The sequence below is a fragment of the Phoca vitulina genome, unplaced genomic scaffold (genome assembly GCF_004348235.1).
Source record: "Phoca vitulina isolate PV1807 unplaced genomic scaffold, GSC_HSeal_1.0 scaffold47, whole genome shotgun sequence".
NCBI classification, from domain to species: Eukaryota; Metazoa; Chordata; class Mammalia; order Carnivora; family Phocidae; genus Phoca; species Phoca vitulina.
Genome location: NW_022589750.1, coordinates 3,340,467 through 3,479,048, shown reverse-complemented (window position 1 = coordinate 3,479,048; position 138,582 = coordinate 3,340,467). Strand labels below are relative to the sequence as shown.

Genomic DNA, 138,582 nt, shown 5'->3' with positions numbered 1-138,582 from the left:
CCCACTGCTGTGCCTGAGTCCCACCTCTGCCCATCTTCCAACTGCTGCACCTGAATCCCACCTCCATCCATCTTCCCACTGCTGTGCCTGAATCCCACCTCCGCCCATCTTCCCACTGCTCTGCTTGAATCCCACCTCTGTTCATCTTCCCACTGCCGTGCCTGAGTCCCACCTCTGTCCATCTTCCCACCACCATGTCTGAATACCACCTTTATCCTCTTCCCACTGCTGTGCCTGAATCCCACCTCTGTCCATCTTCCCACCACTGAGCCTGCATCCCACCTCTGTCCATCTTCCCACCACTGAGCCTGCATCCCACCTCTGTCCATCTTCCCACTGCTGTGCCTGAATCCCAGGGCAGTTGTTCCTTCCTGAAGAATTATCTTGGGAATTACCCTCTCAGAGAAGCATTGCTAATTGACCTTCTCCCTCTTCCAAGTTCCTGTTGCACTGCATATTAACCTTCACTGGATGCCTCACCCCTTAGGTACAATCCAGTTCGAATAGTGCTGCTCTGAAGTTTGTGGTGTGTGTCCTTTGAGTAAAAGTCTGGGAGTGGAATTGCTGTGTCATGGGCCATGCACAGGTTGCACTTGAGTGGGTACTGCTAACTGGTTGTCCTGGTTTGCACCCCCCCACACCTGCAGCCATGAGGGTTCAAGGTGCTTCACATCCTCATAAACAGGGTTTTCTATGTTTTTCATTTTGGCCATTCTGGTGGGTGTGTGGTGGTATTATATCGTGGTTTGAATTTGCATTTCCCTTATGACTAATGAAATTGAGCACCTTTTCATGTTTATTGGCCATTTGGAGAGCCTCTTTCATGAAAGATGTATTCAAGTCTTTTGCCTGTTTTTCTAGTGATTTCTGTCTGGTTCGTATTTGTCATTGGTGGTAGTGGTGGTCCTGTCACTATGCGTGGTGACCTTTGAGGATCCCATCTTCCCATCTGATCGTGAGCTCCTTGAGATTTCTGGACCCCCAGTGCCTACTAAGACCCTCCAATAGTAGACTCTGAATACGTGCTCGCTGTTGGTTAAATAAACCCTCTCTAATCCATACTTTCCAGTAGGATGACCATTCTCTTTGAGAAAGAGTGATGGAGGAAGTAGGCGGTAGAGTGGTTCTGCTTTCTCTAGAGCATCTGTAACTATTGCCCCACCTGCCCGGAGTGGCTAGCCTTATCCCCAGGCTTGAGTTCTGAAAATAACTCTACAGGCCCTTTTTGGGTCCTTGGTGCTTTTCTCAAGCCTTCCTTTCCTGACACGCTCACTCCTCCTTTGTGTCCATTCTCTTTTGGGGACCTCCCTTCTGTCTTTGCCATACGTCCCAGGAATCACGCTTCCAAGACATCAGATGTTTAGAGGAACAACAGTTTATCAGATGGCTTGATTTTAACCTAAGGAAACCTTCCAGCTGCTGTCCAGGTGAAGCATGCCACCATCCCGAGGCCTTGCTGCGGATCAACCTGAAGATTCATCTGAGAAAAGCAGCATCCTTACCTCAGTCAGGCGAGGTGTGCGTGGTCCCATATCTGTCTCTCTTCTTTTCTTCTTTTGTCATCCTTGAAATCTCTTTATTGTTCCCTCATTCATTCGTTATGCACTCATTCATCCAGCAAATATGTGCGAGGCACTCTTCTAAGCCCTTGTGGAGCTTACATTCTAATGGGGCTGGAGGAAAAGGATGGGCAGCACATATGATAAATAATAAGTAACATGTATAGTGTGTCCGTTGGTAGTAAAGGGAGGAAAAATAAAACAGGATGTGCCAGAGGTAGGGTTTGCCAGAAGCCCTCCTTGAGAACATAACTTAAAGACTGGAAAGAGGCGAGGGAGTGAACCTAGAAGACATCTGGGAGAAGAGCACTCCAGGCAAAGGGAACAGCAAGTGCAAAGGTCCTGAGGCAGGAGCACGCCTGGTGTTTCGGCTGTGGTCATTCTAGTCCCCAGGAGGTGGCACCTTCCAGGGTGGCGTCAGCAGATCTCAGTATCTGAAATGAAGGGTGGTGTATTAGTCATGTTTGTATCTACCACAGCATTGAGCAAAATATCTTGTGGACATATTCACTCGATAAGGGAAGTTTTTCTGTGAGTAAATGAATTTAGGTTGGACACCCTCTTAAAGGCTCCCTCCTGTCATGGCAACCTCTAGCTGGCTAGTCAGATCTATTACTCGACCGCTCCGAGCGCCAAGTGTAAGGCTTCCAGCAAATGCGGCAGGAGCTGCTCTGCCTGATGACCCAGCTTGGGAAGCCACACACTGTTGAGTCTGCTGTCACCAGTTGGTCAAAACAGTCACAAGCCCGCTCAGGCTCCACGTCTTGATGGGCAAGGGGCACGGCTGCACCGTGGAAGAGGCTACGGGATGAGAGATGGGGTGACCCCATCTTGGGAAAATACAGCCTCGTCACCTACCTTCTGTTTTCCCTGGGGAAGAATTCTCATTTTGTGTTGTCATGGGGTTGTGGAGGGTTTTCGGATATTTGCCGGGCAGCCCGGCCAGTGTAAACTCCCAGTGGAAGGTGGTTGCTGAGCCCAGCGTCCTCCCTCCTCCCACGCCTGCCCACCCTCCTGCCCCAGGGATGAGCCCCCCCGACCCCCCAGGTGTGGGGATGGTGGGGAGTCAGGCACAGAGCTTGTGCTCTGCAAAGTATGTACACGCCTGGGGCGCGGCAGACAAACCTTGTCGTTATTTTTTTGCTCGGTGTGAGAATGGTATCTTCAGGTTGGAGAACGCCCTTGTTCTTAAGGGGTGCGTGCTCAGGTGTTAGATTGAACCATATGCACTTGCTCATACTCACTCCTGTTTGATAGAGTTCAATCTAACATTTAATAGTGATTTGTCATGATATCGCAACCAACAGCTTGCTTTCAAATGGTTCAGCAAAAGATGCGCGTGTGTGTGTGTTGTCAACCTAAGGATTACTCTGCCCACTGACTTAGCAGCTAAGTAGGGGTGAGGCTGAAAGCAGATAGAGGTAGGACACCTCTGCCTTCCTTCCATCCATGACTCCCACCCACAGCCTCCCACTGACCCAAGCCCCGGCTGCTGGGGGCGCTCACTGCGCCTGCAGGCCCATAGGACTTGCCCCCAGCCTGAATGGGTGATGCAAGGTTGCTCAGTGTCTGTGCGTAGAGACCCCCTCCCTGCCCTGGCATCGCTGGCAGGGAAGGAGGCATCTATCTGCTCAGGGCCTGGGGCATCAGCTGTGGGTGAAGCACGGGAGTGCGCAGAGGAACCGCTGAAGGAGGCTCTGGTTAAGGATGAGGAGGGAAGAGGACTGGGGCAGGGGAAGGGGTGCAGAGAGGGGCTCTCCAGGGGCAGCTGGATTTTCCTGGAAGGGTGGGCAGGTAGGAGCAGGGTACGCTTCCCGGGGAGGTGAGAAGGGAGCTGATCCTCTGCCCAGCTCCAGGGTCTGCTCTTCCCTCCAGGGGAGGTTTTGAAAGAGCCCAAGACCCTTTGTGTGTGTGTGGGGGGGGCACTTGGGAAAAGCCCCTGGGTGCCTCACCCTCCTCTAGGGGAAACCTGGCCCCACGGGGTCTCCCCGAAACCCCCGCACCACCAGCCTGGAAATTCTCAGAGAAATCAGACCTGGGGAAGCCCCCCTACGTGACCCCCCCGCCCCGGAAGGGTCTGCAAGGGGTCTTCCTGCAGAGAGGGCTCCCCAGCGCTCATGGCCCTGTGCCCCTGTGTACCCCGGAGCTGCAGACCTCTCCCTCGGCCACATCCTGTGCCCCGGGGTGCGCGGGGCACGGGGCGCTCTCGAAGCACAGGCCAGATGTGCAAATTCTGCGGCTGTGCCCGGGGCCGAGCGCAGCACGGCTTGCTTTTCTTGGAAATCATTGGTGATTTGTTAGAAAAACAGGAAACACTGGGGCTGCTGGTGTGCATTTTGACTTTTCTGTTTTTGTTTTTGAACTTCTTTCATCTGTCCCCAGGCCCAGGACGTTTTAAGGGTATTTCTGGTCAGCCCTGGCCTTTAAGCCCCCTCTTCACCATGCCTCCCCCTGCTGCCTATCCTCTCTCTCTCTCTGTCTGTCCCTCTTGCCTTGTGCCCCCTTCTCCCCCACCCCCAATCACTGCTGCGGGGGGCAGGCAGGTCTCCAGAGCCATGGAAACAGGTGTCGCATCTTGGTGATGCCGTCACTTGGTGATGCAGGGGCATGTGCTTTTGTGGAGTCGGGCTTCCCTGCACCTGTCCCCCCGCCCCGTCTGCGGTCCCCCCCAACCTTTATCACCGTGGTTAGACAGGAAGCAAAGTAGTCTCTGTGCACCGGGACTACTGCATCTGGGGCCACTGTCCCCTTGCTGGGGGACGGAGGTGGGTGGCGTAGGTGGGAAGGGAAATGCTTCATCCCTCCTGGGTCAGACTGGAGCTGGAAGGGCCCTCAGAAGGCACTTTTTCTATGGAGACGCTGAGGCCAAGACAGAGGGGACTCTGCACGGGCCCCAGATGGGGTGCCTTGACTTTAGAGGAAGAACGGGAAGGGGCTGAAGAGGTCTGGGTCCACGCTCTGGCTCTGCCCCAAACCATCCCCTCCGTGGCTATGTCTCAGAACAGCAGGAGGTGTGCAGTTGGGGGAGGGGGAGCTGTGGTCATTTTGTGCACTGAGCCTGTAGTAGGAGGCCAGAAAGCCCCCCTTTGGTGCTCACCACTTGGTGAGTTTCCCCTGGGTCTCATCTTGCTAGGGGGTGAACTCTGAACATGCCTGATGGTTTGTTTGGGGCTGTATTCAAGGATTTTTGTTGTCCAGCCCCCACCCCATAATGGGCCACTATGGAGAGGCCCATCTCCCATTTTATGGATGAAGAAACTGAGGTCCACAGACGTTATGTGGCTTAACTCACTGTTCTCTGTTAACCCAAGCAGCCCCCCAGGAGGCGGGAGGGCAGTGGCTCTCTGCCCAGGGAATTGCTGTGCCCCCAGGGCCCCCCTTGCTGGGCTCTGCCCTGGGTTTTCATTCAGTGTCTCCGTACCACACATTTAGCTGGGGCCTCCCCCTCTCCCGGGGGACCTGTGCTTAGGGACTGCCCTTCTGAAGTCATATAAGAAGTCTGATATGAGAGATTAGAAACTCCCCAAACCTCTCCAGGGTGTTATTTTAAGAAGGCATTAAACTGTCTTGAGAGAGCTAGGACAGGTAAGACTAAGAATAAGATGGGAACCAGCAGGGGAAATGGAAACACTCTTTAGGGCCCTTCCCAGAGGAGAAGGGGATTTGAGGAGTTCTGGACTAGGGAAGGAGGGTGAGCAGGAAGGTGACCCCTCCTCACAGCAGGACTCCTGAATACGGTGATCTGTATCAGGCCCTACTCTCCCTGCCCACATGCCTGTTCCTCTGGGTCACACAGCTTCTGGGGAGCAACGGCTCTTACCCAGGGGGTCCAAGAACTTGCGTGGGAAGCCTGCACCATCTTTGTTGTCACCCACCTCTAACTGAATGAAGCTCAGTGTTTCTTCCATTATGAACGCAAACAACAAGCCACAGTCATATTAGTAGCACCTATGACTTGGTCCCCAGTAGAAATCCAGGTGTGGTCCTATCACTTTGCATGTCATGTTGGGAACATCTCAAATGTCATTTATGCTTTTGACTACTTTCAAGTGATAATAGTGCTTAGACGGCTGCTGGATTTTGTTATTTCATGTGTTGATGAGGAGAACATAAATGACCATTTCACAAGGTTGATTATTACAACAAACTAGTAGACTGCCAATTTGTTGTAATAATCAGTATTTCAGTGTAATTCATTTCCTTTGCTGTCCCATGTATTTTGTTCTGTGCATTTGAAACATTATTCTGAAGAAGGGTCTGTAGACTTCAGATCTAGGGCATGAAAAGGTTAGGAATTCCCGCTGCTAGAGCAACTAGGGAAAAAATTCTGGATGTTACCTGAGAGCTGAGGGGGGCTTCGACGTTAGGCAGACCTAACTGGCATCCTTCCTGCAGACCCTGAGAAAGTGGCTTTATTTCTCGGAGCCGTAGTCTCTTCACGTGTCAATGGAGGTAAAAGAAGGTCTACCTTGAAAGCTTTCTCTGTGCATATGCCTGCCTGGTTGGTGATAGTGACAGTGGTTTATTTAAGCCCATGAGACTCAAGCAGGCTCCTTTTTTTTTTTTTTTTTTTTATCACAGAGGAGATTCCAGGCTAGGTCCATTTCTTACTGTCCCTTATGCAGAAGGGAAACATGCATACCATCTTTTTCTTTTGCTCTGGACAGGAGCAGGTGGTCTACAGGTATCCAATATGAATGTTGATCCATAAACTGAAGTATTTAAGAACTAGGTGTGATATGGCCATACAGTGGAATACTATTCAGTCATGAAAAGGAATAAGTATTATAACACACTACAACATGGATGAATCTAGAAAACACACTAAGTAAAAAAAGCTAGATGCCAAAAATAGTATGTTGTGATTCCACTTATATGAAATGTCCAGAATAAGGAAATTCATAGAAACAGTAGATTAGTGGCTGTCAGATGATAGGGGGAGGGAGAAGTCACTGCTAATAGGTATGGGGTTTCTTTCTGGAGTGATGGAAATGTTGTGGATTTAGATCGTGGTTATGGATACACAACATAGTGAATATGCCGAAAGCACTAAAGTGTGCACCTTAAAATGGTGTATATTCTATTATGTGAATTATATCTGAATTTTATAAAGTTAATCACTGCCGATCCCATGGACATTAAAAAGATAATAAAGGAATATTATGAAAAACTCTATATCCACAACTTTGATAACTTAGACAAAATAGACCAATTCCTGAAAGACACAATCAAAGCTCACACAAGGATGGATCATTGGAATAGATCTGTATCTATTAAAGAAATTTAACCAATAATTTATAACCTTCCAAAATAGAAAGCACCAGGCCCAGATGGTTTCACTGGTGAATTTTGCCAAACATTTAAAGAACAATTATATCAATTCTTTACAATATGTTCCAGATTATCTATGTAGAAAATCTTAAAGAATTGACCAAAAACTAACAAACAAACAAACCCGGAAACTAGTAAGTGATTATGGGAAGTTGCAAGATACAAGATTAATACAGAGAAATCTGTCGTTTTCCTATATACCAGCAATAAACTGTTGGAATTTGAAATAAAAAATGTAACACCATTGACATTAGCACTAAAAAAAAAAAAAAAGAAAGAAATACTTAGGAATAAATCTAACAAAATATGTACAGAATCTACATTAGGAAAACTACAAAACCCTGGTGGAGTGAAGTCAAAGAAGATCTAAATAAATGGAAAGATATTCCATGTTCATGGACTCAATATGCCAGTTCTTCCAAACTCAAGCTGCAGATTCCATGCCATTCCAATCAAAATCCCCACAAATTACTTTGTGTCAACAAACTGATTCTAAAGTTCATATGGAAAGGCAAAAGATGCAGAATAGCCAACACAATATTGAAGAAAAAGAACAGAGTTGGAGAACTGACACTTCTAACGTCAAGACTTACTATAAAGCTTTAATAATCAAAACAATGTGATATAGGTGAAAGAATGGACAAATAGATGAATGGAATGAAATAGAGAGCCCAGAAATAGGCCAACACAAATATGATCAACTGATCTTTGTGTTTGTTTGTTTTTTTTAAGATTTTATTTATTTATTTGACAGAGAGAGAGAAAACGAGAGAGGGAACACAAGCAGGGGGAATGGGAGAGGGAGAAGCAGGCTTCTCACAGAACAGGGAGCCCGATGCGGGGCTGGATCCCAGGACCCTGGGATCATGACCTGAGCCGAAGGCAGACGCTTAACGACTGAGCCGACCCAGGTGCCCTGATCAACTGATCTTTGACAGCAAAAAGTGAATTGAGACATTAAGCTTAAACCTTTCACAAAATTAATTGAAAATGGATCATACACCTAAAGATAAAATGCAAAACCATAAAACTCCTAGAAGATAATTGGAGAAAACCTAGATGACCTTGGGTTTGGCAATGAGTTTTTAGGTACAATACCAAAAGTATGATCCATGAAAGAAAAATTTGATGAGTTGGACTCTATTAACATGAAAACTTCTGCTCTGTTAAAGACACTGTAAAGAGAATGAAAAGACAAGCCGTAGACTGGAATAAAGTATTTGCGAAACACTTCTCTGATAAATAACTTGTGTCCAGAATATACAAAGAATTCTTAAAATTCAACAATAAGATAATAAACAACCCAATTTAAAAATGGGCAATAGTTGGGGCATCCGGGTGGCTCAGTTGTTAAACATCTGCCTTCAGCTGGGGTCATGGTCCCAGGGTCCTGGGACTGAGCCCCACATCGGGCTCCCTGCTCTACGGGAAGCCTGCTTCTCCCTCTCCCACTCCCCCTGCTTGTGTTCCCTCTCTTGCTGTCTCTCTCTGTGTCAAATAAATAAATAAAATCTTTTTAAAAAATAAAAATAAAAATAGGCAATAGTGTAGTAATCAGGAGAGGCAGTTGGGGGGGTGGTGTTCTTAAGGATATCGATTGTGTTCTGCGTCTTGATCTGGGTGCTGGTTCCATGGGTGTGATCACTTTGTGAAAGCTCATCAAACTACTCTTATGATCTGTGTACGTTTTATACATAACGTCATACTTGAATAAAAATTTCCCTTTAAAAAATAAAAAGTATAAATGGGCAAAAGATCTGAACTGCTTACCAAAGAAGAGATAGAGATGGCAAATAAACATATAAAAAGATGCTCAACATCGTATGTCCCTAGGGAAGTTGGAAGTTAAAATGATACCAGTACCCACCTATTAGAATGGCGAAAATCCAAACCGCTGACAACACCAAATGCTGGCGAGGATGTGGAGAAACGGGAACTCTGGTTCATTGCTGGTAGGAATGCAAAATGGTACAGCCCCTTTGGAAGAGAGTCTGGCAGGCTTCTTAGAAAGTTAAGAAGTCTTGCCATATGATCTAGCAGTTGGGCTTCTAGGTATTTACCAAAAGGAGTTGAAAACTTATTCCCACACAAAAACCTGCACCTTCATTCATAATTGCCCAAAATTGGAAGCCACCGAGATATCCTTCAGTAGGTGAGTGGATAAACAAATTATGGTATATCTATAGAATGAAATGTTATTTAGTAATAGGAAGAAGCTATGAAGACACACAAAGCCACGGAGGGACGTTAGATGCATATTACTAAGTGAAAGAGGCCAGTCTGAAAAGTCTACATAATGTATAACACCAACTGGGTGACATTTTGGTAAAGGCAAAACATAGAGACGGTACAAAGATCAGTGGTTGCTAGGGGTTGAAGAGAGGGGAGGGGATGAATAGATGACAGCACAGGGGATTTTTAGAGCGGGTAAAACGATTCCTTATGATACTGTCATGGTAGATACATGGCATTTTGTATTTGGTAACTGTATATAACACTATATAACACAAAGACGGAACCGTAATGTAAACTGTGGACTTCGGTTAATATTGGTGTATCAACATAGGTTCATCAGTTGTAACATACATACCACAGTAATGGAAGGTATTAATAAAAGGGGAAACTGTGGGCGGGAGGGAGTTGGGGGGTCAGAAGGAGTATGTGGGAACTTTGTACTTTCTGTTCGTTTTTTTTCTGTAAACCTACAACTGCTCTACAAATTGCAGTTTATGAAAAGAAAAAAAGAACCCATTTCTTGACCCTTCTTACATCAACTGAAATCCAGGTCTGAGTTTCACCCGTCCTTCCGGGAGCTGTCCAGGAGCTCAGAGATTTTCATTTTCCTGCCACAAACCTTCCCCGAGGTGGTTGCCTTATTAGCATGGAGGCAGTGAGGGGAGGGAACAGTATACAGAAGGAAACACATTAATAGCACTGTAAATTGTCCTCTACTCTGTGGCCTTAGGAACGGCTCCTGGAAAGCTTGCGTTCTGACCTGAATCTCTTCCTTCGGTCCCAGGAAGGGAAATGCAGGAGGAAGGAGATCTCTGGGGCAACCTGCCCACACCGCGGGTAGTCAAAATTGACCTGTTCCACACCTCCAAGGACGGACTTACTGGGAGGTTACAGTAGATGTGATTTCCCCCAAAGCCTGAGGAAGATCCCCTATTGCTCGTGTGGTCACAACATCATGGCCACATGTTTGGATGGGGCTTTTGGTTTGCAGAGCACATCAGCATGCTCACATGTCCGGGGAGAATCCATCGGGGCCTTGCTCCAGAGGCTGGAGTTAGAACCATTTGTATGGTGAGTGGGCCACTACTGCTAAGTTGAAAGCCCAGTAGAGGAAACAGTTACAACATAGGCATGGGGGAACAGGGGCGGGAGTGGGCACCCAGCCCAGGTTGCAAGTCAGGAAGGCTTCCCGGAAGAAGTGACTTTATAAACGACGACAGAAGAATGCATATTAGACAAGCAGAAGCAGGGGAAGGTGGTGGAAATGTTTCAGGCAGAGGGGGTCCAGGCAGGGAGATGTACATTATGGAGAGGGAAGGTGAGGATATGAGACTGGCCAGGGAGGAAGGGCTCGGACTTCTCAGGGTTCTTATAATCCAGGTTGGGGGTTGAACCTTGTCCTAAGGCAACAAAAAGACCATTAGCTTTAAGGGACAGGGAGGGAGTGATAATCAGATGCACATTTTGGGGGACAACTCTGCATAGAATACCATGTCTATGCTGTGATCCCATCTACGTTGGAAGAAAATGCATGCGTGTTGTAGGTATGCATATGGGCATATTCATGCATTAAAAAGGACTAGAAGGATAACAAGGTCAGACAGGCAGCAAATGTCCGTGTGTTTGAAAAAGGAAAATGGGGTGCAGATCAATGGTCAGGCTAAGAAGAACTTTGAAGATTTATTCTGTCCACTTAGGTATTGCATGAGTCTTTAAAAACATTTTTATTGAGGTCTGGTTTATATGCAGTGAAGTACACACATTTTATTGTACGGTTTGGTGAGTTACGGAAAATATATATACCTGTTCAGGCTGTTCTTAGCAAGAGATAGAATATTTCCATCATCCCAGAAAGTTTCCTCACGCCCATTTCTGGTCAGCTCTCCCTGTACCAGCCAGAGGCAACTGCCATTTTTATTTATTTCACCGTAGATTAGTTTTGCCTATTCTAGAACTTCCTGTAAATGCAGCCATGGAGTATCTGTCTTTTTGTGTCCGGTTTCATATGCACACCATGTTTTTGGTTTTCATCCATACTGTTACTTGCATTAGCAGTTTGCTTTTTTGTTTTGTTTTGTTTCTTGCATTGCTGAGTAAATGGGTAAACATGTACCAAACACATTTTCGCATTCTCTATTGATGGACCTGGTTGTTTCGGGTTTGATGCCACGATAAATGAAGCTGCTCTGAACATTTTTGTACAAGTGTTTATGTCAACATATGTCCTCATTTGTTTGGGGTGAGCAAGTAGAATTATTGGGTCAAAATGGTAGGTACTTGTTAACTTTACAAAGCTGCCAAACAGGTTTTCAAAGTAGCTGCACTATTTGATGTTTCCACCAACAACGTACGGCTATTCCATATCCTTGCCAATTTGGTATTGTTAATCTTTTTAATGTTAGCCATTCTAGTGTAGTGTGATCGCATTGTGGTTTTAAATCTCCATTTCCCTGAGAACTAACGATGGCGGGCATATTCTCACATGTTTATCAACCATTTGGATATCTTTTGTGAAGTGTCCGTTCCTATTTGTTCAATTCCAAGATGCAAGTCATTTGTCAGATAATGCGTATCGTGAATATTGTCTCCCAGTCTGTAGTCCTTCTATAATTTGGTCAATTCAAAATGTTATATAAATTGAATCATACCGTAGATAGTCTTTTGGGATTGGCTTTTCCAGTCAGCATAATCTTCTGGAGATTCATCCTGTTTGTGGTGTATATCAATAATTATTTCCTTTTTATTGCTGGTATGGATGAACCATAGTTTGTTAAACTCTTCACCCACTAAAGGACATCTGGGTTGTTTTCCATTTGGGGCTATTATGAATAAAGCTGCTATAAACATTCATGTATAGGTTTTTGGGTGAACATAACTTTTCATTTCCCTGAGATAAATGCCCAGGAGTGCAACTGCTGGGCCATATGGCAGTTCTAATGTATGTATTTAGTGCTATAAATTTCCCTCTCAGAGTGCTTTAGCCATGTCCCACAACCTTTGATATGTTAGATATTCCTTTTCATTCTGTTCATTGTATTTTTGGATTTCCTTTGAGACTTCTTCTCTGACCCATGGATTATCCAGATGTGTGTTTAGTTTCTAAGTGTTTGGAGGTTGTCCTGTTATCTTTCTGTTTGCTTTCTAGTTTGATTCTGTTGTAGTCAGAGAACACACTCTGTATGATTTCAGTTCTCTTACATTTGTTGAGGTTGGTTTTTTTTTAAGTTTTTTATTGTTATGTTAGTCACCATACATTACATCATTAGTTTTTGATGTAGTGTTCCATGATTCATTGTTTGCATATAACACCCAGTGCTCCATGCAGAACGTGTCCTCTTTAATACCCGTCACCAGGCTAACCCATCCTCCCACCCCCCTCCCCTCTAGAACCCTCAGTTTGTTTCTCAGAGTCCATCGTCTCTCATGGTTCGTCTCCCCCTCCGATTTCCCCCCCTTCATTCTTCCCCCTCCTGCTATCATCATCATCATCATCTTCTTCTTCTTCTTCTTCTTCTTTTTAACATATATTGTAGTATTTGTTTCAGAGGTACAGATCTGTGATTCAACAGTCTTGCACATTATGGCCCAGGATATGGTCTATCTCGGTATACGTCTCATGGGTACTTGAAAAGAATGTGTGTTTTGCTGTCATTGGGTGGGGTTTTCTGTAAGTGTCAATTAGATCCTGTTGGCTGATGGTGTGACTTAATTCTTATGTGTCCTTGCTAATTTTCTATATAGTTCCTCCCTACATTGTTCAGAGAGGGAAGTTGGTGTCTCCAGCTGTAATTATGGGTTTGTCTTGTTCTCCTTTCCATTTTATCAATTTTTATTTCACGTAGTTTGCAATGTCATTGTTTGGGGAATCACATTTAGGATTGCCGTGTCTTCTTGGTGGTCTCACCTTTTTGTCATTCTGTAATGTCACTCTCTGTCTCTGGTAATTTTTTTTGCTCTGAAGTGTACTTTTTCTGATATTAATATAGCCATTCCTTTTTTTTTTTTTTTTTTTTTTTTTAGTAATGTTTACATGGTATGTCTTTGCCTACTTATTACTTTCAATCTGCCGGTATCATATTTGTGAGTTTATTATGGACAGCAAGCCGTTGGGTCATGTTTTGCAATCCACTACTGATCTCTGTCTTTTAATTCATATATTTAGCCCATTTAAATTTAATGTAATTATTGATATGTTAGGGCTTAAGTCTGCTTTTTTTTTATTATTTGTTTTCTGGGGTCTTTTTTTTGGGGGGGTCTGTTTTTGTTGTTGTTTCTCGGTTTTTTTTCCCCCCCTGCCTTCCTCTGGATACTTGAAAAACTTTTAGAATTCATTTTGATGTATCTGTAATGTTATTATATATATCTCTTTGTATAGCTTTTTTAGTCTCTGCTCTACCTATTATATTTTATATACATATCATAGTTGAATGATGTCATCGTTTTACAGTTCTAATGGAGCGTAGAAGCTTTACTTCCCTTTAGGCCCCTTTACCTTTTCTCATTTATAATATAACAGTCTTAAGTATTTACTCTGTATACACTTAAACCACATCAGATGATGTTACAATTTTTGGTTCAACCATCAAATACAATTTAGAAAACAAAGGAAGAGAAGGAAAACCTATCGTATTTATCTAGATATTTGCTTGCCATGTTCTTTCTTCATTCCTGATGTTTCAAGATACTTTTTCTTTTTTTTAATCATGCTCTTTCTGTTTATAGAATTTCCATCATCCATTCTTTTAGGGTAGCTATGCTGGTGACAAATTCCCTTAGCTTTCCTTCATCTAAGAACGTCTTAATTTCTTTTTCATTCCTGAAAGGTATTTTCTCTGGATGTAGGATTCGGGGTTGGCTATTCATTAAGCACTTGAAAAATGTTGTTCCGTTCCTTTAGGCCTTCATGACTTCTGATGAGAAATCCACTGTCATTTGAATTGTTTTCCCTCTAAGAGAAGGTGGTATTCCTCTCTTGCTACTTTCAAGATATTTTTTCTTTGTCTTTAGTTTTCAGAACTTTGACTATGATGTGTCTTGGTGTGTATTTCTTGGCTTTATCCTGTCTAGGGTTCACATAGCTTCTTGAACCTGTAATTTTATGTATTTTGCCAAATTTGCAAGTTTTCAGCCACTGTTTCTTTGAGTACTTTTCCAGCTTTGCCCTCTGCCACTCGGACTCAGATGATATGCGTGTTAGACCTTTTGTTAGAGCCCCACAGGTCCCTGAGGCTCTGTTCATTTTTCTCTAGTTGGTTTTCTCTCTGTTGTTCGGCTTGGGTAACATTGTTGTTTTGGATTCAAGTTCATTGATTCTTTCTTCAGTCCCCTCCATCTGCTGTGGAGCCCGTCCACTGCGGTTTTTATTTCAAGTTATTGTATCTTTCAGTTCTAGAATTTCCATAGCTATGCATTCCTATCTTCTGTTTCTTTTCTGAGACTTTCTTAGTTTTTATTTGTTTATAACTGCCCATTGAAGCATTTTTAATGAAGCTGCTTTAAAAGCTTTGCCAGATAATTTTAACATCTGTGATTTGGGTGTTGGCACCTCTTGATTGTCTTTTTTTTCACTCAATTTATAGAATCCCCTTCATTTCATTCCTTGTCCTTGGTGTGACAGGTTATTTTCCATTGACACCTGGCGTTTGGGGTATTATAAGAGTTAAGAGGCTCTGGGTCTTATTTAAACCCCTGTTTTAGCTGGCTTCCTCTAACACTTCGCTGAACGGAGAGGGTACTGCCTCATTACTACCAGGGGAGGGTAGAAGTCCACGTGCCATTCACAGCTTCCATTGACAAGGAGGTGCTCTTTATTACTGCTGCGTGGGGTGGGAATTATGGCTTCCAACTAGGCTTCCATTGATGCCTCCCTGCTTGGGAGGCACAAGGGTGTCTCATTACAGCTCCATCGACACCATGGGATGGAGGAAGTGACCTCACCACCACTGGGCAGCAGTGAAAGTCTTGGCTCTCACTAGGCTTCTTTGACACCACCCTAGTCAGGGGGTGATGGTGGTGGGGCTCTTAACTGTCTGGTGGGGCTGGAAGTCCAGGATCCCTGGAGGTCCTCACTGACACCGTGGGGCGGTAGGGGGCTCGTTACTGGCAGAGAAGATGAAAGGCCTGGCTTTCTCAGACACCACCCATGGTTGGGGGAGGAGGGGTCAGGCACCTCATTAGAGCCCAGCCAGAGTGAAGTTCAGGCCCCCATTTGGCCTTTGCTTGTGGAGATGGTGCCATAGTTCTTTCTGTGGTGTTTGGCTGGGGTAGAGCGGTTATTCTCTAAAAGTTTTGTGTCTTGTTAGGCTGCCTCTTTGCTGAGCCTTTGGCTGGAAAGACCAGGCTTTTCTTGGGGCTTTTTCTGTCTCTACCCATTGGTGTTTCCAGGTTGTCGGCACCTCAGGTCCAAGTCTGGGATATATGGGGCAAAAAGGAAATCCTTTTCCACCGTGATCACCACCATGTCCCTTTTTGTTCTCAAGGTCCTTGGCCTTCTCTCTCCTTCATATGTTAGTCTTGTATATAATGTCGGGGCTCATAGCTGTACTTTGCAGGAGGAATAGGGACAAGTACATCTACTCCACTTTGCCAGACCATTGTCTATTTTTTATATACTTTACACCTGTTATTTGTGTGATCAAAAAGTAATGTATAAAATATGTTATTATACAAATGTTTTTAGATAAAGTAAAAATGGTATCTAATCTTGCCTCTCGGATTAACACTTGGCAGGTAACCCTATATAATTTTTTTAGATGTAAAAATTTTTTAAGTAATCTCTACCCCCAACATGGGGCTTGAACTCACAACTCTGAGATGGAGAGTCTCATGCTCTACTGACTGAGCCAGCTAGGTGCCCCTTTTTAGATGTAGATATAGGACTTTAAAAAAACATAATTGGAAGCATCTTGGATCCTTTTGGTCACACTTAGCAGAAATGAACTTGTGCTGGGTAAATTAAAAAAAAAAAAAAAGAACTCAGCAGAAGGATATCGGGGTATCTTATAAAACCCAACCAAGCAAAGCTTCTCAAAGGAGTAGACTCTCCCTCACCTCCTTTTCTCTCCTCAGCCTATTCCATTGGGTCTTCTAGCCCCCTTCATATTCATTCCAAATTCATTCGTCAAAACCTCCATGTCATCAAGTCCAGTGGCCACTTCTCTGTCCCCATGTTTTGGATGCCACAGCAGTATTCCATTCTCCCTCCTCGCATCATTCTTGTTTTGAGTGTCTGTGACACCATTGTCCCCTCTTTCTGCATGAATCTCACCTTCTCAGCATCCTCTTGCTGATTCTTCACATGCCACCTCTTAACACTGGATGCTCGAAATGTGATATAACGTGGACAGAGGAGGACTCTTCTTTTCTCCTCCCAAATTGTCCTCTCCCCAAACTTCCCCATGTCGTTGAATGTGACCCACCAATCTTCATGAATGGAGAAGGCAGAGGCAATCAAGCATCCAGAAAGGGGGCACATCCACTTGGGGGCCAAGTTTTAATCAGCCATGATGCCAGCCCCGCCCACCTTCCATAGAGATTTTGGCCAGAACTGTAGCCAGGGTTTGCCAAATCCATTTCCATCTGATTTAGACATGATGCCCAAACCATACCAAATATTGGTCTTCAGTGTGGACTGTGAGCTCTTCTGTGTCGTTGTGAGTGTATTTGGTGAGACGGGAAAGACTGCATTAGCACTGCTGCCCTAATATCAGTGAATAGCCCCTCAGAGTCCTAGGGGGTTCTAGACTGGGCTAACTGGGACTCTCGAAAGCAGTGTCTGTTTCGTAAAAAGTTGTAAAAACCACACCTGGCCAAGTATCAAGACAAGTTTCTGATTTCAGTTCCATCCACAAACCTTGATGATTTCTTTTCTTGTTAGAGCAGTTTCTCTTGCACCAATAAACCATATTCATGAATGGGATGGAAAGGGAGGAGGTGAGAGATTTTTTTTTCTTAAATAATTGGCAAGAGTTTAAAGAGAGGGAGGAGAAGGCGGCTGACGAAGGTGGATGTGCCGGTCTGAGATCAATGACCTGCTGTTGGAAGGATGGAGAGAAGAGGGGGCTGCTGAGTGGTTTTCACTCTGGGAGGGAAGAGATAACAGATGAGACCAGTCTGTGCCGAATCTGTTCCAGTGGTAAGGCATCTGGACGTCAGAATGCTCCATACAATCTTCTTTGCCTGAAACTACGAAATAGTCACTGCGTCTTACAAACTGGAAATGATCCTGCCGAGAGTGAGCAGCCTGTAACGAACGCGACTCATCACGACAACCGCCATCTTTTGCCACATCCAGAAAATTCAGAAAGCTGCCCGTGTATGTGTAATCGGCCTTTCTTGAGTTTTGACATTTACATTTATTGGTCGCTTTGTTACCGTGCGAGCGTTTGCTGGCAAACAAGACAGGCTCTGCGTTTGAAAGGCGGCAGGATTAAAACAGCCTCCGGTGCTAAGTGCCCAGGGGTTAGCCTGGGAGTTTATACCTTGGTAAGTTCCTGTAGTCTTTCTTTTGTTCCCCATCTTGGCAGAAATTTCAGTTTGCCCGTCTTAAGGTCCCCTTTATTGCACAGGGATGCTAAGTTGCTAGCATATGCGAAGAAAGGCCATTCATCATTTGCCAGCGAGAGAGCCCTCTACGCCTCACTCTTTTCATCTGTACAATGGGGACAAGAACGTGTCTACCTCCTATGAATTAATTCGTAGAAAGAACCTAAACAGTGCCTGGCACATAGTAAGCCTCCAGTTAGCATTAGCTGCTATTATTATAATTATTATAGGCAAAGGCAGCATAGGCATCCTGTTTCCTTCCAGATGATTCCCTGGGTAGAAGGGAGTCAGACAGAACTGGGTTCATATGGCTCAAATATTCCTGCCCATGCTACTTGCTAGTTGTGCGACCTTGGGAAAGTCATATAGCCACCGGGACATTCCTCATCCTTGTGTGGTCAGAGTTTTATAAGGTTGCTCAGAAGGAACGAGATTGTGGGCTTCAAGCCCTAAGCGGTCTCTGGCATAGAGTCGCACGCACATTGTTGAGTGTCTTTCTCCTTCCCTTCCCTCATCTTATTTCCTCTTGGTCTTGACCACAACGTTGGTCTTCCCGAGCAGCCCGGCACCCTTTCCTTGGTAAAGAAGGGCGTGAGCAAAGGTGAGAAGTAAGTGAAGGCTTATATCTCTTGTTTCCTTGGCGGTTCTCCCTTTTCGTGCCCATCTGCTTCACCCTGCTCCCTTCCTGCTCCCCACACCCCCTCCAACCATCACTGCTTACCCTTTCCCATTTCCTCCCTTCCACGGCCCTGGAGTCCTTCTGATGTCCACCGTCCACTGTCGCCACTGTGTTGGACGCATCTGTTAGCTAAATGTACCTCCACAAATCTTGCATCTTGAAGAGTAAGCTAGGCCAGAGGAAATGAGCCATCCTAACCCATGGAGAATGAATCACTGGCAATGAGAATTCGGGTCATTTGTGTGCAGGATGTCCTCGCTGGAAGCCTCAAATTATAACGCAGAGGTGCAACCACATACTTAGACCTCTGAGTGTCTAGAAAACAGCAGGGATGATTTCCTGTGAACACGGCACAGGAAAGAATGTGGGCTTTGAGAGCCCGGCCAACTTTGGATATGCTTCCAGCCTGGATCATAGGAACTGTGACCACAAGAATTTGGGCAAATACATGGCTGACTCTCCCCGAGCTGCAGGGATTGTGATGACTATGACTATGTCATGGGGTGATTATGGTCATTAAACTAGGCAATCCAGTGAAAGTGCCCCCCCATGGTATCTGACACAGAACAGCCACTTGGAATAGCCAGCCTGTCTGTCTGCCTGCCCGCCCTCTTTCCTTCCTTCCTGTTCTCTAGGCTAAAACTTATAGAGAATTGACATTCCTGTGTAATATTGCAAAGGTGTCAATTAATTATTTCTTTATTCCTTTTTTAAAATTGTGGTAGAATACTCATGATGTGAAATTTACCATCTCGGGGATGCCTGGGTGGCTCAGTTGGTGAAGCGTCTGCCTTCGGCTCAGGTCGTGATCTTGGGGTCCTGGGATCGAGTCCCGCGTGGGGCTCCCTGCTCAGTGGGGAGCCTGCTTCTCCCTCTGCCTCTGCTTCTTCCCCGGCTTGTGCTCTTTCTCTCTCTCTCTGTCAAATAAATAAATAAAAATCTTAAAATAAATAAAATAAATTTACCATCTTCATGTTGGTAAGTGTATGGTTCAGTGGTGCGAAGCACATTGACTTCGTTGTATAAAACTAAAACTCTGCACCTGTGTCCCCTCCCCCAGCCGCTGACAACCACCATTCAGCTCTGTCTCTATGAATCTCATTACTCTGGGTGCCTCATATACGGGGAATTGTACAGTATTTTTCTCTTTGTGGTTGGCTTATTTCACTCAGCACAGTGTCCTCAAGGTTCCTCCATGTTGGAGCATGTGACAGGGTTTCCCTTCCTTTTTAAGGCTGAAGAATATCCCATTTTGGTATACGCCATATTTTATGTATCCATTCACCTGTCCGGGGACACTGGGGTTTCTCCTACTGTTTGGCTATTGTGAATAATGATACCATGAACATGGATGTAGAAGATCTATTCCAAGTCCCCACTTTCAGTTCTTTTGGATATACACTCAGAAGTGGAGTTACTGGATCATATGGTAATTCTATTTTTAATTTTTGGGGAAATCACCAGCACCATTTCACATCCCCACCAGCAGTGCACGAGGGTTCCCATTTCTCCTCATCCTCACTAACACTTCTTTTAGTTTTGTTTTGTTTATAATAGCCATTGTAATGGGTGCGAAGTGGTATCTTATTGTGGTTTGGTGTTAAGATTTTTTTACTTGTTGATTTGAGAGAGGGAAGGAGAGTGCGCATGAGCGGGGTGGGGCCGGGCAGAGGGAGAGGGAGAAGCAGACACCCCCATACCCCACAATCCCCCAGCTGAGCAGGGAGCCTGACAGACGTGAGGCTTGATCCCAGGACCCTGAGATCATGACCTGAGCCGAAGGTAGATGCTTAAACGCTTAACCAACTGAACCATGAACCACCCAGGCGCTCCTTATATTGTGGTTTTGATTTGCATTTCCCTATTGTTGAGTGATGTTGAGCATCTTCTCATGTAGCTCTTGGCCATCTGGGTGTCTTCTTTGGAGCAATGTTTATTCAAGTCCCTTGTCCATTTTTTTAAATTTTTTTGTTGTTGTTGTTGCTGTTCTTGAGTTGTAGGAATTCTTTATATATTCTGGATATTGACTCCTCATCAGATATATGACTTGCAAATATTTTCTCCCATTCTGTAGGTTACCTTTGCACTCTCTTGACTGTGATGGGCAGAGTTTTAGATTTTGGTGTAAGTCCACTTTATCTGTTTTTATTTTGTTGCCTGTGCTTTTGGTGTCATTTCCAAGAAATCATTGACAAATCCAGTGTGAGGAAGACTTTCTCTTATGTTTTCTTCTGAGAGTTTTATCACTGAAGCTCTTTACATTGAGGCTCTGATCCATTTTGAATTAATTCTTTGATCCTGAATATTCCTGTCTCCTAATAGCATATGTATTTCCATTTATTTGCCTTCTTTTGTATCCCTCCAAAAGTTGTATTTCATCAAAATTTTGCCTATTTTTAAAGCTTATTTTCTCTTATTATTTTTTTCTTGCTATTATAGGCAGGGTCTTTTTTTTCCAATGCAACTTCTGTTTTTTATTCATATAATGGAACAATAATTAATTTCTGTCTTGTACCAAATTTCTATATTTGTACCAAACCACCTTACCTAATTCTCTTTGTGGTAGCCATGTCTTTGGTTGATTATTTTGGGTTTCTTTTTTTTTTTTTTTTTTTAAAGATTTTATTTATTTATTTGACAGAGAGAGAGATAGCGAGAGCAGGAACGCAAGCAGGGGGAGTGGGAGAGGGAGAAGCAGGCTTCCCGCCGAGCAGGGAGCCCGATGTGGGACTCGATCCCAGGACCCTGGGATCATGACCTGAGCCGAAGGCAGACGCTTAACGACTGAGCCACCCAGGCGCCCTACGCCAGCTCTTTAATCGGCAAAGGTAGAACTCATCGTGAGCCTCAATGAAGGAAATGACATGTGACATATAAACTCTCAGAAACTACCCCACCCACACACTCATCGTGAAGTTACTCGAAATGCTCCAGCTGAGCAAGACATGAGTCAAAATAAAGAACTCATAACTAGGGATGACATAGTTTAAAAACAAAGAAACAAACAAACAAAAATAACCAGCAAGCAATGAAGTAAATCAATCCTAAAGCTGCTGCCTCCCCCCAGACCAAATACTGCCATTTTCAGTTATTACATTTACTGTGAATGTCAACAAGAATTATTGAAAGGATTGTGATGTAGTGTAAAAGTAGGTAATACAAATCTGATCCAGATCTGTATTTTAAAAGAAAATGTAATTTTACAACATTTCGATTAAGAGAAGGGCTAAAATCGCAGGTTCAGAAACAATTTTTAAAAATTATATAGAAATTCTCCGGGGTGCCTGGGTGGCTCAGTTGTTAAGCATCTGCCTTCAGCTCAGGTCATGATCCCAGGGTCCTGGGATCGAGTCCCGCATCGGGCTCCCTGCTCAGCGGGAAGCCTGTTTCTTCCTCTCCCTCTGCTGCCCCCCGCCCCCGCTTGTGCTCTCTCTCTCACTGTGTGTCTCTCTGTCAAATAAATAAAATTAAAAAAAAAATTATATAGAAATTCTAGACCCCGATCTTGGCTAGTAAAATTTTGAATCTGGATTAAAATGAATGATGTTGTCAGAAAGCCTAAATTCACAAAGTTGACACATGAAGAAGTTGAATACTTATACGATAACTTCAAAAGAAATTTAGAAAAGGAGTCTAGAAATAACCTTGAGGAAGAGCCGAGGTCTCACTGATGGACGGCAGAGGTTGACTCCCACCTAAGCAAGAGGGTGCCATGACTCCCCTGGGTCCTAGGCTCAGAGTCTAGTGATAGATTTGCCACTTTTTAATCTGAGCAAGGCCCTTCCCTGCTCAGAGCCTTCATTTTCTTATCTGTAGAATGGGAAGGTTGCACTAGCTGGCCTCCAGGATGCTTTCCTAGTCAAATAGTCTAGTACGTGTGTGTCTTTGAATAATAGAAAACATTACTTTTCAAGCCTGACTGCAGCAGAATCATCCAGGGAGTGTTTTATTTCTTGGCCCAGTCTCAAAGCTATCTGGAATTGGGCCATAGAATTGTTTATGCGAAGAAAGCACACTGATAGCTAATAGATAGCATTTACTGAATGCCACTACTTTTTAAAAACATTTTTCATTAATTTACATTCTGGTTTCTCCTCAGATGATATAAGTGTTTCTCCTCTTACTAAACATTTTCCATCAACTCATTCTGTGCAGCCTTGATCCCTAGTTGACCCCAAGAACACACCTTGCATGCCCTGTCCTTTTAGGCGATGGTCTCAAATGCAAACCAGGCTTCGACTTTTTATGGTAACATTTGGTCATAGGTGTCATCAATGTGCTCCAAAATATACTAACTACTGACTTCTAGATTGCCATCAAAATGAAAACACAGTTTAACTATTCTCACAGAGAGCCCTCAGAGACCCTCCAAGAGCCCCAGAGTTTCTCCACCCTAGTTGAGGAACGTTGGATTAGTGGGGAGGCAGCTAGCCCTGCATTGGCTCACCCACCAGTAACTAGGAACTGTGACCACACGTGAAGTGGGAACTTGAAACAGGGTAATGAAGGACAGCAAGGCATTGAATAACTACCTGGAAGTATGTTCAAAGGATATGTAAGGCTATGGAAAGGGTTTTAGAACTATGGAGGCCATCCACCCAGCTTTCCCTAATGTTAACAACTCACGTGACTTGGTACAGTTACCAAAACCACGAAATGATCATTGGTCAATACTGCTCACAAAATTGTGGACCTTATTAGGATTTTAGCCATCTTCCCCCCATTAACGTCTCCTTTTAGTTCCAGAATTCCATCCAGGATCCCACATTGTGTCTCCTTAATTTCCTCCAATCTGTGGCAGTTCCTCAGTCTTCCCTTTTATGACCTTGACATTCTGGTGAGGACTGGGCAGTTATGTTATAGAATGTTTTCTCATGATTCAATTGTAGTTATGCATTTTTTTGGTAAGAATCCTGCAGAAGTGACATTAGGTCCCTCTCCATGCTTCAGGGGAGATAGGATCTTGAAATGTCTTATTACTGGTAATATTACCTTTGATCATGAGATTAAGGTGGTGGTGGGTTTCTCCACTGTGAAATTATTATTTTTCCCTTGTAATCAATTAATTTCTTAGAGGAAATACTCTGAGACTATGCAAATATCCTGTCCCCTCTCAGAATTTCATCCAGAGATTTTAACATCCATACTGAGGATGGTTATTACTGTGGTGTTTGCCTAATGGTGATTTTTGTATTTTTCTCATTCTGGCCACATTTATTAGTTGGTATTCTGTCATAAAGAAGATCTGTTCCTTCTTTATTTATTCTTTTCTTCAACTGTTTATGACATGAGTGTAGAATCATGGGTATTTATTTCATTCTACAAATTATAGTCCAACACTTTCATTATTTATTTTGTCGTTAAAATTGTCCTGGCTTTGGCCACTGGAAGCTCCTTCAAGCTGGCTCCCGTGTCCTCTGACAGTATCCAGTCACAATACTATTTTCCAAAGTTCCTCCGTTTAATTCTCTCATCCCCTATCCCTTCAATGTGGTTATGTTACTCATTTATAATGCAGTTGGGTTCCTTTGTTTTGTTTGGATTTTTGTCCCCCTGCCCCCCGCAATCCTAGTTGACTTGAGTTATTCTAATTTGGGGTATGTAAAAATCTTGGCTATGGTTCTAAGAGTCAAAGGGATACCTTAAAAATAGCCCCAAAGAAGTGTTGCCTTTCCTCCTCCCCATCTCATTCTCCTCTCCTTTTCACCCCTTTCTTACCCCAGTATCTTTAGTTTCGGGTGTATCCTTCCTGCTTTGATGGCGAGAAATTTTAAAATTAGGTCGCAGAAGAGATTCTGCCTTGAACAGTCACGTGGAGAAGAGCGGGGGCCAGAGAGGGGAGGTCAAACCACAGGGGACCATAGGAAGGGGCAGAGGGAGGAGTGATGCAGGACCAACAGGGGCGGGATCAGTGCAGGACCACATGCCTTGGTGCCTCTGTGATTCCCACCTGTGGAACTAAGGCTTCAAAGCATAGGCCTGGACTATTCCAGAACAGCAGGGAAGCTGTGTGGGTGCCGGCCAGAGCCTGGAGGTATATGCTTCTCCCCCATGAGAGGTAGGCCCTCTACCCCTACCATTCCACAGTGTTTGAGAAATCCTCCAAGAAAGAAGCACCCCTCTCTGCCCCATGTGGGGGCTGCCCAGGACAGTCGGACCCAGGCAGACCTTCGACTAGTCCTGCGCATTTGGGAAGATGATCCTGTCTTGCATCATGGGATCAGGTCAACATGTGAAGAGGAGGTCTCCCTCTGTGCCCTCTGCGGTCACTGCCCCCCCCCCCCCCCCCAGCTCCAGGCCTCCCTGTTCTGCTCAGGGTCCCTAGTAAGGACTCATCCTTACTGGCTCAGAAGAGGAACTTGGAGATGGGGGCAAGCCCGGCTGTTGAATGTTTCCACACGACTCCACCGGTGGGTGAGGGGCATTCCCATTGCAGGCAGCAGCTGGGATTTCACAATAGACGCTCCTCTTAGAAGGTGCTCGGGGAAGCCAGGCCTTGCCTGCCAAGTGTTTGAAAAAAAGACATCATCCCTGGGGAGGGAGGGAGTGCCACCTTCTTCCCTCTTCATCTCCACCCCAAAGCCACTAGGGTTCTGCTGACAAGTCACAAGAAACGGCTGATGACTGACTCATCAAACGGAAATGAGGGTGCCAAAGGACCAGGTGGTGAGCCACGGGGCACTGGGTTAACCCCCAGGGCAGCTCATCTGAGCATCCCCCGGCTGGGCTCCTACCTGCCTTGGCTCCCAGGGCCCAGTGCCTTGGGCAAGTCCAGCCTCTCAGAAAAGCTTGGGGCAAACTCTAGATGGTGTCAGGATGCCCGGGGGGCGGGGGAGCTGGCACACCGGGAACTGTGCCCCGTGCCCTTGGGGCTACCTGGCCCATCTGCGGAGAAGGTCTTGATTGTCTTCAGCGAACCGCGGGGGACACTGAGGCCAGGAGGTGGGAGTCTCGGGGGCCTGGGGAAGGGAAGGAGTGTGGGCCGGCAGGCGTTGGAAGGGTGCTGGGAAGGCTGCTCCCAGAAGCCCCAGGACACTGTGTCCTGACCCCTAAGGACAGCAGTGCAACAGAGGCAGTGTTGGCTGAAAACATTCATTTGCATCTTGTGTTTACAGTGGGACGCAACAGGGCAGGGTGACTCATGCCTGCCTCGTGACACAACCCAATTGTCCCTGGCAGCAGGGACTGGGTGGAGGGGACTTTAAACCCAGTCGGTGTGGTTCAGCCCTTGCTCCAGGCTAGAGATCGCCCAGTTCAGTGAGTAGCGCCCTTCTGTGAGTCCTGATCCCCTCCCTGGAGGGTGGGCAGCTGGTGTAGACAGACGTGGGGGGCTCAAGATCCCTAGCAGCTGGGAAGGTAGGTCTTTTAAAGCAAGATCACGTTACAGCTAATTGAGTCTCCGTTTTGGGGGGTATGAACACGAATTGGTTCTCTTTTTCTTCTGGTAACTGGCATCTTGACTGTACTGAGAGCGCACTGTAGCGGCCAGGACCAGACTCCCTGGGTTCCTATCCTGGCTTTGCCACCTCTTCGCTGTGTGGCCTTGGGCAAGTCGTCCAACTTCTCTGTGCCACAGATGACCCATCTCTCCATCCGCCTCCCCAAAGGTGATCTACCCATCAGCCTCCTACTGCTAACTTCCCCTCCTCCCCGCCCCCCCACCCCAGCCCTCCAGGGCCAAGTATCAGCAGAACAGCTACGGTCCAGCTTTTGTGGCTAGTTCTCACCCCTCCCCCTCCCTACGATGAAGGACTGTGAAATGAAGGACTTGAGGCAGGGGTGGGTGGGCAACATCTGAGCTCCCTCCAAGAACCCACCCTGGGGCTCACGGGGAGAAATCAGCCTGCGGGGCAGAGGGTCCGTTGATGCCATCCATCCGACCAACCATCCATGCCCCAAAGTCATCCTTTTGAAGGTGCCTGAGCTTCCAGCTTCTGCAACGGATACTGGTAGCCCTGAGTCTGGGTAAGACTAAGCTGGAGAGGGTCTTGTATTGGGGCTCCACTGGAGGCAGAAGGCTGAGGCCTCATCACTAGGGTCCGTTCCCAGGACGCACACCCATGGCAGGCGAGGCAGGGGCCGGAAAGCTTGGAATCTGCCCCGTCTGGCTCAGTGGCATTGGACTCATTGCCTGGGCCACCCGTGGAGGAGTCCGCAGACAAAAGGCCCAAAGGTGTACTGGGAAAGTTGCCCTGGAAGGGCCCAGGGACATCTTTGGGCTGCCAGATGCCGCCCACGGAAACACCCAGCATGCACGGCCCTGAATCCCCAGTGAGAGGTTTTTCTGAGTTCAGTCTGCCACCTCAACAGCCGGGAGGTGGGGGACCTGGCCTTCTGTTCCAGTGTCTCAGTCCTTGGCAGGCTCGTCCCTGCACCCAGACTTTTGCATATGCTGTCTCTTCTTTCTGGAATGTTCTTCCCCTCACTTCTCGATTCCTCGTCCGGCTTCAAGGTCCCTTTGGGGAGGCATCCTGATGACCTAGTGTGGGCTCCCCATTTGGCCTGCCCCCAGCACCATCCATCTTCACAGCGTCACCTTCTGTGCCGACTTCTTTCTTGGTCTATTGAACTGTTCAGTGTTAATGTCTGACGCCAAGGAGCACAGCCCAGCGGGGACATCACTGAGGTGGGGAGACGCTGGACAGCTCACAGAGGGCTGATGGTTCCCCGGGTACGTGGTTCCTCCCGGGCTGGGGAAGTAGGAGGATTTGCCTACGTGGGGCCCCCGCGAGCCAGGGGTTCCAGTCACGCAGCTGGGTCCGCGTTTGGATTTCGCAGTTTTGCATGTCGTTTGCATGGCTCAGCTCTGAGCTCCGTGCTTCTGCTTGTGGTTTCCTGGTCTGTCCCCAGTTCCACAGAGCTGGACCACTGCTTCCTCGGCTCCTCTCCAGGACCTGGCCTGACGGGCCAGCGACTGGATCTGCCTGGAAGGGGTGAATGCGGGAAAGTGGGAGTGTGCCAAAGCCCGTGGCAGGATGGCTTTTGTGTCTCGAGAGCACGCTTGGCACATCCCCTGGGGCATTCTTCCCGTGATTCTGATGTTTGTCCAGGAGTCCTCCTGCCCACTGGGGTCTGGCTTCTCTTGGGCACTCATGGGGACATTGCCACTGCCCCCGTCCACCTCGCCGCGTCCCGCCCTGACCCTCACTGCCTGCATTGCTGTGCTGTTGGGCCCCAGTGACTGTGAGCTCCCCACCTCCGTGCTGTGCTCTGGGCACCGGAGCTATGGCAGGGCTGATCGAGCTGGGCTGCGAGCGCCCACGGACTCTGCCGTCCGCTCCGCTAGGCCATTTGCTCCCCCAGCCTGGGGCTCTCCCGGCTGACCGGCGTCTGTCCTCCGTGCAGGCGATGACTCAGGATGCAGCCAGGGGCCACGACATGCACGGAGGACCGTATCCAGCATGCCCTGGAGCGCTGCCTACATGGGCTCAGCCTCAGCCGCTGCTCCACCTCCTGGTCAGGTAGGTCTGGGGGCGCAGGGGTGGGGCCCAAGAAAGCCCCGGGGGCTACAGCGAGCACTGGAGCGCATACAGAGCCCGCAGGTTTGGGTTCCAGGCCCGTGTGTGGGACCTCCCGTGGGCCGGTGCTCAGCACAGCACCTGATAGAGAGTAGCCCGTCAGAATGTGGCAGTCTGTCTGTCCTCCCCTGACATCTTCCTCCTCCTCCTCAGGGCTGTATCTTGCTTTCTCTGCATGTGCCAGAAGCACAGCTCCTTGAAAAGGTATTGGTCCTGCTTAGAGAAACCACAGCTGCTGGGGCACCTGGGTGGCTCAGTCGTTAAGTGTCTGCCTTCGGCTCAGGTCATGATCCCAGGGTCCTGGGATCGAGCTCCGCATCGGGCTCCCTGCTCTGCGGGAAGCCTGCTTCTCCCTCTCCCACTCCCCCTGCTGTGTTCCCTCTCTTGCTATGTCTCTCTCTGTCAAATAAATAAATAAAATCTTAAAAAAAAAAAAAAAAAAAACCACAGCTGCTGATTCCAAAAGAACAGCTAAGAATTTGTAGATGGCTCCCCCCAGAGTTCTGTTTAGTTGGTTTCTGGTTCCTTCCAGAACCCCATCTCCTTTTTCCCTGCAGGACAAGGGGGAATGTCAGCCGAGCTTCAGGGAGCGGGAGGCTTCCATGTTTCCCAGGACTGAGAAACGGGCTTATCTGCAGGCTGGGGCAATTGCATCTCTGAAGACTGGTGCCTACTTGTAATAATTTCTCATGCTTCTGAGATTGTGCACATCCCATGTCTCACTTGCCTCTCTAACTATCCCAAGAGATAGGTAGCCACTGCTCCTTGAACTCACCTGGTTCTTTCCCTGGTTCCTTCCTACCTCAGGACCTTTGCACTTGCTGCCTGGAACTCTTCCCTCAGAACCGCACATAGCTAGCTCCTTCTCATCCAGGTCTCAGCCCAAGTGTCACCTCCTCTGAGAGGCTTTCCTTGGTCTTTGGGATTACACAGATCTAGATTAAAACTGCCTCTCTCTGGCTGCTGTCACCTCACACAAGTCGCTTAACCTCCCAGGAACCCCACCCGCCTCGGCCATGAAGTGAGAGTAGCGACAACAGGGGCCACTTCCTGAAGGGAGGATGGGAGACTCCGTGGGGCAGAGTGTACAAGAGCATAGCACCTTATCGGCACACAGGTGCTCAGTAAATGGTAGTTTGCTTCCTGCCTAGGGTTTGATGGAGCCTAAGCCTATAGAATGGAGTGTGTGGGGGGGGGGCATCATTAAGTAAAAGAAGACAAAAATATCTGACTTTGGCCAATTTTACAAAACCCCGTGTCCACATGAAAACACTGTTAGGGTCTCCCCAACCTTGGAAGGAGCCGGTGCACCTGCAGGTGCGCGGAGCTCAAGTTCCACGAAACTCACGGCTGGTTCCCTTCCCGCCTCGCCCCTACTGCTCTGACCTCCACTACGCGCACGCGTGCACACACACACGGGCCCCCATGACCACCCCTTTAATTTCTAGGGGTTTGCCCTTGCTGACTGCGGGGAAACAGAGACCGACACAGTAAGGAAGTCTGGGGAAGTTACAGAATGACCAAGTGCCCACTCTGGCTTTCAAAAGATGAAGGCATGGAGCTTACCCCTTTCCTGCGCTCCCCTGCCAGGCAGTCCTGGGAAAGCCCCACGGCGGGAGAGACTTGCTCTTGCTTCTGGGGGAGCGGCGCGAGCCACGGCTGTTCTCCTCCTCCTTCTAGCACTCTCTGCCTCTGCGCTCCTTCTCTGCACCTTGCAGGTTCCAGCACCCCTGTGGGAAAGCGGGGACAGGGGAGGCTGTGGAAGAACCATAGCTTCCCGGCCCATCTCTGTGTCTCTTGCAGGACTAAGACACTTGTCTCGATGAGGCATGACAGAGATGACTGTTGATCCAGAGTTTTCTCAGACTCTTACTTTATAGCAAGGAGTGCCCCCGTGCAATCCCCGCGGGGATTCCCGCTGCTCTCCAAACCTGAGCTGAACTCGCCTCTCTGCCTTTCCAGCTGGCCTGTGTCTCAACTGCTGGAGCCTGCAGGAGCTGGTCAGCAGGGACCCGGGCCACTTCCTCATCCTCCTGGAGCAGATCCTGCAGAAAACCCGAGAGGTGAGCGCCGGCCGGGGACCGAAGACGCAAGGGAAAGGTCCCCACGGAGTGTCCGTTCTGGGGTGCTTGGCCCGGCGTGGGGCTTGGCAAAGGCACTGGGAACCCCTGACTTTTCTGTTCCAGCACTGCTTGTGGATTGAAGGTTTCTGACTAGAAAGGAGGGGGGAAGCTCTCCCGAATTCCTTTCCTTGAAAAGATCCATAAAAGTAGACACAGAAGAGAAAAGTGATTAAACTGAGACCCTGTCTAACAGTAGGTCCATAATAAATAGGCTTTTATGACTAAGAAGAGGGGTGTGTTTGAGGCTCAGCTGGGCTGGTCTTCCAGAACAGCTGGGAATCCCTACAGAGGATGCTGGCTCTCATATAAAGAATTCTTAAGTGTTTTTTTTTTTTTTCTTTCTTTCTTTCTTTTTTTTTAAATACATGAATGAGTTGGAAGACATGTGACTGTCTCAGCTGTCCCTGGAAAGTCTTGTTTTATCAAGACGCCCAAGGTCCCAGTTCTGGTCCCACCATTTACCTGGTGCTGTTAGACCCTGATCACAAGCAGACCAACTCAGAAAAGCTAAACCACCTTTGGGGTATTTACTTTATAAACACAAATATCAACTACCTTGTAACAATAGGGGAGGGCTTATAGAAGGGATGGGGCAGCAGGTGTATTGGACACGTGGTCTGTTCAGGGTAAAGAAAAGGAGAATTCTCAATTTGAGCCTGTGGAGCCCAGCACAGATGGTGGGACTTTCTCTGCATCTTCAACGCCCACGAGTTCCAGAAGGGGCTGAGACCTTTAGCATGTTGACCAAAGAATTCTAAATCACGTATGTAGTGTGGTGGGTGGGTCAAAGGGATGATGCACCGAAGAATACATAGACCTTGGAAAAAAATATGGAAAAAATGTTGCCTCAGTTACAATAAAACAGATGCAAATTAAAACTGTAATGAGACAGTCTTTGCCTAGCAAATTAGCAAAAAAATTATAACGAGCAATGCAGGGAAGGGTAGAGTGAAACCCGTGCTTTTGTATACAAGTATGGCATATTAAAATTGGCACCATCCTTCTGGAAAGCAACTTGGCAATGAGCTTCAAAGATCAGAAATATGTTTATAGTCTTTGATCCGTTGATCCCACTTCTTGAACTCGAACCTAGAGAAGTAATCCAAATTATGGAAAAAGGTAATGTGCACAGAGTAATGTGCATTGCAAAAAGATTTAAAACAGCTGGACGATAATCTCAAATGTCCAAAATGAAGCTAATAAATGACGGAGGTCTAGCAGAAGAAATATTACACAGGTAATAAAAAGATGGGCATTGTCCAACGGCATAAACAAATTTTAAGGTACAAAAAAATTGCATCAGTAAGATTTATTAAATGGTTTAGTGAAAATTGACTAAACATTTGGAAAAATTCAGAGTGCGTTTCCTAGCGCATACCATACAGCAGATGGCATTCTAAGTGGATTAAAGATTTACATTTATGAAAACGAAGCTTCAGAGAAAAGAAGAAAAAAGATATATGAATATTTACATGGTGCTTGCATGCCAAAGCAAAAACCTATAAGGGAAAAAACTGAACACTTCTAATATCGGGACTTCAGGGAAAAAATCTATAAAATTAAAAGATACGCAACAGGGGCACCTGGGTGGCTCAGTCAGTTAATCGTCTGCCTTTGGCTCAGGTCATGATCCCAGCATCCTGGGATCGGGCCCCATGTTGGGTTCCCGGCTCAGCAGGGAGCCCGCTTCTCCCTCCCCCCACTGCTCATGCTCTCTGTTGCTATCTCTCTCTCTCTCTCTCTCTAATAAATTTAAAAATCTTAAAAAAAAAGATACCACAAATTAAAAAAAAATCTTTATAACAGAAATAAAAAGGAACTGCATAACTAGGAGCGGGGGAAAAGGCGGTCTTAGAGATGATGTAGCAAAACAGAAATTCATTTGTAATAATAATAATAGGTAAGAAGCATGAGGAGTAAAAATATACACACTATGATTTACACGTTTGCAGAGGAAAATACGTAGAGGAAAAATGGTGTCAGGAGAATCGTTGCGACATCAGCTGTGGTCGCTTTTGGAGGGGGGATATTGTGAGTGCTTTTTTTTTTTTTTTAACTTGTATTTCCCAAATTTTTGCCTAGTGCTTACATTACTTTTCCCCATAAGCAAGAAAGAAAAGAAAGGACAGAACGAGAAAGCGCTGCTCTGTTCTGCACCTGTGATGAGCCTCACGCTCCTCTCCTGTCCTGTCCACAGGTCCAAGAGAAGGGCACCTATGACCTTCTCGCCCCCCTGGCCCTGCTCTTCTACTCCACTGTCCTCTGCGTAAGTTCCAGCGCCGGCCAGCAGGGGGAGGTGGGAGGGGCCCCGGAGGGGCGGCCTCACCCCTCCAGAGACAAGCCGGGACCCTTGAAACGGGTGTCAGCCCTCTGATGGCTTCCGAGCGGCCCCCGTGAGAGGCCTCCAGAACTCCATGCAGGACGCCATGGTGCCTGGCACCTCCGGGTTCCCGTGGGGGCCTGCCGTCCCCGGCCTGTTCACGAGGCGTGACACAGGTCCTGCTGAGAGATTTTCGGTCCACCCCATTCTGTACCCCAGGAGTCAGTTCACCCGGGTGAGCATCCTGTCTTCACCAGACCGGTGGCACCAAATGACCGCACCTACGCGGGAGCCAGTCCACTTCCAAGCATAGACCTTTGCCTCCCGTGGGGATGTGTAAATACAGGTGGTTCAGGCACTGAAGACCACTCCCCCAAGTGAGTGGTAGCAATGGCACCATTAGACTGACCTCCCCGGTGACAGCTTTTCAGAGAGGCGCTCTTACGTATTGGGTATTATGTGTGGTGAAAACATGGCCCTTAAGGTAGAGGGGCCCCCCGGGTGCCATCTTGCCCATCCGTAACTCACTCCCAGTGGTAACTTCCGGTTCTTTCTGACCTTGTCCCGGGACAAACTGCCGCCAGGAACAGAGTGCCTTCTGTGGCACGTTCCAGAAAGGAGCAGGGTCTGTTCTGGAATATCAGTGAGCTCTCTCTCACCCAGACCTCTCTGCTCGCTGCTCCCTTTTCCATCCAGACGCCACACTTCCCACCCGATTCAGATCTCCTTCTGAAAGCAGCCAGAACCTACCACCGGTTCCTAACCTGGCCTGTCCCGTACTGCAGCATCTACCAGGAGCTGCTCACCTTCATCGATGCTGAACTCAAGGCCCCAGGTGAGTGTTGGTGTGGCAGGCGCATGGGGCCTTCATGGTGCACAAAGGATCCAATGGCTGACAGAAGTGAACACAGGCGGTAACTCAAGGAGGAATTCTTAGGGGAAGCTGAGCAGGGGTTCAAGGCAAGGAGACCCCAGTGCATGGTCTGTGCCTGTGCTCTGGCTTGCCAAAGGGTCTCCGAGACTGCCCAGGTCAGACAGAGGGGCCCCCACAATCCTGACAAGAGGCCTTTGCTTGTCCTCTTTGCCTCAGGAGCAAATGGGGAAACGCGTGTGTGGATCGATTCAGTTCTGGTCAGGGGAGTGACCGGGGCTAGGAATGGACGGGTTGATGGGCGCCATGACAGGTATGGACAAGGGCCTGGGGCCAAGTTTTCACACGTGGGGTCTGGAAAGGAGGAATTCTTGAAAAATTGCAAGTGCTCTAATAAATACGAAAATGAGGGCCCAGCAAACTGTTCTAGAGCAAGAGAAAACCTAAGTAGGTAAGATTTACGGCAAGGTGGCCTGAGAGAGTAATTCATCAATGTCAGTAGCTCAAAGAAATAATGTCACATAAACATCCTGATAGATGCCCTTAACACATTTAATAAAAGTCAACATCCATCCCTAATATTCAAAACCCTTCTAATATATGGATACTATTAACACGTGGCAGTATTCTTCTTAACAGCCCACCGTGAAATGCTAGAGGCATTTCCATTTAAGTCAGTAACCTTCCTCCTTGTGCTTATGGGGATTTTGCCTAGGCAAAAAGGCAAAAATAAAGAATATTTCTTCTTCCAGAGAAGATAACATTGTAATTATGCAGAGATCAAACAATTACTTATCTGTCAAGACTAACAGAATCACCCAAAGAACTGACAGACCTAGTAAACAGGTAGCTAATGGCATTAACCAGTAAGGGAACATAGTGATGGGGGGAAAAAAACATCTGTAATAGCAACTAAACATATAAAAGAAGTAAAGAGATATGTGAATTACCTACATAGAGAAACAAACTTAAGGATAAATAATTTAAGAGATGTGTTGCCAGACTGAGTCAGTATTGTAGTAACAGCAGGTGTTATAGAAATAAATACAACTGTGATAAAAAAAATACCAACCATATCTTTTAAAATTTACCAAAATAGATAAAGTCTGTCTGAAAGAATAAATGCTCTCCAGTAACATTTATTTATGCATTTATCATGTATGTATTGATGCATTCTTACAGGAGAAGAATGGGGTATTTCCCATACTAGGTCTTTGAAGGTTGTAACTATAACTATAAGGCTATAGATATTAAAATAGTGCACTCTTGGGGCGCCTGGGTGGCTCAGTTGGTTGGGCGACTGCCTTCGGCTCCTGGAGTCCCAGGATTGAGTCCCGCATTGGGCTCCCTGATCCCTCTGACCCTCTTCCCTCTTGTGCTCTCTGTCTCTCATTCTCTCTCTCAAATAAATAAATAAAATCTTAAAAAAATAAAAATAAAAAAAATAAAATAGTGCACTGTTGGTATAAGAATAGGTAAGTTAATGGAACAACATAGAATGGCTAGAAACAGGTTAAATATATAAAGATTTGTTATATGACCAAGTGGCATCCTGAAACCAGTGATGAATCAAATCGGTCATTTGATAAATGGTATCAGGACCATTGAAAGACCATTAAAACTGAGTTACAGTTCTATCTCAAAAAAAAAAAAAAAAATTAAGAGTTCTGTCTCAAACATAAAATAAATTTCAGGTAGATTAAAAGTTGAAGTGTGGAAAACGAGACCACGAATGTAATAGAAGAGAAGTAGGTTACATGAACCACCTAGAGTAGAGAAGAGATACCAAACAGCCACCCCCTCCCCCAGGCAAAAATGATAAAAGATAAGGCTGACAGATTTGAGAGCATAAAATTTAAAGCTTTTATATAGCTATTCAATCATTAAAGATATAGATACAGAGGTACCGAGGGCAAAAGATGTCGAGTCACTTGCTGAGTTAGAAAGCAGGTCCCCAGAATACTATGTATATTATAAATCTCATTTTTGGGGTTTTTTTTTTTTTTTCTCTTTTAAAATTTGTACAGGTACCAGACCCTGTTTAGTGCCCACAGCACTTAGTTCTCATCATACACATTGAACACACACAGGACCGGAGTACCAAATCTTATTCCCCAACAATTGCTAGAACCCTAGAGAGCTCAGGACTGCGGCTGTGTGTGTAAATTCCTTTGCAGGGATTCCTGACTTCCTTCCCCAATCATCTGATATGTCTCCTCCCAGCCAATCAGCTGAGCTGTCCTCCCCCAAACATTCAGCCTAGCTGTCTCCTCCCAGCCAATCAGTGGGTCTGTCTTCTCCCAACCAATCAGCTTATCCGTCTCCTGCCAACCAATCCGCTGATCTGTGGGCCCACCAATCAGCCGTCTGCGGTTACAAAGGCGCAGGGCCCGGCACAAGTTAGGGTTGGCCGGCCCCAAAGCCCACCTGTTCCTGGGACCTCACTGCGTGGTAGAGACTTGGGTGCAAGAATTTAGAAAACCAGGAGGCCCCGAGGAGAAGGTGCTGGACGAGGACAGGTGCTCAGGCACGTGATGAATAGACAGTTTGCCAGTCTTAACTTTGCAAGGTGCGCCAGGTGAACCAGCCAGTTCAGGGTTAATCTCTTCCATTCCCTTCCTTCCAACTCCTCCCCCAAACCAACGGGTCTGCATTGCGTCTGGGCTTCTCGCTGGTGACCAGAATTCCTTTAACAAGAAGGCGAAGCTTTTCTTCCCTTCTATAATGTAGGCAGAAAGGATTCAAACTGCAGATACCTTGGCGGGGCCTTCAGTGGCTAAGCAAAGATCCAAGTGACTCTTTCTTACTTTGAAATGGGTACGGGTGGGAGATGTAGGGCTGGGGGAGGCTGTCACCTGCACGCGGGGAGACCGCCTCCCAATGTCAGGTAGAACCAGCTGGCTCTTCTCCACTGAATGCACGCTATGCCTTGAGATATTTGGGGGGCGGGCAGCTGAGCGGGGACTCTGTTCTGGGCAGCCCAGTGAGCATGGAGGGCGGGCTGTGGAGGGTGAGGGCCTGACACTGGGACGGCGGCCTTCCAAGCCTGGGGGACAAGAACCAGGCAGAGCAACAATGGGAGCCGTTGATGGGATGAGGGCTCTTGCACTCAGAGTAGAGGACCCCAGGAAGCCCGGTCACTCGCTGCTGAGAGCCTTCCCCTCGACATTGCCCCGGGGACCGTGTGACACTTCAGATGTCCCGGTGATGAAGAAGGCCAACACCCGGGTGGAGAGACTGCCTGTGCTATCAACTCATCCTCTTCCAGGGAAAGCAGAACCGAAATAGGAAATCACGGACCCTTTCGCACATCAGTTACTTTCAAACAGTTAAAAAAAAAAACCACCCTCACCCGGATGAACATGTAGCGAGTCTTCATCAAAGACGCTGAGCTCGTTACCGACGGAACCGGCGAGATGGCAGAGCTGGTTTAAAGGAGGGTATGAGAGCCTGATAGAAGTTTCTCGATAAGCCAGAGTAAGATTGCAGAATTAGATGCGAAATGAGTTAATATCGTAGAGGGGGGTAACGCCGTAACCTATGGGGTGCACTTTTCCACCGAACAAAAATCCCTTCAATCGTCTCACACCCATGGGTTCACCTCTCACTTCGCAGAACCTCAGCCCTCATCAGGGGCGACTGGTAAATTAAGCTAAATTACCGTTTCCTACATGATCCCAAAGTAGGCTTGTTAGAAAGCGCCGTAGCGAGCTTCTGTTACCGCACGGGCGAATATTTTTGCCTCTTTGCAGAGTGTCCCCATCCCCAGTTCTCCCTGCTGAGGGAGGCAGCGGGGTGGAGGCTGGAACGGAGGCCACGGAATGAGCCCTTGGAGGGGAAGCCGAGGCTGAATCACGTAGTGGTTACCAGTACTTGGTATGAGGCCGTGATGGGGTGGCAGACCTTTATTTCACTTATAGGAGCTTTTCTTCCTCATCCGTAGAATGGCAGCATAGCAACGCCTCCCTCTCGGAGCACCGTGAGGGTTAATGCTGGCCTCCATGGACTTCACGTCGCTGGTGGATTGGGCAGTGGTAGCGAAGACACAGGTCGTGACAAGGGACCTGGGGAGCCGGGCCCTCCACCCGTGGAGCCTTAGGGAGCCGGTTGCCGTAGCCACGAGCGAAACAGTTGATCCCGCTTTGATGTGGCTGGGTGGGCAGAGGAAGTGGGCAGGTTATCGAGCGTTCGGGCCTCCCCCTTCTTCCTGACTCCACCCCTGTAGGGTGGCCCCCCGCCTCTCGTCTGGGGGTGGCAGGAAGCCTCAGGTCAGTGCTGCCGGCTCCCGCCCACCACAGCCCTCTTGGGTTCAGCCCACATGTTTGTTGAGTATTTGCTCTGAGCCCCCCGCACAGCTGCGTAGACCACAGTACTTGCCTGCAAAGAACAGATCCGTAATCGTGAGGGGCGACAGTGAGCATCATCCGGGAGTCACAGGACAGTTTCCAAAGCACACGCTGATTGCATTCCGCCCAGACCTCAGCCCCTCTGGGCAGAGGGAAAAGCAATATTCCTCCCATTTCATGCAGGTGAAAACCGAGACTCAGGGAAGTTTAATGTGTCTTGCCCACGCTATAGAGTCAGGTGTGAGAGAGGGAACACGGGCCTTGGTATGACCTCTGCTTTGTCACTTCCTAGCTGATGACCTTGGACAGGTTATATAAGCTCTCTGAGCCTCCCTGTCAAAAGTAGGACTGTAATTTTTGGTGATGATGATGATGCTGCTGATGATGTTTGCATCTCCCATGGGCTTCCCATGCGTTGACCGCTGCTAAGGGTTGGTCTCCTCTGTCCTCAGAACACCCCTTTGGGTATATAGTTTATTCCCATCTTCCAGAGGATGAACCTGAAGCCTAGACAGGTAGGTAGCTTGGCCACGCTCACAGAGCTTACAAGAGCTCTACCCCTTGAGCCTATCTGTTTGATCCCCGAAAGCCATATCCTTTGACTCCAGAAACCTATTCTCACATTTGCATAAAGCTCTTTCTGCCAGGAGGCATAGGCCGGGAGTTGTGTGTGACGGGAAAACCCGGGGCTGTCCCAGCTGCCATTTTGTAAGCACGTTCCTCTCTGGGCAATCTCGGCCGCTTTTCCTTTCACTTGGTGCCTTCGACCCTTCGACCTTCTGTCGAAGCAGGTACAAACCTAGATTCGGTCACTTTGGCTCATCAACTGGTGGCAGGTGAATTCTGAATAATCTTCAATGGCCGTAAGTTTCTCTCAGAACATTACTGACCAGAGACATTTGCATTTCATACTTTTCTTGTCTCTGATTATGGAATAAAAGGTGTAGATCCCTTGAAGGAAAGTCAAGCATCATTGAATAGCAGGTAGGGGTTTTCCTCAAAGAACGCTCTTGCACCAAATGCGTAGGTTCCCCCCCCACCCCAGACAACCACGAATTCTCCAGCTCTCCAGACACCACCTGAGTGTCCCAGTACCCGGCTCGGTTCTGACACTAGCTACCCAGAGTTAACGCAGACCCCACAGGTTAAGAGCTCAATCCTATAGACTACACCCATTTCGGATGCCAGTTCCAAGTCCCACTTTGATAAGAACCCAAAGTGAGAGACGCAACTGGCAGGGGAAAACATTATAATTGAAATCTACTCCTTACCTTTCAAAGTCTTAATTATCACTGACCAAAAGTGGTCTGTCCAAAAAAAAAAAAAAAAAAAATACAGAGAACATTTAAAAATTTGAGTATTTGATGACACAACATCAGTGAAAGAGATTTTAATGATTGAAAAACAGTAGTTAGGAGGGACATAACATCACTTCTCTGGTATTCTTGTCAAAGATTCTTGCATCACTCCAATCCTGGGGTGACATGAGACACCCCAATTCGAGGGACATTCTACGGGAACCAATCAGGACACTTGGGTCAAGATCACGGAAGACCGGGACAGACTGAGGAAGCGATATAGGCGGAGGAGGCTAAGGAGAAATAAGTCCATGCAGTGTGGGACCCTGATAGGATCCTGGAACTGAAAGAGGACATTACGACCACATAATGTATTTCTTGTATCATGGAGTCACAGGGGGAGATGTAGGGAAAGGAGTGGGGAGCCGCTGTTCCAGAAATCATGGGGTGGGATCAGAAGTAAGCTGGCTGCCCGAAGACATGAACAGACATTTTCCAAAGAAGACATCCAAATGGCCAACAGACACATGAAAAAGTGTTCAATATCGCTCGGCATCAGGGAAATCCAAATCAAAACCTCAATGAGATACCACCTCACACCAGTCAGAATGGCTAAAATTAACAAGTCAGGAAATGACAGATGTTGGCGGGGATGCGGAGAAAGGGGAACCCTCCTACACTGTTGGTGGGAATGCAAGCTGGTGCAGCCACTCTGGAAAACAGTATGGAGGTTCCTCAAAAAGTTGAAAATAGAGCTACCATATGATCCAGCAATTGCACTACTGGGTATTTACCCCAAAGATACAAAAGTAGGGACCCGAAAGGCTACGTGCACCCCGATGTTTATAGCAGCAATGTCCACAATACCCAAACTATGGAAAGAGCCAAGATGTCCATCAACAGATGAATGGATAAAGAAGATGTGGTATATATATACAATGGAATATTATGCAGCCATCAAAAGGAATGAGATCTTGCCATTTGCAACGATGTGGATGGAACTGGAGGGTATTATGCTGAGCGAAATAAGTCAAACAGAGAAAGACATGTATCATATGACCTCACTGATATGAGGAATTCTTAATCTCAGGAAACAAACTGAGGGTTGTTGGAGTGGGGGGTGGGGTGGGAGGGATGGGGTGACTGGGTGATGGACACTGGGGAGGGTATGTGCTCTGGTAAGCGCTGTGAATTGTGCAAGACTGTTGAATCTCAGATCTGTACCTCTGAAACAAATAATGCAATATATGTTAAGAAAGAAAAAAAGAAGAAGAAGAATGTAGCAGGAGGGGAAGAACGAAGGGGGGGAAATCGGAGGGGGAGAAGAACCATGAGAGACGATGGACTCTGAAAAACAAACTGAGGGTTCTAGAGGGGAGGGGGGTGGGAGGATGGGTTAGCCTGGTGATGGGTATTGAGGAGGGCACGTTCTGCATGGAGCACTGGGTGTTATGCACAAACAATGAATCATGGAACACTATATCTAAAACTAATGATGTAATGTATGGGGATTAACATAACAATAAAAAAATTAAAAAAAAAAAAAGTAGTAAGCTGGCTGCCCATAACAGAAACCCCCCCAGTATAAGGCTGGTAGAAACTCATAAGGGTTTATTTTTTTCCTTCTATTAAAAAAAAAAAAAATCCGGTGGAAGGCAGTCCACAGTGGGCACAGGAGTCCCACTAACATTCCAAACCAGCCCTTTCCTTTTATTCTGCGCCACCATCCTTAGCAGGAAACATCGGTCTTGATGCCACTTCGTGGTCTAATGGCTGCAGGAGCTCCGGCTTTCATGGCCCTATTCCAGTTAACAGAAAGGAGGAAAGCGGGAGTTGCAGAAAGGCGTGTTCCAGGAGCCCCACCCAACCCCTGCAAGGGAGGTTGAGAAATGTGACCTCTTGCCCTGTGCCCAGGGTCCCTTTGGTAAAGAAGGAGGATGGGTGTTGGGTGGATGCCCACAAGTCTCTGCTGCATGTGGCCCACCAGGAAGAGTGGCGTGGCAGAGCGGGTCTGGTCCTGTCGTGACCGTGGGGAGGGCAGTGAAGGAGCGAGATGGAAGGTCTCGCTTCACTCCCCCCCAGAGCTGGTGGCTCTGCAGAGCTGGAAGCCATCCCACAGACAGGAGGGTCAGGAGAAGACTGAGCAAGCGAAGTCTGCACGACAGCATTTCCCTGGGGGGCTTGCAGGGGGTGGGGAGGGGAGCTCGCCTCGGTCATGCATGTGAGTGGCCACCAGGTGGCGTCCCAGGTCCTGATAGCGGTAGCCAGTTTCAGGGACTTTCCTATCAAAATAGACATAAGGTTAACTTTTTTATTGGGGGCAGAGGCAGGGCTCAGCCTGGGAGGGACAGCAGCAGGGAGGGCGAGCTGCCCTGAGAGCCAGTGGGAAGCTGGGCAGAGGCTCAGAGGGCTGGAGGAGACTGAGCTGGAGGCCCACACACCCTCGGGGGAGCCGAGAGAGGGTCAGGGAACCCCTGGGCAGCCGCAGGCTGGCCACCCTAAAGCCTCGGGTACTGCACCCACCGTCTGTGGGGAGCAGAGCTGCACAGGGCCTGAGCCTCATGGCGGGCGGTGGGGGGGGGCAGCGTCGCTGGCCGGTGCGGGGCCACTGGGAGGCCCAAGGCCATGACTGCTGAAGTTGCAGATAAACCTACCAACTCTCGTTTGTTCTGGCAACAGGAATCACCTACCAGCGACTGGTGAGGGCCGAGCAGGGCCTGCCCATTAGAAGTCACCGCAGCTCCACCGTGTGAGTGTTCTTGAGGGGGGTTCCCCCATCCCCACACCCACACCGTCCCCCCTCCCAGCCCCATGCATCTGGTTTTCCCTCCAACACTGTACCCCCCCGCCCCAGCCACCAACAAACAGTCTTCGAGAGGACCAGGAACGCCTTGGAATAGTTGGTGATGCTTTGTACATAAGGTTGTTTCTCTGGGCGGAGGGGTTTTCCTCCGAGTTCTAAATGGCTCAGAAACTTAAACAACAAACGTTAAAAACCACCTGCACCGATCATGCCAGGTCCTGGGCACACATGACCTCACTTTGCCCCCACTTTTCAGATGGGGAAACTGGAGGTCAGAGAGGCCGGGTCTTACTTCCCGATGGTCACACAGCTAGTAAGCGTCTGAGCCAGGATTTAAGCCTCAGTCTTACTCAAAAGCCCACGTGCTTTCTACGGTGTCTTTCTGTCTGTTACTAAAATAGCATTTTCCAAACTTTTTTCGACAGTAAAAAATGCGTGTTATTTTATTTTTATTTATTTATTTATTTTATGTAATCTCTATGCCCGAGTTCTGTGGGGCTCGAACTCACGACCCTGAGATCAAGAGCGGCATGCTCCACCAACTGAGCCAGCCAAGCACCCCTAAACAATGCATTTTATATGAAAGCCTACGTTCATATACACACAAACGCACACGCACATGCACACAGAACTGAAATGAGTTTTAGGTGAACACGCGTGCCGAGAAGGCATGCAGGGAGAGGGCATGCGCCTGGCTGGTCTCGTCCTGCACACAGTGGAGCTCAGCACACGTACGTGGAAGGAGTGAGCAAGCACGCAGTGGAGGACAGTGGCTCAGGCAGGGACGGCTTGTGCAAGCCTGTCCCCTTTTTCTGACAAATAGAGAAATCAACATTAGTTTCCCCCCTATAGGATGGGGACTCTGACAGAGCCCAGTCCCGTCCGGGGGGCCCTGACCCGGGGCGGCCCTCCGCAGAGACGGGACAGGAGGGCCGCCTTCACCTTGCTTCTCTGCACGGAGCCTGGGGGGGCGGGGGGCAGTGCAAGCAGCTCACACCAAAGTCTCTACAGCTGGGATATTGTGATGTCTCCAACACACTTCGAGAAAACACAGCGAGGGAGGGCCGATGTGGGCGAAGTGAGAACAGTCATGTGGCTGTTAACTGAGCTATCGACACCTTGGGGGGGTTCACGATTCTTTGAACATTTGGGTCTGTTTGAAGTTTTCCATGATGAACAGAATGTCAAGGCTGGCCCGGAGAGGGAGCCCAGGGTCCAGGAGAGGAGAGGCGGGGGTGGGGGAGGCTGGGCACACAGTCCGCTCCCAGCCCCGTACAAGCTAGCTGGGGTGATGGCTTTCGGGAGTTAGAAAAGGGGTCCCCTGTGAGCTGCAGACTCACAGGCAGCCTTGACACCTAGCCTGAACTTCCAGGCCAGCCTGCATGCAGGTATGTGGCTGCCCGGCTCCCTCCCCCCTGCAAAATGAGCCCCTAGCTCCAAGTCACCTCCGCTGAGAGGGCAGTTCTCTTGAGTCCTCCTTCCATCCATTCCGATGTCCTGTAGGAAAAATGTTGATATAAAAATTAAGGTGAAATTCCTTTTGTAAAAATGAAGTCCCGCTTTCAAAAGGCCCTTTGAAAACACTGGCTGAAAAATACTCAGGAGTAGACCGTAAGCTTTGCACTTGGACCTGGGACCCTTGAGCCAGCCCCCTGCCTCTCTCCTGGCCTCAGCCGCCAGGGGGGTTGGGGCTCAGCAGCTCCGCCAGGCGCCAGAGTGAGGGGCTGTGCTGTCCCCACCCCCCCAGAGCCTGCCCTCTGTGTCCCCAGCACCGTGCTGTTGCTGAACCCAGTGGAGGTGCAGGCTGAGTTCCTCGCTGTGGCCAACAAGCTGAGCACGCCCGGGCACTCGCCCCACAGCGCCTATACCACCCTGCTCCTGCACGCTTTCCAGGCCACCTTCGGGGCCCACTGTGACCTCCCGGGGCTGCACGGCAGGCTGCAGGTACGTGCCTGGGGCCCCGGGGCCTTAGCGTCACTGTGGCTGACGTGGCAGGGTAGTGGCTGGAGGGCTGGCCACACTGAGAGGTTTCGGTGGCACTGGATCCCGACAGAGGTGGGTGGCAGCCTGGGCAGGGGGCTGGGCAGGAGCCTCTGAGGATGGCATGGGCTGGGTGGGCTGGGAACAGGCTGTAGAGGGAAGCTGGAAGACCTGACTTCTACTAGCTCTGTGGCCCTGGACAGCCCCCTCCCCAGTCTGGGACGTGGTGGGGAGCTGTGAAGGACCCTCCCCCAACTCGGCAGTGCCCTGGCTCTGGGCCTTTCTCTCGCGACCACTTCCTGAGAAGAGGGGCCTGGGGAGGCCCCGGCCAGGTGGGGGGGGAGGTGGGTGCCGAGGCAGGGGAGGAGATGGGCCACGGCCGCCATCAGGAAGCCCCTAGGAGCTTGAGGAGTCGGGCAGCCAAGCCTTGGTTCGGGGGGGTGAGCCCATCTCCTCCTGGCCTTTCAGTCCAAGAGCCTGGCCGAGCTCGAAGACATCTTCACGGAGACTGCGGAAGCTCAGGAGCTAGCTTCTGGCATCGGGGACGCAGCCGAGGCCCGGCAGTGGCTCAGGACCAGGCTGCAGGCGGTGGGACAGAAAGCTGGCTTCCCTGGCGTGTTAGGTGAGCCTCTTGGGAGAGCGTGGTGCCTTTTCCCCGGGGGGTGAGCAGTCCAAGTCGGCCAGCGGTGCTGCCCCACACCGCCCGTGGGGGACCCAGGCTCTCCTCATCCGGGTGCTCCACCACCCCCGAGGGCGGAAAGAGGCTGGCCAGCTTCCCACTCGGCCCCAGCCCCATCCAGCTGTGTGGCCGGCGCTGGTCTCTTCTGTGAGCGCCTTCCAGCCCTCACCCCCTGTCCCCCTGTTCTAGCAGACACTGCCCAACCTGGCCAGCTCCGCACCATCCCCATCCCTGTCGCCAGGTGTCACACATACAGCTGGAACCAGGACAGCTTCGGTAAGCAGCCAGCTGGGGCCCTCGTGGCGCCCACCCCGCACCCCTTGGGGCAGGGGGGGGGGATGCTGCTTCCTGGTCCTGCCCCCTGCCGCCTGGGCAGGCTCTAAGCAGAGCAGGGGGTGGTGCTCGAGTCCTGGGCTGCACTTCACCTCCTTCTGCCCTCGCCCTCCTCCTCCTCCGGCTGGTCTGAGCCTGTCGCCCCTTCCGAGGGGGTGCAAGAGGGGTTTCAAGGACCCAGATGCCCAGATGGTGCCTCCCCTGGCTTCCCTGCAGACATCCTGCAGGAAATCCTGCTCAAGGAACAGGAGCTGCTCCAGCCAGGGATCCTGGGGGACGATGAGGAGCAGGAGGAGGAGGAAGAAGAGGAGGAAGAGGAGGAGGACTTGGAAACGGACGGGCATTGTGCCCAGAGGGACTCAGTGCTCTCCACCAGCTCGGCGGTCTTCCACGACTCCACCCTGTCCCTCGCCTCGTCCCAGGCCTCGGGGCCCACCCTCTCCCCCCAGCTGCTGACCTCCTTCGTCTCGGGCCTCTCGGACGGCATGGACAGCGGCTACGTGGAGGACAGCGAGGAGAGCTCCTCCGAGTGGCCCACGAGGCTGGGCGGCCAGGAGCGCCGGGGCCACCGCAGGCCTGGGCAGAAGTTCAACAGGATCTATAAACTCTTCAAGAGCACCAGCCAGCTGGTGCTGCGGAGGGACTCCCGGGGCCTGGAGGGGGGCCCGGGCTCAGGCTCAAGCCTGCCGCTGCGGCGCGCGGGGAGCCTCTGCAGCCCCCTGGACGGCCTGCTGCCGCCGCCGCCCCCCACGCGGGCCCAGCGCTCGCGCTCCCTGCCCCAGCCCAAGCTCAGCGCCCAGCTGCCCAGCTGGCTCCTGGTCCCCGCCTCGCGGCACCAGCGCCGACGGCCCTTCCTGAGCGGGGACGAGGACCCCAAGGCGTCCACACTACGCGTCGTGGTCTTCGGCTCTGATCGGATTTCGGGGAAGGTGGCTCGGGCCTACAGCAACCTGCGGTAGGAGCCGGACCCGGGGGCCTCGCTCTGCCCTGGGGGGGCGGCGGGGTGGGGCGGCTGAGGGTCCGAGAGGGACCACTCTTCTCCTCGCCTTCTTCTTTACCAGGCAGCTGGAGAACAACCGCCCGCTCCTCACACGGTTCTTCAAGCTTCAGTTCTTCTACGTGCCCGTGAAGCGAAGCCAGGGGACCGGCTCCAGCGCCTGCCCCCCCCCTGCCAGCCAGACGCCCCCACCCCCCACAGACTCCCCGAGGCACCCCAGCCCTGCGGTATGTCCCCAGCCCCGGGCCACATGCAGTGGGGGCGCAGAGTGGGCATCTGCAGGTCCGGTGACCCGACGGGGGCTGGTGAGAAGTTGCCAAGAGCAGTCACCGTGTCTAGGCGACTGCAGTCGCCTTCTCCCGCTTGAGCCTCGCTCTGGGAGCAGCTCCTGCCCTGCACGTGGGGGCGGCGCTTTGCTGTGCGACACAGACTAAAGATTCACAGACTTCTCTCAGGGCCGGGAGGAGCTATGGTTGGGGCTGCAGATGCCATCTGGGGCCCCGGGGGGCTGGAATGACTCGCCCCTTGCCCCAGGAGCTGGAGAGCACCAATGACATCTCCCACTACCTCGGCATGCTCGACCCCTGGTATGAGCGCAACGTGCTGGGCCTCATGCACCTGCCCCCTGAAGTCCTGTGCCAGGTGAGTGGCCCCCGGGGGGGCGGGGGGCACCGACTGCAGTCTCACGGCGCTGCTCGGAGGCCCTGGTTTCGGGGGATCCAGCTTGAGGCCTCCAGGGAGGACCGGGGTGAGAAGTGCGACTGAGCCCAAATTGAGGGCAGTGTCACGGCGGGTCCCAGCAGGGTCCGGGGGACCTTAGGCTTCAGCCCCCTTCCTCACTTCCTCCGGCTTTGTCCAGCTCGGCCAGGGCCCTCCCTGGTGGCCCTGGTGTCCGGTGAGGGGGCTCCGGAGGCTGGACTGTGGGTCGTCCCCCGACCATTGTGTGTCCTGCTTTGATCCCACCACCCCCTTGCCTGGCTTGGTCTGCCTCAGTCTCCACACGTGTGTGTGTCCGTGTCTCCTGCCCTCACGTTCCCTTGCTCCCTCGCTCGCTCGCTGGCCACCGGTGCCTCTGACCGGGCTCCGCCGCCCACCCTCAGCAGTCTCTGAAGGCGGAACCCCGGCCCCTGGACGGCTCCTCGGCCCAGCTGCCCATCCTGGCGGACATGCTACTGTATTACTGTCGCTTTGCGGCCCGGCCGGTGCTCCTGCAGGTCTATCAGACAGAGGTGAGGACCCCCCCACCGCAGGCACCGCCCCACCCCTGCAGCCAGCAGCCCCGGGGCGGGGGGCCGCTCCGGGAGGTCCCCACTGACGCCGGCCCTTGTCCTCTGCAGCTGACTTTCATCACCGGGGAGAAGATGAAAGAGATCTTCATCCACTCCCTGGAGCTGGGTCACTCTGCCGCCACGCGGGCCATCAAGGCTTCGGGTGGGTGCTGCCTGAGCCCCGGGGGGGGGGGGCCGGGGCCCGGGAGGTGGCGGCCCCAGGGTCTGGGAGGGGTACCGGAAACCAGAGGGAGTGAAGGTCTGTCCCTGCGGCCCAGGTCCTGGCAGCAAGCGTCTGGGCATCGATGGTGATCGCGAGGCCGTCCCTCTAACACTACAGATTATTTACAGCAAGGTGAGGCTGTTGCTTGGGGCCCCTGTCCCTCTGGGGCCCGTTCCTGACCCGTCCTCACCCAGAGTCAGCCCCGCGCGCATGTGCCCGGGCCCCAGTCTTTAAGCTGGGAGGCTGCAGCAGGCTCCCCTGGACAGAAGGGGAGGGAGTGAACATCCTTCTCCCCTTGGGCCTCCAAAGCGCCCCCCCTCCCCCCGGTGTGCTCTCCCCCCACCTGGATGTGCTCAGCAGCTCCCGTGAAGTGTTAGGGCCTGGCTGCGGGCTGAGGGTGAGGGGTCCAGAGGCACAGTGAGGGAGAGCCCAGCGTCCACGGGGCTGGCGTGCCTGGCTGGGTACATGGGAGGTGGGGCCGTGTCGGAAGGGAAAGGGGGGATCTGGGGGGCCGGAGTGTGGGAGGGGCGCCCATGAGCCCACCAGAGGGCGCGGGTGCTCCGAGCTCTCGTGCCCTCAGATCCATGGACCAGGCCAGCGACTTAAGGCTCCTCCGCGGAGTCATCAAGGTCTATAGGGGATCGGGAGTCGGAGGGCTCTTGGTGCGGAAGCGAGCCGGTGAGAGCTTCCCGGGGGGCGCCGACTGCAGGCAGCTCCCTGTGGCTGGTGGGCCCCGGGGGCCTCCGGCTGAGAGGGCCTGGCTGCGTTTCCAGGGGGCCATCAGTGGACGAAGCCGCTGGAGTAACATGGAGAAGGTGTGCACCTCCGTCAATCTCAGCAAGGCCTGCCGGAAGCAGGAGGACCTAGGGGAGGGGGCGCCGGGGGGGGGGGGGCGGGGGGGCGGGGGGGGGGGGGGCGCGACGGGACGGCGGGGCCCCGAGCCTGGCCTGAGCCGCCCCTGCCCCTCAGACTCCAGCATGGAGGCCCTGACGCTAAACCTGACAGAGGTGGTGAAAAGGCAGAACCCCAAGTCCAAGAAGGGCTTCAACCAGGTAAAGACGCCCCCCTCTCCGCCGTCGTACCTTCCGGAGACCCTGGCGCGGGTGGGCGCCTGTGTGCGCGCATGCGCGGGTGCGGGTGGGGAGGAGAGGCGGGCCGGGGGTGCGGTTTGGGGTGCACACGCTGTGGGGTGCCCTACGGGCGGATGTGTCTGCGTGCAAAGGCTCTGGCGGGCAGCCGGGGGAGCCCTGGGTGCGCGCAGAACGGCTCCGTGTCGGGGACCCGGGGCCTCACAGTGGGGCCGTGGGAACTTCTCCTGGGAGCCCTTGTTTCTTCCAGACTCAGGGAGGGTGGAGGCCGGAGAGGAGGCAGGGCCTCACGGAGGCTGCCGGACCCTCGCCGGAGCTGGCCGTCAGTCCCGCAGAGCCGCTGCCGGGGTGGCCTGAGGCAGAGAGCCGCCGAGGGCTGGCAGTTCTGGGGCCGGGGATCGGGGAGGACTGATGGGGGCCTTGCTTCCAGATTAGCACGTCACAGATCAAAGTGGACAAGGTGCAGATCATCGGCTCCAATGGCTGCCCCTTTGCCGTGTGCCTGGACCAGGATGAGAGGAAGATCCTGCAGAGTGTGGTCCGGTAGGAAGGGGGGCCCAGGGAAGGGGCCCGCCTCTGCGCCGTGTGCTAGAACCCCGGAAGGAGCTGCAGGGATGGGGGGGCCTGCCCTTACTCCCGCCTGCCCCACAGGTGTGAGGTCTCACCTTGCTACAAGCCAGAGAAGAGCAGCCTCCGCCCCCAACCCCAGAGGACCCCGGACCCGCCAGCCCAGGCCCCGCCGGACCTCTGCTCCCTCCTCTGCCTGCCCATCATGACGTTCAGTGGAGCTCTGCCCTAGTGGGACCCTCACCAGCCTGGACAGGAAGCCCTGGGCAGGCAGCCTCCTGGGAGGCCCTCCCCACACGGTGGCCTCGAGGGTCTCGCTCCCTCTGGGGAACTAGATGGCCCTCTGTTGGATCAGGCCCTGCTATGGGCCCTGCAGTGGACAGTGGGCAGGGGATTGGTGGTTTCTGGGCCCTCGGGCTGTGTTTAGGAAAGACACAGGCATTAGGGAGAGGGCGGCTGGCCACACTGCCCCTCAGATTCCTCACGGTAGAGAGGAGAGGGATGGATGAGCTGACCTCCAGAGGCCCCGGCCATTGGTGTGGTCTAGGATCCTTTCTAGAAAGATCTGAGGCTCTGGTGCTCTGGGGTGTGGTTTAGGCCTCCTCTCCCAATGCTTGGCTGGACCCCCCGCCTTAGTTTGTCAAAATCTTGGGGGGCCCTTTGTATCTGGGGTTCAGTCCCCTCTACTCTGGGGCTCAGGTGGTAGTAACAAGACTAGGAATTTCTTCCCAGACCTTCAGTACCACCCCATCTCTCTTTCTCTCTCTCTCTCTCCCCCCCCCCCCCCCCCCCGCCGTGTCTCACAAGTTCCCTGGGTCTTCTGGAAAACAGCACTAATACTTTACCTGTGTACTCTCAGCCCCTGGAACATATTCTCTCAGGAGCCCATTTCTGGATCTGAGAGCCTTGGGAGACAGGACAGGCATAGATTCAACAGCTCGGTTACCTTCTAGCTCAGTGACCAGAAGGAAGTGAATTAGCTTCTCCGAGCCTCAACATCCTCAGCACTAAGACTTTTAGGGGTTGAAAAGAAATCGTCCGCTAAGCACCTGGCCCAGTGGCTGGCTCATAGCTGGTGCTCAGTACAGATGAGTGGCCTTACCCTTAAGCGCCGACGCCCCCCCTGCCTGGCACTGGGACACGCTCACGGCCTCTGGGATGCTCTTCATTCACCCTTGAGGCAGAACCGAGATTGAGGGAGTGAGGAGTGGTCAGTTTTACCCTCTGAAGGAGGAATGGCCTTGGCGAGGCTAGGAGGAGGGTTGCACGGGTGCCCCCAAGCCCTCGCTGACTTCTCTCCCGGGTTGGGCCCCGTGACCTCCGCTCCCATGTCACGCCTTAGGCTGGTGCACATTGCATATAGAGGCTTCCAGCCCAATCACTGGCACCATTCTGGCGTCTGGGCAGGATCCTGGAGGGGTCGAGGGAGAGCCTGGCTGGGGGAAATGGGTCACAGGACGTGAGAGCCAAAAACGTAAAGCTGGTGGGTCGGAGTGGTTTGGAAGCTGGAAGCAAATGTGGGCTAGGGTGGTAGTGGGGGAGGGCAGGGCTGAGGACCAGGATTTGGACGGTACAGGTGGAGAAAGTAGCCATGGAAGATGATCGTATCCTGCCCAGCGCCTCTCCGTCCCCTCCTTCTCCTGCTTCACCCAGCTCCAAAGGTTCTGGGCTTACAGGAGCCCCCGAACCCCAGCCTGGACCACTCACCACTGGAGAGAAGTGAACAGAGCCGGCTCCTACCCTGTGTCACCGTTCCTCCCCTGTCCTCACCATTTGTACTTGCTCCAGGCTCCAGAGAGTGGTCGGCCATATACTTTCCATACTCTTTTGTTGGGTGAACAGGTTACTACATGATAAACCTATATCGAAGAATAAATGAATAGAATTTAATATTATTTTCAAATAAAACTTGGTTAGTCTCGTATTTCTTGATCCCCAGTTATTTTGCTGCACGATGAGTAACTGCTCGTTGCTTCGTTAACATCAACCAGTGCACACGCAGCGGCAGCAGTCAGTTCTTGGGGGTTGTCCTGTTTCTCTCTTTGTGCACGAGAAGGGTAAGCAGAGACATAGGATGCCTCCTAGGGCCTGGGCCTGGAACCGGCACAGTGCCTCTTCTGCCAAAATTCAATTGATCCAAATCAAGGAAGCATATCAACTCATAGATTGAATAAACTTGGCAGATCTCACACAGGATAAAAACAAAATCACACGAGAAGAGGACTTCACTTCTGATAGTCTTCCCAAAATCCCATAGCCCCAGTCTGATCATGAGGAAAATCCCAGACAGATCCAGATTATGGGACATTCTATACGATAGTCTGACTAGTACTCCTCCAGGAAGTCAGTGTCATGAAAAACAAGGAAGGGCTGAGAAACTCAAAAACCAAGGAGACAGGAAACCTGAAAAATAAATGCAACATGGTACTCTACACTGCATCCTGAAACAAAGAGGATATTAATGGAAAAACTGGTGAAATCCCTATAAAGTCTGGAGTTTAGTTTTTTAAACACACACAAACACACACACACACACACACACACACACACCTCATTGTAAGACTCCTGGGGGAGAAAAATGTAATAAAAAAATCTTAAAGACAGACAAAGGAAAAAAATACATAGTTTATCTTCAAAAGATCAACAGTTAAACTGAGAACTCCCTTCTCAATAGAAACATTGGAAGCCAGAACACAATGAAATGACATCTTTTAAGTGCTGGAAAATTCAATCTAGAATTGTTCAATGATTTTTGTTTTTAATTTTATGCTGCTCACAAGAGACACACTTTAATAACACAGAAAGCCTGAAAACAAAAGGATTAAAAGGGTAACACCATACAAACCTGACCCAAAAAGCTGGTGGTATTACGCTAATATCAGACAAAGACTTTAAGGCAAAAAGCATTTAAAAAAAAAAAAGGGACATTTTATAAAGATCAAAGAGTCAATCCAACAAAAACATATCACAATCATAAATCTGTATGCATGCAATAACATAACTTTAAAATTGTAAAGCAAAAATTGACAGAATTAACATCTCCACAACCATAATGAAGGACTTTATTACACCTCTCTTAGTAGCTGATAGAACAAATAGACAAAAAATAATAGAGATATAGAGGATCTGGACAACACAATGAACACATTTGATCTCGTTAAAATAGAACACTATCCAGACACAGAATTCATATTATCTCAAGTACAACTAGAATATCAAATTTCAAGTGACTGAAATCAAAGGGAGTATATTCATCTCAATCCTAAAGAAAGTAGAAGAAAGGAAAGAAGTGTAAGAGCAGAAATCTATGAATTAAAAAACCAATGTACTAGTGGATAAGGCCCTAGCGAACAAATGATCAATATGCGTGGAAAAAAGGACATCTTTACAGATCCTACGTACACTAAAAATATAATGAAAGGATATTATAAATTCACCAATAAATTGGCAATTTGGATAAGATGGAGAAGTTTCTCAGAAGTACAATTTGTGAAAGAAATGGATTTCCTGGATAGGCAAATATATATTCCAGAAAAGGAGACTATTCCTTTCTTAACTAGCCTGGCAGTCAATCTTTCTTTCTGCTGCCCCTGTACTTAGCATATTTCAGGATATCATAGAATTGGAACCATAATAACTAGCCTTTTACAGACTGGCTCATCCACTTAGCAATATGTAGTAAATGTTCCTCCTTGTCTTTTCATGGCCTCACAGTTCATTTCTTTTTGTTGCTGAATGATATTCCATTTTATTGATGTGCCCCAGTTTGCTTCTCCACTCGCAGACTGAGGACATCTTGGTTGATACCAGTTTTTGGCAATTATGAATAAAGCTGATATAAACATTCATGTGCTGGTTTTTGTGCAGACATATGTTTTCAGCTCGTTTGAGTAAATACCAAGGAGCACAATTGTTCCATCATATGGTATAAGTATATTTAGTTAAAAAAAACAAAAAACAAAAAAAAACGCCAAGCTCTTCCAAAGTGTCTGCACTTTTTCATTCTTATCAAATGAATGAGAGTCCCTGTGGCTCCACATCCTCATCAGCATTTGGTGGCGTCATGGTTTTTTGGATTTTATCTATTCTAATGGGTACGTAGTGATGATATCTCATTGTTGTTTTAATTTGCAAGTCCCTAGTAACGAGGATGACGACGTTGAGTATCTTTTCATGTGTTTTTCATGCAAATATCTTCTTTGGTGAGGTATCTCTTCAGATCTTTTGCCCATTTTTTAAGTGCGTTGTTTATTTTCTTCTTGTTGAGTTCTAACAGCTCTTTGTATATTCTGGATACGAGTTTTTTATCAGATACATGTCTGACATATATTTTCTCCCATTCTGTGGCTTGTCTTTTCATTCTCTTAACAGTGATGCCTTTTTCAGAGCAAATGGTCTTAGTTTTAATGACGTCCAATTTATCGATTTGTTCTCCTCTAACAGCTTGGAGCTTCCTCTGGGGCCCTGGACGCACTGGTCTGTCATCATCCTCAGACCTTTCCCTGAGGTCCCTGACATCCAAGTCATGCCTCCTCCAGTGGATCAGCTCTCCCACAACCCCTGGGGCAGGGAATGTCTACATCCCCTTCAGTCCGCTCAAAGCAGAGGCATCAGAGCTGTTTCCAGCCCCTTAGCAGAGATGTGTGTGGACCCCACCTGTCTGGTGCCTGCCCAGGGCTTCGGACTCTCCTCCCCCACTGTCACACCCACCACCCCCTCCAGCACTGGGATCCAGCCTGTCGCCCTGGGGGTGGCGGGTGGGGGCTTCTCCCTCCTTTCCCATCTCTGAATCCCTCTATTTCCTCAACCCTACCGGTAAAATCAGGGTAAAGGTAGCTGGCTATCCTGGAAGCGGCTGTCCTCCCCATCTCTCTGGGGGCAGAGACAGACAGGTGGCAGACTGTCCCTACCTGTGCCACTTTATTTCTCTCTCTTCCTTGCAGCAAGCACATGTGCGTCCCGGCTCCGACCACAGTCCCCTGTGTCTTGGTCTGCTCAGGCTGCCATCACAAACACCATAGAGTGGGCAGCTTAAATAACAGACATTTATTTCTCACAGTCTGGGGGCTGGGACATCCAAGATCAAGGCGCCGGCAGGTTCTGCGTCTGGTGAGACCCAACCTCCTGCTTTGCAGATGGTCACCTTCTCACTGTGTCTTCGCGTGGTGGAGAGAAGAAGCTCTTCCTCGGACACCGGGGCTCTACCCTCATGATGTCATCTAGACCGAAATCCCTCCCAAAGTCCCCACCTCCTAACTACCATCACACTGGAGGGTCAACATATGAATTTGGAGTGGACCCAAACATTCAGTCCATAACACCCCGCAACTCTGAGTGTGTGGTCGCTGGAAAGGTGGCCGTGGCCACACCAGTCACCTGCACGCGTGCAGTGCCCGTTGGAGGAATCTCAGAAATTTAGGGCTTGGAAAGCTGAGCCTCCTCGTCACTGCAACCTGACTGGGAAAATCTCCACCGAATGTCAGGCAAGCACAAAATGAGATATTAGCAAACAGCGCTTACTGTCCATGCGCTTTACATACTTCTGTTGTCAGCTTATGCCTCCCAACAGCCCCCTGGGGTGGGTACTATTAGGCCCATTTTACAGATGAGGAAACAGAGACGCTAAGGAACTCGGTCAAGGTCACAGAGACCGCGGAAAGGAGAAGCCAGGATTCAAGCCCACCTCGCTGAGTCCCAGAGTCTGGGCTCTTAACCACTAAGCTAGGCTGCTCCCTCAAGCTGCTCAGGTCGGAGTTGGGGAAACTGAAGCCTGGAAAAATAAAGTTCACACAGCTCTCCTAGAGGGTTGGCTTCGTTGTCATGGAATTCTGGAACTCTGATGTTTCAAAATGGAAGCTAGGGTCTTCGCAGACCCCCAGGAATGGGGGTGGGTGGGAAAGTGGGTGGGGTGGGGTGGGGGAGCAGGACGGGGAAGCTGAGGCCCGGGTGGGTTGGCAGGACTCCAGGCAAGCCTGAGCCTTCCACTGGAGGGGGGCGGAGGGGGGTCGCAGTCAGGAAAGGGGCCCTCTGTGGAAGTGTTCCAGGCCCAGGAGCTGGCCCCAGGGGGTCCCCGGAGACCTCTGAAGAAGGGGAAGTGGGAGGAGCGGGAGGGGACAGAGCAGCCCTACCCCACCCCCACCCCTGCACAGAGGCCTTCTCAGAGCAAAACGAGTGGCAAGTCTCAAGGCCAGAACCAGAACCAGGATTGTCCTCAGGGACCTGAGGAAGCGGGCAAGGGCTTTGCAAAGGCCCTCCCCAATCCCTCTGTGACAGAGGAGGAAACTGAGAGCCAGACAGGAGGAGGGGCCTGCGCAGCTAGAGGGAAGTTACAACAGAGCCCCTATTTGGGGTGTATGTGTGCGCCTGAGTGCGTGTGCGCGTGTGCATGGGGGACAGGCAGTTGGCATGGATAATAAAGGGCTGGGGTCTTTGAGTTTTCTCAACAATCCTAGTTACCCCCCAGCCCTCTTGACCCCCAGCTTTCTTGCCCTGCCGGCCGGTCCCTATTCCTAGCGGGAATTCGTGTGCAAGAACACAGCGACTGTGCTAGATCTCTTACACAGAAAGAGGCTCCAGGCCCCTCCACATTCGGGGGAGCGCGCAGGCCGTCTCCCCAGCTCTGCTCCTCCAGCCCCCGCCCCGCCTGAGGAGGTGCGGGGAGACCAGGCCCCGCCCCCAAGGCAGCCCAGCGCTCTCTCCGCCCCTCCCCCCGCTGCCCCAGAGGAGTCTGGGAAGGTCGACAGGTGCACCGACCAAGAGAATCCTGGGGAGGGAAGGTTTCTTCCCCACCTTGAAGGCAGGTGTGTACGAGGGGGAGCGGGCGGATTTTCTCTGCATCTCGACCCATGTCAGTGTGGTGCTGGGCCGGAAAATACGGACATTTACATTTAAGAAATTGATCCTTAGGTTCTGATCTACCACACTCTCCAAGTAAACAAAGCACGTGGAAGATCGATTTGTATAATCACCCCAGGCAGCAGCGATTATCACTGGATGGAGAGAAAAAAGATACTGGGAAGGCGGGGCCGGGGGCTTCTTTTCACTCTGTATGCTCCTGTGATGTGTGAGTGGTTTTTTTTTTTAAGATTTTATTTATTTATTAGAGAGAGAGAGCTCACAAGCACGGGGAGAGGCAGGAAGAGGGAGAAGCAGGCTCCCCGCCGAGCAAAGAGCCCGATGCGGGACTCGATCCCAGGACCCCGGGGATCATGACCTGAGCCGAAGGCAGACGCCTAACCGACTGAGCCACCCAGGCATCCCGTGAGTGGCTTTTTGTAATGAAAATGTATCTGTGAGTTGCTTAAGTAATGTTTTGAAACACTAAAATTAAAAAACAAAACAAAACACGTTAATGTTACAATCAAAACTCCGTCTTTCCTCAAAAATAAGAAGAATGTCTGAAAGAATGAGTGGATGGGTATAGAGCACAAACCTGCTTCCTACAACGATCCCCCCACTAGTCCTAACTCTGCACGCACACTCACCCCATAGGACAACACTGCCAGGGATAAGAATGGCAGTTTCCCGACACTGTATCCTTCCTCATTCTCCACACCCACAGCAGACAGTCCTGGACGCTAACAGGTTCCCAGGTGATAATGATGCTGCTAATCCTGGGGCCCCACTGGGCGGACCACTGTTTTAGAGCATGATGTTGTCCCGCTGCCCCCACTTCCCTGGGCCACGGCTCTGAGGGCTGGAGGGAATTCACTGGAAGCAGAGGTGCGCGGCAGGTGGATACCAGCCATGTCCCTGCAGGCGTCTTCCTGGACTGGGGATGGGAGCCGAGGAGGGTGAGCCAGCCTTCTCGCTGACTTGGCCCTGCACGTCCTCCCTGGGGAGCTGCGGGAAGCCCCTGGACCCGGGGGCCCCTGGTTCAAGTCCCACCCCCACCACGTAGGTGAGCCATCTTCATAACTGTCCTAGTTCATGAGGCGGTTGTATGCATGAAGTAAGGTGTGTTTCCATCACACCTCTTTTCTGGTCTGCTTACCTCTCACACCTTTCTCACCAACCAGAGAGCCATTTGGTTTTGGGTGTTGTTCATGAGTTTGGGGGTATAAAACTGGAGTCAAGGGTCAAAATGGAGGTATAGTGCTCGGAATGTGCTTCTTTTTTGAAGACTTTTTGTTCATTTGAGAGAGAGCATGAGCAGGAGGGAAAGGCAGAGGGAGAGGGAGAAGCAGGCTCCCCACTGAGCAGGGAGCCCGATGCGGGGCTGGATCCCAGGATCCTGGGATCATGACCTGAGCCGAAGACAGATGCTTAACTGACCGAGCCACCCAGGCACCCGCTTTGAATGCACTTCTAAGAGGACTTAGCTTTGTTTGTGAAAAAGTCTGGGCGGAAGGAACCAGGAGTGTGTGATTCAGAGTCACTGGGGGAGAGAAGAGAAAACAGAAAAACCCCTCCACCCTACCCCAGCCCACCAGTCCAATGGCACGGCATGGACCAAGACTGTCTGGACAATAGAAATGTCCACAGGGGATTTTTATTTATTTATTTATTTCAGTTTTTTTACTTAAATTCAATTTAATTAACATACAGTGTGTTATCAGTTTCAGAGGTAGAATTTAGTGAATCATCAGTTGCATGTAACACCCAGTGCTCATTACATCACGTGCCCTCCTTCATGCCCATCCCTGTTACCCCACCCCCCATCCCCCTCCCCTCCAGCCACCCTCAGTTTGTTTCCTATAGTCAAGAGTCTTACGGTTTCTCTCCTTCTCTGCTTTCGTCTTATTTTATTTTTTCTTCCCTTCCCCTTTGTTCATCCGTTTTGTTTCTTAACTTCCACATATGAGTGGCATCAAATGAGCTTTGTCTTTCCCACAGAGGATTTTTAAATTGCTTGCTAAGAGATGTGTACACACTTTTGCCATGTTCGCCCTGTAATCTTCAGTAAGATCTACATTGTTTATTGGGATTTTCTGTGGGTGGATTCCTTAGGAAACTGCCAAGAGCTGATGAAGTCTGCGTTTGCTGCTTGAGCTTCTCGAGACGGTTCCCACAGAAGGTGCAGCTGGAGCGAGGGCACAGGTGACCCTGGGTGTCTGGTATCCAAAGCAAACAATCTTGAGTGATTCCAATGCCCTGGTCCTCCAGGGCGCCCCGATCCCAGCACTGGTCCCCCTGCCACCACCATATCAAGAGGATTTAATGTAAGGTGCTTGGAAGTTAAAAATGTAATTTGTCTGAAGCCCTGGGCTACTTAGTAATGGACAGGCAGTGATACAAAGTATCTCCCTGAATAGGAGGGGGTCTTTCGGCAACATTGGTGCAGATGGGAAACCTAGCCACCCCGCACCCGGAAAAGAGATTCAACCCTAAGAACAGCGTCTGGAAAGGCAAGGTTCCCTGGGATCAGTCAAAAGGGCAGTGACTTGGTGATGGTAGGATGCTGCAAGGGACAGGTAGGGGCCCTCTGTCCTTCCTCTCTCCCTCCTCTTCACTCCTCCTTGTTCCTGGCTGCCTATCACGCAGCCTCTCCTTGCAGGGGACAGCTCTGGGGCTGTCCACGGTCACCAGGCAGCCCATGGCTACCACGCCCAGTACTCGGGCAAAGACATTAGCTGTTGAAAGAGGAGAGTGCAGCCACAGGAGGCCCTCATCAGCTTGTGATTTCCGATTCAGTTAGGCCAAAACTGATAAGGAGAGGGGGCTGCCCACTAGGGCCACACTGGCTGCCTGCTGCTGAGCGCTGGTCTGCAGGGGCGGAGTCCCTGGTCCTTATCCTGCCCTGGACTTACTCATTGCACTCATTCACTCCCCCACCCATCCACCCATCCATCCATCCACCCATCCATCCATCCATCCATCTATCCATTCATCCATCCATCCATCCATCCATCCATCCATCCATCCATCTATCCCTTCATCCATCCATCCATCCATTCATCCATCCACCCATCCATCCATCCATCCATCCATCCATCCATCCATCCATCCATTCATCCATCCATCCATCCATCCACCCATCCATCCATCCATCCATTTGTTGTATTTAATGAGCCAAACATTCTCTTAACAGTGTCTTACCCTGGGACAGATAGGATAATGAATAAGACCTAGCCTTTGCCTCCCCAGGACTTACTGGGGGAGGGTGGACGGATGAGGCAGAACTCAAAGATACAAGATAGAATATGATTCCAGTCACATGAGGGAGCGCAGAAAAGTACATATGGCAGGGAGACTGAACCGAGGAGCAAATGATCTTCTCCTCCTCCCTCGTCCTCCCTCATCCTCCCTCGTCCTCCCTCCTCTTCCCTCTTCCTCCTCCCCCCTCCTCTTTTTTCTCCTCCTCCTCCTCCTCTTCTGCAGAATCCATTCAAATCCTGGCAGAAAAAAAGACCAGTCACTTCTTTGATTGCAAAGGAGAAACCCAAGCGACAGAAATCCAACTCAAACTGTCTTACTGAAAAAATGTGGGCAAGAGAATGTATTGGATCGTGTAGTCAAACAATTAGGCATCAGGGTTTCAGGCGCGGCTGAATCCAGGCGTTCAAACGGCGCTGTCAGCAATCTGTCTCTCTCCAGGACCATTTACCATTAGGCCAAATCAGTTGAGGGCATAGCGACTCTGAGCTTTTCAAAGGTCTAGGAGTGTGTTGAAGATTTCCCAAAGTATTGCTTGGCTTCAAAGTGTGAGAAAAAGAAAGACTATGAGGAGCTAGCCAATGGGTCCATATCTTAGAGGTGATCTGCTCCCTGGCTCTGTTCTCTCTTAATTGCCAAGGTCAGCAGATGCTTTTGATGGCCTCCTCACCCGTGTCCCCTCTGCAGTCTTTGACACCGCTGACCGCCATGTCCTTGACACCCTCCCCTCCCCCAGCTTGCATGGCACTCCGCTGTCCTCCGGCCTCTCTCACTTGTGTTTTCGCTCTTCTCTGCTGGAGCTGAGAGGTCTGGAGGGGACTCCACAGCATATACTCCAGCCTGGAGCTCAGGGGCCGCCCAGACCACTACAGAGCTGCAGGTGTCCAAGACCCCCGGGAGGGGTCACAGTGACAGAATGAAGCCTGGGCTTGGGGATCAAGGAACCACCAGCTCGAGACGGGCCTTGCCAGTCACACCAAGGAGTCTGGCCGTTCTCCTAAAGATAACAGGGAGCCATTGAAGGCTGTACTGGGAGCATAAGGTGATCAGATTTCTGTTTCAGCACCAGAAAGAGCCCTTTGGCTGGGAGGTGGAGGCAGGATTAGGCTTCTATGGCCATTCAGGAGGAGGACAATGGTGGCCTGTTGAAGGGGTGACAGCTGTGGGGGTGGAAAAAGGGGACGATTTGCTACATAGGACTTGGTTCCATTTAGATGGAACAGTTGAGGGAGAGCGAGGTGTTGAGGATGACACTCAAGTTTCTGAATCTGAGATGAGGAGCAGAGAGGTGGGTTTGCAGGGGGTGGGGGAAGAGAGCTTGGTTTTTTTCGCATTGAGCTGGAAGTGCTGGATGACCCTCTGGCTGACAGTGTCCGGGGCAGGGACAGTGCGGTTGGTGTGTCTGGAGCTTGGGAGAGAGGTCTGGGCTCCGGGCATCACAGCCCAGTCAGCACCAGGCGGGACTCTATGGAGGTGCCCCCTCCAAAGAAAGAACCTCCAGTGCCCATGAGTGACCGCAGAGCTTCTGTAGAAAGCAGCCTCACTGCAGGATGTATTCTGGGAGGAGCTTTGAAGGCCACGGGGAAGGGGAAGGAAGAGGAGGGGACAGAGCCGGGCCTGGGCGACACAGGGCCTTTCTCTGCAGATCTGGAGGCTGCCGTGGAGACTAAAAACATCGGGGTCTCTGGTGCGGGCAACATTCCTGGGCAGGACTGTGGGGAGCCAGTCGGCAGAAAGACTTAGGGGAACCAAGTTCCTCCTGAACCACGGTAGGTGCTGGCTGGGGTAAGGTGTCCAGGGAGGAAGCTGGGGAGGCAGATCCAAGCAGAGCAGATGGAGGGGCCTGGAGGAGGGATTCTGGCAGGGAGCCCTCGAGGGGTTGAGATGCCCCCGGCGCTTATGTACAAAAGCCTTTCGGAGAAGGGTTACCGAAATATGTGGCTGCTAGGAGCACTGTGCCAAGTTAAGATCCTTTAACTCATTTTCACAAGAACTAGGGACCCAGGATCCATGAGAGGACCTCTCCTTTCTTCCCCAAATCCTGTAAGTGCCAATAATAATATAGCCGATTACACATGCCCGGCGCGGCAGAGTATACTCTCCGTCCCGCGGGCTCTCCCGAGCAATCGGAGGTGGGCTGGATACGTGTTTTAGTGCCCGTTTTATAGCTCAGAGAGATGAGGCAGGCTGCCAAGGATTGCAGGGCAGGTAAGCAAGGCGCCGGACTCAGAGTCAGCCTTCTGGTCCCGCCCGCACCCCTTCTGGGACATCCTCTGTCCATCCCTCTTCCTGGGGTGGCAGGTGACCATCATGCTGGGCTGGCCGCTTCTCTCCGCACGCACAATCGAGCAGGAGCCCGAGGCCACGCAAGGCCAGGTCTCCGTGCTCTAGCTGATGTGGCGTTGAGATGCAGCGTGAGTGACAGACAGAAAGTAAAGGGCATGAGGGCCCTTGGTGAGGGCAGGCAGGTACGCAGGTGACCTTGGGGTGTGGGATCTGGCGGGGGGGGGGGACGTCTGCAGGAGGCGGCATGTGAGCCTTGAGGGGCAGGGAGGGTCTGTGTGCAGAGACAGCAAGCGTCCCAGTGGGGAGCAAGGTGTGCAAACCCACAGAGCAGGAGAGTGGGTGCGGAGGAGGGGATTATGGGAAAGCACAGCTCTTGACTCCGTTTGGCTGCTGAGGCTGGAGCCCGTAGAGGGCTTGCAGGCGTGAGCCCGCTCCGCGCCTTCCCTTCCTCTAAGAGGTTCGTGAGCATCCTCCTGTTTAGTCCTGGCAGTAATCCTACGAGGTAGGTGCTATTATTAGCCCTCCTTTAAAGATCGGGAAGCTGAGGCACAAAGGTTCTAAGCAACTAGCCCAAGATGTCGCAGCAACAGAGAAGATTAGAACCCAGGCAATCCGGCACCAAATGCCATCAGCCCAGCCACTTTGCCACACAGCCCCTCCCCGCGGCCCGCTCCTTGGCTGACGTGGTGGCTGTGAATCTGGTCCCCCGTGAGATTCCTCCCCTGCACACCCCTGCTCCCCACCCCCCAGGCCCCGCAGAACAATGCTGTCCTTCCCCCACCCCTCACTGCCCAGACTGGCCTCCCTCACATCCAGGTGTTTCCTCCCCGGCCAGGGGCAGACACAGCAAGGGAAACAGGCCTGCCCCATCCCCAGGGGACAGCTGGGAGCAGGGCCCCCGCGTCCCCGGCGCCTCGGGAATCTAGAAAGCCCAAGTGGGCCTCACGGGATGAGGGTTGAGGGTTGAGGACTCCGAGCTCTGCATTTCTACTGTGAGTCCGATACTCACATACTCTGGCAAGTATGACTTTCTCCACGGAGGCAAATTTCAGAGTACTGGAAATGGCATCTGTCCCCAAAACTCAGGGGGTTCTGAGGCAGCACTGGTGGGAGGAGGAGGAAGTGGGTTTGGTGGCAGGGAATTCCCTTTTCCCTGTGCCAGAGTCGGGGGCGGACGACAGGTGGGCCGCAGAGCTACCATCTTGGGAAACTGTGTCTTCGTTCCCGGATTGTAGGCCTGGAGGGCTGGCCGCAGGGAGGGTGCGTGGTGGGTTCTGTGTAAAGAGCCTGGCCTAGAAGCCAGCAACGGTGGTGGTGGTGGGGGTGGGGTTGGGGTGCCGGGGTGGGCAAGGGATCTTCAGAAGCCAGGGTCTTCATTGCTGGAACACTGGCCCTGAGCCAGGCCTCCCCAGATCCCCCTCTGAACCCTGCTTCCTTGAGTCCTTCCTGTAGCTAGAAGTCTTCCCCACCTCATCTTGCACCAGCCGTGGGCTGGGAACAGCAGTAGGGAACGGGCTCCCATTGGCTTCTTCCTGCTGCGTCCCCTACAGCCACCACTGTGGTTCTGTGGTGGGTCCCGGGGCGTGTTTCACCCCAAGGCAGTGACCAGCTGGTGTTTGCACCTGCTCTGAGGACCGTTTATTGTGAATGTTCTATATTTAAGGAATAATACCCTCCGAATCCCAAGTCACTCATTCATCCTTTATCTCTGATCTTGTCCCTACGTCAAGAATTGTGAAGCGCCTAAGATCTCCCCCTCCTTGTAACTATTCGGTTAGCCGGCCACAGTTTCGCCGGCAGAAAACCTAAGAGTCTAGAGTCCAAGACGAAGGACTTGATGACTCAGGGCGTGACAAGCATGTGAGCATCAGGCTGGAGCGTCTCGGGCAGATCTGGCCCCACTCATTCCCGTGCCTTCGCAGGTTTCCACCCAGAGCTCACCTCCTCAGTGAGACCTCACTGAGCAACCTCTTAGAAACCTCACCCCCAGCTCTGGAGGCTCACATTCCCCTGCCCGGCCTCGTCCTTGCAGCACTGACCATCAGCTAATAATACGACTTAATTCCTGAGTCTATCATCCATCCCCTGCGTGCTCACTACACACCCTATAGAGCGAAGCCTTTATGAGAGCAGGTGTTTTTGTCTGTTTTAAACTATGCCATTTCCCCAGGACCTGGAATGGTGTCTCACATCTAGAAGGGGCTGAATGAAGGAATGAGTGAGTGAATCCATCCATTTCTTGGGTCCCCCACTGAAGGCCTGGAGGACGGTGTCTGGCATACAGCAGGGCTCAGTAAAGGAGACACTGAATGGACACTGGGTGGGCGGGCAGGGCAGGGTGAGAGGCGGCCCACAGGGACTGGGGGCTTCTCCCTGGTGGTGGGGGTTCACCCCGGGCTGCTTTCCCTGCTGCCGACACCAGCTGCTGAGAATCTTCCCGACTGGTGGCAGAGGCTGGTGTGTTCCTTTCCTGTGCTGTCTGGTTCTTGCGGTGACTGGGGGAGCTGGGAGAGGGCGGGGGCACGTGACTGGAGCCCTGCAGAGCCCTGCGGTGCCCTTTCCTTGGGCAGTGGCACAAAAGCCACAGCGGGACATTGCAGCCTGGGTTGTCCCAGGTGCGGTCTGACCCGGACCCCCATGCCCAGGTGGCAGAGCACGACATCCGTCTCACCGTTGTGCCTGGGTCCCCTTCCCATGGGATGGTCGTCTCCTTTGCCAGCTTTCTGAGCATCAACATAATCTTCATGTCATGTGCCATTTGTCCAACCAGCCGCGCCCCACAGTCTTGTTTCTGCTCCCTAGCCTGAGAGCGGTTGGGAACAGTGACCCTGTTCTGTCTTCCTACGAGTGCCTGGTGGTCGTTCATTCAATGGTATTTATCAGGGTCCTTCTATTGGTATAAGCGGCGTCAGGTAATGGGGAGCCAGCAGTGAATAAACAGAGTCCCGCCCTCATGGAACATTCTAGCAGAGGCAACCAGTCCATCCACAAATGGGACTCCATACATGGTGCCTAGAGAAGTGGAGAGGCACCCCGTGGGTGTTTGTTGACTGACTCACATGGGCACCGATGTGGGACTCGATCCCAGGACCCGGGGATCATGACCTGAGCCAAAAGCAGTTGCTTAACCAACTGAGCCACCCAGGTGCCCTCTTTTTTTTTTTTTTTTAAGATTTATTTATTTATTTGAGAGAGAGAACGAGAGCAGGGGAAGGGCAGAGGGAGAGGAGAGAGAATCCCAAGCAGACTCCCCGCTGAATGTGGAGCCCAACGCGGGGCTCGATCCCACAACCCATGAGATCATGACCTGCACTGAAACCAAGAGTCAGACGCTTAACCAACTGAGCCACCCAGGTGCCCCCACAAAAGCCATTCTTTATTGGCTGCTCTTGGAGCATCAGGACTGGAGACACAGCATAGCTCATGTCTGCCTCCAGGGGTTCCGCGGGGGCATGAATGATGCCCCGGACAAGCTCCCGGGCACCAGGGAACAGCTGTGCCTCTGGCCGTCCCCACGGGCTGGGCATGCCTGCAGGCTGTTGCCATGCAGAACGGTGGGCCCTGTCTTGCCAGATCTCCCAGTTATTCCTTTTATGTAAAAGCTGGGAATCTGGATTTTTATGTGAAATACGACTTTTTAAGAGTTGGCCGCAGATTCAGATCTTCTGAAGCTCTCGCTTCTTCTGGGATGGGGGTGGGGGGCGATGGCCCAGACGAGGGGTGAGGATGCTGGCTTTTCACTGTAGAGCAGTTTGAACCTTTTCGATTTACTATTGGCGTGGTTGTTCTTCCAAAGGTGAGTTTTATCAATCTACTAGGCAGAGTGTGTCACCGGGGCCCCGGTGTGAATCTGTGAAATGGGTTCTTTGTCAGGCGTGTTGTGGACATGGGTCCATGAGAGTGTCAGTGTGCTGATCTCGGGCCAAGAGCGAGGCAGCTAGGGCCACACTGCCATCCTTAAGAAGTCCTTAAAAAGTCAGGGCCCCCAGTTCGAAGGGCAAGGACCGCGTCTCCCTCATTCATGTCTGAACTCCCACGCCCTTGCCCAATTTTGGCCGCATGGATTGGACCGTGTTCCATAGATGCTCTTTGATTGCTCAGCAATGTCAGTCACTCCGAACACTGCCAGGAACTAAGAAGAGAGCCGCGGGGCCTCTGAGCTGCCCAACTAGAGGTTCCACGTCTGTGGATGGAAGCTTCCCGCTCTTTTCCTGGATCTGTTTTCCTCAGGCTTTGTTTTTGTATTTTACCTACAAGACAATCCCATGTGCTTATCTGGCTTCCCAGCCTTCTGGAAGAGCAGAGATGGCCGAGACACGGTTGCTGCCAACACAGGGGAGCCTTTGTTGGAATTAGAAAGAAGCATCCCCTCTGAGCAGACATTCAGGGTAGGATGGAGGCTGCCGTCCTCTGCAGACAGCCCCTGAAATCTTCGGCGTGCAACAACATGCAACGAGCTCCCCTGAGATTCATCGAGAAAACCTTCAGAGACCTGTTTCGGTGCTAAAATGGGCAAGCTTCATTTCCTAAGAAATGCATGTCATCATGAAGTGAAGACAGAGGTGATGCTGCATTTTGAGTATGACCTGGGTGCTGCTCACTGCCATTTCCTGTCTGGGTGCAAGCTTGTCCCCTGAGGGCTCCCCCACCGCCTTATGGTCAACAGCCCCAAAGGACAGGAAATAGAGTACAGAGGTCCCCTGCAGAGGAGTAAAGGGGGGTGAGCACAGAGCATCTCCAGCACTTGTGCAAGTATATATAAGTACTGAAGAAATGTTTGGTGAATGAATGAGCGAGCAAATGAATGAAGAGAAAAATGGATAAGGAGGCTTTCTGACCTTGGTTGTTTACGCTTCTTACAATTTTTATTTTCAGTTAAAGATCAGCCCAGAATAGCCCCAGTTTTGCACCGCGAGTCCTGAGACAAGCACCTCTTTTAATCTATCTCTTTGTGATTTCTTTTCCTTCGAGCATGCTCAATATTCCATATCTGCTGATTCCACCTGGAGAGACGCTTACCTGTGTGTTCATTTCATTTTTACTAGGGCAGAGGGTGCCCTGCGAGGTTTGGAGGTGGGAGAAGAAGGGGTGCAGAGGGCAGGGGAGGTGGCCGTGACTTTATACCCTCAGTTGAGATCGAGCTCTAGCCCTGGTTTCATCGTTCATTAGCCATGTGATTTTTGGCAAGATACTTCACCTTTGTTCCGCAGGATGTTTATTCATCATCTACTGGGTACCAGCACTGCCCGAGGTGCTAGACGTGCTGTGGTGAATAGACACAGGAGGGCCCAGTGTTTGTGGAGCTCACGCTCTAGTGAGTAGCTGAGAAAATTAATCATGAGACAGGAAAACTTTGATACTGATAAATGCTATAAATAAAAAAAAAAGAGTGTGCTAGAGTATCACCCGGGGGGGGGGGGGGGGGGGGGTTATTTTAGATAGATTGACCAGGAAAGGCCTCTCTGAGGAGGTGACATTTAAAATGAGACCTGAATATTGAGAAGGAGTGTCGCTGTGCAGAAAGGTGTTCCAGGCACAGGCGTGCAAAGGTCCTGAGGCAGGTCTGGGAAGTGTGAGTAGCACAACGAGCCATGAGGTGAGAGCCTGGTGAGCCAGAGGGAGAGGGGGAGGACCTGAAGCTGGAGAGCTGCACCAGAGCGAGATGTGGCAAGATTTAGGCAGGGTGAGGAGTGGGGAGTTATTCTAGGATCTAAGAGAAGCCATTGGTGGGCTTTAATCAAGGACTGGGTTATAGGGAAAGAGTGGATACAGGGGGACTTATTGAGGGAATGGCCACGATCTGAGCAAGAGTGACGATGGTAGCTTGGTCCCCATGCACTGGGCAGAGATTATCATGATCATTCTTTTTTTTTTTTTTTTTAGATTTTATTTATTTATTTGACAGAGAGATAGTGAGAGAGGGAACATAAGCAGGGGGAGTGGGAGAGGAAGAAGCAGGCTTCCCGCTGAGCGGGGAGCCTGATGCAGGGCTCAATCCCAGGACCCTGGGATCATGACCGGAGCCGAAGGCAGACACTTAACCAACTGAGCCACCCAGGCGCCTCTATCATGATCATTCCTTAACCACAGCTAATAGAGGGGGACCTGGGAATCCAACATCTTGGGTCCCACTTGGGAAGTTTCTCTTGGCCTCCCCACATCACTGGGTCTGGAGTCAGGGTCTGTCCTGTCCCCACTGTGCAGTGGCTCAGACCACCCCACATTGCCATTTCCAGGCCCTCCCCCCAGACTGGGGACATCCCAGGGTCAGCCACACGCTCTCATCCGTGGTTGGATCTTCAGGTTTGTGTTTTCACAATTCCTGCAGATTTCGATGTCTATTCTCACCCACAAAAACACACCACGGAGCCTTTTCGGAAAGAATGAGCAGCATGAATGCTCAACGCATTCCTCTCTTTGGCGGAGTTTTGGGTCCTTCATCTCTACACCCAGCCCTTTTTCAAAATTTTGTCACGAAGCAGTTTGACATTCTACCTGGTGCTTTGGGGCACCCATCTCACCAAGGGGGCGGCTATTGCTCTGAGAGGCCAGTGACGAGCCCCACCAGTGCCCAGGAAGGGAGAGAAGGGAAATTATTTTAACAGTTCTATTGTGGTTTTTTTCTTTTTTAAGTTACCCTGCTTTTAAGTTAACACCACAGGGCAACGTGATGGCAGTCTTCCTAAGTTGGGTGGTGGGCTCACAGGTGTCCATTTTATTATTAGGTTTCACAACGTACATATATGTTAGCTCGCCTCTTGGGCACCATCTGTTCCATAATAAAAATAAAGCCAGACATCGTATTAGGAAATCAGAAGATGTAGAAAAGCATTACAATGAAAATTACCTGTGATCCCAGTGTCTATGGGTAAGTGATATCATGTGCGCGTGTGCACGCACACACGCACACAGAGTATAAACAGACACAGGTAAACTGGGCAAATCTGAATGAGGAGGTTTGATGTCGATGTCCTGGTTATGATACCATCCTGTGGTTTCACGAGATGCTATCACTGAACAGACCGGGTAAAGCGTACGTGAGATCTCTTCTTACCACGGCAGGTGAATCTGCAATTATCTCAAAATGAAAAGCTGAACTTTCAAAAAGATAGCAGCTCTTTCTTTCTTTTTTTCAAATGTAACTACAATACTATGATCTCCCTCCCCACAAATTTCTGTAGTGTTTACATTCCCACTTGCCTCTGTGTAGTAGTTTTTGTAATATTTTGAATTGGGATCTAAACAAGATACACACATCATCTTGGTTGATTAAAGTCTCTTCGGTCCCTGTGAATTCCTAGCCACCCCCCACCCAACGCCATTCATTTCCATGTGTGTTCTCACCGCCACCCCATCTTCCTTGCAATTACTCTGTTAAGAGAGAACAGGGTGTGTGTCCTGTAGAGGTTCTCAGAGTCTGGTTTTTGCATCCTGGTAGTATGTGTCCGCGTATTCTGTATTTTTCATAAATTGGTCATCGGATGTAGAGGCTTGTTTGCTTTTAGAATATATAAAACATGCACAAGTTTTAAAAATTCCTTTTCTAGAATGTCCTATAAATGGAAACATACAGCATGTAACCTTTTGAACCTGGCTTCTTTTACTCAGTATGAGATTCACACATGTTGTTGTATGTAAGAGTAGTTCATCTCTTTGTATTAGCAAGTATCCCATGGTATGAATGTATCAGTTTGCTTGTCCTTTCACCCTTGAGGGCATTAGGTTGTTTCCAGTTTGGGGCCATTATGAACAGAGCTGCTATACCTACCCATGAACAGGTTTTTGTGTGAAATTGTCATTCTTCTACAGGAAGTTGTTAGGACTGGGATTTCAGGATCACATAGTAAGGGATGTTTAACTTTATGAGAAATTGCCAGACTGTTTTCCAAAATGGTAGTGCTATTTTGCATTCCCACCAGTAATGTGTGAGCATTCCTGTTCTCCCACATCCTCTCCAGCATTTTGTATTGTCACCACTAAATTTTGGGCATTCCAATGGTTGTATGGTGGTATCTCCCGGTTTTAATCTGCATTTCCCTGATGACAAATAACATGCATTTTTTTTTTTCTTGTGCTTACTTGCCATCCACATATCTTTCTGGATGAACTGTTTAAACAAATATTTTTCCTGCTTGGGAATATTACTTGTTTTCTTACTATTGAGTTTTGAGAGTTCTTTATATGTCCTGGATACAAGTTCTTTGTCAGATATGTGATTTGAAACTATTTTCTCCAAGTCTGTACTCTCTTTTCATTTTCTTAAAACTACTTTTTGCAAAGCCAAAGTTTTTAATTTTGGCAAAGTCCAATTTATCAATTTTCTCCTTTATGGATCGTGCTTTTGGTATCATATCTAAGAATTCTCTCTAACCCAAGGTCTCAAAGACTTTTCCCTGTTTTCCTCTAAACCTTTTATAGTTTTACCTTTTACATTCAGATCTGTGATACATATTAAGTTCACTTTGCTTTGAGGTGTGGGATTTAAGTTGAGGTACTTCAGTTTTTTTGCATATTGATGATTGATTGATTGTTCCAGACCATTTGCTGGAAAGACATATCCTTCCTCATTGACTTGTCTTTGCAACTTTGTAAAAAATCAATTGGCTGTTTCAATGTGGGTCTATTCCTGGACACTCCATTCTGTTCCTTGGATCTGTGTCTAGTCCTTCACTAATAATTTTATAGTTGTTCTTGAAATAGGGAGATGAGTCCTCAAATTTTTTTTCAAAATTTTTTGGCTATTTCAGTTCTTAGAAATTTTAGAATCTGCTTATCTTCTATCTACAAAAGAAATCTGATATTTTTATTGGAATTATATTAAATCTATAAATCAACTGGGGAGAATTGACATCTCAACTATATTGGGTCTTCCAGATCAGAAACAGTGCGTGTCTCCATTTATTTCAGTGTTCTTTGCTTTCTTTCATCAGCATTTTGTGGTTTTCATTGGACAGATCCTACACATGCTTTGTTAGCTTTATTTCTCTTTTTTTAAAGTATTTCTCTCTCTCTTTTTTCTTTTGGAGCTATTTTAAATGGCATTGTGTTTTAAATTTTGGTTTCCAGTTGTTCATTTTTAGCATATATAAATATGTCTGATGTTGTATGCTGACCATATATCCTGTGATCCTGGCAAACTCACTTATTAGTTCTAGGAGGTTTTTTGGTAGATTCTGAGGGATTTTTCTATGTACACCTGTTACCTGTGCATAGGGTTGTATTATTTGCAAATAGTTTTATTTCTTCCTTTCCGAGCTGTATACCTCTTTTCCTTTCTTTTTCTACTTTTTTTTCTTTGTCTTATTACACTGGCTTCCAATATTATGTTGATTTGTTGAATAGAAGTGGTGAGAGTGAATGTCCTTGCCTTTTCCTAAATTTTGAGGGGAAATATTCAGGGTTTTTTGCTATTATATATGTTAGTTGGGAGGCTTTTTGGTGTAGGCCCTTTATCAGATTAATGAAGTTCCCTTATATTCCTAATTTATTCTAAGTTTTTATCATGAATGTTAAAATTTGTTAAATGTTTTTACTACATCAGTTAATAGGAACATATGGTTTTTCTTTTTTAGTCTTTAATATAATAGATTACGCTGATCAACTTTCAAATATTGAACCAGTCTTGGATCCCTGGAATAAACCCCATCAAGTTGTTACACATTATTCTTTTTATATATTGCCGGTTTTAGTTTGCTGATATTTTGCTCAGAATTTTTTTCATATATGTTTATAAGGGATATTGGTCTATTTTCTTTTCTTGTACTGTCTTTGTCTGGTTTTGATATCAGGAGAGTGTTAGACTCCTAAAATGAGTTGGGAAGTGTTAACCCACTTATTTTATTGCTGGGGCCTATGGATTATTTAGAAATGTGTTGCTTAATATCCCAATATTTGGAGATTTTCTAATTATCTTTATGTTACTGATTTCAAGTTTAATTTCATTATGATCAGCAAACCTACTTTGTATAATTCCGTTATTTTAAATTTATTAAGGTTTGTTTTATAACCAAGGGTATTGTCTATCTTGGTGAATGTTTCATGCACACTTGAAAAGAATTTATATTCTGCTATTGTTGTGTGTAGTGTTCAATGATTGCCTGTTAAATTCAGTTGGTTGATAGTATTATTCAGTTTTTACATGTCTTTCCTGATTTTCCATCTGCTGGTCCTATCAATCCCTGAGAAAGGACTGTTAAAATCTCCAACTGTAACTGTGGATTTGCCTACTTGTAATTTAGTTTTATTGGTTTTTCCTTTGTGTATTTTGAAGCTCTGTTTTTAGGTGCATACATGTTTAGGATTGTTATAGCTTCTTCATGACTTGACTCTCTTATCATTATGAAAAGTAATAAGAAGCTTATTCCTAGCAATTTTCCTTGCTCTGAAATCTACTTTGTCTCATACTAATACAGCTACTTCAGCATTCTTTTGATTAATATTCAAGTAGTATATATTTTTTTCTGTTCTTTTGCTTATCTATGGCATTATATTTGAAGTAAATTTATTGTAAACAGCATAGAGTTCGTTCTGTTTTTTTAAAATACTGACAGTCTATGTCTTTTAATTGGTGTGTTTAGACTATTTAGATTTAATATAACTATCGATATGTTTTTATTCAGGTCTGCCTCTTTATTATTCATCTTCTGTTTGTTATTTCTGGCTTTTGTTCCTCTGATAGAGGGAAGAAAGCATTAAGGATTCTTCCCATGCCCTTGGAACTATAGTTCCTCTAGTCAGAGGGAAGAATTTCCCTTTTTCAGAATTTTAGGCACCTGCATGGCCACCAGTGCCATCCCTGTTGCTGCTATTGTTATTACAAGATTGCCTGGGGGATATGGAAGGAGGAATTGCAAAAGAAAAAGTAAATTCCCCCATCTCTCCAATCCTTTGGGGACCCATTTTTTGATCCTCAGACCAGAAAGAGAGGCTTTTCTTCTAGCTCTTTCTGTCTGCCCTAAGTGTGCACTTGTGAGTTTCAGGCTGTCTTTGTGTCCAGGCCAGGGTATAATGGGGAGGGGGGACGTGCAGAAAACTCATTGTCAGATTGTTCACATACTGATTTTCTTCCCCATTCTGCATGATACCATTTACTTTTCAGAATCCTTAGATAGCCGTTCCATGCATACCATCCAGAGTTTTTAGTTGTATTGAGTGGGAGAGTTACAGCCGAGTATACTTACTCCATGTTAAGAACCAGGACCTCCTCCAATGTCAAGTTTTGATGTTCAGCAAATTTAGAAATATACTTTTTAAAATTAATGTGTTAGAAAGGTGTTAACTGTTTTGTTACCTAGTGTTGAAAATGAATACTTCTGAAAATCTTTTTAATTCAATAAATGTATCATTTTTATGTCTGCTTAGTATTCCATTGCACAAGTAACTTTTATTTGCTTAACTGATGCTCTGTCATTGGGCCTTTAAGTTTCTTCTGTTTTTCTCCCTTTATAAACAATGTTTCGATGGACATTGTTGTATACTTTCCTTATGCACTCATCCAATTATTTCCTTAGGAGAAATTCCTAATAGTGGAGTTGCTTGGACAAAAAGTATACACATTTTGAATTTTGATGCTTATTGCCCAGCTACCCTCCAGAAAAGCTATACAAATTTCCACTCTCACCAGTTGAGTAGAGCAAATTTTTCTATATCTTCAGCAACAGTTGTTGTTTTTATCTTTTCTAATCTTTGCCAATGGCATATCACATTTTAATATTCCTTTCTATGATTATCAATCATCTAGAATTATTCAGAATACATTATAATTTTAATTCACTGAATTCTATCAGTGATATTTATTTTATACTTTTAATATTTAATTTTTTATTGTGGTAAAATATACATATCATAAAATTTTCCATTTTAACCATTTTAAAGTACAAAAATTCAGTGTCATTAAGTACATTCACAACAGTGTACAATCACCACTGTCCATTTTCAGAACTTTTTCATCATCTCTGTACCCACTGAGTAATAATTCCCTATTCCTCCTTCTCCATAGCCCCTGGGAACCTCTGTTACACTTTCTGTCTTTGTGAATCTGCCTATTGTAAGTGCCTCATGTAAATAGAATCAAATAATATTTGTCCTTTTGGCCTGACTTATTTCACTTAGCATGATGTTTTCAAGGCTCATCTATGTTGTAGCATGTGTCCAAAGTTCATTCCATTTTAAGGTTGAATAATTTTCTTTTGTATGGATATACCACATTTTGTTTACCCATTCAACTGTTGATGGACATTTGGAGTATTTCCAATTTTTGGTTATTTTGAATAATGCTGCTATGAACATCAATATGCAAGTATCTGTTAGAGTCCCTATTTTCAATTCTCTTGGGTATTTACCTAGGAGTGGAATTTCTTGGTCCTGTGGTAAATCTATGTTTAACTTTTTGAGGAATCACTCTACTCTTTTCCACCACAACTGCACCATTTTGAATTCCAACCAGCAATGCACCAGGTCTAATTTCTCCACATCCTTGCCAACACTTGTTATTTTCTGTCGTTTTCTTTTTTAAATAGCTGTCCCAGTGAGTGTGGAGTGCTTCATCTATTTTTTAAACTATCTTTATTAGATTTTGCTATCAAGAATAAGTTGACTTTTTCAGAGAATCTTTCCTTCTTTCTCTATGCTTTTGAACAGTTGAAATAGCTTAACGTTTTTCTTCGCTGGTTTGAGAGAGCTTATCAGAGGAACCATCTGAGACATATATCACCTTTTTTTAAAGAGATTTATTTATTTATTTTAGAGAGAGAGCATGTGTATGAGTGGGGGAAGGGCAGAGGGAGAGAGAGAGAGAGAGGAAGAGAATCTCAAGCAGACTCCACACTGAGCGCAGAGCCTGATGCAGGCTTGATCTCACGACCCTGAGATCATGACCTGAGCCGAAACCAAGAGTGGGACACTTAACCAATTGAGCCACACAAGTGCCCTGATGTATATCATTTTTTAAGAGCTAATTCTTTGACAGCTTTCTTTATTTCTTCGCTGCTCACTAACATAAACAGTTTTGCTAACTCTTATGAAGCCTTTTGCGTCATTTTTATTTCCCTAGAAAACCACGCGTGAGATATAGAGTTCATATTTTTTTTGCTACAAATAAACATATATCACATATCATATACATGTGCATATGTGGTATGCATGTATGTTATTGTTTTAAATCATTGCCAATGGTATATCACATTTTAATATTCATTTCTATGATTATCAACAGGCTACAATCATTCAGAGTACATTATATTTTATTCCATTGAGTATATTTGATATTTACCATTCCTGATATTTTCTTATTGTTCTCTCTCTCTCTCTCTCAATTAGCTTTCTCAGGCATATTTTTATTCACTTATTCTTGGATTTGTTCATAGTTCTTCTGCTTTTTAGTTGTGGAGTTTATTGCTCTGGGAAGCAGGCTTTGGGGGTCCCTCCGACTGGGATCATGGTCGGGCAGCCAGGGGTCATGACTAAGGGCATGCATTTGAGAGCCAGACAGTCTGAGTTCATTCCTTTACTTACCAGCTCTTTGACCTTGAATCATTATTTAACCTCTCCGTACTTCAATTTCCCCATCTGTAGAATGGGGAGGAAGATAGTACCTAGATTATAAGGTTAATATGAATATTAAAAAGTTGATCGTCTTTAAGTGTTTAAGAGTACCCAGCACAAAGCCAGCGCCATAGAAGAATTTCTTAAATAAATCTAGGCTTTCCTCCAACGCACTAGAAGCCTAGGTCCCCGAGGAGCCCTCCATTCCCCCAAATATACTTTCTATACCTTCCCGCCACTTACACTAACTGCCTTTTATTTTGCAGAACCACCTCTGTGCAGAAAAACAACCACTTTACTTTCCATTCTGCTGTCTGAGACAACCACATCCTCCTCACACATACCCCAGGCTCCCATGGAGAGCTCAGGTCAGTATGACTGGGGGCAGAGGGGTCCAGGGCGCCTGGCTGCATCGCAGGGTAGGCCTCCCTTGCAGGTGAGAAGGCCCCCAGGGCAGGCAAGACCACCTTCACCTTCACCCCGACCCCCAACTCAGCTGCCCAAATGGGAGAACATCTTGAGAAGTGGACATCCACACACTTGTGTGAGCCCCAGCTGCTTGCAGGTCACTGAGCTGGACACTGGGGATAATGACAATAATAGCCAAGATCTGTCACCAAATGCTTGCATTTATTTAACAAAAACCTCTCTAGTGCTTATACTCTATCAAGTAGTGATAGAAGCAATTGACAAATATTAACTCATTTAGTCTTCATAAAGACCCCATGAGATAACGGTTATCATTGCTCCCATTTCTCAGAAGGAGAAAGTGAGACCCAGAGGGGACAGGTATTACTTCTAAGGCCATACATTGATACTGTATCGTCAAACCAGTATTTGACCCCCTCAATCCAGCTCCAGCCCTATGCCCTTAATGATTTCACTGAGGATTGCCCTGTGCATTCATCAGAAGGATTGTGAGGTACAGTATCAATGTAATTGTCCTCGTTTTACTGAAAGGGAAACAGAGGTTCAGAGAGGTTAGGTAATTTGCTCAAAGCTACACAGCTAGTAAGTGGCAGAGCAAAGATCAGAACCAAGGTCTAGCTCATTTCCCAAACCCAGACTCTTCATGCTCTATCAACCTGGGACAGCAAGGAGAGACAACCCTTCCCTCAAGATGTGTATCACCTAGTGGTCACCCAGGAAGTCCCACAGCACTCCTCACGAGGCTTGACTCTAATGACCTTGAAGACCCTGATCCCAGGGAAGGGGAGGGCACGTCCAACGCAGGTGCAGCTACCAGGTTGTTACCATCCCTAAGACACGCATCCTTTCTACAACCTCCTCACCCCCACCGTCACAGTGCCTCACCCAGCCAGAAGAAGCTCCATCTGAATCAGGCAAGTCCGTGAATCCTGGTGTTGAGATATTCTGGGTTGTCTTTAACCAGCTGGGGTTTGCACCAGGAGGATGGTGCTGGAGCCAGCCCTGTGAAAATCTAAATATTTCAAAACCAACTTACTTTGCCCCAACTTTAATTATAATAATAGATGCACGCCATGCTGTTTTAGGAAGAGAGGTGTGCCAATAAAGTTTCTCTGGATACAAGCAGTAGAAACCCATAGGACTAGTTTAATTGTCAAAAATAAAGAGTGGCCAAGCATTGAAGGAAAAGTGAAGCCTCAGGCATCAGTAAGGGCAGGGAACAGAGTGGACCCACCACCAGGACAGGAAGAGGTGGACAGTGACCTCAGAGAGCGCTCCACGCGTTCTTCCCTGCTGGCCATCACCTGCACAAGGTTTGCCTAGAAAGAGAGAGAGTCCATTGGCCAGCTCGGTCCTGTGCCCACTCCAAGGCCAAGGCAAAGCAGGGCACCTGGGCCACAGTCTCACCAAGACAACAACAAGCAGGGAGGATTGCTGGGCAGAAGAAACAACAGATATCCACCACCAAAGATGTGACAGATGACCCACCACCCACCCAAATCAAATGGGCAGAAGGAAACATCCCAAAATTAGGATGCTTGCCCTGGGAGCTCTGAAGGGGAGTTTTCCCATCATGATCAGAAATGCAGTTGTACGGGCTGTCTTCCCAAATTACAAATGTTTATAACTTCCCACCTTCCTGTAACCCTAAGGGGTTCTGTCATTCTAGAGTTAAGAAGAAGGGCACCTGAAAAGTAAGATATTTATTTTAAGGGATACAAAAGGGCAAATTGCAAAGATACCAACGCTATTGTTACTTAGCCACCCCTGCAAACAGGGCCAAGATTGCAAACATTTTTAGAACAATCTGAGCCTTTGTTCCACATGGCGGTAAGGGGGATCAAGCATGGGATGGAAGAAAAGCGTGAGCCACGTGACTCCAGCTTACAGTGCATCTGGGTGCTGAGCCCAGATTTCAGTGAGCAGCTGAGATGCTGAGACAGCGGTCTATGCACCAGGAGATTCCAAGACAAGTCCTCAGCCCTGGTTGGAAGGGCAGTCCGCAAGGTCCAGATGGTCAACATGTCAAGGTCAGAGAAAGGTCATCCTCTGAAGTGGAAACCAGTGTACCAAGTGACATCCATGTGTACCTACCTCGGGAGTCCCAGGTCTGAATCGGAACACACATAGACCAACGTGTTCCTCTCAGTTGTTTTATGGCTCACCTCGCATGAGGAAACGGGACCCGGGGTTAGTGATTTTATAGTGATTTCAAAAGAGAACAGACCGGAAAGAGTTTGTTGGTAAATATCCATTTCCATCCCAGGGAGGGGGTGCTGATTCGGATGGTTGATATCCAGAAAGTAGAAAAGGACAATTCTTCTCAACACTCTAGTTTGAGGGGAACATCCTTTAGGAATTACAAATTCAACCTCTTCGGTAATAATTTTGTGGATACCAAATGACCTGAGTGTCCCTGTAACCTTTGCATCTGGATGGACGTGTCCACCTCCCAATTCCACTCCTTGGCTGAAGAAGGCTGAGGAAGCACTAAGTTTGATTATTCTATCAGCCTTCCCCATCCTGATGCCATGGTCCTCTGTGGGTGTGTTAGGAAGGGTATCCTACTGTATGCACATACATAGAATGAGATTTATTATAAGGAATTGGCTCACATTATTATGAAGGCTGTCAAGTCCCAAGATCTGCAGTTGGCAAACTGGAGATCCAGGAGAGCTGATGGTGTCGTTCCAAGTCCAAAGGCAGGAAAAAACCAATGTCCCACCTGGAAGGCAGTCAAGCAGGAGGAATTCCCTATTACTTGGGGCAGGGGGTAGGGGGTGCGGTGGTGTCAGCCTTTTGTTCTATGCAGACCTTCTACTGATTAGATGAGGCCCACCCACATTAGGGAGAACAATCTGTCGACTCAGTCTAGTGATTTAAATATTCACCTCATCCAAAATCACCCTCCCAGAGATGCCCAGAAGGATGTTTGATCAAATGTCTGGGCACCCTGTGGCCCAGTCAAGGTGACACATAAAATTAACCATGACAAGTAGGAATAGAAAAATCTGAGAAGATTTTATTCATGTCATGGCTGGACCCCAAGAGAGTTAGAGACCTAGTGTCTGCTTCCTAGCTCCCAGGGTCACATTTCTGGATGAATGCCATACCTGTTGCAAAATAAGCTAAGAAACAGCAACAAACAAAAATCAAACTTTCTCCAATTATATTCTTCGAATCTCCTCCCGCCACTGTGACAGCCAGGGAGGAGCCATTCTGACCCTGTGACCTTCATCCTTAATGCAGGGATGATTGTCTTCTGTGAACTCTGAGTGTTTTGGCACCTGACTCCTTCCTTGACTAACAGGTTAATTGTCCAGAACTCTCAGCTTATCACCTAAGACAGTAATTCTCACCCTAACTATCCATTAGAGTGTCCTGGGGAGCTATTAAAAAAAACAAAAACATTATTAGTCCCTACTCTCAAAGATCTGATTTAAACTGGTTTGGGGTGGGCTGTACATTAGTGCTTTTGAAAGCTTTCCAGGTGATTCTCCTGTGCAGCCAAGATGGGGAAGGAGGGAAAAGGCAAACATCCTACAAGGATGTTTGGGAGAGATCTGGTTCTGTCTGGGATCACAGGGCAACACAGAGCTGGGATGACCAAATGCTGCTATAGCTTCAGGTGGCCTGACATCGAAGACTGGACCTTGAACTACCTCGAGAGCTGGGACTCTTTTTCCAGGCAACTTTATCTGGGGCATTGGCTTTTGGCATTCAAAGCCCAGACACACATAGATGGACGTGTGTTCTTCTCCCTTTTCCGGGTAAGCAGGTGAATATAAGGGCACATAGACGGGTGAAGCTTTCGAGGAAGAGCACCTGCCAAAGAGAAAGCTCTGTTCCAATAGCTCTGTGGCCTTACACAAATCACCTCTCCCCTCTGAGCTTCATTTGCCCAGCTCTCAAATGGGACCAGAGCCTCTGAGGTCCCTCTGGGTCTGACTTCTGTGTTTGGAGAGGCAATATGGGGCAAGAGTAAGAGCTCTTGATTTGGAATCTACGAAACAAAACAGGGAGAACAGTATTTGCCCTGTCAAACTCCCAGGGCTCTGCTCAGAATCCAATGAGATAAGATTCCAGAAAACTCTCTGCGCATCCGCGAGTCTGTCAGAGAAGTCTAGCCGCTATAACAATGACCCCGATGTTGGTGGTTAGCACAACAGATACTTATGTCTCACCCACTACACCATCCAGTCCAGGCTCCAGTCCTTTAGGGACTGAGGCTCCTTCCTGCTTATGGCACCATCTTCTCCAACACGTCTTCCAAGGTCACCAAGGAATGGGAAGACAGAGGTGGAGGATAATGCAGAGGATTTTTTTTAAAGATTTTATTTATTTATCTGAGAGAGAGAATGTGTGTGAGAGAGAGCACAAGCAGGAGAAGGTGCAGAGGGAGAGGGAGAAGCAAGCTCCCTGCTGAGTAGGGAGCCCGAGGCGGGGCTCGATCCCAGGACCCCGGGATCATGACCTGAGCTGAAGGCAGATGCTTCACCGACTGAGCCACCCAGGCGCCCCAGTGCAGAGGATTTTATGTCATATGTTGTGTCCACTGCATTCCACTGGACAAGACTCAGCCCATGGTACCCATCTACCTGTAGGGGATTCTGGGAAATGTAGTCTTCCCAGTGACCTGGGACAAACATGAAATCAGTTTGATGAACATAACATTGTCTTTTTTTTTTTTTAAGATTTTATTTATTTGACACAGAGAGAGAGAGAGCACAAGCAGGGGGAGCGGCAGAGGCAGAGGGAAAAGCAGGCTCCCCGCAGAGCAGGGAGCCCAATACAGGACTTGATCCCAGGACCCCGGGATCATGACCTGAGCTGAAGGCAGACGCTTAACCAACTGAGCCACCCAGGCGCCCAACACATAACATTGTCTTGCCACACCTCTGTAAGACTCTGTGTGTACGCCTTTTACGTGCTATTTAAATGTTAGTTATTAATAGTAATGTGATGCCTGATAGTAATATCTCACATTCCTGGATGGAGGGGAAGATAATAATTTTGAATGTCATTTATTTATTGGCTGTTCTGAGTCAAGAATAATAGAGACATGCATGTCGTGTATGAACAACCTGAGACGCTCGAGGCACAAGAAATATCCCATTTCTTTCTTTTGCTTAATCAAATCAAATCCAGCTTCAAGCTCTCATTTTCCAAGGTCGGTACAAATTCCAGTGTCATTCGCTTGGGGTGCTTCCCCCGTCTTTGTGATCTTGTAAGCCCAGGCGTTACAAAGTCTTCATGATGGGAAGAGGCCGTGGTCTTCAGTCCGCTGTAGCTACAGCCCACCCCCCTCACCGAGCAGGTTGGCCAGGTCTGCATGGTCCATAGGTCCTTTGGAGACATTCTTGTGCGCTGGCCAAGGTGACCCAGGAGACCACAGCAGTGACCCTCAAGCACAGAGTGTACTGCTCGCCTGCCTTCAGCTGAGATCTCTGCCACCCCCGTGAGGCTGTGTCCCAGCCAGCCCCAGTCCTTCTCATTCCCTGGGTCCCCGTAACTCTTGGGCGCTCACAGTCCTGGGGAACCCAGCCTCCCGCCACTGTCCTCAGTAGCTAAAACCAGCAGCCTTCATCCCCATCCCTTTGAGACAATCCAGCTGGGTTGTCTCAGTCCCAGAGTCCGGGGTCTCAAACCCAAGGGACCGGGTACAGGGTGTCGATGAGCGAAACAAGGAGAGGGGGCACTGTGAAGAACCAGAGTAGCTGTGCCCCGTCTCAAGGGGGAGACCCCCTCCCCAGCCCCGTGGATTGCCACATGTGCGAAGAATGCGCTCCTGGTGTCAACAGACTTTCAAGAGATGCCAGGAACCCAAACTTTCATGCAAAATCTCCTGATTTGTACATGTTGGCAGCTGATTCGATTTTTTTTTTTCTCCAAGACACTCTACAAGCCCAAACAAAACATGTCTGCAAGCCAGATGTGGCCCAAAGCCTGAGCGTTTGTTCCAGCCGCCCAGACTTTCGAAAACATAACTTTATTTGGGGCTGTCTCCTGGGGCTACTGGCAACTTCTCTATTTTTCTCTGAAACATAAAAGCTTGACTCCCTGTGCAAGGCAGGGGAACCCAGGGCTCAGAAGACAAAAGCTTGGCTGCCCTTCTAGTGAGGGGCTGCCCTTCTAGTGAGATCACGGTTATCATAGTTTTAAGTTTGTGCTGTCCATGGTCTGGCGGCTGGGGAAGGAGGGAGGGCAGAAGGAAGGAAGGAGGAAAAGAAGAAAGTAGACATAACATAATGTTTTAATAACTCCGCCTGTGTTAACTCCTTAAATCTCCATGCAAGGTGGAGACAGGTAGATGGAAAGATAACTTGTGACCAGCCTTCGTGCCAGGCTTAAAGATTTCTTTGCCAGTGTGGGGGCGGGGGAATGCTGCACTGCCCAGCAGAGTGGCCGGTGGAGAGACTTGGGTTGTAAGAGGTGCCCACTCTCAGCCTTGGGGAGACTCAGGAACAGACCTTGATGAGGTCCAGGGGGACCAAGTGAGTGGCAGGAGAAAGGTGGGGGTTTCAGAGAAGCCGGGGGGCCCTGGCCGACTTAGCCGAGCTCACGCCGGAGCCCTGGAGGGGCCGGTCCCTGAGCACCAGCGCCTTGGCTAGACACATTCTACCTGCTGATTCTTTAAAATGTGTGATCTCTATCCTGCCTGCTTCCAAAGGAATGCGAGGGAATTAAGATACAGGTTTAGTAGAACATAAAGCAAGAGCACCAAAAAGGAGCAGAGGGGAGGCGTCCGTGTCCCTGGAGATGAACTGGGTTTTGGGGCTGAGGCCCCCACTTTGTAAGTTTCCTGACAACGCAGCAAAAGAGGAACCCCCGAGGCATGTGGTTTGTATTGTATGACAACCAAAGAAGGCACGCTTGCCTATGAAGACAAATGCTTGGTGAAAGCCAGCCATAAAGAGGAATTTATGGTGCGGGAAGTGTCTCTCATGCTTCCTGTTTTTAGTCTGGAGACTCCAAGAAGCAGACCTCACAATAGGGTGGCCATGCAGGGATTGAGGTGGGGACACAGCCCAGTGGCGGGATACGAAGAGGATGCTGACTGACATCCAGCTCCGAGGGAAGGAGAAATAGTCGACGAGCTCGTGGAAATGCGTTTGACTGAGCTGTGACCAAGAAAGGCTTGGCAGGGCGGTTAGGGAGCCCTGAGCTGAAGTCAGGTGCCTGGAGGGTATCCAAGTCTTGGAGGAGGAGTGCCACGGTGGCCGGAAGCGTGGCCCCATGCCAGGCGATGGACTGCAGGTGCACAGCCCCGAGCACCCCCCAACCCCGGCCAGCTAACCTCCCTGCAGTGGGAGATGGGCCAGGGGCCTCCTCACTGCTCCCATGCTTCCCGATGTCAGGGGCTCATCCTTGTACCACGCTCACGCTTTGCCACGTCAATGGACCACAGTTGAAGAAAGAACGATCCCGTGACCCTGGTTCCAATGGCCAGGGAGACTTTATTCTAGACCATCACACCAGGGGACAGAGATGGGGCTCAGTCCCAAATGACACAAACCTGGGGAGTTACAAGCCCACGGACCGCAAGGGGGTCGGCGGGTGGGAAATCGGTCCGAGGAGACACGGGGCGTCTGGATTCCGGCCAACACCGTTCTGCTCAAACTGGGCCAGGCGGGCGGGAGACAGAACCGGGGCCGAGGCTGGGGTCTGGAGGGAAAGTTGGCTTAGCGGAGCCTGAGCTAAGTTTGATGAGGGGACAGTCTGTCACCTCCTGTCCCAGCACTGATCTGACGTGAAATTGACTTGAAACTTAGGAACACATTATATTTTTTTCGAACACACATTTTAAAAAGTGCGTAATTATTCAGGTTTTACACTCCAGCGCTTTGGGGACCGTGGGTTTTCCAGAGAACACGGAGATGCTCATTGAAAGGCTCTATTGCAGACCCGTGTGTGGGCTGCCCGCTCTAAGCTGCTCACTTTGGGGCACCTCTTGGGGCTTATAGAAGGGGCGAAAGATGGTCTCAGGGAGAGCAGGGGTAGGGGCAAGGGTGAGGCCAGGGGCGCTGAGCTCCAAAGCTCCTGGCCTCAGTGCTCCCCCATCCCACCCCTGCTGCCCAGATGTGGAGCTGGACCTCCAGCGGAGTGTGCAGGCAGTCCTCCGGGAGCTCAGCACCCAGGCCCCAGCCCTGCAGAACAACCAAGGTAAGAGCCAGCAGGCAGCCTCCGCACCCGCTCTTTCTCAACCATCTCCCCAGCTCCCCGTGCAATCAGAATTCCTCTTGACCTCTGAGCCCGCACAACTTCCAGAAATGTGGCCCGAGGAGCTGAGCTGCAAACATAGCCAGCCCATAAGCCACACGCACACTCCGCCCCACTAACGTTCCACAGTCCCCATCCTTTCCACCCTGAGAATTTGCTGTCCTCGACGGGTAGCAGAGCAGAATCCCCCCATGTGTGACAAGCCCACCCTTGTGCCCCCAGAGCCAGGTGCCCGGCGGAGAGGTCGGATCCGTGGCTGGTCAGAGTCATGGTGTGGGGCTCCAGGGCTCAGGGTCCTGCTCCGGAGGGTCCCCTCTAAGAGCCCTCTGCCCCGCTTGTGTGCTGGGCTCTCCTCTGTCCTAGCCAGGCATGTGGAGATGGTCCCTGCACAAGAAGGTCGAGCGAGATCCTGGTAAGAGTCCGGTGCTGGTCCGAATTCTGCTCAGAGAACTGGAAAAGGTGGGTTCTCTCTCAGGCTGCGGGGAGGCAGATGGGTTGTGGGAGGAGGTAGAGAGAGGCGGGGCCTCAGTCCCATCAGTGCTGCATCCCCCAAACTCTGGTCCCTTGTGGCCCGCCTGCATGATTTTCAGCAGCTCTGTCTCCCTCCTGTACTTCTATAAGGGATCCCATGGTTTCACCTGACTTTGCATATTTCAAAAACTCTGTACCGTGGCCATACATGGAAAACCCCCACTTGCGGGAACAGAAAACGCCGATAAACATAAATGCAGACCTATTAAAAATGTTTCAAAATTGTTCTTGTACCACCCAAAATTATCCCCCACACCACCCGATGCTCTGTGTTGCAACCGTTTGGGAGACTTCCCTGTTTGGGGTGGGGGGGCGGCTGGCCTGCTGCTTGGCACGAGCTCCTGCCCTGCGTGGATGCCCCGCGCCCCCCAGGCTCTCCCAGCCGGCTCCCACCCCTGTGCTCCCTCCCCACCTACCCCTCCCCTACTGGGGCAGGCTGTGCCCTTTTCCCTCCCCTTGGTGTGATGGAACGCTTGCCTTCCACCCCATCTCCTGCCCACCCCCACCCCCCAAGCTGCATCTTGCTAGGATGTGGGGAGCCCCCATCGAGCCCCAGCCCAGTAAATGCCCTGCGGTCTCCTGTTTTCCAGGCAGAAAGCGAAGACCTCCGGCATGTCATCATTCCCCTGCTGCATACCCTACTGTACGTGCTCACTAAGGTGAGCTGGGGCTGAGGGCCAGGGGGGTCGTGGAACCCCACAAGTCCCAGGGCCAGAACGTCCTCTCCCTCAGAGGACACCCGGTCTCTGCCTGGGTGAGCCTAGAACTCTTGGAAGCCCCAAACTGGCTTCTCCACCCTCGCGGCGCCCTCTCCCTAATACACGGAGGGGAAGTGGGGAAAGCGGTTCACAGAATGCACGAGAGTCTCGACTGCCAGAATGAGGTCCTCAGGATTGCTCCTATGTGCACTGGGGGCCATCACTGACCCCTGCACAGAGAACGGACAAGCCACGGAGAAAATGTCTTGAGAACAGGAACCAGGAGCTGAGTATAGTCACAGGGGGTGGGAGTGGGCAGCGAGGGAGATGAGGGGCACGAAGAGCAGTTCAGGGGCTGCTGGAATCCAGGGACAGGATGGGGCTGGGCTCTGGCCAAGGCAGGAGGCTGGGCGGGGGTAGGGGAGCCCCCGGGGCATTGCACTGCGAGCATCGTGCCCACTGGCTACCCAAGCTTTGAGCCTGGAGCACTGCAGGAATGAGGAACCGAAGGGTGGTGAGGGGCGTGGATTTGCCAGCAGAACAGGGTGAGATGGATCCATACCATAGTGAATTTGAGTGGGGTGTCAGAGAAGAGGTGTCTTACAGGTGACAGAAGAGGCTAGGGGTGTACATTTGGGAGGGAGGTGTGAGCCCAGGTCTGGCTGTCAGCCCGTCCTTCCTCCTCTCCATCCCACTCTCCCACCCCGCCCAGAGCCCTCTGTGACCTAGGGCTCTGGGCACCCGACTCCTCCCTCCCACCCAGGCCACCGGCATCAGGGAGGAGCTCTACCGGAGAACCTACAACTTTTGCACGAGGCTGCTAACCCTGCCCGCCCCCTACTGCACAGTAGCCTTGGACTGCGCCATAAGGCTGAAAACAGAGACAGCTGTCCCAGGTAAGAGCCATCCCAGCTAAGTCCCAGCTGCAGCGCGTCATCGTCTTGCTCTTTCTCCAAGGTTCCTGGAGCCTTGAAGCCCCAGCACCTTCTGAGGAGGGTGAGGAATGGGGGTCAGGGACCAGGGGCTGGTTGGCTGAGGTGGTCTGCTTTGCAGGGACGCTGTACCAAAGGCTGGTCATTGCCGAACAGAACCTGACGAGTGAGCTGTACCCCTACCAGGAGAGGTGAGTGTCCCCAGGAAGACTGCTGCCTTCTGTCCCGTCCAGGTGTTGGGACTACGTGACTGCTCACTGAGGGGGACCAGGCGGGGTGGAGAGGAACCCTAGCGGAGCTTCCCATGCATGACATGTGTCTAGCAGTGGGGTGTATTTTCAAGGGTGGGCGGGGCCTGCCTCCTCCGGAGATCACCGGAAGCAGGGTAGGTCTTTCTTGTTGGGCTGGGCTTCCGAGCCATCCTGCTCCCATGCAGAAGGTGACATGAGCCCTGAGCCACTCTGGAGTTCTGTCGTCCCACCTCCATCCCGCCCTTGGCCGTGAAGCAGCATCAACCATCCAGGCAGCCAGAGGTCGCTCCGGGGCATTTGTAGCTCAGGCCACAAGCACACCATGGAATCTGGGCCTTTCCTCTGTGTGTGCCTCGCCCTTTACGCAAGATTGAGCCAATGTCCACTTGTCATGTTGGGAAGAGGGGCTGATGGAGTTGGGGGTGCCGCGCCTCCCGCCCTGTAGGCACCACTGCTGAGCTAGCACCGGAAGGGGCAGCTTGAGGCGGTGTTCACAGAGGGTGCAGGGAGGTGGAGGGACCCAGGGGAGCTGGCAGCGGGGAGGGGGAGCTGGCTTTCGGGTGTGATCGGGCAATGGGAGGAGATGGGGCTCACTCAGGGTCCAGAGCTCATTTGGGCAGGAAGGATTTAGGGTCCCTCCTGGAGGCTGATGTCATCAGTGGGCCCCGGAGCTAGGGGAGGGAGCAGAATTTAGGTTGGGGCTTACCTGGACTCTAGACTAGCCTTCCCTCTCCCCCCGCCCCAACAGGGACGAGCTGCTCCTGCCTGCTCTGATTTGCCCCAGTCCCCACTGCTCCCTATCGCCGCCCCCCTCCTAGACTTTCGAATTCGAGGCTCCTGTTTTTGGAGAAACAAAACACTTGGGGGCTGCGAGGCTCTGAGGGTGCCCATCCAGGGGCTCCTCTCCTGGTAGTCATCCTCACCAGCCCCCCTACCCCCCACCCCCTGCCCTCAGAGTGTTCCTCTTCGTGGATCCTGAGCTGGTGTCTCCCTCCGTGTGCAGCGCCCTGCTGCTGGAGATCGAGGCGGCCCAGGTGCAGCAGACCCCAGAGGCCTGCATGCGCCACGTGGTCTCCCACGCCCTGCAGGCCGCACTTGGGGACGCCTGCCATGCAAGTTCCCTGCAGAGGAAGCTGAAGGTAACTGCCCTGCCCCAGCCCTCCTTGGCTGTAGCCCACGCCGGCGCTCTGACTCATCCTCCCGCTTCTTCTATTTTCATACCGCTTTGCCCTCAATCAAAAATGAGTACACACTCACGGAGGAAGATCTGGGGGGGAAAAAAAAATGCACGTAAGCCAAAAGAGGAAACAAAAATCCCTCACGCCCCCCACCCAGACATACTAGCAATGAACCTTGTGGTCTATTTGCTGAATCATACTGACGACGCTCATCATCATAGTTGCTGTTGACTGAACATCTGCTCTGTTCCGGGCACAGCGCTAAACGCTTCACGGGTATCGCAAAATTCTCACCACATCTTAACGACGTTGTGAAATGGATATAATTGTCAAAATGGGCACAGAGAGGTTGCTAACCTACCCACGGTCACACAGATACAAAGGGACCGAGTCGGGATTTGAACCCAGATCCCTCTGACTTCAAACCTACGTTCCGCCGCCTCCCAGCCCCAACTCCCCACCAGTGCTTTTTTAACAAAAGGAGATACCAAATTCTGTATACAGTTTTTATATACTGCACGGGTATGTGCATTTAGAGAATACTGATTTCCCCGTGCCACTGGAAATACGCCATAGGGAAACGTTTTCTTTGGAAAATATGTACCTCTAATGGCTGCACCATGTTCTCACCTATGAATGTGCTGTTATTTATTTAACTAGTCCCCTGTTCCTGTTGTGGGCATTTCATTCATTTCTCACGCTCACCTGTTTACTTCCTAATTTCTCTCTCTGACTCAGCCTGGGCCCTTGTACACAGCCAAGACTCCGGTAGGTTAGAGATGCTCCAGCCAAGGGTTGCAGCAGGTGCAGGACTTCTTAGAGGGGGAGGATGCCACCTGGGGCTGTGCGTCCCGCACCGTGGGAGGCAACCTTTTTGAGGGGAAAGGCTCTGGTCCTCTGGGGCAGCTGGGTGGGATCGTGGCTAAGGTTCCGAGCTCGGGGCTGTGGGGTTGCTGCTATGGGAGGGACAGGCACCAGAAGGAGGGGTGCTCTTAGGGGCTCAGCTATCCCCCGCTTGTCCTGCCCCAGGAAGGGGTATCAGTCCTTCATCCAGCCCTGTCTCAGACCCTGCTTTGCCCATCAAGATGCATCAGATGCGGCCCCGTCCCTCTTGCCGTTCTCCATCTGGAACCCTCCATCCATGCTCTGAGCCCAGCATCTTGGACACTTCCTTTGACAGTGACTTTTATGTATGGCTAGGTCCCTCCTGAAACCATGATGACTGATTTCCATCATTCCTTTGCTCTCAAAGAGCCCTTCGTGCCTTCAGAATTCCATTCCTTTGTGGTTGCTGGGACCTGTGGAAGGTTCCCAACTCACTCCCCTTCCCCACTATCCTTTATGTCCCTCATTGATAGCACCCCCTTTGGGGAGTTCACAGCACTGGGCCACCTCCTGGAGGAAGGCGCCCCCAGCTCATACCTAAGCCCCATGTTGGTTTCAGCCCAGACACCTATGGCCCCAGATGGGGTTACTGTCCCTTCTCCCCGCAATGGGCCGTGGGTCTCAGAAATGTGGGGAGGGGAGGAGTTTGTCTACTGACCCAGCAGCCCCCACCGCCTCCCAGCAGCTCTGGTGATTGTTTCTGGCCTATAATACCCTCTGAGAGCAAGTGCCATGGATTATGTTCTCTGGCTGTCTTCCCTCACCCTCACCCACCACTAAAGAATCCCATCTTCTAGCTTAGAGGATGCGGGGTTCTAACAGCTAAAGGGGAAAATGTGCAGAGAAGAAGGACATGAAATTGGGGGGGAGGGGCTGAAATTTTAGATCATGCGATCAGGGAAGTCTCCCTGTCAGGTGACTTTTGAGTCAAGTCCTAAAGGAAGTGAAAGAGCGAGCCATGTGGATATCCAAGAGAACATTCTAAGCATCGGGAACAGCAAGTGCAAAGGCCCTGGGGTGTAAGCATGTCTAGTGCGTTTGAGGAACGATAAGGAGACCTGTGTAGCCAAAGCAGAGCAGAAGAGAGGGAGAGTATAGAAGATGGAATCAGATGGAATCAGAGAGTAAATGAGGTGGTGGGACAGATCTTGAAGGTGTATATGACTGGAGGCAGGAAGCAGCCATGCTAAAGAGCACAGAATGCACAACGAGAGGCTTACAAAACCTGTTTCCATTAATTTCCATTAAGGAGAAAGGCTCAGCTTGGTGCTTTACCCCTAATTTCTTTAACACTAACTTCCCTTTCTAAAAAGAGAAGGCAGCAGGGGCGCCTGGGTGGTGCAGTTAATTAAGATCTGACCCTTGGTTTTAGGTCGAGTCGTGAGCTCAGGGTTGTGAGCTCGAGCTCCACAACGCCCTAAGGCAAGCCCCTAATTGGAGCCCCATGTGGAGCTCAGTGCAGAGTCTGCTTAAGATTTTCACTGCCCCTCCCCCTGGCGCTCATGCATGCACTCTCGCTCTAAAATAAATAATAAATCTTGGGGCTCCTGGGTGGCTCAGTCGGTTAAGCATCTGCCTTTGGGTCAGGTCATGATTCCAGGGTCCTGGGATCAAGTCCCGCATCCGGCTTCCTGCTCAGCAGGGAGCCTACTTCTCCCTCTGCCTGTCTCTCCCTCTGCTTGTGCTCTCTCTCTCTCTCTGTCTCAAATAAAAATAAAATCTTAAAAAAAAACAACCATAAAATAAAATAAATAATAAACCTTTAAAAAGAGAGAGAGAGAAGGGAAGCTCCAAGCTCTAAAGCTTGGCAGGCCAGAGTACCTGGCTAGAATTTAATAATCGTGCCTTGTGATCGTTATAGTCACCTTAGTTATTGTCTGTTACCTCTGCGACACTAGCCTTTTTATAGAGAGTAGCAACATAAATTGCCCCTCTGAAATCATTCTGAACCCAAAAAAGTGAGCTGATTGAAAGAAAAATAGCAAGTAAATACTAGCATAGGCGGTATGTCAAGATAGCGTAGGAATGACAGAAGTCTAGGGAATATTCAGCAACTGTTTCTCGAGCACCTGCTGTGTCGGAAGATGTTCTAGGGGCATCGGGTGCAGCTGCGAACAGAGGCCTGCCTTCCCGGAGTTTGCATCCAGGTGGGGGCAGCACATTGATCCCAGGATGGCGATCCCTGCCGCTCTGGGGTCCAGCCCTTGCAGGGAGCCACAGTGGGAGGGACAGAGGGGACCCGCAGGTGCAAGCAGCTTCGGGCAACGTCGGAGCTGGGGTGGGTGGGTGCTGGGCCGGGACCCAGGCTCTGGCGCGCACCCCCCCCCACGACAGGCCAGCCCTCGCCACGCCCTGGAGCGCTATTTCCACGCCGTGGTGGCAGCCGTGGAGCAGATGGCCGGCGAACCCAACCCGAGCCGGGAGGGACACCTGGAGAGGCTAGAGGAGATTTACTGCTCGCTGCTGGGGCCGGCGGCGGCCGCCAGGGGGAGCTGCTGCGGTAAGCGGGCGTGGGCAGCGAGGCCCGGCGAGGGCCCGCAGGGGGCGCCAGAGAGCAGCGCTGCACCTGCCGCGCGCGGGGAGCCTGGGGACTGAGGGCCGCCCAGGAACTTGGAAGGGGGGGGGAAGCGGCTAAGAAGGTGGGTGATTTGGTCACAATGACAGCTGTCACCTGCGGGGCACCGCCTGTCCCCCAGCTGCTGTTCGAGGCACTTGACATATATTTAAATATTGCATGGATTAATCCTCAGAACAAACTTCTGAGATAGAAATTATGCCCCTCGTTTTATAGACGAGAAGCCTGAGTCAGAAAGAGGCTGAAAAATCTTGCCCAGCATCACCCGGATACTAAGAATCAGACCCAGGCTGTGTTATAGAAACACGGCAGCAAGAAAGGCGACCTGGCCTGGCTGCGCTTCTGGCTCGGGGTTAGCGGGAGGGGACCAACCACAGGAGGAAAGGTCCCGAAGGACACTAGGAAGTTTGCAGGAAACAGGGGGCCGCTAAACAGCCTCGGGCAGGGAGGGGACAGGTGGCTGTTGGGCCCTGGGTGAGCCGATGGGACAGAGAGGAAGCCTGAGCTGGACCATATGGGAGAGAGGGTCTCTGCACCCTCTCTGGGCCCTATAGGAACTGGAGGGGAGAGGGCAGAGAATGCCACAGCCCTCCTCCTGCCTTCAGGTGACCGCCTGCAGGACCCGCAGCCAAGCATCCCTCTGCCCAGCCCTCACATCACCTTCCACCTGTGGACCGATGAGGAGCAGCTCTGTAAGTGCCTTGCATCTTCTCCGTGGAGAGCTGGCTGGAAATAGGTGTGTGTGTGTGTGTGTGTGTGTGTGTGTGTGTGTGTGTGTATTTCTCGGCATCTGTGTATGCATTCATGTGACTGTGTGTATTGCGTCCGCCTGTGTGTATCTGTTGTGTGTGTGTTCGCGTGTGTGCTCCTTGTTCCCCGAGTCGTTCTGCACATCCAGGAGGACCCATTTTCTCTATGTCAGAATAGCTCACGTGCCTAGGAATTGCCACATGCCATGTTGATGCTAATAGACAATGAATGTCCCCAGGGAGGAGGCAGTCACCAAAAGCAGTTCCAGTTCCAGCAGCTGGAGGGGGCCTTCCAGAGAGACCCGCCTGCCTGACACTTCTATCCACCTGTGTTCCCATGCAGCTGTCCCCAGCCCTTCTCAAGGCAGGCGGGTGGGGGGCAGACAGGGGTGTGGATTATGGTGGGAAGTGCTGGGCTAGTGAACCAGGTCCAAGTCCTGGCACTTCCTTTCCTATGCTGGGTCACCCTACACTGACTCAGTTTTCTCATGGGTAATAAAATGAAAGCAGATTAGAAAAGCCTAGAAGTCTTTCCTGGAGCAGGTGCGGTCTGTTCTCTTTGTCCCGGGGGAGGCTACAGACAGTGGGAGGATGGGAGGAAGCCGATGAGTGGATATGATAAAGAGGACTCCAGGGTCAGCTAAGTGGGAGGTACTGAGTGAAGCTGACTTCTTTACTGCAGGACTTCTCAGAGCCTTTAATATGTTTACTAATGGAACTCAACAAGAGGTGGCAGGAATATGCGGGGTGCTCCGTCTTTGTTAGCCACAGGACCTTTATTCCTTCGTGGGGCATCTTGTGGGGCTTCTATTTGGCTGAATGGTGTTTGAGAAACACGGAACCACACGCCTTGCTGGGGTGACACCCTGCCAGCCTCACGTAACTTCTCCGCCCTGACGGTCCCCTTGTTCTCGGCATCCCAGGGAAGGAACTGGTACTCTTCTTGCGCCCGCGATCCCAGTTGCGCCTCAGTGCCGACTTGGAGGCCTTGGATCTGCAGGGCCTCTGGCCAGACTGGGAGCTGGCCCGGGCGTCCATGCTGTCCACTGACAGTGGCATCGAGCGGGACCTCCCTGCAGGGGCCGACGAGCTGCCTGTCCCCGGCAGCCCTGAGATGGAGCGTGCCGGGCTGCAGCGCAAAGGAGGCATTAAGAAGCGGGTGTGGCCCCCCGACATCTTGATGCCTGCGTGCTGGGACGGGCCCCAGGGGCTGCACCGCAGGACGGGCATGCCCAGTGGGGATGGGGAGCTACTGCCTGGTGTCTCCCGGCTCCACACGGCCAGGGTGCTGGTGCTGGGGGACGACAGGATGCTGGGGCGCCTGGCCCAGGCCTACCACAGCCTCAGGTAGGGCCCCGTGGTGGGGGGGGGGGGGGGGGGGGGAGGGCAACTGGAGGTGGGGGTGGTGCTGGCCGGGGCCCAGGCGGGCCCATGCAGCAGGGGTGCGGTCACCAGCTCGGCACTTTGCAGTGAGCTCTGTAAGCCCCGCCACCGCCCCTCAAGACAGACATTACTGTACCCATTCTGTAGATGGGAACACAGAGGCTCAGAGAGATTGAGCATGTTGCCCCAAGTCAAGAGATACTAAATACCAGAACCAGGATGTGGAACTGTTGGGAGCCACGACACCTGCCTTTACCCCTGTGCTCTGTTGCCCCTTTCCAGGAAACGAGAGACCCAGAAGTTTTGCCTCACCCCCAGACTCAGCTTGCAGCTCTACTACATCCCCGTGCTGGCACCCGAGGTGGCTGGGCAGGGCAGGGGAGGGAGGGGAGGGACGTGGGGGAAGGAGTGGGGGGGCTGTCCGCAGCAGGGGTCTGGCTTAGGGGCTGGGCAGCCGCATCCCTGGCTCCAGGGACTAGGATCGTCCTTCCTTAGGCTGCGGGGCCGGGGGAGCCCGTCTAGATCAGGTCTGTGTTCCAGAAGCCCCAGATGCGGGCCCTGGAGGCTGAACGTCCCCTCACGGGGGCAGCCTGCCCATGGCTGAATTTTGTTTGGCTTTTCTAATGGAATTCATTGCAAGCTTCTCCTCAAACAGGGGCTCGCACACACAGCACGCTTCCTGGGGTCACATAAAAGGAAATTTCAGACAGTGGGAGCCCATTGTTCTATTGAGGGGTGGGGGACAAACTTACCCTTGCAGCTCTGCATTTCTGCTGTCCCACTCTGCTTGCTTTTCCGGGAGCAGTAAATTCAAAGCAGTCCTTGTCTCTCCACTTCCAAGGCTCATGGTCATTTTTCAGTGTCCCTGGCAAGCGGCCCTCAGTCAAGGGTATCCCAGCTTCACTGGAGGCGTAAAACCTAATGGTCTTCACATGGCAGAGAAACTGAGGCCCCAAGAGGTTCAGTGTTTGGCCAGTTTGCCTAGGGGAACCTCTGGCCCGGAAGAAAGTGCCAGAGACCGGGCCTGATGGGTCCGCCCTCTCCCCCTGTCCCCAGGAGCCGCCGTCATGCAGACATTCGGAGCTCAGAGAGCTGGCCACGTTCCTGGGCCGTGCAGACCCGTGGTACCAGAACACCGTCAACACACTATGCCCGGCCATCCACAAGCTGGCAGAGATGGTAGGGGGCCCGCGAGGGTAGGGGGGAGGTGGGAGGGGCCCGTTTTCAGATACCACCCTTGGCTCTCGACCTCAAGAGTCAGCCCCAGGGCCCGCTGGGGTGGGATGAGGCTGGAAGGGAGCACAAGGGAGGAGCCCTAACCAGCTCGTGGTGGAAATTCACTCGGAACTCTTAACAGGCACCTGCTTTGGGGGTGGGGGGACACTGGGGACAATGTGAAGCAGAACCTTCTTCCATAAGGGTGTAGGCCCGTTTCTTCCTTCTCTTCTGAGGTTCCTGGGATGGTTTCTGTGATTGTAAGAGCCCGTGCCTCCTGAGCGCTCACACGGGCCAGGCACTCAGCAGCCCTACCAAGTAGGCACTCTTGCTGGCAGATGCTAATGTTGCCATGTCCCCATTTTACAGATCAAGCCGCGGGGATGCAAATAAATTAGGTAACTTAGTCCAGAGTTGCAAAATGAGAGGTAGAGTCCCACTTGGAATCAGACAGCTTGATTCCAGAGCATATCCTCTTAACCACAAAACCAGGCTGCTACCCCCCAACCCTCCTGGGTGGTAGGGAGGGAGTTCCCATCTTTTCCTGACTTGAAAAGGTCTTTATCTATTAAAAGAATCTTTTTTTATATCTTTCCAGTAAACTCTACCCCCAACGTGGGGCTCGAACTTGCAACCCTGAGATGAAGAGCCTCATGCCCCACCAACTGAGCCAGCCAGGCAGGCACCCCTCATATTAAGAGAATCTTAACCTTTTTGGTGTTGCAGACTTTTTTTTCCCACTTTGTTTACTTGCCTATCAATCTCATCAGTAGGGTTTTATGACTTACAGAAGTTCGATATTTTTATGCATTTTACTTTTATCCTTTGTGATACCTGCCGTTGGCGTCCTGCATTGAGAGGTCTTCTCCACTGATTACGTTATATCCAGGATTAAACTAATATTCACTGATCATTTACTGTAACTTTTCAGGTCTCGGTTTTTCCATTTAAATAACCTGCCTGCAATCGATTTCAGGGTTGAGTGTGAGGCATGCAAATTGTTTTTTTCCAAATGGCTAGCCAGTTGTCCTAAAGCTATTTATTGCACGAGCCATCTTGCCCCGTCAGTCTGAAATGCGCATTTTATCATCCACTAAATTTTTACAGATGCTTGAGTTTATTCCGGGACACTTAACTCTTTCTCGTTAATCCATTCATTACCGGCCACGTTAGCATTTTTTAATTTAATAGTTGGCAGGGTAAGCCTACCCCGTTACTCTCCTTCTTGAAAACCTTTCAGACTATGTTTGTTCGTGTCTGTTTCCAGATAAATATTAGAAATTTGGTCAAGTTTTTTTTTTTTTTAAATCCTTCCACCTCCCTTGGGATTTCAATTGAAATTTGGAAGAGAATCAGCCTGTTTTAGGGTGTTACACAGCCCCCTCTGGGAGCATGGTGTTTATCTTCATATAGGGAAGTCTTGTGTGTGTCCCTCAGAATAGCCTTACACTGTTAATCACAGCGCTTTTACCCATTTCTGGTTAAATTTCCTCCCTATGTTTCCTAGTTTTTTTCTTGCCATTGTGGATGGTGTCTCTCTCCCCCCCTTATATCTGGGCGGCAGGTACTCCTACATAAAACAAGCCTCTTGATTTTAGGTACCTGATTTCTAACTTGACACTCGACTTGATTAGGGTGGTTTCTTGTACATTCTAATAGAGGCACGGGGGGAGGCCTATTTCCTGAATTACTGCTTACCCGAAAAATGTCTTTGCGTATGCACAGGAGACTGTTTAGCTGGGTATTGAAATACTTTTTTGCTCAAAACTTGGAGGCTGTTAGAGGAGGAATGTCTTATTTGTCCTCTTCTATCAGTAGCTTTTATTCCCATGCTGGTACACATGCAGGACTTAGGGTCCTCCCTGTTCTCCTTGCCCTCATAATTAACAATTTGTACGGCCCCAATGCTTCCTCCAAAAGCGGTTTCCACAGGAAGAGACTGGAAACAGTGTGAGCGAGGACAGCCTTGTTAGAGTACGTTCACCATTCCTCCATGTGGCCTTTCTGAAGGGAGCAATATTTCGATAGGCCAGATGGGAGAGTCAGAAGAGATGTTATAGGATTGGGTATGAGTTGGATGAGATAAACTCTAGCTGCTTTCCAATTCTGGTACTATGTGAGCATTCTATTTATCTAAAAGAAAAAAAAACTATGGTTCTGCTTTATAATCTTATGAGGAAGGCCTGTAGGACATGGCACTAGTGTTTTCCCAATAACCTACAAATGTAAATTAATCTGTGATATACTTAAATACCCCAAGAGCTGAAGGAGACAGCAGATCCCTTCACTTCTCATGCCCTAGGTCACTTGGCCAGTGAGTGGCTGGGACCCAGCCCACACTCTGTGATCATCGGCTATATTCCCAAGCATCTTGTCTACACCCAAGGCACCCAGCTCAGTGCCTTCCACCTAGACGCACCCCATGTGTCTTTGTGCAAGTGGAATGAATCAGAGGCCCTGGGGATCTGGGGGTGGAAATCGGGTGGGAGGAAAGGCCTAGAGTGTGTTGAGGGACCAGCTGGGTTAGTGCCTCATGGAGGGTACGTGGGAGCATTGGAGTTTCTCTGTTACCAAAATAGCACCCCCCACAGTCACATGGAGGGCGGTGGCTGAAGACCTTCTCTGCCCCTTCACAGCCCCCTTCCCTGGACACATCCCGGACTGTGGACCCCTTCATCCTGGATGTCATCACCTACTACGTTCGCATGGGCACCCAACCCATCTACTTCCAGATCTATACTGTCAAGGTAGGTATCCCCCGCCCTGGGACTCCACAGGTAGTGTACCAGCCTGCAGGACCCTGGGACCCCACCCCCTAAACACCCTAGCTCTGGGGAAATGCAGGTTACTAGGGTACAAATCATAGACTCACTGGACTTGGTTGTTAACTGTATCCTCCTAATCTTTGGATGCATCGGATAATTCTCAGCTTCAAAGACCTCCACTGCAAGCAGAAACAGAATTTGTTCATGTGGAGGGATGCCTTAGGCTTTGATGCTGTAGAGGATGGGGGACAGGCAGCTGTGAAAATTATCACCAGGAATTGCTTTACCTCAGAATTCCTAGATGCTCACTTTCTAGTCTCTGATCACAAACTCCCATCCCTGCAAGACCCTCTCACCTTCTCCTCCAGGACCTGCCTCCTTAGAGAGATGGGCAGGTCCTTCTACTTTCTCATGTCCATTGGCCCCTTGCTGTGGTTTCCTGTCCCAACCCTGGCCTCCCTGCCCTGCTGTCTCCCGAGCCCAGAGCAGTGCTGCAGTGTGCCTTACCTTTCACTAAGCTCGGGCTCCTGAGCACCATCTGGAAAACATTCCGAAGCCCTCTGGCTGGACACAGACACCTCCGTGGTGTCCAGCCTCAGCTGGGCCTACACCGCCTTCTTGGCAAGCTCCCCCTTCCCTGCTTTTCTCCTGTCCTTCACTTTCAGCAAGTGACTTTGTCATCCACACCTCTGGGGAAAATGGAGACCATTAGGTGTCCCCACGCATGCTGTCCACACCTATCGATGCATCCACACCTTCGCGTGCGCCTCTCCAGTGGACGCGGAGCACCTCCAGCTCCAGCAAAACCCTGTTATCCGTGCCCTTCTTGTCCTCACCCACCTCCTCCCGGACCTCCCCCTCAGCCAGCCCCTCTCCTGGGCCCTCCCCTCCCCCATGCTGTCCTTGTCACCGAAAATGCACAGAACAGCCTCTGGAGCCTGCAAGGTTTCCATTCATTTTCCTGCTAAGCGTGTTGCCTAGTGACAGGGCCTGGGAGGGAGAGCCTGAGAATCAGACTCTTCCCAGACTTTGTCTCAACCTTATCTCCCACCTTGTTTTCAAGCTCCCAGGCTCAAAAGGTGGCAGGGAAGTCGGGTTTTTAAACCCTCTAGTTCCCAAGACTGTCCAGCTCTTGTAGGCTGATCTGGTCAGAAAGGAGCTCTCTTGGAGGAGAAGTGTTTCTGCCCTCTGCGCTAAGTTCCACCAGTGTCTGCTGACAGTTGCACTTTCTTAGCGTCCCTCACCAACGCACACCTGCATCCCCGCCCCCTGATGCTTCAGCCTCCGTAGGCTTGGCGTCTGAGCGCAGGTCTCCAGTGGCAGGCCTCCCAGTCCCCACCGGGTGGAAGGATGCTCACTGCCCTCCACTCCTCTTGGACTGTTCACTTGCAAAATGCCCCTCCTGGCTCCCATTTTGTGTCGGGGAAGACTCTTGGAGTTGCAAGTAACAGACATCTTAAAAATCGGTGTCAGGAAAAGAGTTCTCTTGGCTCACCTCGCTGGCAAGGGCAGAGTTGACGTGGTTTTGGAAAAGTTGGGTCTGGGGCTTCAAACAGGGTGATCAGTACAGCATCTGCCTTGCTTTGTCTCCCGTCCTGGTGACCAGATAACCTGCAGCAGTCCCGGGCCAGCATTTTTTCAAGCTCAGCAACCCCAGTTGGGGAGAGAGTGTCCCTTTCCCAATGGGATCGAGGCCAATGCTCATCAGTACGCCGATCACTATGACCCAAGAGATGGGCCACACGTCCGTCCACCCTGAAGCCAGGGCTGTGGGGTTAGATGGCCCAACCACCATCTCCGTCTCTTTCTGTCTCGCTCTGTCCTCCAACCAGGCAGTCTGGCACTTCTGACACCTTTCTTGCCAGTGACCTCCAATCGCCAGGCCCAAAGGATGCTTCCTGTCCTCTCTTTTGGGCCCTCTTCTGCACTCGACATCCCGGGCCACGATACTTTTTTCCTTTGTCTGTACAATTAAATGTGTGATATCCATGTGTGTGTTACAACAGCAAAAATCAAGGCCCGCATTTCCCCTTCTTGAAGCCCGCCCCTCGCCTGACTTCTGGAACCTTCTCTCCTGCTACTCATCCTCTGTGACCTTCAGAGAGGCTTCTTTGCCCAGCAGCCCCTTCATTCTCTCTTTGCTTTCCATACACACCCTGATGCTCCCACCTCCAAGGCTTTGCTCACGCTGTGCCCCATCCTGGACTTCCCTTCCTGACCCCACCTCATCCTCCCCTGCCTCCTTGCCAGTCCTCACCTCTGTTCCTCTTGCCCCCGCAAGCGGGCTCAGGTGCTTCTCCTCTGTGTCCACAGTGCTGTGGGCACAGCCCTTGCTTCTCCCTACACCTCTGTCGCATCCCTGCTCTGTGCATCACTTCCCACCCAAACTGTGAGTCCCTGGAGACATGGTTCTGCACTTTGAATCTGAATTTTTTTTAAGATTTTATTTTTAAGGAATCTCTACACCCAACATGGGGCTCGAACCCACAACTTGGAGATCAAGAGTCGTGTGCTCTACCTACTGAGCCAGCCAGGCGCGCCCTGTATCTGAGTTTTGAGTCTCCTGCCATTAACACAATAAATAGTGTGTGTATGCATGCATGCGTGTGTGTGTGTGTGTGCGTGCAGACAGTGAATCCATGTGGCACTGGCGGGCCATCAGGGTGCAGCAGGTGTGGAATCAGGGGCCATGTGGGGTGGTAGAGAGTCCACAGCCTGGCTGGTCCCTCCGCTTGCTAGCTCTGTGGTCATGGGCACCTGGAAAAGAGGCATGATGATCTTCACCTGCCTTAGGGGTTTCATGAGGCTTCAAGTATGGTAAAGACATGGGGGGGGGGGCAGGGCAAGGAGGTAGGCACACAGATGATTCCAGAGCAATTCCAGAGCAGTGGCTGGGATGCTGAATGACAGCCCAGCTTTGCCGCTTGTGACCTGGGGCAAGTCAGTGCACATCTCCGAGCCTTAGTGTCCAGGGTCCTAATGGAGGCTAATGAGACCCATCCCCTGGTGCTGCTGGGGGGTTAAATGAGGTCACGTAGGTCAAGGGCCTTTCTCAGAACGTCTAGTGCAGAGTAAGTTCCCAACAAAAGGGACTCTTGAGCCTCCTCCTGCTCCAGGTCTCATTCATCCAAAGATCCGGCCCTCATTCCCCCCAGCAAACATCTGCGACAGAGCTGGACGTCGGCATGTGTCCCGGGCTTCCGCTAGGATCTCCCTGCTAGTGCAAGTCTAATGACTATTTCTGTGAGTCCCCATTCTGTGTTCTTTTTTTTTATTATGTTATGTTAGTCACCATACATTACATCATTCGTTTTTGATGTAGTGTTCCATGATTCATTGTTTGCGTATAACACCCAGTGCTCCATGCAGAACGTGCCCTCCTTAATACCCATCACCAGGTTAACCCATCCCCCCACCCCCCTCCCCTCCAGAACCCTCAGTTTGTTTCCCGTAGTCCATAGTCTTTCATGGTTCTTCTCCCACTCTGATTTCCCCCCCTTCATTTTTCCCTTTCTTCTCCTGATGCCCTCCATGCTATTCCTTATGTTTCACATATGAGTGAAACCATATGATAATTGACTTTCTCTGCTTGACTTATTTCACTTAGCATAATCCCCTCCAGTTCCATCCATACTGATGCAAAAGTTGGGTATTCATTCTTTCTGATGGCTGAGTAATATTCCATTGTATATATGGACCACATCTTCTTTATCCATTCGTCTGTTGAAGGGCATCTCAGCTCCTTCCAGAGTTGGGCTGTTGCAGACATTGCTGCTATGAACATTGGGGCACATATGGCCCTTCTTTTCACTACATCTGTGTCTTTGGGATAAATACCCAGGAGTGCAATTGCTGGGTCATAGGGTAGCTCTATTTTTAACTTCTTGAGGCATCTCCACACCGTTTCCAGAGTGGCTGCACCAACTTGCATCCCCATCAACAGTGTAAGAGGGTTCCCCTTTTTCCGCAACCTCTCCAACATTTGTTGTTTCTTGTCTTGTCAATTTTTGCCATTCTAACTGGTGTAAGGTGGTATCTCAGTGTAGTTTTGATTTGAATTTCCCTGATGGCTAATGATGTTGAACATTTTTTCATGTGTCTGTTAGCCGCTGTATGTCTTCTTTGGAGAAGTGTCTGTTCATGTCTTCTGCCCATTTTTTTGACTTGATTATTTGTTTTTTGGGTGTTGAGTTTGAGAAGTTCTTTATAGATCTTGGATACCAGCCCTTTATCTGTAGTGTCATTTGCAAATATCTTCTCCCATTCCGTGGGTTGCCTCTTTGTTCTGTTGATTGTTTCCTTTGCTGTGCAGAAGCTTTTTATCTCGATGAAGTCCCAAAAGTTCATTTTCACTTTTGTTTCCCTTGTCTTTGGAGACGTGTCTTGGAAGAAGTTGCTGTGGCCGATGTCAAAGAGGTTACTGCCTATGTTCTCCTCTGGGATTCTGATGCATTTCTGTCTCACATTGAGGTCTTTCATCCATTTAGAGTTTATCTTTGTGTTTGGTGTAAGAGAATGGTCGGGTTTCATTCTTTTGCATGTGGCTGTCCAATTCCATGTTCTGAGGAAGGCCCCGCACCGCCCCATCCCCCAGAGATTTCTGGGGGCCGCCTCTGCCTTCCTGACTTCCCCTTCTGAATTCTCCTTCTTCCCCTGGCATCCCGAGATGGATCTTTATCACCTTCCCCCTTTCAGACCTAATTGAGGGATTTAGGCCCTTTCTTGGGTTTCCAGAAGACAAAACCAAACAACACAAAGTGGGACAATTGGGAGAAACCTCTCACGCAGGTAAAGGGAGTAAACATCTCAGCACCGCAAATAAAAGGAAAGGTTAGGCATCCGTCCACGGTCAACGCCTTCAGCCGGAGGCCCCAGGAGCGCACCTGCCCCAGCACGGAGCTGGGTTTGCGGACAAGGGAGGAGCAGTGCACAGCATGGGCAACCGCCGGGAGTGGTTCTGTGATTGGGCATCTCGGACGTTCTTAATTCAGAGTGATCGATCACTTCAATTCTGAGAGGCAGCAGTCCCCCTCACGTTTGCCTCGATGGGAGGGTAGGGGGATGCGGCCTGCACAGCGTTCCCGTTTTTTCCCGTGTTTGCGACCGTGGCAGGGCCTGGTGTCAGTCTTGACCCATCAGGGTCACAGAGCAGCCTCCCCTAAGGATGCTGGCGTCTGTGAAGTCCTTGACAGTCGATGGGAGCGCGAGGCCTCGCTGGGAGCGCCCGCCCAGCTCATGGCCCACTCTCAGTAGCCACTTTTCTTTCCAGATCCCTGCTCTCAAAAATCCTGCAGCCACCTTTCCCCGCTGCGCTGCCTGGCTCCCCCCAGAGGCCCCTCCAGCCCCACATTTCTGGCCCCTCCCACCCCCCACCCCCCACCTCTGAGCGGCTCAGCTCCTTCTAGCCCTTCCCTCCCAGCCCAGCTCACAGTGCAAGTCAGGAATGTGGTTCCCCTCACCGGACACAGCCCCACAACGTGAGAATTCTGTTCCCCGCTCCTGCCCTCCCCATTAGACCACACTGGTTACAGGTAGTTAGGGTTTCAAGACCAGCTTCTTCCCTGATTTATAAATATGTTACGTGGCTGGAGACATGTGGACCACAGGTGCAGGAAGTCACTGGATGCGGCTCAGAATCTAGCGCTAGCAGGATGGTGGGGGACCCTCCGCCCTGCTTCCGGACACTATTCAACTATCTACACCCTCGGGTTCTGGGGGAGGAGGGTGAGCTGGCCTCCTCCAAACCTCCTCCCTGTCCCCCTTCCCTCCAGATCTTCAGGGACCTGAGCCAAGACCCCGCAGAGGACATTTTCCTCACTGAGCTCAAGGTGAAGATCCAAGACTCCAAATTCCCCAAAGGTGAGCATCTGTTTCCCCTTTCCCGGAGCTGGCTGACTCCGCTTGCCCCCGCCCAAGCCCTGTTTCCAGAAAGTCCTCCCAGCTCTCACCTTCGCTGAATACCAGGATGCCCTTGGCTCCTCCAAGCCTGCCTAGACTGGGACCCTCGAGGGGCTTCCTTCCATCCAGGGAGAAGTTCTGTCAAAATTCAGGAGCTTAGCTCACCCTGGGTGAGGTGGGGAGCAAGACGGGACGGGTGGGAGCCTCCCACCCTCAGCCTCTTCTCCCCTTGTCCCTCAGATGGCTTTTCACCCAGGAGGAAGGGCGCGGCCGAGGGCCCAGGGGCCGAGCTGTCCATCTGCTACCAGAAGGTGCGTGGCCATGGGCGTGGTCAGAGGAGGTTGGGGGGTGGGTACGGCAGGATGGAAGCAGGTGTCAGGGACGGGCAGGTGGGGAGCAGATCGAGCCAGAACCTTCAGCCTCTTTTCTTGAAGCTGCCCCCAGACTTCTCCCAGCCTCTGGAGAGTTTTGCAGGGATGGGCGGATTACAATTGGCCTTGCATGCAGCCCAGGAGGCCATCTGATTTAAGGAACAAGGGGGCTGTCCCATCGCTCAAAAATACCTTCCTCCCTGGCCGACCAGATGCTTGAACTGATGGCATCAGAGACATATTCCCTTGGGTCCGGGAGGCTGAACATGTTTCCTGAGGCCAAGAGTGCTCTAAGCCTTTCTCCGCCAGCCCCTTGTTGGACAGGAGCGACACAGACAAGAATCTCAGTCAGGCCAGGGGCGGGAAGCAGGACTGTTGACATGAGGATGCCCAGGAACAGGGCTCTTCTGAGGACCCCCATCTGTTCCTGCCTCCCTCTCCCCAGGCCCTGCTCAGCCACCGCGCCCAAGAGGTCTCCAGTTCCCTGCGGGCCACTGGGCTGGTCCTGAAGGCCCTTCCAGCCAGTGACACTGAGGGTGAGGAGTGGGGACAGCAGAGAGAGAGAGACAGAGAGAAGGCACGAGAAGCGGGGAGGACGGGGGAGAAGGAGAATGACAGTCGAGTGACAGTAGACGGGGAGAGCCAGGGGAGTCGGGCCTCCCACCTGTCCCTGAGATCCTAGAACAAGGCTGAGCCCCTACCAGTGCTGGGCCCAGGGCCGGGCGCTGGATACCTGGGTGAGGTGTGGTCCCCACCATCAGGCTGCTCACCAGCGGGGAACGCACCGTAGCCGTGGCCTCTGGCTGTGCCCTGTAGACCTGATGCGACAACAGCTAGAAGTTGGAGGCACCCCATGGAGGCAGGTGCAGTTGCCTTCCTGCTTCTGCGTCGGGCCCGCAGAGCTAGTTGTGTTGGGTCTGGAGATGTTGAATGTCGTTCCACGGGGCAGGTACTCTCCAGTTCGCAAAAGGCACCACTGGTCCAAATTATCTAATTCTGGCCAGTTGCCTAATTAGAGCTATACAGTAGATAATCAGATAGTCAGTCGATCTAATTACCTAACTACCTAAATCTAAAATGGGGATGAAAAAAGATACCGATTTATATGCATATCGTAAATTATACATATGAGCTCTCCCGTTAGCCCCCTGGTCTTCTGAAATGACGAAAAGTTTTGTAAGGTGGATTAACGTCACCGAACACCTTCATCGGAGGCCAGGCCATGTTCAACGTCAAACACGTCAACGCTTTGAATCCTGTGAGATAGGCATTATTACTGTTAGCAGCTTTTTACTGGAGAGGTAATGAAGCCAGAAAAATGACCCACCCAAGGTCATGTCCCACCTCCTTCCTCCCAGGTTCAGGGCCCACCCACGCCCCCCCATCTGCTGCTCCAGTCATAGACCTCAGGTGCCTGAATGTCAGCGTGATGGAGGTGGTCAAGTCCTCCAACTTGGCGGGCAGGTCCTTCTCTGTAAGTACTGGTTTGAATGGGATGCTCCGACAGGGCAGGTGGATGGGAGCCTGGGCTGGGGGTGTTCGGAGAAGGGGAAATGTCTTCTGAGCCTTTGCTGTCGAAGTGGGTCTTCCTATTGGAAAGAATCTGCTTTCCCCCCATCTGTGAGGTGCTGAGCGTAAGTAAGACACAGTGAGACTTAAGGCCTTGCCCTCCACCTGCTGGCCCTCCAAGGACCTAGAACATGCCCCCAAATAGAAACTGCGTGCACATTCTGGCTTCCCCTGTAGGACCCAGCAGTCAGACTCCTACGCAACAAACCTTGGACCAAATCGAACCAGCTCTTTTAACCTCGCTGCCCTTTGTCCTTATTGATACTTATTGATTTGGATTCCCTTATCGGTACAGACCTAGGACCTGCCCATATGCTCCCTATCTGATGGCCTCTCTGGACTTCACTTCCCTACTCAACCGGGCTGTGAATCCCATGATTACACCTGAACCCTATTCCAGACGCCCTCCACTCCCCCACACCACCGACCAGGCAGACACTCCCTTGGGATCAAGCCGCCTACTCAGTCTGGCTCCAGTGGCTTCTTCTGGAATAAATTCTACATCCACGGGAGCAAACACCCGACCTCCCACCTCAACAGGACCCTTGGCATCACTCAACCCTCTTCTCTTGCACCTCTTCTGGGCTCTTGTTCATCTATGTTAGTTCCTTTTCTCCAGCGTGGACCCTCTCTACCGCTCCTCCCTCGTAGCCTGGAAATGTGCTCGGGTCTTTTCCATCCTAGAAGGAAAATCTCTACCATGATCCGCTTACCTCTCTAGCTACCACTGTACTCCTTCTCTTCCTGGTCAGGGGTCTTGAGAGATACCCCCACAGGAGTTTCCAGTCCCTTGCCAAAGACTCTCCTCCCCACTGCCATCTGCATACAGCCCACCCCACCTTGGTAAAGTCACCTCCGTGCCACTAAGACCAAAGTTCACCTTCGAGTCCTTAATGTTCCTTTTTCTTCCCCTTTAAAAATGATGTTTGTTTTTTAAAAAGATTTTATTTATTCATTTGACAGAGACAACAAGCAGGGAGAGTGGGAGAGGGAGAAGCAGGCTCCCCACAGAGCAGGGAACCCGATGTGGGGCTCGACCCCAGGACCCTGGGATCATGACCCGAGCTGAAGGCAGATGCCTAATGACTGAGCCACCCAGGCGCCCCAATAATGTTTTAACCTATAAACAAAAGTTTAGTGATATGGGAGAAATGCAAAAAAAATTTTTAAAAAGCACAAAGAGGTAAAACCACTTCGAGTCCCATTTTCTAGAGATGATGACTGTTACTATTCCAAGGTGCAAACATCCAGCCTCTTTTTTGTATATCTGTACATAATAGATAGCTATAGACACATGGATGCTTACTTCCTTGTATGTCTCCTCAACTGGGAGCTCCTACCTGTTGGGGTTTTCTCTGTGGGAAATCTGGGTTGAAACCTTGACCTTCTAGAGAATTCTGTATCTGCCTTTGCCACGGGCCCCCGGGGTATCATCAGCCCAGGACCGTATTTGGAGTTAATTTCTAGGCTCAGAAATTCCCAGACCATGCAAACAGTGAACACGTATACCCCAGATCCCCCTAAGGGCAGACATGGCTTGGAATTCCCAGGGGAGACTCGTTCTCCTCATCCCATAGCACAGCTGCTGTTTTTCTAATCGAGTCTTTTGCTAAGAGCATGGCCTTCAAGAGTTCTTGAAGGCGATCTCAGTTTCCAATCCCTTGGGCCTGTCCCCTGGTCCCCATGGCTGTTGAAACCCAAGCCCCTTGATTCCTGACATCACCAAATGACCCTGGGACGACAAAGCATGTGACCCACACGACTTCAACTTTAGAATTTATATGGCATTGTCTTCACTGCCCCATATATGATCGATTTTTAAATATCCTGTGATAACTAAAGAGGACATGTGTGTTTTCTGTCTACAGAATACAAACTAAGGTACTTATTAGGTCAAACACATCATACTACTCAAATCTGCCATGTAGAAATGCTGGTCTGCTTCATCTATCCAAAACAAGAAAAGTTTGTCCGCATTCCCAGTATGGCTTTGATTTTATCAGTTTGATCTCAGTTTGTTCAAACCTGAGTGTTCTAGTTTCTGATACTGCTGCTGTGGAATAGGATGCCTCCTTCTGCCCAGCCTTTGTATAAGACTGTTCCTTTCTCTCCCTTTCTAGAAGCTTCTGATGCTTCACTTCATAGAAGGTTCTGGAACATCACAAGCACATGCCTTGGTGGAATCTTTTTCATTCATTATTGTGGATCTTTAAAGGACATTATCAATCTGGAGACTCCCATCTTTTGGCTCTAACATATTTCCTAATGTAGTTTTAAAAATTATTTCCTTCCTCTTCCCTCTTTTTCTCAAAGTTCTACATATCTGAATTGTGACTTTTTGGCCTCTTTCCTGGGCTCTTTTTCCTAAACCCGTTCCTTAAATAGCTACTGTTCTCAACTTTCATCCACAGCTCACTTCTTTTCTCATTCCCTGGACTACCTAACCCACATACGTGGTTTGAGTCCGATGTGCTCAGGACACCCAAATCTCTATCCCCTGCTCTGGTAGTCAAACCCCGAGTTTCTGACTCTGCATTCAACTCCGCATGAACCAGACGTCCCACAACACTCCACACTCAAGACCTGCAAAACCAAAGCCAGTACTTTCAGATAGTTAAGAGCTCTCTAGAACCAGACTGAGACAGCCTGGGTTTCGGAGCTCAGCTCTGCCATTTACCAGCTGTGTGACTTCAGGAGAGTTAATCAAGCTGCCTGTGCCTCAGTCTCATCATCTGTAAATGGGGATGATAGTAATAGCACTGAACTTACCCAGTCGTTGCGGGGATGAAGTGATGGTCACATGCAGAGCTCTCAGAAGAGTGTGTGGCCAAGTAAAAGCTATGCATGTGCTAACAATGATTTTTAATTCATTCTCTCACCACTGTGGCTGACCTCTCACTTAATGGTATCATCATTACCCAGTCACCTCTGCCAGGATCCTGGGAGAACCCTCAGATTCCTCCTCTTCCTCCCTTCCCTGTGTCCTGCTGCTTTTCTCTCTCAACACTTCTCGAACCTCGCCCTTTCCCCCATCCCCCTCCTTCTGAGTCACCTAGGTTGACAAACCACCGCAATTTGCCCAGGACCGAGGACTGCTTCCCGGGGCATGGGACATTCTGTGCTAAAGCCTGGACAGTCCCAGGCAAATCAGGGCGGGTTGGTCACCCTTGCTCCAGACCTTCACCATCCCCTTTTCCTGGACAAACGCTGTAGCCTCCTAGCTGGTCCCCCTCATGCCACTGCAATGCCCCTTAGGTCCACCCTCCACATCTCTGCCCGAGTGCTCTTTCTAAAACCCCTCTGTCATTTCCCATTCTCCACGGCAGAAGGGCAGAAAAACCCTCTAGTTTTGCATAGTGTGGCTCCCATCCCTCCCCCCGCACCTCACCCCTAAATAGTGCACTATTTCTGGGACAGCCTGTCCACTGTAGGAGAGCTCTGATTGGCTGAGAGGTCTCCACCGCCCCCCCCAGCTGAAATCTGCCTTCCTATTGGACAGCTCTGTGCGCGAGCCTCAAGCCCCAAGGTGGATCCCTTTCAACTGACCTCCACGGCTGCACTTACAGAGTGAAATCCCAGAGTCCTGTGGTCCCCCACGGGGCCAAAGCCAGGCAGGTCTGCATGTGTCCAGGCATGCAGGCCACAAAGGGGAAATGAAGGCATCTGTCTACACAGCAAGCACGTGGAAGGAGGCCTTTAGACTGCCTCTGGCTACCGGGAGGGCAGGGTCATGGGAGCCCAGATCCTGCTGGGAGTTACCTAGAGCGGCCTGATGCAGAGAAAGAGCACTGTGTCTGGAGTCAGGGAGATACATCCCACACCTACTACTGTGAAAGCTTTAGAAGATCACAGTCAATACCTCCGGACCTTGGTCTTGTCCTCTGTGGGAACCCGGAGTTTCCCTCACCAGCGGGGGTCAGTTCAGGTGGGGCCCCCTAAGCTATCATAATGCATCTGGCTTTCCCCACTCCCCAGCCCGCATAGGACTCCAGCCTCCCTCTCTCCAGGTACTTCTGGAAGGTCATGGACCACAACTGCCCACCATAGCTGAGGGCCCCAGGCCCTGATGCTGCCGTGGGTTCTGATGCACAACAGGGGAGAAGTCCCCTTTCCCCTTGTGTCACTCTCTGTCCCAGCAAGGCTTAAGGCTTTCTGCCTTTGCTCAAACCCACCTGTTCTGACTCATAGGAGTCTATAGATGGAGGGATGGCAGGAGGGGGCTTGGGCTAGGAGACAGATGGAGCAGCAAAAGAACCCACAGTGGGGTCCCCATCCCCTCTGACAACTGAAGCCGCTACTCATGCCTGGCTCCTTCTTGCACAATTATAATTAAGAAGAAGGAGAGTAACAATGGGCCAACAGAAATACAGGGCTTACCGTGTCTCGGGCACGTGGTATATTCTCTCCCTTTTAATCTTCACAAAACAATCCTACAAGGTAATTGCTATTACTACCACGTTTTGTTTTTGTTTTCTCAGTAGGTGAGAAATAAAAGCACAGAGAGATTAAGAAATACGTCCAAGGTCACACAGCTAATAAGTGGCAGAGTTGAGACCGGAACCCAGGCAGTCTGTCTGTAGGGCGCCTGGGTGGCTCAGTTGGTTAAGCATCCGACTCTTGATTTCAGCTCAGGTCATGATCTCAGGGTCATGATCTCAGGGTTGTGGGATCGAACCCCCCGCATCAGGCTCCACACTCAGTGGGGAGTCTGCTTGAGACTCTCTCCCTCTGGCCCTCCCCCTCTTCTCTCTCTCTCTCTCAAATAAATAAATAAATCTTTCTTAAAAAAAAAAATGTCCTTGCCTAGGCTCGACTCCAGATCACTTAAATCAGAATCTCTAATTTTATATTTTGGAAAGGTGATGCTCATGAGCAGCCAGGACTTGCGAATTCTTGAATGAGAATGAATCCTAAAGGCTCAGAACGTTGTGGGGATGAACCACCAAAGCTGCTGTCTGCACGTAGGGGGCGCCGGCCACCTGGAAAGGCCATCTGACTGCCCCACTATCTGACCCCTAGATGATTCTACGATACAAACAGATACGGCCCGGTCTGCGTCGTGAGACTAGGTGGCTGCTTCCCAGGGAAATAATTTTGCATGTAATCCAATTCTGAGATCGGCAGTCAGGACTCATAGAACCCCTGAAATACTGCCCCCCCAACATTGCACTTGTGATATATGCACCTGGGATATGGGGGTGCTGAGGCACCTGGATAACCTGGCAAGCACCAGCCACAGCATTCGCGGTGGTTTGAAATTTAGGACAACAGATTGGGAGAAGACTTGCAGAAATGAGAGACCCAAGGGCCGGGGGGAGCCCAGATGCAGTTTCTGCAGACTTGTCAGTGCTCCAAGTCACTTGCAGGAAGAGAGCTGGGGACCCCGTGGGCTAGCCTGTGGAAATACACCGCAGAGGCAGGATGTGTTGGCAAGGTGAAGGTCGTGAAGGTGACACGCACACGAGCTGTCTCTCTGTTGTAGACGGTGACGAACACCTTCCGGACGGCCACCATCCAGATCCAGAGCCAGGACCAGAGGCTCCTGACGCTGCTGCTGGACAAGGACAGTCGGCGCACATACAGGGATGTGGTCAGGTGAGGCCGGGCCTCGCCACCCCTCCGTGCCCCACGGAGCGATCCCTTACCACCTCCTGCCTCTAGCCCAGGACACCTGTCGGAGGCAGAGCCTGGGGCCGGGCAGGTGGGGTCCACCTGCTGGCGTGGACTGAGGCCACTGCCCAGTGACTTCCTGGGAATCCAGGAAGAAGAGCAAATGAATGGGGCAGCCGAGGATACCAATGTTTCCGGAGATTTCCTCTGCATCCGCTCAGCCGGCGGCCATAGCCACAGATGCAACCCCCCGTGCGGGCACTGATCCCTCCCACACAGGCTGGCTTTCTGGGGCAATTGTGCCCCAGTTAATGCGACCCCCTAGCCATTTCCCCCGGGGCGGAGTAGTTGGGTATGGACGGGGTGTACACAGAGGGACCCACGCAGGCAAACCTCCTCTCCCGGGGTCCACCCCTGGCCTGGGTGCTCTTTCCTTGCCCTGACTCCCCCTCCTCTGTCTGCAAGGCCTCCTCCCGTATACCCTGTAATAGAGGGGATGTCTTCACAATGCCCCAGCCGATCTGACCCCAGAGATGGGTCTCCTGAGCCGGCCTCTCTCCACCCACAGGTTCGAGGTTGCTCCCTGCCCAGAGCCGTGTTCCGGGACGCACAAGTCCAAGGCGCCGTGGCTCGGTTCACCCCGGCTGGAGGTGGAAGGGACCAAAGCCAAGCCCAAGCCCCTTCTGATGCCCATCAACACGTTCTCCGGCATTGTCCAGTGAGCCCGAAGGGGCGGCAGAAGCGCTAACTCTGAGAGCCCCAGACCAAGAGGAAGGATATACTACCCCGCCGGCCTCCAAACCCTCACACCAGCAGCCGGGACAAGGCCTGGCTGCCCTGGGTGGCTTCTGGCTGTGAGTAGGAGCCAGCGAGTGACCGGAGCACAGGGAGCTCGGCCGTGGCAGGTGATGGTGCAGGGCCCACACCCAGGCCAAAAGATGGTTCCAGCAAAGCTGTACACACACAAGCAAGACCCAGCTCTGAGCACAAATGTCCACACGTCTTTGTTTATTTTTAGTCCCCACCTCTCCCACTCAAGCTCCCCCCTCGCCCCTTAAAACCCAAGTGAGAGCTGCTGTTTTGTCCAGGCCCCATGGCCTGGGGGAAATGGGAAGCAGGGCAAAGGCACCTCCTCTCTCCTGAGTCTGTTCCTTTCCTCCCTCCAGCCACCACCCACACCCTGCGTGCCCAGGCAGGTGTCTCTCCTGGAGGAGAGGAAAATGTCAGATTCAATAAAGGCACACTAAAGCCCTTTTGCTTTTATCTAATACCTAGTGACATTTGGATTTGAATAGAGATCCAGGGCCGTACGTGATCTGACCTAATGAGTCCTCTTAGGCCAGTTGGGAGTTCCGTGGAGTATTATTGGTGCGTTCTCTCTGGCGCCCGCCGCTCTCCCCGTTCACGTGGACTTAGGGACTTCTGACCAGCACCGTCCCAGAACAGAGATGGGGATGCAAAGTCATTTCAAAGGAGCCAGATAGTAAAGACATGAAAATCCTTGGCTTTTGAGTTCCAAAACTTATATCCAGATGCAAAATAGGGAAGATCAGGGACACAGAACTTCTATCCTCACCGCCAGGACTAGGTGGGGGGCAGGAGGGAAAGTGGAGAGGGCAGGGTCCCAGGGGAGAGTGGGAGGAGGGTGTGGAAGAATCCCTTTCAGGTTCGGGGATCCAAGAGTACAGAGGTAGGTGCTTTACTTCCGGCCTCATTGCCCGGGGAGTGGGGACAAGTCTGGAAGACTCCCTGTGAGAGGGGCCTCCTGGGGGTCTAGGCAGAGGGGTCCAAGGGACACCAGTATGGCAGTGTGCCCGCCCCTCACTGGACATCAGCCCTGGACAGAGTGAAGACGGAGGAGTGGATGGATGTGAGATCCTCCACTGAAGCTGCCCCCTCCCAAAACAGAACCCAGGGAGAGAGGGATTAGGGACAGTCCCCAGTGAGCCTGAGTGGTTTTAAACCGGAAATGACTGATATCACTGAATTTGAGTGAGTTCACCTGGAGGTGGCTAGATATTATTTCTCTGCTCTTGGCGTGATATACACTGATTCCTATCGATTTTGGCATTCACACAGTTACTAGATTCTTTCAGTAAACATTTGCAGAGTTTACCAGTTGTTAGAATTAGGTGAGATCTCTGGGCTCCCCCAGCAGTAATCTCTCTACCAGCTCACCATGGAAAGCAAGTTGCAGACCAAATTTTGCTACACATTCAGACGGGTGTTGGCAAGCCGCCATCCCCCTCAACCCCACCCGCCAGCCAAACTAGGTGCTCTGAGCACACCTTGCACGAAAATTTCACGGAATCGGTGGCTGGATGTTGGACCATTTGGGAGTAAAGCCTATGACACCATTTCAAAGGGCTGGACCACTTGGGATCTCCAGATTCCTGTAAATGCTCGCCCAAGGAGCAAACGCCTCCGAGAAAACTATAACCAATCCACGTGACACGGACACCACTAATATCACCAGTGACATTTCACCAGTATCTATCAGGCTAATTAGCGAAACCCCTTCGGTTGATCTAAGACTGCTGACGTGTTGGTATTCGCTGCCTCCGGAGCGCAGCTTTTGGATTAAATGTTAGCTAACTGCCTCTGGAGGGTGTACCCCCTAATTGGACCACGGAGCACCCTTAGGTGTAGATTAAAACTCTCTGATACACACACACTGTTAGAGGGGCTGGGACGGCTGTCTGGATGGGGTGCAGAGTGCCACCCCAAGGCAGCCCTCAGCTGTCCGCCCTCTGGGGATCGCTCCGCTCAAGAAAGCTGTCACCCAGGGGCGCCTGGGTGGCTCAGTCATTAAGCGTCTGCCTTCCGCTCAGGTCATGATCCCAGCGTCCTGGGAGCGAGCCCCGCATCAGGCTCCCTGCTCCGCGGGAAGCCTGCTTCTCCCTCTCCCACTCCCCCTGCTTGTGTTCCCTCTTTCGCTGTGTGTCTCTCTGTCAAATAAATAAAATCTTTAAAAAAAAAAAAAGAAAGAAAAGAAAACTGTCACCCATAGTGCCTCTTCCGGGGGCAGCTGGTATCCAGTGAAACAGCTCAATGCCCCAGGGACAAAAATAGCCGCCTTCCTGGAGTTCTGATTCTGATGGAGACAGACAAGAAACAAGATAAACACGCGCAACAGAAAGCCGTGGAGTGCTGGGCGGTGATGCGTGCTACGGAGAAAAATAAGGCAGGGGACGGGGTGGGATTTGTCAGCGACGGTGGGCAGGGACGGTCCCTGAAGGTAACAGGGCGGTCATTGACGGGGGAGGGGGCGTCAAGACCTGAAGAAGATGAGGGAGGGAGCCCCCATCACGAATTCCATTCCCGCTGCCCCCACCGTCCACCAATTTTCCTTGCCCGAGGCAACTCGGGGCGCTAACTCAGGTTTGCGGGCGACCCTGCGCCTAGCTCCGAGCGCGCCCCGCAGGCCCCAGGCCCCACCCTCGCGCACGCGCGCACGGCCGCGGCCCCGCAGGTGCGGCCGGCAGGTGCGCCGGCCACGCCCCCCAGGTGCGGCGTCCCGGGGGCGGGGCCAATTCCGGGCCGGCTGCCGTACGTGGCGGGGGGTGGGGGGGACCGCGGCCGTTGACCGGGTGACCGCGGCGCCGCCTGAGGCCCGAGGCGACTCCCCGCGGCCCCGGCTCCCGGGCCATGCCCCCGCGGCCGCCCCGCGCCCAGCTCGGCCCCCCGCCCGCCCGGGACTGACGGAGCCGGGCCGCCATGAGCGCCAACCCCCAGTGGGACATCAGCAGGGCGCTGCGGGTGGCCAGGCTCTTCCACCTGGTGTGCGGGGTCCGGGACGCCTGCGTGACTCCCTTCCTGGCTCTCTACCTGAGGCGGCTGGGCTTGGCCGCGCCCTGGGTGGGCATCCTGCTGGCGACCAAGCACCTGATCGCGGCCCTCTGGGCTCCCTGCTGTGCCTTCCTGGCCAAAAGCTACCGGAGAAGGAGGGTGCTTCTGATGGGCTCGCTGCTCGGCTCGGTGGGAGCCAGCCTGCTGATGGTCCTGGTGCCGCCGCCGGACGAAGACCCGCCGTACCGCTCCTGTAAAGCCAACGACCGCGCCACCCCCACGGCCCTGCCGCCGGCGGCCGCACGAACTGTGACCGTCGCCTCCGCCCGACAGCCCGCCTCGCGCCACGCGCCGGGGGCGCCCAGCCCCCCGGGCGAGAGCAGGACTGGGACGCTGGACGCCGCCGGCTTCAGAACGGCACCTGCGGGAAGCGGCCACCAATCGTCCGGCCGGCCGCCTGGCTACGCCGTGCGCTCCGTGGAAGGAGCCAGGACCACGTCCCCAGTTCTCCATGCTGACACTTCAGGGGTGAAGGATACTCCTGGGGAAGGTGCTTTGAAGGCGGGCTGGACGGCCCCCCCTTTGCTTGCTGGGGGTACAGCCCCGGGAAGTCCGGCCAACTTATCAGCAGCCCAGGGGAATGCCCGGACCCTTGGCCTCTCCTTGGAAGGCTTGCGCCGGACTTTCCTCCTCTCCCTGGGGTCCCTGGTGTTCTGGGAGCTGCTGACAGCCCCTCTGGAGCAGGTGGCCGACGACAGCCTTTATGAATACCTGGATTTTGTGGACGCCACGGACCGCTACAGAAGCCTGTGGATCTGGAGGCTGTTGGGCATGTCGGCAGGTGTGTGTGGCATCTCGGCCCTGGTGGGGCAGCTGGAGTGCGTCCTGAGGACAAATGGCCCCCGGGGTGTGTTGCATTTCTATGGCTACTCGCTGGTCAGCACCCTGGCTTTACTGGTGAGCATTGCCTTTCCCGTCCCCGTCTGCAGGCGGCGGGAGCCCAGCTGCAAAATGGTCAAAGCGCTGTCCCTGGTGGGCGGCGACCCCCGGCTCATTCTCCTAGCCCTCACCGTGTTTCTGATAGGCGCGGCCAGCAGCACGGTGCAGAACTTTCTGTTCTGGTACATGGAAGACCACGGGAGCAGCGAGCTGGTCATGGGTTTCTCCGTGGCCCTGGGCTTGCTGGGGGAAATTCTACTCCATCCGTTCAAAGCGACGCTGCTGAGGAAACTGTCGAGGGTGGGCACGGTGGGGCTGGGGCTGGGCTGCCTGGCAGCCCAGCTGCTTTATTACTCCTTCCTCTGGAGCTGGTGGTCAGTCCTCCCCGCTCAGATCTTGAGTGCCATCAGCAACGGGGCCCTGTGGTGGGCCGTGAAGGCCTCCGTCGAGGACCTGGCCACTCCCGGGACGGAGAGACCTCTGGGTGCCATGTTCCGAGGCCACATTTATGGGGGAGGGTCCAGCCTGGGCAGCGTTGTGGGGGGCTTCGTGGCGTCGTCCTTCAGCCTAGCTGTGCTGTATCAGGCCTGCTGCGTGGTCCTGGTGCTCTGGCTGGCCCTGTTCCTGTCCATCCAGCCCAGACTGCCCCAAGAGCAGAAAATCAACTACTCGAAACTGCTGGTCATGGAGGCCAGTGACACGAGCGACTCTGAGCAGGGGACGGAGGGGGACTGGCTGGTGAAGGCCATGAGGGAGGAGTACTCAGAGTAGAAGGGCAGAGAGAAGGTCAAGATGCGCTGACCCAGGAAGGCGCCCGAGGGGCTGGACAGGAACTCACCTGCTGAGGACAAACCCTGCGTCCTGCCCGGGGGCTGCAGGGGAGTCTGGAGAGAGAGAGAGTAAGTTTGTGCAGAATCCCCCCACCCCCCCACCCCGGGGATCATCTCATTGCATGATTTTCTTTACTTTTACGGTAAAAGGAGATTTAACTTTTTGCTGTTCAATCTTTTTTAAATAATGGAAGAAGAATACATTTGCTAAAAAAAAAAAAAGTGCCCTTTGTATTCACCATGTTTTGGCGTCTAAGGTTTGCAAGAGCTTGATGGTACTGACTCTGGTACTGTTGATTTCAGCCACGGCTGGAGTGCTCAGACAGTGGGGACCCGCGGGATTCAGTTGGCAGAGGGGGCAGCTGGCTTTGTTTGGTGAGTCACGTGCGTTGCCATGGGTCCTAAAAGCAGGAGCCTGGTCCTATAGAGGCCATGCCTTGGGCAGGTAAGAATGGGAATGAAAACCAAGCAGGTGTCCACACTCATACCTAGGTACCTGGGTTTCCCGACCAGAGCCAATGCTACGCAATGTACTCTGTGTTGGGGGAGCAGGGATTCAGGTTAATACGTTTTCATTCTTCCTCTCGGATGTGTGTGTCACTGGGGGTACGATCCCTAGAATTGCCTTCCATACTTATATCCGAGCAAGGGCGGCTTCATGTCTTTGGGCACATATGCACGCTCCGCCCCGCACAAGGTCATGGAGATTGTTTGCATCTGCTTGATTGGGGTGCGGCGGCCTCTGTAGGGTTGGGGCCCCACAGGTGGTCCACACTTGTACCTGTGCTTAGCCACTCAGCTGGGTGACTGCTCAAACCCTCCCCCCCACCCCAGGAAATGGCCCTTTATTCCAGAAGCCAGAGATCAAGTCTTCTACCTTATAATCAGGTAAGTATAGGATATTGGATTTAGAAGGGCCTCACTTTACAAATGTGAAAACGTCTCATAGCTGGAGAAGGGGGACGAACCCATGAATGTCCACTGGGTCAGACACGGTTCTAGGAAACTGATTCTTTTTCAATTTTCCCTGCAAAGCTTTAGGGTATAAATAACCACCACCAACAAAAAATTAACCTCTGCCTTAAATAATTAGGGATTCATTTGTCTCACATAAGAAGTCTGGGGGTAGGCAGTCCAGAGCTGACACAGCTCTTCAGCAGTGCTACACTAGGGACCTAAATCTTTTCATCCCTCTGTTCCCATCACCTTCACCTCGTAGATCCCGTATTTGTCCACTCATAATAACAAAATGGCTGCCGCACCTCCAGGCCTCTCATCCGTGTTCCAGGCAGGAAGAAGAGGGAAAAGGGAGAAACAGAAATGAGTGCCTATATCAGGGGAACAAAAGCCTTCCCAGAAATCCTCTGCAGATTTATGCCACCCTGAACTGCAAAGCAGTCTGGGAGGTGGAGTATTTTCCGCCAGGCACGTTTACATTCCAAGCAAAGTCAGGGTTGTGTGAGGAAGAAGAGGCGGCTGAACGTCGGATCGTATCTAGCACAGTATCAGATGTGAAATTCACATCCAGGCCTGTCTCACTGCAAAGTCTGTGTTCCTCCCTGCATGGTAAGCCAGGCTCCCCGGCCTAAATGGCTTTAACAATTCCACTCCCCTGCCAACAACCCTGCGATTCAACCAAATTTGTTATCTGCATGTTACAAAGGAGAAGACAAGAGTCTCAGAAAAGTCACACATTGGGTCGCTGGTGGAAACACCACCAGAGCCCTAATCGCCTTCCCCCAAATTTTGATCATTTTCTGTGGTGCCACAGTTCCCAAGCCCGGCTGTCCATCCGAGTCATCTAGGGAGCAGATCCAAAAAGACAGGTTCCTGGGTTCCATCAGAACCTGCTGGCTGGTGCCCAGAAATCTGTATTTTTAATGCAATCTCCGAGGGATTGGGATGTGCCCTTTCCAGCCCTGTCTGTCTCGCCAGTCCTTGGGGAATGCTTCTAGCATGCAGGGAAATGCACCGTAGCTGCTGAGGGGTCACCGAGTGCTAGACACTGTTGTGAATACTTGACATGAGCTGGCTCACTTCATCCTCAAAGCGATCTTAGGACGCAGCCAGTGTCACCACCTCCAATTTACAGATGACAAAGTGACAGCTCGGTAACTTGCTGGAGATCAACAGCTAGGAAGTGGCAGAGCAGGGACTCAGATCCAGCCTGGTGGCACCACAGCCTGAGACTTTAATCACCATGCTCTACAGCTAAGGAACGGGAGAAAAGGAGGGAAATTCAGTATTAGGATTTAAGGTAGCCAGCGCTTGAAATTTACTGGACGGGAGACAGAACTTCCTAAGCAGACAGAACATACAATACTATCAAAACCCAAACACAGGTGTGTCCCCCTAATGTAAACAAAAGGATGAGGAACAGGACTTGGTTTAAGGAAGGACTGAAGTTAGGAAGCGTGGTTTGACCTGCAGAAGGAAGGAGGAGAAAGAGGAACAGGAGGAGCTAAGTGACGTGTCAGTTTAAGGATCTAAAAGATTTTACGGGGAAGGTACTGAGAAATTTGTGTTTGGGCTATTTAGTTAATATGTGACAATCCTCTGTTTGTTTGTTTGTTTGTTTTAAGATTTTATTTATTTGACAGAGAGAGACACAGTGAGAGAGGGAACGCAAGCAGGGGGAGTGGGAGAGGGAGAAGCAGGCTTCCCGCTGAGCAGGGAGCCCGATGCGGGGCTCAATCCCAGGACCCTGTGACCACGACCTGAGCCGAAGGCAGACACTTAACTGACTGAGTCACCCAGGCGCCCCTACACTAAACTTAAAAAAAAAAAAAATCAGCTTTATTGAAGTGTTATTTACATATAATAACGTATACGTATTTAAATGGTACAAGTTGACATATATACAAATACACACCCCTGAAACCATCACCACAATCAGGATAGTGAGCATATCCATCACCCCCCAGATTTCCTCCTGCCCCTTTGTAATCCTTCCTCCACCCTGGTCCTAAACAGCCACCAATCTGTTTTCTGTCACCATGTAGTGGTTTGCATTTTGGTAATACACACCAAAGACTATGGTATGTATTATTTTCTGTCTAGCTTCTTTCACTCAGCATAATCGCAGTGACTTCTGACACCAACCACCCTGAGTTAGGTCAAATTCCACCGGTTAAGGGCACCCAACTGCCCCCAACTCCCTTCGGACCCCCAAGGCCACCCTCACTTCTGACCAACCGGCTGCACATTTGGAGGTTCCCAACCCCCCTCAGGTTCCAGAATTTACCAGAACGATTCCTAGAACTCCGAAAAGTGTTAACGCTTGTGATGACAGATTTGTTAGAGCCAAAGAGGACAACTCAGAATCAGCCAGAAGAGGGGCGCCTGGCTGGCTCAGCTGGTGGAGCGCGCGACTCTTGATCTGGGGGTCATGAGTTCGAGTCCCGTGTTGGGCATAGAGATTACTTAATAATAATAATAATAATAATAATAAAAGAATCAACCAAGAGAAAAGATGTGTGGGGCAAGTTCTGGGAGGATCCTGACGTGAAGGGTCATGTGTCCCCCCGACCCCACCCCCAGCCCCGTGGAGTTGGACCACAGCGTGCTCTCAGCACATTGATGTGCAATGTTACACAGAGTACTGCCAATAATCAGGGGGACCCACCAAGCTTCGGTGTCCATGGCTTTTACTGGGGCTTCATTACAGAGGCATGATTGAAGGAAGGACCAAGTCCTAAAGACTCGAGGTATGACTTTTACTCTATTATCTCTCCGGCAGGTCAGTGAAGATTCATAAAATCAAAAGTGACTGAAATTCTTAGCTCCCGGCCTTATGGCTATCAGAGATACTGAGTTCTAGCATATCCTGGTTCCATCTAAGAGGAAAGCAAACATTGAATGAGCCATTAAACTTTAAGCTCAGGCTTACTTAGGCCATTATTTTCCAAGTGAGTCCTGCCGAACACTCAGTCCTCGTGTGGTGGGAGTTACAAGGTTACAACACATATTAGCAGTAAAAGCTCCGTAAAGCCCTGTAGTCAACCTACTCGTTTAGCTCTGTCGGACCTGTAATTCCCCTTACCCGTGGGGTGCCGAAACCTCCTTTCTGGTAACACACATCACTATCTTGCACAACTAGTATTTCCTGGATAATACTTTGGAAAATGCCAATGTTGGTAGTTCTCCGTGTGACCTTTTCAACCCGGCAGAGCCGGTGCTTGGGGACAAATCTGGGCTCCCACCCCCAGACTGGCAAGGATCCTGAGAATCCGTGCTAAGAATTTGGCTAAGCTTGTCCCATTAAATCAGAGCATGAACTCATTTTACTGGTGAACTAACTAAATTCAAAGCTAGGTCTGTTTGAGCCACCCTATCAGGCTCTACGTTACAACTGGTTCAGATAAGTGGAGGGTGCATTCCTGGCTGGGGAGCAAGGATCAGAGGCAGGGACATGGCGGGGAAGAGACACTGAGTCTGCAGGTGGATTTTGTATGCGGAGTCATGGACAACAAGGTTGGAGACATGAGTTGGGTCCAGATTGTGGATGTCCTGACTGCTAACCTAAGAGAAGGGGAACTCTCATAGGATGAACCGTGCCTTCCCTCTCTGGGCTTAACACCTGCATACGGTAATGCTTGTAATTTTCACAGCACTAATGCTCATTTTACAGCAGGGGAAACTGAGTCTCGGAGAGATTAACTGACCTAGTTGCCCAGCATCACGACTAGTAGATGGTAGAGCGTGGCTTGAGTGCAGATCGGACCACTGCAAACCTCATGGTCCTTCCTCTGAACACCATGCTGCCTCTGGGAGGTTTTACCAGCCACTGGGGATGCACTGAAAGCTTTTGACCCTCTCTTGCCACTTGCCTTGTGAACAATAGGTCTGAGTTGGGGGGAGCTTTCGGGCTCTGGGCCGTCTGTTTTGGGCAGACCATTGCAACTGTCCAGGCAGGAAGTGTGTTAGCAAGGGCTTCTAATACCATATTGAATAGTAATGGTAAAGCAACCGTTTTCATTTTGCTCCAGACCTTGAAAAGAATGCATCTAAAGTTTTAAGTATGATGTCCGCTGAAGGTTTTATTAAGTTAAAAAAAAAAAAAAAAAAAAACCTTCCCTTTTCTTCCTCGTTTTCATATTTGCATCACAAACCTTATCAAGAATTTCCTGCATCTATTGAGAATGTCATATGATTTTTCTTCTCTAGTCCATTTGTGTGGTGAATTTCACACTAACCATGAATTCTTAGATGACCCTTATTTGGTCCTGATAAATTGTGTTTAAAAGAAAACACACTGTTGGATTTGGCTGGCCAACATTTTATTGAAGATTTTTGCATAAATGTTCACTTTGCTTTTTCTTTCCTTAGCTAGTTTTGTCGTTATGGTTATACCAGTCTCCCCTTTATATTTTCTATTCTGTGGAACAACTCATATAAGATGAGACTCATCTGGTCAACGAATGGTAGAACTGTTTGTCGCGGGCTGTCAGTAGAACACGTTTTCCTGTATATAGGCACAGTTCTTGGTTTATTCATGTGACTTTTTAACGTTTTTCTGTATCCTTTTTACTCAAGCTTTCAAATGCATTGGTGTATTGTTGTTGAGACAGAAACTGCTGCTTTCCTACTCAACACTCATTCTTCTCTCTCCTCTACCCAAATTGTGTTCCTGCCAGCAACTCTGTTCAAGTGGAATGCTTACCTTCCCAAATTCCCTTGCAGGAGGAAATCTGCACAGGATGTCTGGGGAAGTCTTTGCTTTCCTGGGCATAGGCCCCGCCTCCTCTAGGGGCCCCGCCTCCTCTAGGGGCCCCGCCTCCTCCTTTTCTTTCTTTGGGGGAGAAACAGCCATCTCACAACTGTAAGTTGACAAGCATGAACCAAAAAATACCACACACACTTAGTGGAATACAGTCCTTTTTGCTTAGCTACTTTTTTTTTTTTTTTTTTAAAGATTTTATTTATTTATTTGAGAGAGAGAGAATGAGAGAGAGCACATGAGAGGGGGGAGGGTCAGAGGGAGAAGCAGACTCCCTGCCGAGCAGGGAGCCCGATGCGGGACTCGATCCAGGGACTCCAGGATCATGACCTGAGCCGAAGGCAGTCGCTTAACCAACTGAGCCACCCAGGCGCCCGCTTAGCTACTTTTATCAGACATTTGTCTTTAGAGTTTTCAAAAGACCTCCTTTGGGTTTTATTAATTTTATGCATTGTTTTTGTTTTCTTTTTTCATTTCGGTATTAGCTTTATTGCATCCTTTCTTCTTCTTTCTGTGGGTTTACTCTGCTGCTTCTTCCCCCTTGAGTTACACACTCACCTCTTTTGTTCTGAGTATTTCTTATTTTCCAATAAATGTCAAAAACGTTAGTTTCCCTTATGTATTGCTTTAGTACAAACTTTGACATTGAGATTCAGTTCCAAGTATTTCGTGATTTTCCTTGTTGTTTCTTTGTTAGCCCAAAGATAGTTTTCATTTTTTCCTGGGAATATGGGATTTTTAAATGTTCTGTTTTTACTAGATTGTATCTTTATTTCATTATAGTTGGAAAATGTAACCAATATCATCCCTTTGTAATATGTGGAGATTTCCTTTGTTTGTTAGGTATAAAGAGGTGTGTGTGTGCAAGTGTGCACACATTTTAGCTCAAGATTATTGATTGTATTAGTCAAATATTCTATCCTGCTTATTTTGGGTCTGCTTGCTGTATCGTCTTCTGAAAAAGTTGTGCTAAATTCTCCAAATATAATTGCTGATATATCCATTTCCCCATGTTAGCTATTTGTTGCTTTATGTATTTTAAGGCTACCTTGCTGGGTACACATATGCTTATGATTGGTATTTCTTTATTATTCCTTATTAGTATATAACCTCTCCATTGGTCCCTTATTTTTACCCTAAATTCATTTTTTTTTCTTCTGATGTTAAAATTGCTACCCTAGAGTTATTCCTTTTCTTAATGTGCCAGGCTTTTTTAACCTTTGGTTTTCCAATTTTGCTTATGTGATCCTTGCTAACAATATATTATTGTATCTTGGTTTTATATCTAATCAGAACCTCTCTGTGTTTTGATCTGTGAGTATGACTCATCCTCACCTATATTTATTAACTTTATCTTAGGACATAGTTCTGCTGAATCATTTTGTGTTTTCTATTTATTGTACTTTCTTTCTACTCCTTTCCATCTTTGGAATAGTTCAAAATTTCCTTCCTTGGACTTTTCTGCTTTCTGTTGCCAAGATCAAATTATTCTGTAGAAAATAATACATCCTATTTATACCCTTCTCATGGTTAACCCTAATGTATCATGACCCTTACTTACATTTATTCTTTCCCTTGTCAATTTCTTAACTTTGACAGCTCTAGATGTTGGCTTAAACAAGACATGTTCCATCACCCTCCAGTCTTTCCTCCTCCCACCAGTTTCCCATTCCCCTTCCCCAGCCATGCTTCCAATCTAGGGCGTTACTTCTAAGTTATCTGTAATATATACTTTTTTTTTTTCAGGAGGGACGCATTGCTGATTTAAGTAACATTACACTTTTCCAAGTTATGTTCTCTCTTTTACTTTGCATAACTCATTGCTTCATCCTGGATTTATTTCCTATCTTGCTGAAGCACTTCTCCTTTAAAAATGCTTTCAAGGGAGATTGACTTCTGGAATGGTAAAGTGAGGACCTTGGCGAACCACTCTCCCATAAAAACAACAAAAATACAGGCCAAACCGCTAAAATCAACATCTCAGAGTTCTGGAAATGTGCCAAAGCTACCACATGAACTGGGAATCATCTATCCAAGAGAAATTACTGAGCCTCAATAAGACAGTGGTGCCTGTCACATTTTAACTTGGGGTTATTCTTATCCTCTCTCCATCCCCAGCTTGGTGGCCCAGTAGCCATGAAAAGTCAACAGTCTCAAAGCTAATGGAGACGACTGACTTCTTTTGGAGCTCTGTTAAGAGCCCCATCCCTAGAACACAGTCAATATTTGGTGCACTTTCGCAGCTCCCTGGAAAACCTTCATTGCCAAGGTGTCGTGGCTACTTATTTGATTTGACTCACAGCTCGGCTCAGGGGGGAAATAAAAACTATACTTAGGGCACTACCAAAAACAATAGCAATCTGCTGGCAACACATCAGCTGCCAAAGCCTGTGATTTTGGTTAGAGGAAACAAGAGTCTGGCCAACACCAACAGAAGTTTAAAAGTAGGCGCTAGATAACTAGAAAACCACAGAGGACTTTGAAAAGCTCCAACATGTTCCTGGGGATCTAGAAGGTTGCACAGTGTGCATGCTTGGGAGAGACCTCAGAAAGAAGAAAGCCCCAATCACTCACCTCTGGCTGACCTTCAGGCCCTGTGCACTCAGGAAGTGAGAGCTAAAGCTGTTTTGTAAACTGAAGTTTGTTGTGTGCTTTCAGACACAGCTCCCCTTGTAAAAGGGTAGGAGACATATAGACAAGGCATTTAGGGAAATCTTTGGACTGATCATTGATTCACCACTAAATTATACTGAACCAAGAGTAAACCCTAGAAAACCAGACTTAAAAATAAGAACTTTAAAAAAAAAATAAAGGCTAGCAGAGAAGTCAAGAGCTGCACACTGCAAGGAATATAGAATTGACAGAATTCATCTAGGAAATTCACTAAACAAATAAGCAGCCACAGGAAAAACAATAATAAAAAAAAAAACCAAAAACAAAAACCCAGCAACAACAACAAACCTGGGGAGAGGGAATCCAATTTTAGGTTGTTACAATATATTATTTTAAATGTCTAACTTTAGACAAAAATTTGCAAGCTCTGCAAAGAAACAGAAAAGTATGCCACATACACAGTAAAATAAACAGCCAACTGAAAATATCACCAAGGGGGCACAGATGTTTAATTTAGTAGACAAAGACTTTAAATCAGCTATTATAAATATGTTTAAAGAACTAAAGGATATGGGCGCCTGGGTGGCTCAGTTGGTTAAGCAACTGCCTTCGGCTCAGGTCATGATCCTGGAGTCCTGGGATCGAGTCCCACATTGGGCTCCCTGCTCAGCGGGGAGTCTGCTTCTCCCTCTGACCCTCCCCCTCTCATGCTCTCTCTATCTCATTCTCTCTCTCAAATAAAGAAATAAAATCTTTAAAAAAAGAAATTAAGGGCGCCTGGGTGGCTCAGTTGGTTAAGCGACTGCCTTCGGCTCAGGTCATGATCCTGGAGTCCCGGGATCGAGTCCCACATCAGGCTCCCTGCTCGGCAGGGAGTCTGCTTCTCCCTCTGACCCACTTCCCTCTCGTGCTCTCTGTCTCTCATTCTCTCTTTCTCAAATAAATAAATAAAACCTTTAAAAAAAAAAAAGATTAAAAAAAGAAATTAAAAAAAAAAGAACTAAAGGATACATTCTTAACAATTAAAAGAGGGGCACCTGGATGGTTCAGTCGGTTAAGCGTCTGCCTTCAGCTCAAGTCATGATCCCAGGGTCCTGGGATCGAGCCCCACATCAGGCTCCCTGCTCAGTGGGGAGTGTGCTTCTCCCTCTCCCTTTGCCCCTTCCCCCTACTTGTGCACTCTCTCTCTCTCAAATAAATAAAATCTTTTTAAAAAAGAATTAAAGGAAAGTATGAAACAGTGTCTTACCAAACAGAGAATATCAACAACAATAAAATTACCAAAAATAAATAAATAAAGAGGAATTCTGGAGTTGAAAAGTACAATTACTGAAATGAAAAATTCACTAAAGGGACTTAATAGTAAATTTGGGCTGTCCGAAGAAAGAATCAACAAACTTGAAGATAGGTTAATAGAGATTATCCTGCCTAAGAAAAAGACTGAAAAAAAAAAAAAAGAAAGAAAGAAAGAAAAATTAGCAGGGCCTCAGAGACCTGTAAGATACTGTCAAGGATAGCAACATACACCTAATATGAGTCCCAGAAAGAGAAGAGAAAAATAAAGGGAATAAAGAATATTTGAAAAAAATAATGACTAAAAACCTTCCCAAATTGATGAAAACAATTAATGTACACATCCAAGAGACCTGACAAACTCCAAGTAAAATAATTCAAATAGACCCACGTGTAAACACATCATAGTCCAACTGGTAAAAGTCAAAGACCAAAAAATCTTGAAAGCAGCAAAAGGAAAACCATTTCTCATGTACAAGTGATCCTCGGTAAGATTAACAGCTGACTTTTCATCAGAAATCATGGAGGCAGAAGACTGTGGAATGATATCTTCAAAGGGTTGAAAGAAAAAGACCATCAATCAAGAATTCTATACCCAGCCAAACTCTCCTTCAAAAGTGAAGGAGAAATTAAGATAGTCCCAGATAAACAAATACAGAGAACTTGTCACTAGATCTGTTCAAAAATACTAAAGGGAATCCTTAAGACTGAAATGAGGGACACTAGACAGTAACCTGAGGGACACTAGACAGTAACTTGATTCTTACGAAGAAATAAAGAGCACTAGGAGAGGTAATTATATACATAAATATAGAAGACAATATAAATGTATTCTTGTTATAATTCTTCTCTTATGTCATTTAAAAAAACTGCATAAAGCAATAATTATAAAACTTTATTAATTGGCTTATAATGTCTAAAGATGTGATTCATATGACAATATTAGCATAAAGGAGGAGTTAGGGAATGGAGGTATACTGGAGCAAAAGTTTTGTAGACTATTGAAATTAAGTTATTATCCATCCAAACTAGATTGTTTTAAATTAAAATGCTAATTGTAATCCCCAGGGCAGCCACTAAGAAAATAATTTGTTAAATGGTTTCAAAGAGGATCTTGATGTGGTAAACTTTTTGAGGATATATGTGCCTGACAATATTTTTAATTTATGGTCACATTGTTTTTAAAGATTATTTATTTATTTATTTGAGAGAGAGAGCACAGAAGAAGAGGGAGAGGGATAAGCAGACTCCTTGCTGAGCAGAGAGCCCAATGGGGAGCTTGATCCCAGGATCCTGAGATCATGACCTGAGCCAAAGGCAGATGCTTAACTGACTGAGCCTCTCAAGCATCCCTCATGGTCACATTTAATAACAGTTAAAATACATGAACTAATTCTAGGATTTGAAAAGTTCTTAAGTCCTCTCAAATACTCCATTGTTATCTTGCATCCAGTTTGATGTTGAGGAGTCTGATGTCAACATATTTATTGTTTCTTGTAGGTGATCTGCTTTCTCTCAGGAAGCTTTTAGAATTTTCTCTTTTGACAACAACAAAATAATAGAACATATGGGAATAAATTCAACAAAAAATGTACAAGACCTATATAAAGAAAACTTTAAAACTCTGTTGAAGGACCAAAGAAAAAAGACGGGAACAAATGAAAATAATATCATGTGTTTTGATAGGTAGACTCAACATCACAAAGATGTCAATTCTCTCTACCCAGTGGCAATAGGGTGTACAGCAATCTTCCCACAGCAATTGAAGGAGAGAAATGAAACGAAATGACCTCTATTCTAGGTATCTGGCCCTCTTCTGCTCTAGACTGCTGAAAGAGAGAGAGAGAGAGAAGCATTCAACCACCAACCACTTTCTGCCTCACTAGGGTTTTCCTCTCAGATTTTTTGTTTGTTGTTGTTTGGCTTAAACAACAGAAATTTAATTTCTCAGAAATCTGCAGGCTAGAAGTCTGAGGTCAAGGTTGGCAGGCTTGGTTTCTTCTGAGACCTCTCTCCTTGGTTTGCAGATGGCCTGCTTCTCCCTGAGTCTTCATATAGTCTTCCCTCTATGCACATCTGTGTCCTAATCTTCTCTCTTATAAGGACACCAGTCTTCCTAAATTAGGACCCACCTTAATGATCTTATTTTACCATAATCACCTCTTTATTTTTTATTTTATTTTATTTTTTTAAAAGATTTTATTTATTTATTTGACAGAGAGACAGCGAGAGAGGGAACACAAGCAGGGGGAGTGGGAGAGGAAGAAGCAGGCTTCCCGCAAAACAGGGAGCCCGATGCGGGGCTCGATCCCAGGACCCTGGGATCATGACCTGAGCCGAAGGCAGACACTTAACCGACTGAGCCACCCAGGCGCCCCTTCATTTTTTATTTAAAAAATTTTTTTATTTGAATAGAGTTAACACACCCTGTTACTTGAGTTTCAGACATTCCACATAGTGATTTGACAAGTTTATACGTTATGTTGTGCTCACCACAAATGTAGCTACTGTCTGCCACCATACGATGCTGTTACAATTCCACTGATTATATTGCTGATGTTCTACCTTTTATTACAATGACTTATTCGTTCTATAACTGGAAGCCTATGTCTCCCACTCACCCATTTTGTCCATCCCCCCGCCCCCTCCCCTCTGGCAACTGTCAGTTTGTTCTCTGTATTTATAGGTCTGATTCTGTTTGTTATTGGTTTGTTTATCTATTTGCTTTTTTTAGATTCCACATATGAGTGAGATCATAAGGTATTTGTCTTTTACAGTCTGGCTCATTTCACTTACGATTATGCCCTCTAGGTCATCTACATTGTCACAAATGGCATGATCTCATCCTTTTTTATAGCTGCATAATATTCCATTGTGTGTGTGTGTGTGTATATATATATATATATATATATATCACATCTCCTTTATCCATTCATCCATCAATGGACACAGGTTGCTTCCATATCTTGGCTCTTGTAAATAATGCTGCAATAACCATATGGGGCACGTATATCTTCTTGAATTGGTGCTTTTGTGTGAGTGTTTTCATTTTCATTGGGTAAATGCCCAGTAGTGGAATTATTGGAGCATATGGTGTTTCTATTTTTAATTTTTTGAGGAAACCCCATACTGTTTGTCACAGTGGCTGTACCAATTTACATTCCCACCAACAGTGTATGAGGGTTGCTTTTTCTCTACATCTCTGCCAACACTTGTTACTTCTTGTCTTTTTTATTTTAGCCATTCTGATAGGTGTGAGGTGGTATGTCATTGTGGTTTTGATTTTCATTTCCCTGATGATTGGTGATGTTGAGCATCTTTTCATGCATCTGTTGGCCATTTGTATGTCTTCTTTGGAAAAAATGTCTATTCAGGTCATCTACCCATTTTTTAATCAGACTGGGGTTTTTTTGGTGTTGAGCTGTATAAATTCTTTATACATTTTAGATATTAACCCCTTGTTGGATATATCATTTGCAAATATCTTCTCCCATTCATTTGTTCGCCTTTTTGTTTTATTGATAGCTTCCTGTGCTGTGCAAAAGCTTTTTATTTTGATATAGTCCCAATAGCTAATTTTTTATTTTGTTTCCCTTGCCCTGGGAGACATATCTGGAAAATTGTTGTGATGGTTGATGTCAGAGAAGTTACTCTCTCTGTTCTTTTCTAGGATTTTTATGGTTTCAAGCCTCACATTTAGGTCTTTAATCCATTTTGAGTTTATTTTTGTGTATGATGTTAGAAAGTGATCAGTTTCATGTTTTTACACGTAGCTGTCCAGTTTTCTAAGCACCATTTATTGAAGAGAGTGTCTTTTCCCCACTGTATATTCTTGCCTCCTTTGTCATAGATTAACTGACCATATAAGTGTGGATTTAGTTCTGGGCTTTCTATTCTGTTCCATTGCTCTATGTGACTATTTTTGTGGCAATACCATACTGTTTTGATCACTACAGCTTTGTAGTATATCCCGAAATATAAAATTACGATACCCCCACTCTGTTTCTCTTTCTCAAGAATGCTTTGGCTATTAAAAAAAAGAAGAAGAAGAATGCTTTGGCTATTCAGGGTCTTTTGTGGTTCCATACAAATTTTAGTATTATTTGTTCTAGTTTTGTGAAAAATGCTGTTGGTATTTGGATAGGGATTGCAATGTATCTGTAGATTGCTTTGGGTAGTATGGACATTTTAACAATATTAATTCTTCTAATCCATGAGCATGGAATATCTTTCCATTTGTCTGTGTCATCTTCAACTTCCTTCATCAGTGTTTTACAGTTTTCAGAGTATAAGTCTTTCACTTCCCTGGTTAAGTTTATTTGTAGGTATTTTATTCTTTTTGGTGCAAATGTAAATATTTTCCTCTTAGTTTTTGTGTTCAGTTTAGGAATCCACTTCCTTCCCACCTCCACAGCATTTCCAGGGACAGGAACAAAGACCTTCTCCTGGTTTTCAATCTTATGGGACACTTGAAGTTAGCCCCATTTGGAATCCTGGTTTTGCTATTGCTGAAGATGAACTTAAATCTCCAAGTGTCCTTTTTTTTTTCTTCTACATGATGACAAGTTTGGAATAGATGATCTCAAGTGGTTCTAGCTCTAAAATTCTGTGATTCTGTGCAGTAAATGAAGAGGTGGCAGGTAAGAGACATTGATATTTTAAGACTATACAGTTTCCAAGGAGATAAAGAGGCATAATGGGGGAACACCCAATGAGAGAGTTATTAGCAAGAATAGATGTCAATTTGGAGGAGGGATGTCAATCAAGTTTCAAGGAACAAGGGGAAGAGGGAGGATGCTGGCAGAGGTTCACAAGGAAAGGGAAAACCTGTGATTGAATAGAGGTTAAGAGGAGAACCAGCAAGTGTTGAGAATAACAAACGATTAACCACCATGGGAGCAGATGCAAAAATATTTCCTTTTAAATTTATTATTAAATATTTCTGACATAGCAAAAGTATGCAGAATAATATAATGAACACTTGTGTCCCCAGTGCCCAGTCTAAAATAATATTCATTACCAATTTATAGTAACCCTCCCCCTATCAGCACCGAGAGGTAGTAACTATTATCCTGAATTGTCGACTATCATTCCCCATAGTTCTTTACATTTTTATTACATATATGTGTATTCAAAGGCAACATTTTATCTTTTAAAAATCAGGTTTGATGTTTGAACATGGAGAAGTATAACTATTGAAATACTTGTTTGAAGTAAAGCGAAGTGTCCTCGCTGAAGGGGTCCCAGGCAAGGAGAATAATAAAATGGATGGAATAACTTGGATCAGAGCATAAGAAGCTTCTTCCTATTAATGTAGGTCTCTCCTAGGTGATGAGGGTCACTGGTGAAGCTCCCACAGTTGGACCAAGAGTAATGGCCAGCTTCCTGATGCAGGGAGAGGGCCACACTCCTAGAACATCAAGGTCAGAAGGAAAGGGATAATTTCAGCCACTGCTGAGCTGAGCTTTTAGTTTGGACCAGTGGGAATTCTGTTCTCAGAAACATAAGCAGTGGGAAATTGGGTATCCGAACACAGCAGGGAGTCATTTACTATTTCAAGGACAAACCATGGAGCAAGCTGAGTTTGGGGCCAGGCTCCAAGATCAGAGTTGGCCCATGGCTAGCCAATGAGAGGCAGAAGCCTCTTCCTTTTGCTGCAAGATGTCCTTGAAACCACCTCTGCTGGAGCCTGTCATCCTCAGGCTCAGCAAACTGCCAAAATAGAGTAACAGAATCTTTCCTGGGTTCAATGAGACTGCTGTCTTGCACAACTCTGTTAATGAAAATCCACATGGGCCATCTTAGAAACCTGACCTTACAAGGAACATAACTAAGGCCTAAACCCCACCGTAGCAAACAAATTAAAATGCACTCCCATCAACACTAAACACGATTTGAGGCCGGGGGGCGGGGGGGGGGGGAAGTGAGAGGATTTTCATAATCTCACTTTTGAAATTGTCAATGAGTAACTCATTTAGTTCTCAATTTGCTTTGGTTTTTTTCCAAAAATCTGTGCAGAATTGGAAATTCTTGAGAAGTGAGAAAATCAGATCCACAGATTACTTTCAAATGTGTGAAATGCTAAAGTTGAAAACTCATAAAGTTGGAATATTACATTTGTATGCTTTTAATTAAACATTTATCCTTTATTTTGTGGCTTCCTTTTTGTATCTGAGAGCCAATAATCACTTCCAGGCTTCAAACATTGTTGTAGGCTCTTGAGAACCTCATAGACCCTGAACTGTGTATCTACAGGGCCTGGAGGATAAACAACCCATTGGGGAGTTTTTAATGGGAGATGCCTGGGTCGGTGGGCCCTGACTGGTTCCTTTGTCCCACCTCCTCCGCCCTCCCCACCCATAGTCGCTTGTGGTGATAGTGATGGGAGTGCCCTGAAGACAGCATCCCCAGAAGTAGGCACCAGAGTCTGTTTATTCCCTGCTTCCTCCCTCAACTGCTATAACAGTGGGGACTTTGTTTTGTTCACTGCTGCATCCCCCCACCTAGTAGAGTGTCAGGTACTCAACATGAGTCTTCGTTGAGTTCACCATCAGCTCTGGGACACAGGATCGGATGGTGGATAAACTGGGCTCCAGCTGGACTGGTATCATTTGAATGATGTAGAATGAGAATGTATTCTCTTATTGCTCTTGTAATTAAAAGGTAATATAATTTTATGATGAGTTATCCCCTCACACCCAATCAGGATGGCTACTGTTAAAAAAACAGAAATAAGGAGTGTTGGTGGAGGTGTGCAGAAATCGGAACCCTCATGCACTGCTGGTAGGAATGTAAAATGGCAGAGCCACTATGGAAAACAGTACGGCGGTTCCTCAAAATATTGAAACTAGAGCTACCATATGACCCAGCAATCCCATTTCTGGGTATATACCCAAAAAGAACTGAAAACAGGTTAACAAAGAGGTATTTGCATAACCGTGGTCATAGCAGCATTATTCACAATTGGCAAAAGGTGGACGCAACTCAAGTGTCTATCAACAGACAAATGGGTAAACAAAAGGTGGTATATACATACAATGGGATATTATTCAGCCCTGAAAAGGGAAGAAATCCTTTCATTTATGCTCCAACATAAATGAACCTTGAGGATATTATGCTGAGTGAAAGCCAGTCACAAAATGACAATACCGTATGATTCCACTGATACGAGGTACCTAGAGTTATCAAATTCGTAGAAACAGAAAGTAGGCTTGTGGTTGCCAGTGACTGGGGAGGAGGGGGAAATGGGGAGATGTTGACTAATAGTTATAGAGTTTCAGTTTTATGAGATGAAAATGTTCTGGAGGTTGGTTGCACAACAATAATGAATATACTGAACCATCCTGAACAGTACACTTAAAAATGGTTAAGATGGTCAAATTCATGTGATGTGTGTTTTGCCACAATTAAAAAAAACACAACATTTTATTTTTATTTTTTAAAGATTTTATTTATTTGAGATAGAGTGAGAGAGAGAGAGCACGCACACACAGACACACACAGACACACACAGACACACACACACACATATATATATATATATGCACGAGCCGGGGAGGGGCAGAAGGAGAGAGAGAAGCAGGCTCTCCACTGAGCAGGGAGCCCGACGTGGGGCTCGATCCCCGGACCCTGGGATCACGACCTGAACAGAAGGCAAACGCCCAACCAACCAAGCCACCCAGGCGCTCCCCAAAACACATTTTAAAATAATATAATTCTAAAAGTAAATGGGTTGACATACACTTATAATTTTGAGTATGGAAGACTTTTTTTTTTTAACAAAGCACCAAAGTCCCAACCCCCAAAAATAAAAAAAATGATCAACATATTTGGATAAATATTTTAAATTTCTATGATAAAAGAAACCAGCAAATTAAAAGACAAACAATAAGCTTGGAGAAAATATTTGCATATATGTATTGGGCAGTATTGGTCCTAAGAGAAAGCTATGGTATGGGAGGAGGGAAGTATATTGTGTGTAGTCAGTAGACATTGAATGACCAAAGTCAATGAATTCAGAGGATAGACTGGGAGAAACAGCTATGATGAGGGGGAAGAAAGAGGAGGAGGAGGCTGCAGTAGGTTGAGGTTTCTGTAACCACCAGAGTGGCTGCGCCGAGAACCCAATTATTCAAGCAAATGGAATGGGCAGGTACCACTCCAGACAGGTTCTGTCACGGGACAGAACCCGGTGTCACTGATACCATAAACCACGTGCAAAGGAGGCAGGTCAGGTTTGAGAGGAGTTTGGGAAGAGTCTGTGCAATGTCAAAGAAGGCACTCACAAAGGGGTAGACTTAGGCTTATTTTTTTTTTTTTTTTTAAAGATTTGTTTATTTGAGAGAGAGAGCGAGGGCAAGCACACAGAGGGAGAGGGAGAAGCAGAGTTCCCACTGAGCAGGGAGCCCGATATGGGGCTCGATCCCAGGACCCTGGGATCACGACCTGAGCTGAAGGCAGACGCTTAACTGACTGAGCCACCCAGGCGCCCCCTAGACTTAGGCTTATTAATAAAAGGGACTGCACTGAGCCTAAGAGCTCAAAATGTTCTTGGGGACTGCGGGTCTGCTGTATCTCCTGTGATGGGGGCACAGAGTTGCCTCCCCTCTTCATCTTGGTGCCATCTCTGCTTTTAAGAAGATAAAACTCATTCTAGTGATTTGTAAGTCAACTTGGGTTACTAGCTGTTGACCATCTAGCCCTTTATTGCCTTCCCTATCTCTTCTTGCATCAAATGCTCGTCCAACTGACTCAAAAATACTAGGATTGGTGGGGCCCCTGGGGGTGTGAGGTCGGTTGAGTGTCTGACTCTTGGCTTCAGCTCAAGTCATGATCTCAGGTCGTGGGATCGAGCCCTACATCGGGCTCTGAGCTCAGTGAGGAGTCTGCTAAAGTATCTCTTTCCCTCTGCCCCCCTGCTCACTTGTTCTCTCGCTCTCTCTCTCTCAAGTAAGTAAATAAATAAATCTTAAAAAAAAAAGGATTGGTAGAGAAGAGCATCAAAAATGTAGGATTACTATCCAGAATCAATATATCCTATATATTGACATATATTGATATAATCGATGTCTCTTACATATCAGTTATATCCTATAAATCAACAAAAATACAAAAAAACTCAATTTCTTAATGTGCATTGAATATGAGCAGGAAACACAAAGAAGAAATGGCTATATGCATGAAAAGATGCATAGCCTCACCAATAATTAGGGACATTAAAACAGAACAACAATAAACTATCGTTTTCTCCAGACTGGCAAAAAAAAAAAAAAAATGTAAAGACGGGTAATACACAGTGTTGGTGTGGATGCAGGAAAATGAAGACTCCATATGCTTTTGGTCAGACTTTAAACTGTCTCCAGAAGCTCACCTGTGGCTTATGCACCTCTTTGCATCAAGGCTATATTCTGACAGCTCTCTCACTAGGGGCAGAAAACATAATTTACTTTTATACTTAAGACCAATAACCATCTGCAATGTAAGCTTGCAGACTCTTGAACAACCACTAGGTCAAAGAAGACGTCAAAAGGAGACTTAAAAATTATCTTGAGGCAAACAAAAACAAGGACAAACTTATGAGATGCACCAAAGCAGTACTAAGAGGGAAGTTTATAGCAATAAATGCCTACATTAAAAAGAAATATCTCAAAACAACAACAACAACAACAACCACCACAAACCATCCTAACTTTACACCTCAAGGAACCAGAAAAAGAAGAACATCACACTAACCCCACAGTTAGCAGAGGAAGGAAAATAATAAAGATCAGAGCAGAAATAAATCAAACAGAGAATAGAAAAAAAAATCGATAAAATTAAGAGTTGGTTTTTTGAAAAAGTGAAATCAACAAACCCTTAGCTAGACTGAGAAAAAAGAGAGAGAAAACTCAAATATATAAAATCAGAAATGAAAGAGAAGACATCACACCAGATGCCTCAGCAATAAAAAGGATTATGGACTATTATGAACAATTAGATGCACACAAATTGGATAACCCAGAAATTGATAAAGTCCTAGAAACATAGAACCTAACAAGAGTGAATCAACAAGAAATAGACTTAACAGATAAATAACAAATAAGGCGATTGAACTAGTCATCTAAAACCTCCAAAGAAAAGCCCAGGACTCTGATGGCTTCACGCCTGAACTTTACCAAACATCCTAAGAATTAATACCAAAACCTCTCAAACTCTTCCAAAAAAATAGAAGAAGAGGGAACTCTTCCAAACTCATTCTATGAGGCCAGCATCACACGGATACCAAAGTCAGGGGAAAGACACCACAAGAGACCTACAGACCAATATCTCTGATGAACATAGACGCAAAAATCCTTAATAAAATACTAGCAAACTGAATTCAACAACTCATCAATAATAGTATACACCAAGACCAAATGGGGTTGATCCCTGGGATGCAAGTTTGGTTTACCATGTGAAAATCATTCCACGTGAGACACCATATTAACAGAATAAAAGATAAAGGACACATGATCATCTCAATACGTGTACAAAAAGCATCTGAGGGGCGCCTGGGTGGCTCAGTCAGTTAAGCGTCTGCCTTCAGCTCAGGTCATGATCCCAGGGTCTTGGGATCGAGTCCCGCATCAGGCTCCCTGCTCCGCGGGGGTCTGCTTCTCCCTCTCTCTGCCCCTCCCCCTGCTCATGCTCTCTCTCTCGCTCACTCTATCTCAAATAAATAAAATCAAGAAGGAAAGAAAAGGAAGAAAGAAAAGCATCTGAGGGGCACCTGGGTCGCTCAGTTGGTCAGGCATCCTACTCTTGATTTCGGCTCAGGTCATGGTCTGGGGATCATGGGATCAAGCCCCTGCATTGGGCTCCGCGCTCAGCGGGGAGTCTGCTTGAAGATTTCTCTCTCCCTCTCCCTCTGACCCTCCCTCCCACCCCCCACCCCCACATGCTCTCTCTCAATATAAAAATAAATCTTAAAAAAAAGAGAAAGCATTTGACAAAGTTAGACCTTGTTAAGCCATTGAAACATACTCAACCCATACAAGGAGTTTTCCCATAACAATCATTTTGAAACATATTTAATATAATTCATCTGTGTGACTCCACTTACAGGGACCATAAGACATATATGGAATTGGAATATAACATGGACAAAATGTGACTTCCTCACACCCAGTACTTGATTGTATACCGAGCATTATGCTGTTCTGTATGGATACGCAGGATAACATTTTTAAAGATACGAACCTAGATAGAGCTTTTATTCTCCTGATATTTTCCTCCTGTCCTTTTAAAGCAGATCATTGTCTCAGAGGGAAGGTGGGATGGGACAGAAAACAGAAATGCCTATTGTTTTCCAACAGCCTAAATCCAACAGGAGATTTTCTAGATGCCTCAGAGGCAAATAGCAAGATGGACAAAGGCTGGGGTGGAGGTGGGGCGGGGAGGGAAGCTGGGCTCCCCCAGGGAAGGAAGAGTGGGGGAGTTCTGTGAATCCCAGGCAGCCCTGCATCGTCCCTATGGCCCCCGAAAAGGGCAGTGAGACCCCAGAGAAGGACGGTGGTGGGCAATGGAGAGGGAGGTTCTCAAGCGAGGTCCAGAGGAAGCAACAGAAAGAGCTCCCAGACAAAAGGGGTGCCCGCACAGGACGTGAGGATGCCCTCAGCTGCCACCTCTGTGCACCAACGTGGCCCTGGGCCACCTGATTGCTTAGATGCCACCAAGGATGCGTCCAGATGTACCAGGGCAACCCGGGGGTCCGAGAAGCAGACAGCCCCCTCCCCAAGGGGAAGAAGAAGGGAAAGCCCAAATTGACTGTGCCCGGCTCTAGGAATGCACAAGGAGAGAAACATCCCCTTTTGCGGACCTTAGAGTCACCCTGCTGGCTCCGTTTCCTTGGGGCGCCCCCGGTGAGAACCATTGCTGGCTGGGGGCCTGAGGGTGGGGTGGGAGCTGTGCTGCTTCCCCCATCCCTGGCCCCGGGGGGCGGCGGACGGCTCCGGAGGGGGGCTGGGGAGAAGGGAGGGCGGGGGAGGGGGGCTGGGCAGCGCCCCCACCGCGCCTCCCACTCGGGGCCCCGCGTCGGGCGGCCAGCAGGGGGCGCCAGAGGACCGGCAATGTCGCGGGGTGGGCTTATCTGCTCCGGGCGCCGCCGGGCCGGGGAGGGACCCCCGCCCCAGACCCGGAGGGGCCGAGCCCCGCGGCCGGCGCGGGCGGGGGACAGAGGAGACGGCTCGCAGCCGGGAGCCTGTGTCCCGCAGCGGGGACTCGAGGTCGCGGCCGTCACCCCCGCCCGGGACCCCTCGGCGCCCGCCTCCCACGGGGTCTCCAGTCTGGGCGCCGGCCCCGGGCCCCAGTGAGTTCGTGCCCAGTGCTCCGACGGGATCAGGGAAGGCAGCTCTCATGAGGGACACGTGTGTGACGGTCACGGTACCAGGGTGTGGCTTTTCTTCATATTTTGATGGCACTGGCCCTGAGTCGGCTACACCCCCGGGGGGCCCCCCCTCCACATCCTGGGGGGTGGCCTCTTTGGTCCCCAGGCTCCCCGCCTACCCTCGCCCACCTCTTGGTTCTCAAGCTCAGGCCGCCTCCCACCCTCTCACTGGCCCCCACCCCTGCCTCCTTTTCTTCTGGGCCATCTGTCCCAGCCCCAGGCCCTCTCTGACCCTCACACACACACCTGAACCCCCAAAGACACCCCTCCACCAGAACCCCCCTGTTAGGTCATGGACCCCCCAGACCCTGCCTCCCAGGCCTGGACACCAGCATCTAATCAGGCCTAACTTCTCCCCAGAGTTCCCGGGGTGGGGGGGGAGAGTAAATGCAGGAGCAGAGCGCAGGATGCCAGCCGGACTGGGGTCAGCGGGGACAAGGGTCAGAGAGCAAAGCCTGGGTTCCGTGGGTGGTCCACAGAACCAGAAGGCCTGTTGCCAGGTAACCAGATCTCCCTTCATTTGCCAACACGGCACCCTGAGCTGCTGACCCACCAGCCTCCCGCCGTCTTTCCCTCCGTGGGACCCTAAAAAGCAGGAGGAAGGGAGAAGCAAGAGCCCAGCCAGCACCCCCAGGCCACCTGCGGCTCCCCCAGCCACCGTTTCACTGCGAGGACCCGGCCGCCGGGCTCCCTGGCTCAGCAGCAGCATGAGTCTGGGCATCATGGAGGAGGAAGACCTGGCCGAGTACTTCCGGCTGCAGTATGGGGAGCGCCTGTTACAACTGCTACAGTGAGTCTCTCGGGTCCAGGGCCTCCCACAGCCCCCGTGCCCCCCTGCCAGCCTGCCCCTCCCCCCTGTAACCCCGAGCCCCAAGTCACCTGGCCCCGACCCTGACACCAGCCTGCCCCTCCCCCCATAACCCTGAGCCCCAAGTCACCTGCCCCCTGACCCTGACACCAGCCTGCCCCTCCCCCATAACCCTGAGCCCCAAGTCACCTGCCCCTGACCCTGACACCAGCCTGCCCCTCCCCCCGTAACCCTGAGCCCCAAG

The 138,582-nt window shown here is 49.6% G+C and overlaps 4 protein-coding genes across 8 annotated transcripts in view; all 4 read left to right on the top strand.

Annotated features, from left to right (window-relative positions):
- PIK3R5 (phosphoinositide-3-kinase regulatory subunit 5) overlaps window positions 1-49,553 on the top strand; it is a 61,995-nt gene extending 12,442 nt beyond the window's left edge. The window contains exons 1-19 of one of the 4 annotated variants that reach the window (XM_032431926.1): window positions 25,534-25,605; window positions 27,694-27,809; window positions 29,829-29,929; window positions 32,187-32,255; window positions 33,006-33,144; window positions 41,504-41,573; window positions 43,397-43,571; window positions 44,076-44,229; window positions 44,476-44,562; window positions 44,836-45,574; window positions 45,681-45,843; window positions 46,151-46,258; window positions 46,717-46,845; window positions 46,954-47,047; window positions 47,163-47,239; window positions 47,881-47,974; window positions 48,077-48,159; window positions 48,626-48,738; window positions 48,847-49,553. In XM_032431926.1, the coding sequence (XP_032287817.1) occupies window positions 27,707-27,809; window positions 29,829-29,929; window positions 32,187-32,255; window positions 33,006-33,144; window positions 41,504-41,573; window positions 43,397-43,571; window positions 44,076-44,229; window positions 44,476-44,562; window positions 44,836-45,574; window positions 45,681-45,843; window positions 46,151-46,258; window positions 46,717-46,845; window positions 46,954-47,047; window positions 47,163-47,239; window positions 47,881-47,974; window positions 48,077-48,159; window positions 48,626-48,738; window positions 48,847-48,994 (2,646 nt within the window). In that variant the 5' untranslated portion in view covers window positions 25,534-25,605; window positions 27,694-27,706 and the 3' untranslated portion in view covers window positions 48,995-49,553. The other 3 variants (XM_032431927.1, XM_032431928.1, XM_032431925.1) reach the window with 3 other exon arrangements.
- A 10,922-nt stretch (window positions 49,554-60,475) lies between these two features.
- On the top strand, window positions 60,476-111,180 carry PIK3R6 (phosphoinositide-3-kinase regulatory subunit 6). Its single transcript, XM_032431895.1, has 20 exons — window positions 60,476-60,626; window positions 74,952-75,053; window positions 83,194-83,277; window positions 83,702-83,793; window positions 84,456-84,524; window positions 85,327-85,459; window positions 85,617-85,686; window positions 86,702-86,885; window positions 90,144-90,309; window positions 90,990-91,076; window positions 92,057-92,480; window positions 92,799-92,877; window positions 93,573-93,695; window positions 96,368-96,478; window positions 102,268-102,355; window positions 102,635-102,705; window positions 103,211-103,301; window positions 104,124-104,239; window positions 109,817-109,929; window positions 110,513-111,180. Exons 2-20 carry the CDS (start codon window positions 75,041-75,043, stop codon window positions 110,664-110,666), a joined length of 2,268 nt encoding a protein of 755 aa, XP_032287786.1. The 5' UTR covers window positions 60,476-60,626; window positions 74,952-75,040; the 3' UTR covers window positions 110,667-111,180.
- Window positions 111,181-113,661: 2,481 nt separating this feature from the next.
- Window positions 113,662-115,443, top strand: MFSD6L (major facilitator superfamily domain containing 6 like). Its single transcript, XM_032431633.1, has one exon. The coding sequence runs from the start codon at window positions 113,662-113,664 to the stop codon at window positions 115,441-115,443; it is 1,782 nt and encodes a 593-aa protein (XP_032287524.1).
- Window positions 115,444-138,237: 22,794 nt separating this feature from the next.
- The window catches only part of CCDC42 (coiled-coil domain containing 42), an 11,350-nt gene continuing 11,005 nt past the window's right edge, over window positions 138,238-138,582 (top strand). For both annotated transcript variants that reach the window (XM_032432170.1, XM_032432169.1), the window contains exon 1: window positions 138,238-138,320. In XM_032432170.1, the coding sequence (XP_032288061.1) occupies window positions 138,238-138,320 (83 nt within the window). The remainder of the gene's footprint in view (window positions 138,321-138,582) is intronic.

Excerpts from the sequence above, each read along its gene's own strand:
- PIK3R6 (XM_032431895.1), top strand. Across the intron at positions 84,525-85,326 it reads TACTGTACGTGCTCACTAAG|GCCACCGGCATCAGGGAGGA; the intron begins GTGAGCTGGGGC and ends CCTCCCACCCAG. Across the intron at positions 85,460-85,616 it reads AACAGAGACAGCTGTCCCAG|GGACGCTGTACCAAAGGCTG; the intron begins GTAAGAGCCATC and ends TCTGCTTTGCAG.
- MFSD6L (XM_032431633.1), top strand. The coding sequence starts at position 113,662 with ATGAGCGCCAACCCCCAGTGGGACATCAGCAGGGCGCTGCGGGTGGCC.